The sequence below is a fragment of the Salvelinus alpinus genome, chromosome 1 (assembly GCF_045679555.1).
Source record: "Salvelinus alpinus chromosome 1, SLU_Salpinus.1, whole genome shotgun sequence".
Taxonomy (NCBI): Eukaryota; Metazoa; Chordata; class Actinopteri; order Salmoniformes; family Salmonidae; genus Salvelinus; species Salvelinus alpinus.
Window position 1 is genome coordinate 90,189,676 of NC_092086.1, and position 144,179 is coordinate 90,333,854.

At 42.2% G+C, this 144,179-nt stretch overlaps 8 protein-coding genes and 1 pseudogene across 16 annotated transcripts; 2 read left to right on the plus strand and 7 right to left on the minus strand.

Annotated features, from left to right (window-relative positions):
* Positions 1-398: 398 nt before the first annotated feature.
* On the minus strand, positions 399-11,484 carry LOC139533644 (sodium/potassium-transporting ATPase subunit beta-2-like). Its single transcript, XM_071331863.1, has 7 exons — positions 11,044-11,484; positions 6,510-6,638; positions 6,196-6,300; positions 5,840-6,045; positions 5,495-5,554; positions 4,798-4,893; positions 399-4,578 (listed from the first exon to the last, which is right to left on the minus strand). The coding sequence occupies exons 1-7, from the start codon at positions 11,132-11,134 to the stop codon at positions 4,411-4,413; spliced, it is 855 nt and encodes a 284-aa protein (XP_071187964.1). The 5' UTR covers positions 11,135-11,484; the 3' UTR covers positions 399-4,410.
* A 1,229-nt stretch (positions 11,485-12,713) lies between these two features.
* On the minus strand, positions 12,714-44,906 carry LOC139533647 (neuronal tyrosine-phosphorylated phosphoinositide-3-kinase adapter 1-like). The gene is made up of 7 exons (XM_071331875.1): positions 44,105-44,906; positions 23,975-24,222; positions 20,889-21,268; positions 19,047-20,762; positions 18,605-18,850; positions 18,091-18,197; positions 12,714-16,523 (listed from the first exon to the last, which is right to left on the minus strand). Exons 2-7 carry the CDS (start codon positions 24,160-24,162, stop codon positions 16,098-16,100), a joined length of 3,063 nt encoding a protein of 1,020 aa, XP_071187976.1. The 5' UTR covers positions 24,163-24,222; positions 44,105-44,906; the 3' UTR covers positions 12,714-16,097.
* A 6,797-nt stretch (positions 44,907-51,703) lies between these two features.
* On the plus strand, positions 51,704-54,202 carry LOC139565530 (diacylglycerol O-acyltransferase 2-like; annotated as a pseudogene).
* Positions 54,203-55,240: 1,038 nt separating this feature from the next.
* Positions 55,241-60,699, minus strand: znhit1 (zinc finger, HIT-type containing 1). 2 transcript variants are annotated; one of them, XM_071331896.1, is made up of 5 exons: positions 57,812-57,882; positions 57,279-57,449; positions 57,094-57,173; positions 56,805-56,974; positions 55,241-56,663 (listed from the first exon to the last, which is right to left on the minus strand). In XM_071331896.1, the coding sequence occupies exons 1-5, from the start codon at positions 57,831-57,833 to the stop codon at positions 56,642-56,644; spliced, it is 465 nt and encodes a 154-aa protein (XP_071187997.1). In that variant the 5' UTR covers positions 57,834-57,882; the 3' UTR covers positions 55,241-56,641. The 2 variants fall into 2 exon arrangements, with proteins under 2 accessions (XP_071187997.1, XP_071187989.1); XM_071331888.1 differs by lacking the exon at positions 57,812-57,882 and adding an exon at positions 60,565-60,699 and having other exon boundaries at positions 56,509-56,663.
* Positions 60,700-63,680: 2,981 nt separating this feature from the next.
* LOC139533681 (C-type lectin domain family 10 member A-like) lies at positions 63,681-66,748 on the plus strand. Of its 2 annotated transcripts, XM_071331972.1 has the most exons (7): positions 63,681-63,823; positions 63,969-64,088; positions 64,787-64,882; positions 65,499-65,594; positions 65,859-65,998; positions 66,216-66,319; positions 66,418-66,748. In XM_071331972.1, the coding sequence occupies exons 1-7, from the start codon at positions 63,787-63,789 to the stop codon at positions 66,569-66,571; spliced, it is 747 nt and encodes a 248-aa protein (XP_071188073.1). In that variant the 5' UTR covers positions 63,681-63,786; the 3' UTR covers positions 66,572-66,748. The 2 variants fall into 2 exon arrangements, with proteins under 2 accessions (XP_071188073.1, XP_071188080.1); XM_071331979.1 differs by lacking the exon at positions 65,499-65,594 and having other exon boundaries at positions 63,694-63,823.
* On the minus strand, positions 66,749-79,060 carry LOC139533665 (serrate RNA effector molecule homolog). Of its 6 annotated transcripts, none has more exons than XM_071331919.1 (20): positions 78,965-79,060; positions 77,099-77,242; positions 76,821-76,963; positions 76,377-76,523; positions 73,354-73,542; positions 71,645-71,814; positions 71,272-71,456; positions 71,014-71,154; positions 70,583-70,778; positions 70,317-70,477; positions 70,063-70,124; positions 69,846-69,924; positions 69,498-69,692; positions 69,243-69,413; positions 68,924-69,077; positions 68,639-68,832; positions 68,321-68,477; positions 67,990-68,079; positions 67,167-67,269; positions 66,749-67,089 (listed from the first exon to the last, which is right to left on the minus strand). In XM_071331919.1, the coding sequence occupies exons 2-20, from the start codon at positions 77,219-77,221 to the stop codon at positions 66,897-66,899; spliced, it is 2,853 nt and encodes a 950-aa protein (XP_071188020.1). In that variant the 5' UTR covers positions 77,222-77,242; positions 78,965-79,060; the 3' UTR covers positions 66,749-66,896. The 6 variants fall into 6 exon arrangements, with proteins under 6 accessions (XP_071188020.1, XP_071188010.1, XP_071188028.1 ...); XM_071331909.1 differs by having other exon boundaries at positions 77,099-77,225; positions 78,965-79,059; XM_071331927.1 differs by lacking the exon at positions 78,965-79,060 and having other exon boundaries at positions 77,099-77,349.
* Positions 79,061-87,809: 8,749 nt separating this feature from the next.
* On the minus strand, positions 87,810-92,455 carry LOC139533698 (E3 ubiquitin-protein ligase RNF167-like). 2 transcript variants are annotated; one of them, XM_071331990.1, is made up of 10 exons: positions 92,356-92,455; positions 91,073-91,232; positions 90,837-90,917; positions 90,605-90,748; positions 90,367-90,454; positions 90,056-90,146; positions 89,518-89,623; positions 88,786-88,879; positions 88,484-88,564; positions 87,810-88,384 (listed from the first exon to the last, which is right to left on the minus strand). In XM_071331990.1, the coding sequence occupies exons 2-10, from the start codon at positions 91,169-91,171 to the stop codon at positions 87,957-87,959; spliced, it is 1,212 nt and encodes a 403-aa protein (XP_071188091.1). In that variant the 5' UTR covers positions 91,172-91,232; positions 92,356-92,455; the 3' UTR covers positions 87,810-87,956. The 2 variants fall into 2 exon arrangements, with proteins under 2 accessions (XP_071188091.1, XP_071188101.1); XM_071332000.1 differs by lacking the exon at positions 92,356-92,455 and adding an exon at positions 92,178-92,316.
* Positions 92,456-115,492: 23,037 nt separating this feature from the next.
* Positions 115,493-116,127, minus strand: defbl1 (defensin, beta-like 1). The gene is made up of 3 exons (XM_071390080.1): positions 116,013-116,127; positions 115,701-115,821; positions 115,493-115,595 (listed from the first exon to the last, which is right to left on the minus strand). Exons 1-3 carry the CDS (start codon positions 116,065-116,067, stop codon positions 115,571-115,573), a joined length of 201 nt encoding a protein of 66 aa, XP_071246181.1. The 5' UTR covers positions 116,068-116,127; the 3' UTR covers positions 115,493-115,570.
* Positions 116,128-117,354: 1,227 nt separating this feature from the next.
* Positions 117,355-118,140, minus strand: LOC139565618 (olfactory receptor 5P3-like). The gene has a single exon (XM_071386093.1). The coding sequence runs from the start codon at positions 118,138-118,140 to the stop codon at positions 117,355-117,357; it is 786 nt and encodes a 261-aa protein (XP_071242194.1).
* Positions 118,141-144,179: the final 26,039 nt, after the last annotated feature.

Sequence of the window (144,179 nt, forward strand, 5' to 3'; positions counted from 1 at the left end):
ACTGTAGGGTTTTACAGACTTTACTGTAGTATTTACTGTAGTATTCTACAGTATTCTACACCATTCTATAGTAAGTACTACACATTATCGAGAGATACTACAGTGTGTAGTATTCTACAGTATACAACACTTTACTACAGAATTCCATAGTAAGTACTGTAGTATTTTATAGTAAACTGTAAAAAAAAAAAAAATCTGGGAGATGTCTGCTTTTACTCTGTCAAGTCTTAGAATAGAGCTTATTTTTATGCCAGTGTTATATTATCCTGGGTATTCTATGTCTGACTGACTGACTGACTGACTGTGTGACTGAAGGAGGGATGAGGATAGACAGACACACTGAACTGAGATAATAAAATTATATAAAATTATGAAAGGGAAAGAAACAGACAGTCCGGTTGTGTTTCTTTCAATCACGTTTATTGATTTCTCTATCATTTTTTACAACGAGCATGAGCAAAAAATATATATAAATACAATAACAGCAAAAAAAGATCCAAAGAGAATAGAATTATCAGCCATTTTCATTTTTGGGTGAGACTGTCCTAATGTGTTTCAAAGGATTTCTGCCTTAGATCATTTTGAATTATCTGTCTGATACAAGATAGTCTTAAATCAGGGAGACGTTTGCTGTTCTTTCCAGGGTGGACCTTCGTGAAAAGCTGTGTCTTGCTGCTTCAGAAGTGAGTTTGAAACAAATAGGTAGTTCACACTAGTTTGCCACATGCAGTGGTCACAGGCGAGTATTGTGCTGTTTGAGGATAAATCCATTGCAGTTAGTGTAAATATGCAGCTTTCTGTTGAATCAGTGTAACTGATCAAACCAAGATGATGCCCTCCTTCATCTCATCATACTGTGGCCCATATAAAGACATGCACTGTTCATCTGAAAGAGTAACCAGTAGACAATGACTGAGAAAGAGTGGAGCGCTCATCATTGCAAACATTCAATACTGCAAGGTTGAAAACAAAATAGAGAAAGAAGGTAACCAAAAAGAAACGTGTTCTACATTCAACCATACTTGGTATGTGTTCAACCAGAGTCAAGAGTTTACAGGTCAAACACCTACCAGGTAGCACCCCTGTCTTATTACAATCCAAAGCTAACACATAATCTCCTCTTTACAACAAAATAACAATAAAAATACTTTATCTCTTTTGAAAACAAAACTGTTAAGTGTTTCTATTGTTCAATCTTGAAGATGTGCATTGGCAGACATATAACTGTATATCTATTTGTGAATATTAATATATACATGTTCTTTCTGTCTTCTTCCTCACTCTCTTGATGATTAATGTTACTATAAATTTGTTACAGCCATTCCAAGAATAAAAACATCATCAGCAACACAGGAAATACATATATTGCTTTTTGAAGACATCTCCAAATTATCATATAAAAACGGATATATGGAGATAACATTAAATAACATTCGGCGATATTGGGGAACAACACATCTGTCCACCCACCAGGAGGCACTGTTGTTATTTAGTGAAACCTGCTCCTTCTGTGCGTAGCATTATATAAGAATAGGACTTCCTTCATAAATTAAACCCTTTCTCTTAGAGATCTGTGGTCTGTAGTTGCAGCACGATTATTTCATAATGTTAAAATGATCATGAATATCTTTGGTTGGAGGGAATGTGGCAGGACAACTTTTTTGTAGGCAGAAAAGAAAAGCATTCATTTTACAACTGGAATATATCCACATATATGTATTTGTGTGGCTACACACACCATGGATACACATTTACTTGTAGATTGAATTGTGAATGGAATGGGCTCATGGGACAAAACATCTTGTGATACAACATGGCAATACATGGGTCACATGGATAAAACCATGATAATAATAATATAGACCTTAAAGTAACTGTGGAACCAAGCACATACCGTAGTCATTCCTCACCTGACATCTTTTAACAGAAAGGGTGGAGGATCCTCTCTCTCTGTGTGTGTGTGTGTGTGTGTGTGTGTGTGTGTGTGTGTGTGTGTGTGTGTGTGTGTGTGTGTGTGTGTGTGTGTGTGTGTGTGTGTGTGTGTGTGTGTGTGTGTGTGTGTGTGTGTGTGTGTGTGTGTGTGTGTGTGTGTGTGTGTGTGGACAAAAGAGAGAAGAGGGGGGTTGACACAAGAAGGAGGAACTACAAAGAGAGGATAAAGTACCTGCTCTAGATTATCTGACCAGATTAAGAGATTACAGTGAAATCTCAGCATGCGAAACAGACTGAGTGGAGCAGGAATGCTAACGAGGAAGTAGCACTGTTCACTCCATTGTCTCACAATGTCAAAAACAAGGACTATTGGTAGGCCACACGCAACATGGATGTTTAGCATGGAGTCAATTGACTTTGTTCAGTCAACCCTCAACGTGTATTATACAGCTATCAAACAAAACAGATTATTTATATACTGATTATTATTATACTGTCAAGTCTTCATGATGATGATATTACTGAGGTGCAACTTTAACCAAAATGAAGGAAAATTGATTGATATACACCTTATACTGACTGATGGAAGAAAGGTCCTAAAAGTCAACCCAACCGTTAAGCTGAGTGAACAGATGCTAGGGTTCTAAAAGTGTCGCTATGACGTTGAAGAAGGATCAGAGTCACATTGCCACAATGTCACAGCCAGTGTTCAGCAGCACTTGCTCAGATTTATAGATTCCTCAACTGTTTTTTCTCATTATGTGTACTGAATCAAGGGCTGGATTCAATCTGTATGCCGAAGTTTAGCGTTACGGATTGAATCCAGCCCCAAATCAGCAGCACATCCAGGGCATCTGTGCACCAGCACATTGACCATCATTCTAGAGCAAGTTCATAAACGCTCTTGCACATGCTCAACTGTAGGTGCTTTTAGTTATAGTACACCCTCCAACTACAAGGTTGGTTGGTCTGTTGCTCCCTTTTTAAAGCAATGTAATGGTAGAGAATCCTACCAAAATAAAAATAAATCAAACAGATTACCGTTATCACCAAACCAGCCTTACAGACATTCTGGCCGATGTAATCAGATGTTGGAGACAGCCTTCAAACTGAGATGCACTATTACAGCAATAACAAGTCATGTACAACTGATTAAATTGGTACGACATGTTTGAATATAAATTTAAACAAACGTAGAAACAAAACAAACTCTCTATTTTTCCTTCTCCACAGAACCATAAGCATGTCGTCTTCACAAGAAAAACACAAACCAGTGCAAATCAATACAAAATAGAAGAACAGCATCTCTTTCTTATATGTATAGGAACATATCAATAGATGCGATGCACATGCAAAAAACTATGAACAAACAAACTAGCCCTAAGCCTTGAGCTGTAGGAACACAGATGTGAACATAAACCATGTAAGGACAATGTAGTGTATATTCATGTTATGGAAGCCTAATCCGATTTATGACCATCTGCAATTCAAGTGTTTATGACAAAAGAGTCCTGTTTAATGTGTAGAATGTGCATGATGTGTCATTCTTAATTAATATTGCACATTGCATATGCATCTTCCCGACCTAGAGTATGCATTCTGTCTTGCAAATGGAATTTGGTCATACAAACAAATGTACAGTACATACTCACACACATACAAACATACACACGCACACACATACACAGACTCAATGGTCTTGACCTCTGTAACTCCCCATGTTGGAGATGCTATCTTCTTATGGGTTAAATTGGATGATCACTGCAGAGTGCAGCGTGGTCCCTCCTGGTGGCCAGCAGTTTAACATAGCCTCGTTTATAATTCCCACATAGCAGAGCAGAGAGCTGAGACATGTGGCCTCCCGCCTTCTTAGGGCACTAAAGACAATACACACATGCAAAATGTCTCCATCTCTCCATTCATCCACAAAAATATTTTTTTTCATCATATGTTTTAGCTGTTGGATTATTTTTAAGCGCAACAAAATAAATAGACATACTGATATAAGGTTATGATATATAAATAGATATACACGGTTTGTATTGTATTTTGTGTATATTTGTATATAGAGGGGCACTCTATAGGGAGGCAGAGATGAAGGAGCAACAGTAAACTGGTAAGAGGCGTTGCTTCTCCTTGCAAACTTTCAAATCATACATGTTTATGTCCACTATATCCCCTAGTTAGTCATGCAGTATCAATAGACTTCACCTCAAACTAATTTACAGAAAAGAATCAAAGCTCACACACAGAAACAGAGACAGAATTACCACCCGTTTAACTCCACCATTCTGACATCATCACTCCACTGGACATACAATGCCCGACATCTAGGGTAAATTGAAGTTGTAAACATTTTCTATTCGACAAACGGAGGGTGTTAATTCTGTTATCTGTCCCTGTATGTGTGTGTGTGTGTACCTGTGTACAGAATGTAGAGGTGGGTGGACATGTTAGTGAGAGAAAGAGAATGTACATCTAGCCTTTAGTGTTGATCCTCAGTTTGAAAGACACTTTCCCCGCAAACTTGTCTCTTACACTCCCAGGAGGAATGTTGTTGGAGATGATCCTGCACTCGATGTTGATGTCTTCGTTGAGGGTTATGTTGAGAAACTTGATGGCAACCAGCGGCTGGGAGTAGTTCACCTGGGAGTAGTTATCCATTTTTAAGATATTGTTACATAAGCTTTTAAGCATTATTTTTCAGCAACATTTGATCTATGACATGTTGAAAGCACAGGCAAAATAATGCGTAATAACATTAGAAATGACATTGGAACAAAGATGAGTTAATCTAACCATAAAACAAAGGTTTATAAGTGATGATTTGTGAGTGTTGCCAGGTTGGTATTGGGGGATTCTCACCTGAGCTTTCTTGCCATAGTAAGGGTAGTACATGAGGTTGAAGGTGCCATTTTCAGGGTAGTACTCCACCTGTCCAATCTTATCAGAGTCTTCTTTCTGCAGGGGCAGAGGATCAAGGCCATTAGTTAGAGCATGTTAGAGCATGTTAGAGCATGTTAGAGCATGTTAGAGCATGTTCTGTCGGAAGTGTGTGAGCGAGCAGGGAAAGATTGCCCAATCTGAAGGACTGGATGAACTTTGAAAGGACACCATGACACTTAGAGTATACTATTTATTTACATTTACTTTAGCCATTGTGTCTACCTGTATATGCTATGCAATAAAGCTGTTGAACCTCTATATCTTGGAATATAAAATAACGAGGGTGCTAGTGTAGCACTAGCAACTATACACCACATATCTACTTCTCTATCTGTCACTAAGATCACTACAGTGGCACCCTTACCCATTCATCTTTGCCAACTTTGTACCTCTGAGAGTGCAAGGACAAAATGGACGGTAACAGAAAAGAAGAAAACAACAACATACACATAGGGTTTGAAATGAGGAAATGACATTGTGTCATGCAACACAGACGAGCAAAGAAAGACACAGACATGAAGGATGGTAATGGGGGACATAGATGAGAACCAGAGACATGATGGGTTCATTCTGAGAGAGAGCGAGAGAGAGAGAACTGAAAGAGAGAGAGGCTCACCTTCGCTCCACAGGTGACAAATGGAGCCTGGCCATCCTTTCCTGGCAACATTCCAATGACCTAGAATACAGACAGACCAACAGACAGACATGCGTTAACCTGGGAGTTCCACCATCATCCCCACTTCATCCCTCCTTAAAGCGGATCCAGTCAACTGATCATTGGTGTGATTGTCGATATAACAATTTCAAAAATGGCCAACATTGTTTGTACTTAATTGGTATGATCTCTTCCAGGCTCCCAACCATTCACATGACTGCTCCATCCCCCTCTCCCGTACGTCACCTAGCAACATGCCAAGTTCTTCCCTCCCCAGCCCTTCTCTGCTCTCTGCTTCTCCCATACCCGGTTCAGCTTGATGATGATGCATGGTTTGCCAGCCTGGTATCCATAGGTATGGTCATCAAGGCCAGAGCATTTTTCTAGAAGGGTGCGGTTGAACTGGCAGGAGCGCTTGGGGTTGTTTTTCACATCACCACTGTCTGCCTGAACAAAGTACTGGTCCGGTGTGCACTCTTCATTCTTCTCAGCCTGCAGAGAGTTGTTGTAGGCTGGATGGGAGAGAAATACATTTTCATCCTGTTGTTTAGCACAATAGAAATGTAATTACGTGGGACAGACACACACAGAGGCAGAGACAAGCGGCCAGATAGACAGACACACAGAGAGGCAGAGACAAGCGGCCAGATAGACAGACTCACGGGAGAGGAAGTTGTCCAGTGTCTTGATGTACATGTCCCAGGTCTCAGTGTTGGTGGTGTTGTAGGTGATCTCCATCGCCTTTCCCCTAGGTCTGATCATCATGCCTGCAGAACAGAGAAGAGAGAAGATGGGGAGGGCTTTTAGCCAACATCACATGTATACTATACTATGTGTGATTGTCCGGGCTGTTACTGACTATACCATAGCAGTTGTAAAGAGACTTGCCAAAATGTTAGCTTGAATTCTGAGGTTTTAGTGTATCAAAACCTCTTAGAATGTGGTATTGGTGTGTTGGTGTATTAGTTCATCCTACCTGGTGTGCCAAGCCTGTCCTGCCATGTGGGTTTGTAGTCATCCAAGGTCTGCAGCATGACGTACATGGTGAGGCAGAACATGCCTGCTAGGAAGATGTAGAACACTAGGTAGAAGAGCAGGATGAGGCCTGGGAGGGAGACAACCAGCAAACAGATACAGTATTAACATCACACAAGATCAAAGGAAATGGAACATTCAACAAAATATGGCTATGCCCAAAATGGCACTCTATTACCTAAACAGTGGGGCTATTTCAGATGATGGCCATTCCATATTCCCCACTTATACGGAATAGGGTGCCATTTATTATTTGCCTGTATTATCTGTGTTATAACAAAGCCGGAAATGCTGAGAAGTGAAAATGTCATGTAGAGTAGGTGTTATGTTGTCTATGATCCAAGTCATTGTTTGGACACTTTCTCTGCATTTATCAAACTATACCACTCTCTCTATATTTATCACACTATACCACTCTCTCTATATTTATCACACTATACCACTCTCTCTATATTTATCACACTATACCACTCTCTCTATATTTATCACACTATACCGTGCCGACGATCAAATATATGAAAAGACACCGGAGGTACGGAGTAATCCTCTTTACTTCAAACCAGAAGCCTTTACTTCCTTCTATAGTATCTCTCTCTCTCTCTCTCTCTTTCTCTCTCTCTCTCTCTCTCTCTCTCTCTCTCTCAAACATACACTACAAAAAAAATGTTTCAATGAATGGATATTGAATATCTATCTATTTATGGAAACATTAATTGGACATGCACACTTCTCCATAAATGTCTGAACTCACACTGCCGACAACACACAACCTGCACATAAAGACACACGCCCTTCCCCCAGTCTTAAACATCGCTGATTAATCCAGGATTGAATGTCTGGTCTTTGTCCTAATTAATTATTAAGTAACACTAACAATGGGGGAGAGAGCTGCGACGAGGGGGAGGGTAAAAGAGAGGGAGGGAGGAGTGGTGACAGAAGTAGAAAGGGGAGGAGGAGAGAAGACCCCTGGAGATTAGGGCAGGGGGTCAGGGGATTAGCTGCCATGTACAGTATTCCACTAACACAAACCATACGGAGACCAAACCAACACGGTAACATATCAGCATTGGGCCCAAAGGGAACGGGTGGCTATTGAACCATTCTGTAGGGTTGATAAGATAAAATCACCACAGCTGCTAAATATTATATGGTCATACAGGATGTGAGATATACAATTAGTGTAAAATATAATGAATAAAACAGGTGAGTTGACTGAGCCTATCAGTAGCCCTCCTTCCCTTCCATCTGCCATCTCAGCATTGTCATCTGAGACCAGTCCTGGGGTGTAGGCCTGCTGTGTCTCTGCTAGATGGCCCCCAATGTGGAGCTCCACACCTGGGCCCTGTTAAAGAACAGCATGAGGGCTCCCTCTGTCAGCAGGCCTAGAGCTGTGTGGAGCCGTGGGCCTCACAGCGCAGCCAGGCTTACAGGGATCCATAACCAAATAGCAAGGGGAAGCTCCTCCATGGGATAAAGTTACGAACACTGGAGCTTCTTGGTGAGTGAGAGTGAATGTGTAAGTGTGTCTGTCTGCCAGTCCCCAGGGTGAGGGGATCTACATAGATATGTAACCTTATAGAGAGGATCGTAAGCGGAGAGGAGAGCAGAGCAGCATCCTGTGGGGTGGGGTGAGATGTGGTGAAGAGAGATAGGGATGGAGCGGGAGCTGTGTTACATAGTGTGTTGGAAGCACAAACCCTGCTGTACAGGCCCTGGGTCTAGCCCTGGCTCTGGTACAACCAATGCCGAGAGGGACTACCATCAGGGAGGGGAACCTGACATTATTTATCTGATCTAACATTATGGGGCGTCATGGTGACCACAGATACCACCCATCCCTGTGGGGAGACAGACTGGGTGTTGTGTGCAAACCCAGAGAGAGGATCAAGAGGAGTGTAGAGAGGGTCACCTTCCCCCTGACCACACCAGGAGGGTGTCCAGTTCACTGGCTGTTCTGCCTGACCTCTCATCACCATGCCCCGGCCAATGATGTACACCGTGCCCTCTTTCTTTCACTCTTCCTCCGCCTCTCTTTTCATCCCCCCATCACCGGGAGAGTTGAAAGCAAAGAACAAAATGGCGGGGCTGAATAGGCCGGTAGCATCCTGTGCTTTCCCTCCTACAATGGCAACATGGATGCCTTTTAAAAGGTGTCTCTTTTCTTTTTGTTTGTTTGATTAGTGTTCAAACGCGGTGGACACTGTTTTGAAGCTGGGTTATGAAACAAGAGGCTTTGAATGGAAAATGTGGTAAGGATAAAAGAATATGCATGTGATATGGCTGTTTTAATATTCATGTACTTTTGAAATTGCCGATGGATCTAAGAACTATTTCCATAATTGTGAAACACACACACACACACACACACACACACACACACACACACACACACACACACACACACACACACACACACACACACACACACACACACACACACACACACACACACACACACACACACACACACTTGCATTTCCATGATTGGGCTGGTTTTCTACCCCATCTTATCTAAGCAGTGTGCACTATTAGTGAAAAAAGTGGCCATTACACTAGCTAGAGTACTGTGTGCATAAGATTGGTGTGGTTCGTCTATAAGTCTCCATCTTTGTTCTGTGGGCTGTGGAGGAGGTCAGAGCTGATTAAAAGACAGATACATGTAGACTAGCACCTGGATACATGGATCACTTAGGCGCAGACAGGTAATAAGGATGTACTAAGTTCAGGGACCATGTATAGGCTATAAACGTTTTGGCTCACTACAGAAATAGCCTAATTAACAAGCCTTAGAGAGTGCAGCTTAACCAGGCCACCAGTCCTCAAAGCATATGGGACACACTGAGCTGGATGAAGGAGTGCATTCTGGGAGAATTACTGCAAAGGAAACTACAGTCAGTGAACACACCACTCAGTAGACCTATGACTTACATTTCTCTCCATTCATGAATATCGTAGCAAGTGCACGGTTTCTTGTGGAAATGCGAAATGCAAGGTGTATGTGAGTATGTGTGTGTGCGTGTGTGACATCTCAAATCATTGCATTTACATTAAAGACAGATTACATCCGAAACCATTCTGATTAGATGTACAATCAATTAAAGGGAATGTTCTGAAATTGATACAGTTTGATTTGACAACTACAATTGATACTCCGCTGGCCAGCCAATGAAGTCATTAGATTAGGATTAAATCCTGCACAGATTTACTCACACTAAGAGAGGAGAGGGCTGGGGGGTTGGAGGTGATACAAATAGAATGTGGCCCTCAGCTTTACCCAGATTAAAACGCCTCAATGTCATTAGAAAAGAGCGATTTGAAATAGTTGCAGGCTATTAAGGGCGTTGAAAGAGTGCACTATTAAGGGCGTTGAAAGAGAGTATAACGTTGTGGTCATGGCTTAAAATCTCGGATGCTAGACTACATTACCTATTTTATTTCAGATCTTGTCAGTGCAGATTATTGTGCTGATCTTGACACTAAGCAGACGATACAACTTTAATCTTATACATTTGATTCTTCATTGAAACAAAACGTACATTGTAACATTGATTGCAAATAGCCTATAGTTGAAGTGAATACCGCAAACCCACTACATTTGCGTTTGGTAAAGCCTATTCAAGTAACTTAATAACAGGTCAGGCTAATACATTCTGAAGCTATTTGAAGTAACAACTGCCCCTCACATCTCAGGAAGGGGTGCTCTGCGCCAGAAGACAGCTTAAGTAAAGACCATTAAATCTAAAGAGGCCTACTGTAGCCTTTAACAAGTAGGCTACAACAGAGAATAGTATTTAAATGGTGTGGACTGGCATATTCATTTCATAAAAAATATTGGCACTGCCTCCACCCTTATGTCCAGACGCATTGCGCAGGAAAACTCAGTGGCATAAATTAATACATGAAAAAGAATAACGCAGGTAACATTTTGCCCGCTCCCACAAGGGCAATCCACACATAATGCCGCATTTGAATTTCAGCACCGCCTTGCACTGGAAAGCGACCAATCTCATTAAGCAATCGCTCGGGTGAGGCAGCGGTTTCAAATTGCGCATTGAATACTACACACATTTTACATTTCTGCCGGGTCACATTATTTTACTCTTTACACATTCATAAGTATTCAAGCAGCACAAATAAAGGGTGCTGATGACATCAAAGTGAAGCCTGCAGCCAACTAGAAGATGCTGTGGACCTGCTATTATGTTCGAGCAGGGATGGGCAACTCCATTCCTCCGGGGCCTGATTGGTGTCACACTTTTGCCCCAGCCCCAGCTAACACACCTGACTCCAATAAAAACGAATCATATTCAGTTCAGAATACAATTAGTTTCATCAGCTGTGTTTGCTAGGGATGGGGAAAAAGTGTGACACCACTCCGGTCCCCGAGGACTGGAGTTGCCCATCCCTGTGTTAGATGTAGAGGGGCCATCTGTGCTGCATTGCTGCAGGCGACCATTACTAGGTAGAATACTCACCCCAGCTGCTCCCTGTCCTGCCACAAAATTCTCGGGTCCTGGAGTTCCATATGAAGTCCTTCCAAGTGCTCTTCTCAGCATCCTTTGCCATTTTGCTAAATTAGTTTAATCCACGGACTGTTACCGGGTGTTATAACCTAATGTAATAGGCGTTTTGGTGAGATGTGAAATATTTTACTCAGATAGGCTGCAGAAAGTCGTTAGCGAGCGCACAAATGGACGAGCTGTTTGAAAGAAAAGGATGAACAATCCGGCGGCTCCGTGCTACTGTATCTAATTACAGTCAATCTATACTAAACGACGGTGGTGTTGACACTACACTCAGCACAAAGCCCTCCCCCCAGATCTAGTTAGCATGCCACAGAGTTTTGATGAGTGATGCAGAAATGTAGTGATACTGCGGTAAAGCGTTCTCTCTCTCTCTATCTCTCTCTCTCTCTCTACCAGCCTCTGTCTCGCTCACCCTCACTTACCCCTCAAGCATCACCCCCTCCCCTACCCATCACTCCAACCCCTCGGAGGAGAAAGCTACAATCATCCTCCTCCCCTCTCACCAGAGAACACCAGCAGCCAACCAGCTTGCCTCTCTAACCAATCATATGCCCTCTACAACCTGTGTTGCTCGCTTAATGGCAGAGCAAGGATTTGAGTGAAAAGCATTCCAGCAAATGATATAAGCTCTTGGGATTCCTCATGCAGCTCGTGCATGTGTGTGAAAACAGTGGTGCTGCTCATAGATTAGGCTCTTGAACATAGCTCATATAGTAACATCTATCTAAACAAAATGTCTCCCCCTCAACATCCCCTCCCTGAAACCCACACTGTTGAATAATGCAGACTCCTCTGAGGATTTATTCATTATGTTGCGGTTAATTCCCATGCAGTCCTCTAAACCCGGCTGTCATGAGGGAAGGAGGAGGGAGGACCATATGGTGCTGCCTCACACAATATCAATATGATGCTTATTTGCACGCAACTGGCAACTGATGTCTATGATATAGGGAATGTAGCTCACTGCTTATTTTCGAGGGAGTTGCCTTAGCTAAATTAATGCATTGTGTTGCAGGGGCGTCTGGTCTGCCAGTCAGTCTCATAGCAGTGCAGAGGTCAAGTCTAAAGGCTGATGGATTACTCTGCAACACTTCTGGTGCCATAGAATGTGGCCTGCTCTGCCACCGGCATTCATTCACATCTCTCTCTCTGTGTGTGTGTGTGTGTGTGTGTGTGTGTGTGTGTGTGTGTGTGTGTGTGTGTGTGTGTGTGTGTGTGTGTGTGTGTGTGTGTGTGTGTGTGTGTGTGTGTGTGTGTGTGTGTGTGTGTGTGTGTGTGTGTGTGTACATATACTGAATTGATAGGTACATGAATCTCAGAGAGAGAATAGTAACTGGTACAGTGGATGTGAATGGTGCCCTCACTTAGAGATCTAAGACATTACAACACGTCTGTGTCTGGGTCGTGTCACTGGGTTCATAGCCTGCAGCAGAATCCTGTTAGAGTCCATTCTGTCTGTCTGCAATGGTTTTAACCAGAGACAATGTTCTACATTCACCACTACTTATCTTACCAATGATATTGAACATGATACATAAGAGATGTGAAGAGATAAAGCAAATAGATCATATTTGTACGCTTCTGTTTGTCATGAAATGAAACATAAAGACATGCAAAAATCCTGGTCATTATATAAAACTGATTTAATGACAATATCAATGTGAATATAGCACTACAGTGATTTCCAAGTTACACCGTATCTTACCATATCAATATAGTATGGCACTCATATAATGGCCACTGTTTTAGGCGACACGCAAAGCTGACAGCTTCTGTAAACTAGTTTGTCAATGATGCCTAAGTTATCAATTGTTGTAATAAATGTTTAAAAAGATGACTACTTGGTATATCTGAAATACAATTGGGCACACTTATCAATGGGTTTGGGATAGAATCCAAACTCTGACATGTTTTCAATGTAAGGAATGCATTGCACTTCCCCTCTCTCCCTCAACATGGTCCTCATCTCTGTTTGTTTAGTTGAAATTATAGTCAAATGGGTGATAATAACCTTGAGTAGCAGAAAGTGAAGCAGTATCTTGGTAACATTGGTGCGATGTCACGGGGTGGCCCTGGAACTGTACAGGTTGGTGCTAACCAGTGAAACAACAACTTCAACCAGGAGACATTCAAGTGCCAGAATACAAGTACAGAGAGACTGACTCTTTACAGTACAAACTTCATCTCACATGGTTTTCAGTAAATCAATTAAAAGTATGTAACAATAAGCACAAGAGTAGTAATGTTAGATATGGTCACAAATGCCATTATAATTCAATAAACAACAACAGTAGCTAGTAGTAGTTTGAGATAGCAGCAAAGTATTTCAGAAAATGTCCAAACAATGGTCAAACTGAGTTGTTCAAACCTGTACATAAATTCAATGTATGTAGAAAAGGGCATAAATACAACAACTGTATGTACTGCTTAAAGGGAATCTTGCATAAATATGATACAACAATTGTGAGACTGCCTTTGTCTTGAGGGCTTGTCATGTATTGGTAAAACCGTACAGTAACGTCTGTGTGGACCAGTTGCAACAGATAAAGTACCCAATTAAAAAAAAGTAAAAAACAAAATATATGACCAAATACATTTATACATTATATGCTACATTATATTTATTGATTACAAGTATGAAAGTGGAAATAATTGCTACATTATTAATACAGCTGTACATATCTATTTACATATTATATAGGGGTTTTCTGTGTTTTTGGGCAGGTTCTTCCAGCATTCTATTTGAGGTGTGTGTGTGATGATGTTGCACTACCTTATCAACTGCAGCATCTCCTACTATCTGTGTTGAAAATATTGTTTTGTGGGATGGGACACTCATCAATAAGTTACTGTGAGTCCGCATGACCGGTGGTGGTTTTTTCGACCAGTGATGTTTTTTTGTACAATTATCCGTTTGTATTTCATTTGAGTGTACAGTATGATTTGAGTGCAGATTCTTTAGCCCGCGCTACAGACAGCTTTATCAGTTGACTAATACAAGTCTAGTAAAGGCCCAGTGCACTACTTTTGTTATTAATAACAAAATATTAAACCCTCAGCATGCCTACTATGTTTGAGTGTACAGTATGTGCCATCTGCCATTATATTAACTTTTTGAAAAGATTTCCCCAGCAACACATTCATCTTTTTTACACAACCACAACATAACATTTCAGCAGGACTTTTCATGGTGTATGTAGTGATATAATGGCATCTTCAAGATCTATGTGAAAATCGGACAATCTCACATGACCATCTCCACACGATAACTTGTAGTCGATTCATTGATATGGTTTTATACAGTACTTTATGTCTGTTCAATGACATGCATGATATGACATGTTAACTATGACTTTGAGTTCATGTCCGAGATATGTTTTGGCCGGCTGACATGTTTTAATATTAATGTTACGCCCACATTGGGAACATATTGCTGTAAAATTGCAGGAATGCTGAGAAAGTCTGTATATTTACATTACAAAAATGCAAACAGTTAGGTAGTATTTTCATCCACTTCATCTCCACAATAACAATCTACTGATACCCAGACCACAAGGTAAACCAAACCATCTCATATGCATTCAACATGTTTCAATGTTTCTTTAATAATAAGAATCCTTTCTCATTTTTATCAAAGGCTAGAGATTATACAGTTGAAGTCGGAAGTTTACATACACCTTGGCCAAATACTCTGTTTTTCACAATTCCTGACATTTAATCCTAGTAAAAATTCCCTGTCTTAGGTCAGTTAGGATCACTACTTTATTTTAAGAATGTGAAATGTCAGAATAATAGTAGAGAGAATGATTTATTTCAGCTTTTATTTCTTTCATCACATTCCCAGTGGGTCAGAAGTTTACATACACTCAATTAATATTTGGTAGCATTGCCTTTAAATTGTTTAATTTGGGTCAAACGTTTCAGGTAGCCTTCCACAAGCTTCCCACAATAAGTTGGGTGGTTGAAAGAGTGGTTGAAAAACAAGTTTTAATGATTCCAACCTAAGTGTATGTAAACTTCCGACTTCAACTGCAAGTGTGTGTGTGTGTGTGTGTGTGTGTGTGTGTGTGTGTGTGTGTGTGTGTGTGTGTGTGTGTGTGTGTGTGTGTGTGTGTGTGTGTGTGTGTGTGTGTGTGTGTGTGTGTGTGTGTGTGTGTGTGTAAAGTGTGTGTAAAGTGTGTGTAAAGTGTGTGTAAAGTGTGTGTGTAAAGTGTCTGTGTCTGTGTCTGTGTGCTTCAACATAAGTTTGTATAAGATGTGTCTTGCTGAGGATCAACCTGAAGTCTCATTCAAACTCTCCCTACCAATAGCCATTTGTGACAGTGGCGGGAGAGAAAATTAATGTAAGCTGCAGTTAAGTTAGGGGAAATTAGGCCTAATTAGTTAAACCAGCATTGCTCTTATAGGTTAAATTCTCCCCTTTTTTTGCCTCAACAAAGTCTGAGTTGACTGGCGTTTAAGAAATTAATAAAGAGTCAAGGAAGGGCTTGTACAAGGGCTTGTAAAACTAAAGTGTAAGAAATCACACTGTACTGAAAGATTGTACGTATGTCTCTTCTTGGTTTCAAATTGGATTGGTATATCCCTCAACTGAATCTTCCCAATCTTTTTATATCTCTACAAAGTAGAGTTGATCACTCTTGGCAAAATAACGATTTATGTTTCAGTTCATTATCTCTCTGGCCCACACACTTCAAAACATCTCATTAACCTTGTAGACCTTGTATCAGCTCCAAATAAAGTTTATTTTACTGTGTGAGAGCACAAAACTCTCATCTTACTCTCATGTATATTCTCACTCTTCTGTGGAGGTCGGCGGTAATCACACTGTCACTCCTAAGAAAGGAAATAGTCCTCATCCTCTTTCCCTTTGTAGAGAGGGATTGTCACCATCTCTCTCCACGTGTAAACTTCTTGATTCTCACCACAATAGTACTTATTTACTTGCCCCTGTTTTTCTACTGTACCTCCGCTGCCCCAACAACCCCCCCCCACCCCCCCCCTCAGATGGCTGTGTCCCACACCACGGCCTGGGGCCTCTGACAGGGGGGCGTGCCCGTCTTCCGGGGCTCAGGGGTCCGTCTCCAGCTGGGCAGGATGGGCATGCTGTCCTGCTTACATAGGTTATTTTCTGGGCGGCGGTGGGCCTTGATCTCTTTGCATAGGCAGCGCTTCCTCTCAATGACCTCCAGCAGCTTGCCATCCCTCTGGGTTTGGGCTGCGGACGTGGCAGCGCCCCCGGTGGTGGGAGGCTGTCCCTGGGCCAGCTGGGCCAGGTGTTGGAACTGCAGCTGGAGGTGGTGCTGCTGCTGCAGCTGCTGGAGCTGTTGCTGTAACTGCAGCTGCTGCTGGTGGAGCTGGAGCTGCTGCTGCTGTCTGGACAGGATAGGACTGCAGGGCGTTTGGGAGGATTGGGACAGCCCATGCAACTGGACAGAGAGAGAGGCAGGGAAGGTGGAAGGAGAGGAGTTAAAGAAATATTTTTTGACCTAAAATCTTATGTGGGGTATGCATGAATACAGTTTGTCACAGTTTGTTACATGTTATGTCAGTCACTGACAGTCACTCAATTAGCCATGTCAGCTAACAATTTGTTTGATTGGTGAGGTCAATTAACCAAATCTCCCTCTAGTGGCATCATGGGTGGAATGTTAATAAAAATTAAAAAACACTGAAAATCTGGTGTTTCTATGTCAAACGGTTTTGTTATATTTCAGTCTTCTGTGATGTATATAAAGAGTAATATTGGGATGCAAACTCATAATGTTATACTTTCAACTCTATATCTGACATGTATTTTCTTAAGCCCATAACAATGTGTGTGAGGTGTATACTTTTGTTTCAAAGTAGATTTGTTTAAGACTATCAAGAAAGACTGTGTGACCCTGATTAAGCCCACTGCAGTAAAAGGTTAAGTCTAGCCAGCTATCTAAACTTGTAGTAATCATGGCCAAATACCAATCTGGCACGCAGGGCATGTGCCCCATTGATTTTGTTAGTCACTCTCACTCAGATATCATATTAACATGGCATAAGTTATGTCAAAATGAGTACAATTGCATGAAATGTGTTAGAAAATGTACATATATTGTCTCCGCCCCATGGCAAAATGTGTAGAATTGCAAATAAAATGTTTTCTCTCCGACGTCACGACGGGGCTAGTAAAGTGTTTTGCCCTCAAGGTGGTTTTGCCCCCAACCAAATATCTTCTAGGGGCCCCAAAACGCTAGGGCTGGCCTTGGCTAATGGTATAAAGCATTTAGTTAAGAGAGTCAAGTAGTTTAACTGCACAAATGGACTGATTGCACAAATCAGTAGACTGCATATGTGGGCATGGATGTGGGTATGTAGACCCGTGAGCCACTGCGGCTCATGATGAGTTCAGATTTTTTTGTGGCCTCCAACACCATCAAAGTTGCCCATCCCTGCTGTAAACACTGCATCTCTGTTGTAGCACTGAAGACCAAACCCAGCAACCACAACAGCCATAAGAACGTGTTGCACCCAAGTCTGCCACCAGGCGGCAGTGTGACACCATATTCGAGCCTGTAGCTCCCGTGGCGTGCAAGGGAGGGTTACGCAGCACACGCGAACAGTCTCTGCAGCACAGCACACTCGAACTGCGTCAGCATTTGAGATGCAGCCAAGTGACTGGGCAAAATGCAACGCTATTGGACAGTGTCTCACTGCCCCAAAACACTGTAGAGAAGCATACTTCTTACATCCACGCATCTCTGCATACGTCAATTAGAGCATCGCTCTCCCCTGGACTTATTCTTTAAGGCGCAACCTTATTCTGCTCACTGAACATATCTCCACACTATAAATAGCTCAGGAGGAGGGTTGTTGCTATCAGCACAGGGAATAATAAGAATGGCCATATTCTTCAGAATAATTCCAATACTACTACTTGTACAAATGACAGTAATCACAGTAATACCAAAGCTCATCGTCATTATAATAATCATCGTCATTATAATAATAGGTATTATTCACCTGATTCAGTACCTCTCGATGGGGCAGGCTGCTCTGCCGCTGAACGTCGCTTCCACCCACCTGTCTCACCCCAGAGGTGGATGATGAGCGGCTCAATCGACCCAGTTCTGGAACAGAAAGAACCAGCACTGTTCATATAGCTGTCTATAACCACAAATCAACTGTGCTGTTCATGTTGTCAGGGAGAATGGCTGTGCGTATAAAATGGATTGCATTATTTCATGTATCTACGTGCAACTATGCATACATGTGGGGGGAGGTATGATGTGACTGACTGTGTGTGTGTATATATAGCTCTGGTACTACATATGCTGCCACTGATGATCTTAACCCATAACACCATGATGATGTGACTGTGGATTTAAGAAATGCACGTAATAGGATCTTCAGATAAACCTGCTGATGTCGTCTCTTTTCTAAAGCGATTTTTGTGTGCTAGTGAAATCCTAGACATACCCCTTTCCTTGAAAATATTCTGGGTGAAGGAGTCTGTGCTGGGTGTCTTAGTGCTTACCTCCATTGCGGCAGGCTGGAAAGGTTTGGCAGGGGAGGGGGAGACCCCCTCTAGGCAGGGCTCGGAACCCCAAGGACCCCCCCTCCATCCCGGCCAGGGACTCACTGTGGCCCAGCCCCCTCCCTCCAGTGAAGCGTACTGGGATCCCAGAGTGGCCTCCTCCTCCTCGACGTCCAGGGCCCAGGTCCTCCTTGTCTATCCTCAATAGGGCATCGGCACTGCCATTCCACGCCCGCCCTTCATCCTCTGAGAGGGGAATGTCAGAGGGAATTGTTGAGTAAACATGGAATAATCGTCTATTGACAAAGTATAGTGTAGTGACAGATGTCACTTAGCTCAGTCTAATAGTCTGATTATCCCTTCCCCAGGGATCTGAGGAACTTCTGATACATTTCAATACTCAATTCAAACCCATGATGCCGTCCAGCACATGTTAACTTACTCTCTCTCTCTGTCTCTCTGCTGCCTTGGCTGAAGGACAGTTTCCTCTGCATGGGCAAGTAAGATCCGTCATCTCCAAAGCCACTGTTGTCCCAGGGCATGAACCCAGCCTTCCCCTGGACGGGCCCAGGCACCGTGCTGCTTTTGGAGGACACATCACCGTGACCCTGGAGGTGTAAGGAGGGCAGATGAGACCCTCCTCGCAGGCTGTCGTACGCCGGGGGTCTCCGGAAGCCCACCGAGGGGTAGGTCCAGAGCAGGGGGCTGTCTGAGGAGGGGGGCTTGTAGGCGGGTAGGCCGTGGGGGGTGTGGTAGCGGTGGAGTTGGGAGCGAGAGTGAGGGCGAGAGTGGGAGGAAGAGGAGGAGGACGAGGTTGTGGCTGAACTGGCACTGGTCTGGGATGAAAGGTTGTTGGTGGTGTTCTCAGCCTGAGAGGAGGTAAAGTGGAACCCTGCTTCTCTGTCTCTCTCCCTGTGTCGCTCTCTGTCACTGTCCCTGTCTCTGTCTCTGTGACTGTCCCTGTGACCATCTCTGTCCCTCTCTCTGTCCTTATCCCTCTCTCTGTCCCTGTCCCTCTCTGCTTTGTCTAACTTCAAGCAGAAGCTCACAGACTTGCCCTCCTTGCCCGAGCACTGGGTCTGGGTCTGGGCAATGGACTTGGAGAAGGTCTCCGAGCCATTCTTGTTGTTGGTGTTGGGGTTGGGCGAGTCTCCTCTTTCTGGTTTGCGGTAGTGGTGGTAGTGTGAGGGGCGGTGGTGAGGGTGGGGATGGTGGTGGTGGTGGGAATAGGGGGAGGTGGACTTAGAAGAAGGGGGCAGGGGTGTGGAGTGGCTCCTGGCCCTTAGCCCTGGTGCAGGGCCGAGCTGGCTGTCTCTGTCTCTGTCCTTAGACTCCTTAGAGCCTGACAGGGGAACAGGGAGGTTAGAGGAGGGGGTGGTGGAGGAGGAGGAGGCGCTAGACGGAGCTGTCATACTGGAGGAGGTCTGAATGTTGATGGTCCCCAGTTTGGCAGAAGCAGCCTTGTGTTGGACCCCGACCCCACTGGAGGCAGCAGCAGGCTGGGGGAAGGCGAGCAGCGGGGGTCGGTGCTGCAGCAGGTTGGGGAAGGGGGCTGGGATCTTACTGTTGGACTCTGTCTCTGATTTGTTCCCCTGGAGAAGGTAGGGCGTAGGGGCTCGTGGGGGGTGCGGGCTGGAGGAGAGGGGCTGGGGGACAGGGGTGGAGGAGGTGGAGGAGGGGAGGGGCGAGGAGTGGGAGATGGACACTGTGGCTTTAGGTTTGGAGCAGGAGGGGGAGGAGGAGGGGCGAGGTAGATGGGCGGACGTGCCAGAGGAGGAGTGGTGGTGTTTGGAGGATTTGAGTCTCTCGTGTTTGAGAGGGAGGCGTTTGTGTCCCTCTCTGTCCTCTGGCAGTGGGTACTTCATCTCCTCATAGATGGCCTCGCTCTGGTCTGAGTCTGAATCAGGCGTGGTGGCTACGGGCGTGACAGGGTGAGGGGTGGCAGTCTGGCTCTCCCTGGTGAACACTTGGCCCACCATCTCTATGTAGACGGGCTCATCGTCCCCCTGAGGCTGACCCTCACCCCCCTGGATGGGTGTGGCAAGAGGGGGCACACAGGGAGTTGGGGGCTCAAACGAGAGCTGAGTACTGGGGCTTCGTTTGGGCTTCAAAGGCGGCACCTTTTTGGACATGTCCCCTGAGTCAGACTTCTTCATGGCTGCAGGGGAAAGGGAGAGAGCAATGAATGAGAGATAATTCAATAATTACAACAGGGAAAATAATATTAACACACATTTTCACATTTCCCCACTTCACTGCCCTCATTACTGTTTCCATAGCCTACCGTTCTTCTTCTCTGAGTGTTTGGCCTGCGGGTGAGTGGGCGGGGGTGGCGGAGGGGCGTCCGGTGGGGCGTGAGGTGCTCTGGGGTCCGAGGAGGAGCTGAGACGGGTGCTGGGATGGCGTTTGGGTTTAGCAGGGGGGCAGCGCCCGCCGTGCTGTGACTGGGTGTCAGAGTAATCTTCCCCATTCTCCAGACCTGTGTCTCCAGCGCCCACGGCGTGGCAGGACTGGGAGCGGGGAGCCATGGCGGAGGCACAGGAGTGAGGGGACAGGTCCTGGGAGGCAGGCATGGTCATGAAGCCCATGCGGAAGTGGCGCCGGAAGGATGCCAAGTCACGGACCTTGCCCACCGTGGCTGAGGAGGGGTCCTTCTGGCTGGAGCTGAACAACACAGGAAGAACAACATTCCCTCATTCAGCAGTTAATCACGTCTTATTGAAGGACGTTCATTTATTTTCCCATTGTGTTGCCTTCCCCTTTTCTGCCTCTCTCCTTTTTTCTTTTTCTGTTAAAAAAATGGTCTCTACATAGCTTACATTCAATTAAATCTGCAGTCCTACGGCTCCCTCTACTCCTCTGCCTCTCTCTCTCACTAACACACACGCACACACACACACACACACACACACACACACACACACACACACACACACACACACACACACACACACACACACACACACACACACACACACACACACACACACACACACACACACACACACACACACACACACACACACACACACTGCTCCTCATGCATGGATGGCACGGGGAGCGTAGTTTCCCGTTAGAGAGTGAGTGATGAGAGATTGGGCGAGGCAGTGCAGCAGCTGTGCATGCCGGTATCTGCATGGGGGGGGGGGGGAGCCCTCCCTCTTCAGAACTCTTCTATCCTTCCATTTCTATCCCTCCACATCTGCTCCCTTAGATCACAAACACATTTAATTAGGAAATTGCTTCCCCTAAAACCCAGCCCTCCCAAATCTAGCTGCTCCTTTCTGACTATAATCCTCCTGTGTGTACGTCACCGAGTTTCTCTAACTAATTCTTTATCTGTTTTATTTCATTGTCCCTTTACTACACTCACCATGACCTCTGCCAAGTATTGTATCTGTTTCCATGGCAACTGGTTTGCCTGTTTATTTGTTTAGTGGTTTGTCTCGAAACCTGAGAAAATGCACATGGTATTACTTGCCAAAGTACTAAACATACTACAAACAAGCGCACAAAGGAAAAAGCACCCTTAAAACATATAATGTGTGAGGGGCGTTTAGTGCCTGAGGAAAGGTGTGGCAGTGCAGCATAAAAATCTCAACTGGAGTTTACTTGATGAAAAGTAAATACATCGGAATTTAATGTATGAACTACTGTACTGTTCCTTTGATTAAACAGACAACTAAATTCTTAATTGCTTTCTAAAGCCAAAAACTTCAAATGGATAATCCCTGAAGATCTTTTGAAGGTCATCATGACCTCATCCAAACTACCATCATGCAGGAATGCCACAGATTCCGAACATCTTTGGTTTCCTAATAGGAGAAACCAAAATCAATATATCACCAATCAAGCTAATGATTGATTACATTTGAGCAGAATCCATACAACAGTGTACCTTAACGGACAATTAAATGGGACGGGGAGTTGCAGCTGACATGGTCCAAATCTGGAGTTATTACAAATAGAATATACGGTATAGCTCTGTAAATGAACCTTTATAGAGGTGACTCAGCCATAACAACAGTGGCTGAAGTCAGTAGAAAAACACTGTGCACAGCAATTACCATGAAAAGACCTGAAATGAAACCGTTCTTCACTATAACTGCCTAGAAGGGATATATTGGCTGTATAGCACAGTATATAAAAAGCCTCTACTTAGTGTGTCAACTATGGATCATCACCATTTCGACCTGTCTCTCCGATTCCAAGACCCTTCCGAGAGGAAAGGAGGGGAGAGGTAGCCATGGTGAGGAAGGAACAAGGGGACGAATGGGTCAGATCTGACGTTCCTAGCAGGACCGGAGGAATGGCGCTGGAGGCTACGACCACCTTCTGTTTCCCTGCTGGGAAAGAGTGGGAACTGAGTGCGTGGGTGCACACATATGTGTGTGTCTGGTGTGTGTGTGTGTGTATTAGAAAGAGAGACAGAGAGAGAGAGAGAGAGAGAGAGAGAGAGAGAGAGAGAGAGAGAGAGAGAGAGAGAGAGAGAGAGAGAGAGAGAGAGAGAGAGAGGGAGGGAGCGGTAAACTGGGTCTCTTCGTGTGTGAGGAGAGGAGGAAGAGATGTTTTGCTTCCGAGCATGCAATCAAAGGCCTCATTTAGGAGGTTATTGCCTGTGAATGATCCCTGAGTGCAGGTTGCCATGTTTGTTTGAGGTAGAGGAAGCAAGAGCGATAAAACGTAACAAACTACACACATCTAAATGCATGCCTTGTTTATAGGTCACAATGAGTAGTCTTATCCTACTGATGTGCCTTAACTCTGCCATCATCCCTTATGAAGCAGTGAACCAGCAGGGAGACAATGTCATTGTACACCTTCCTATTGAGAGGGGGGAAGCTAGTGCAGGCAGCGAAAACAGCACTGAGCCTGTTCATCATGGAGAACAGAGATGCAACTGTTTTCTGTCTCATTGCATTACGTGAAGAAAAGCCAAGAGCAGAGCTCTGTGTGTGTGTGTGTGTGTGTGTGTGTGTGTGTGTGTGTGTGTGTGTGTGTGTGTGTGTGTGTGTGTGTGTGTGTGTGTGTGTGTGTGTGTGTGTGTGTGTGTGTGTGTGTGTGTGTGTGTGTGTGTGTGTGTGTGCCTGCGGGTGTGTAAGTGTGTGTACGCTTGCCATAATCTACATAGGCACCAATGGGCCACATTGTCCCTATAATGAAGGCAATAAAGCTCCTCCCTTCTGATCTTCTGTTCCTCTCTTCTCTTGTTTCTCTACTTCCTTTCGACATGTTTACACATAAAATATGAACGATAAAACTCTTCCACTTCAGCTCAGAGATTTACAACTCAACTCAACTGAATAATCGCATTCCATCACTCCAGTCCAGCATGCTGCTGTGAGTTGAGATCAGTTCACCCCTCCTCACCTCTTCTTATTGCCTTCCTGGTCCTTGTGCCTCCAGTCCAGCCGGCTCTTACGATACAGCAGGTTCATGTCGCCACGGGGACGTTGCTCCTCGCAACCGATCACAGCACAATGTAGCCGCTTGCCCCGCCTCTCTATGTCACGCAAGAAATGCTCCACCGCCACATCCTGGGCGGAGCCAGAGCTCATGGTATAGAAGACCAATAGGGAGAAGGGGATGAATGTCACTGCAGGCCACACTTCAATCACCTAGACACAGAGGAGATGGAGACAGTGGCATTGTTAATAGTCATCTACTACACGTTGAGCTGACATGACAGTCACTTCCAGTTCTCCTTTTACACAGCTCCCCTACACAGTTACACAGCTCTCATGTCGACATGCTGTATGTAGGGCAGTAGCAGTCACAGCACGATTATAGTACCTGGCTCCTCAGCCTTGTCTCATAGACTAGACGTAACATAGTAAATGTAAATCCGGGACACTCAAATTAGTATGATATGTTACATTTGGTATGGTTACATTAGACAGATGGCTACTTAAAATTAAAGTAGGATGGTTGGTCGTGGTGGATGGGTAGGCGTATAACGCGAACGTCTAGCAACCACAACAGTTATGAGTTCGAATCTCATCATAGACAACTTTAGCATTTTAGCAACTTTTCAACTACTTACTACTTTTTAAGTACTTTGCAACTACTTAGCATGTTAGTTAACCCTTCACCTAACCTTAACCCTAACCTTAACCCTTTTATCTAACCCTTCCCCTAACCTTAACCTTAACCCTTTAACCTAACTCTTAACCCTAACCCTAACCCTAGCCTAGCTAACGTTAGCCAGCTAGCTAACGTTAGCCACCTAGCCAACTAGCTAGTATTCGTAATATAGCATACTTTTGCAAATTCGTAACATATAGTACATTTTGCAAATTCTTAACATATTGCACATTTTGCAAATCTATAACATATAATATGAGTTGTAATTCGTAACATGTCATACGAAATGTCATCCACAAATTAATACATATATTACGAAACGTCACATATCATACTAAATGAAGTGTCTCAGATTTACATATAGAATAATATGAAATACTCCGAGACCAGGTTGGGGTCTTTCTCTTCCATACAGGTGAACAGACCAGGAGGGATTCAGGGTAGGAGTTATGATCAGGAGGGAAAGTTAAAACAGAGATGAGATGCAGCATTATAAACTATGTCTGACAAAATATCTGACCAAAACATGGAAAAGTATCCAGACAAACGGACGCTACAATGCAGGAAACATTGCTAATAAGGCTCCTTGTGTCATGGTGGATATCCTGTCCTCCAGGCTAAAACAAACTGTGCATTGTGCCAGGCACCCAGGAAGCCAGACAGTAAGGCACAGGGTACTGTATGTTTACTCAGCCACTGTGTTGTTTACACCAATGCCCAACCTACAGTGGATCACATGAAAACACTATTTACAGTATATGTTCATTATCCAATTATGACTATCTGAGTAAGCATGGTAACTCAACTGCTGTGTTGCTCTCTGGCTGGGGGCCTTGGGGTCGCCTGACTAAAGCCGTCTGCTACCCAGGCAGTAATGTGGTTGGTCATATGTAGCGCACACAAGGCTTCGTGCACATGACATGAGGAGTAAGGCTTGTTGCGAGGCAGATATTTGAATGCCCAACAGTGTTGTGTGCATTGGAGTATGCAAGCACAGTGTTGCGATTGGCTAAGAAAAGCACAGCTGTCAGTGTGAGAGTTCAGGGGCTTTTGGTGGTTTTACTTATACTGCACGGGACACTCTTTCCTTGCTATTGGTTTTGGTTTGAGAAGGATCACAAACACTGGATCAAAAGTATGCCAACATCCAATGTGGACAAAATCAATAATGGTCTACTAGTACACATTTAATATAGCACTCAAGGAATCCACCCACACATAACTGTATCAACCCTTCTCCAACGGCACAGGGAATTAAACAACATTTACTCCATTAGATTATACGTAACTTATTGTACGTCTGTCTCTGTACTTTGTTGTTCATGTTGGACTTTACATATTTTTACAGGTTGGGATAGCCAATTTAATGTCTTATAACCAATATAAATCTCAACCTCAATCCGATTACAGTAAATGGAAGATTGTAGAGCCATATATACAGTATGCACTGTAAAAAAATAAAATATTGAGAAAATTCAGTCAACTTAAAATGATATGTTTGCTCAACTTGTCTCATATGTTGATTCAAATAGAAATTATTATTTGGGCATCTTTACTAAAAGAGGCTGTGGAACTAGCTACTCATGCACTGCTTTTGACATATAACACTTTCAACTTACATATTTGACATGCATGAATACATTGTGCATGTTCATTATACAGTAATTATTATTCAACATGTCACCACCTGGGATTTGAACTCACAAACTCTTGGTTCATGGCATATCATTCTTCCTGCTACGCCACCATGTCTGTGTCAATGACTGATTCCAAACGTACTTTTACACCTTGCACTCCAAAGTAAATCTCAGCTTTGTTAAAAGTACTCTAAAGTAAAACAATTGGATTTATTATAGTGATTAAGGAGTCAAGTTAAAACAAAGTAATATGCCCACCAACATCACACAACTAATACAGAAAACCATAAATGCTGAAATAAGTAAATCAAATCAATTAGGAGAGAATAGTCACATTAACTGATAATTGACACAGATAGCAAGAGATATAGAGAGTGAGAAAGGGAGGAGTGGGCATGGGAGAGAGGGAGAGAGATAAACAGTCCTCAAGAGTAGGATGGATAGAGATGCATAGAAAGACAGGGAGAGAGAAAGGGGAGGGAAAGGGTAGGGAGGGAGGAAGACAGCTCAGGCAGGAGATCGAGGGAGAGAGGAGAGGAGGTATTGGGAAAGATGAGGGAAGCCGATAAAGAGAGCAGGATAGAGATAAACATGAATAGACAAAAAACGAAGTGGGGACAGATTGATAGAGAGAAAGGGAGAGGGGATAAGTAAATGGAGAAAAAGGTAAACAGTGAAAAAGGAGAAGAAGCTGGACTGTAAGAATTAGAGAATAGTCAGATTAATAGAAGATCGGAATGCCGTGAACCAGAAGGTTGTGAGTTCAAATCCCGGGTAGATTGCATGTTGAATAATAACTACTGTAAAAATGAACATGCACAATGTAATTATGTATGTTGAAAACAGTGTATGTTAAAAGCACTGTTTGTGTGTGGAACCAGTTGCACATACTTTTTTAGTTAAGATGCCGAAATAATCATTTCTAGTTGAATGAACATATGAGATAAGTTGCGCAAACAAATCATTTTAAGTTGACTGAAAATTTTGGCCTACGTTTTCTCAAGTTGGAGCTGCCCTTACCTGAGCATGCCTGCCGATCTGTACCTTTCGGACTCTGCTCTGGATTACTGACCTCTGCCTGCCCTTGACCTGTTGTTTGCCTGCCCCCTGTTTTTGTAATAAACCTTTGTTACTTCGAACTGTCTGCATCAGGGTCGTCTCCTGAGCCGTGATAAGTTTGGACCAACTACAAATTTTAAGTTTAGGTAACATTTGAATGAAAAGTTGAGTAAACAAAAAAAAGGCTGTGGAACCAGTTACTGAATAATAATAAGTTGAAACAACTAGATTTTTTTTGAGAGATCATACAGAGAGCGGTGTCATCCCATCATGGTTCTGAGATGGCCCTGTGTGTCATCATAGCTCCCGTTATTCTTGTTGTCCAGAGCCCTGGCCTCCCTACCCACAATGCCCCGCTGCATGCTGTGGCCTGGCTACCCTCCGTGGTGTGGCGTAGTATGGTGTGGCGTGCTGTGTGACTCAGTGTTAATTAGGTTAGTGAGCTGAGAAAGTGTAGGTCGGCCTTCTGTTAACAGGGCCACTGAGTTGGGCTTCCAGGATTTGGTGGCTGAGCAGGCAGCCCTGCAATTGTCGCATTACAGCTGTTGAGAAGTGTGCAAGTACCCAGGCTGCTGAGGATTAGGACACCTCATGGGAGATGGTTCATCAGGTTCACTACTCCACCATACAGCAGCACACCATACACACCATGCATGCATGTTCTTATCAGAGCCTAAATGAACGTGGAGGCAAAAGCAGCACTCACATGCACTCTTATTCAGCTCTTACACGTGCTACAGTATAAGCACACGGCACGCGCACACATGCGCGGACACTCACTTGTGCGCACGTGCTCTCTCTCTCACACACACACACACACACACACACACACACACACACACACACACACACACACACACACACACACACACACACACACACACACACACACACACACACACACACACACACACACACACACACACACACACACACACACACACTATATAGGCTATATTGTGTATGCAGCCCACAATGTATATATGCAAACAAAGCCCACACACTGACACATTAAAGCAGCAATTTGGGGATTTTTAAATCAGTTTAAGAGGCATTTACAGGGTCATAAGTCATTCAAATCCACCTCATTAGAGCTAGGAGGCAGATGGAGGCAGATGGAGGCGTGATTCACATAACTGGATCTGCATGCAAGGCTGCAGATAATTTAGCCATTCAGGCACATGAGCAAACAAAACACACACTGACACATGGACACACACACTGAAACATGGACACACACACTGCACTGACACAAGGACACACACACTGACACATGGACACACATTGACACATGGACACACACACTGAAACATGGACACACACACTGCACTGACACAAGGACATACACACTGACACATGGACACACACATTGACACATGGACATACACACTGACACATGGACACACACACTGCACTGACACAAGGACACACACACTGACACATGGACACACACAAAACCCTTCGAGCTATAACCTCAAATGCTCACTGATTAAAAGTTGGAGAACTGATACAGTAAATTATGTGGAAAAAATATGAAAATGAGATATGCCCACAGTTTGAACTAACCAAACAATAATTACTGTGAGAAACATCTCTGGTTGTAAAAAGGGAGTGGCTAACCTTACAGGCTTACAGTATATTGAGGATCTGTGGTGTCAAAGGACTGTGTCTGTGGCTGTTTCTACATCTCCTATTTAAACTCAACCTTGGATGACTTCTGAATCCACGCTTTGCATTCGCTGCCATCTGGGTTGTTTGTGGGAGACGGAGCTCCCGAGACAATGAGCCCTACATAAACTCCTCCTGTCTCCCTCCTTCCTATCTCCCCATCCCTGTCTCCCCCTTCTCCCCTCGTTCCCTCCCTCTCGCCCTGCCTCTCTCTCTCTCTCTCCCTCCCTCATCCCTCCCTGTCTTCCCCTGCCACTCCTCCCCTCCCTCCTTTCCTACCCTGCCTCCCAGTGGTGGCAGAGAGAGCACCTGGCAGTCAGGCCGTCTGCTCTATTGGGCCATGGGGCTGCTGTCTGTCACGCCACAGTGCTGGCCTGTTACGGGGCTCCACCACACCGCCACACTGTACAGCGCCGCACTGTGTGCTGTCATGGCTTGACCCCGCGCCGCACGCATCCACACTGTCACCCTCACCACACTCTAACAAGCCCGACTGTACGCCATGGCAGCCCGACATGCTGCAGCCAATCAGTCTGGGAGAGAAGGACTGGGAAGGAGGGAGGGAGAGGGAGGATAAGAGCGAGAAAGAGAGGGGGGAGGGGGACGGAGAGAGATAGATAGATATCGAAATGGAGGAAGGGAGAGAGAGGATACGTATATGGAAAAAAGGGAGAAAAGAGGAGACGATAGACAAACAGTGAAAAGGGAGAAGAAGCTGGACTGTAAGAATTGGGGGAGGGCTGCCTGTGAAACCAGCCAGTCTCTCACGCCAGTCACTGAGTGTGTGGTCTCCTAGCAACACTGTCTGCATGTGTCTCTCTCCATCTACTAAATATTCACAAAGGGGGATGTTAGCGCTGTCGTTCATTATTATCTGAATGGGAAAGTTAACATGCTACGGATCCAATTTTACCCTGCTTAATTAGTATTTCTGTGTACACCTACATCGTGTCTTAATTGTCATGGTATATCTGTAACAAATAGATACCATATGCTGTGCAGAGAGTGCCATTCTTATATATTCTCCAGATAATAGACAGTCAGCTCTCAGGCTACCAGCCAAATTACACAAACATGTATTATGGAAATCCATAAAGGCCTACTATGAAATTAGATTGGGAGCAACCATGGTTACCATGCTGTATTTGGTGTATATGGTTGTTGTTGTTTTTGTTGTTGTTGTTTGGCTATAGAATAGATAATGTACCTTTCTTATGACAGAACAAGGCAAGAGAATACAGTGTGTTGTTGAGTCACTGTGATGTAATGTATGGTCAGAGAGGAACCCTACTGGGATACTACATGGAATTACTGCCAACCACTGGGCTGCTTACATGAAAACAAATGAATTCAAAGACCCAGAAAAAAAGCATTCTATCATACAACACTTGGGAAATAGAGTGGTATTGGGTTTCTCCAAAATAAAAATTAATGCATGTGACAGGCATTTGTATTTATTCAGTGGAACCCATTGAGATCAGGGTCTCATTTACAATGGTGCCCCGAGGACAGCAGTACAACAATTAAAAATCTTCACCAAATTACAGAATCAACACTACAGTTTCAAACACCACAAGTACAATTATTTACATTCAATCCAAATCGCTGCAATTCTCATTAAATTCATTTAACATTAAAGTCCTAAACTGTCCTAGAGGCACCAGAGAGTCAAAATGTAGGGAGATTTGTCCTCTATCCAAAAATGGGGGGCACTAAACTGAAGGTGGATTTATCTAGATCGGTACAGAATAGTGGAACCTCGAGAGTTAACCATCCCTGTGAACGGGTTTGGTGTCTCATATTTTAAAATGTTAACAGTGAACACATATACACACGCAAACACACGTGTATGCGTATTCACACATACAGATAAACACACTGCACACATGTAGTACACCCTCCTTGTTTGGTATATTCCCTCTTCCGCCCTGCATTGGCTGCTCCTCTTCCTCTGCATTGTTCAAACTGAGTGACCAATGAATCTTTCATGGAGTTGGAACCAAAAATATACTCCAAATAAACGTCCTCCTTCCTCCTCTCACCCGGCCATACCACTGGCTTTCTGTTCCACTAGCACACATAACTCATTGACAGCAACTAATGGAGGATAATAATATGGCTAACTTTCATTTGTGTGATGAGTATTAACACATTAATATGCTACATATACAGTACCAGTCAAAAGTTTGGTCTTTTATACTATTTTCTACATTGTAGAATAATAGTGAAGACATCAAAACTATGAAAAAACACATATTGAATAATGTAGTAACCAAAAAAGTGTTAAACAAATCAAAATATATTTTATATTTGAGATTCTTCAAAGTAGCCACCCTTTGCCTTGATGACAGCCTTGCACACTCTTCGCATTCTCTCAACCAGTTTCATGAGGTAGTCACCTGGAATACATTTCAATTATCAGGTGTGCCTTGTTAAGGTGTGTGTTTGAGCCAATCAGTTGTGTTGTGACAAGGTAGGGGTGGTATACAGAAGATAGCCCTATTTGGTAAAAGACCAAGTCCATATTATGGCAAGAACAGCTCAAATAAACAAAGAGAAACAACAGTCCATCATTACTTTAAGACATGAAGGTCAATCAATGCGGAAAATATCAAGAACTTTGAAAGTTTCTTCAATTGCAGTCGCAAAAAAACCATCAAGTGCTATGATGAAACTGGCTCTCATGAGGACCACCACAGGAAAGGAAGACCCAGAGTTACCTCTGCTGCAGAGGATAAGTTCATTAGATTTATCAGCCTCAGAATGTTCAGCCGAAATAAATGCTTCACAGAGTTCACGTAACAGACACATCTCAACATCAACTGTTCAGAGGAGACTGCGTGAATCAGGCCTTCATGGTAGAATTGCTGCAAAGAAACCACTACTAAAGGACACCAATAAGAAGAATAGACTTTTTGGGCCAAGAAACACATGCAATGGACATTAGAGCGGTTGAAATCTGTCCTTAGTCCAAATTTGAGATTTCTGGTTCCAACCACTGTGTCTTTGTAAAACGCACAGTAGATGAACGGATAATCTCCATGTGTGGGTCCCATCATGAAGCATGGATGTGTGATGGTGTGGGGGTGCTTTGCTGGGGATTTATTTAGAATTCAACACACTTAACCAGCGTGGCTACCACAGCATTCTGCAGCGATACGCCATCCCATCTGGTTTTTGCTTAGTGGGACTATCATTTGTTTTTCAACAGGACAATGATCCAAAACACATCCACCAGGCTGTGTAAGGGCTATTTGACCAAGAAGGAGAGTGATGGAGTGCTGCATCAGATGACCTGGCCTCCACAAAAAATGTTTACCTTTATTTAACTAGGCAAGTCAGTTAATAAGAAATTCTTATTTACAATGACGGCCTACACCGGCCAAATCAGGACGACGCTGGGCCAACTGTGCACCGCCCAATCACAGCTGGTTGTGATACAGCCTAGATTTGAACCAGGGTGTCTGTAGTGATGCGTCTAGGACTGAGATGCAGTGCCTTAGACCGTTGCGCCATTTGGGAGCCCCATTTGAGATGGATTGGGATGAGTTGGACAGCAGACTGAAGGAAAAGCAGTCAACAAGTGCTCAGCATATGTGGGAACTCCTTCAAGACTGTTGGAAAAGCATTTCTCATGAAGCTGGTTGAGAGAATGCCAAGAGTGTGCAAAGCTGTCATCAAGGCAAAGGGTGGCTACTTTGAAGAATCTCAAACATAAAATATATTTTGATTTGTTTTTGGTTACATTTTTGGTTACTACATGATTCCATATGTGTTATTTCATAGTTTTGATGTCTTCACTATTATTCTACAATGTAGAAAATAGTAAAAATAAAGAAAAACCCATGAATAGCTGTGTCCAAACTTTTGACTTGTACTGTATATTTTACATGTATATATATGTTTATGTGTGTGTGTGTGTGTGTGTACACTTGCATGCATAGTAAATTTGTATTACTTTTTTTTGTATATTACCTTACAATTATTTTATATTTTTGCAAGCATAAGAAAATTACAGTAAACTAATTGTGCATTTACTCTCTCAACTCTCTCTCTCTCTCTCTCTCTCTCTCTCTATGGTGCAGTCAACATACGAAGGCACTCAGTGACCTCCACCCCCCCCCCCCCCCTCCCTCCTGCAGTAACCTGCCCTTGGCTTCATCATCTCTGGTTGGAATCTGTAGTAGCCTGCCCTTGGCTTCATCATCTCTGGTTGGAATCTTCAGTAACCTGCCCTTGGCTTCATCATCTCTGGTTGGAATCTTCAGTAACCTGCCCTTGGCTTCATCATCTCTGGTTGGAATCTTCAGTAACCTGCCCTTGGCTTCATCATCTCTGGTTGGAATCTTCAGTAACCAACGTGACTCAGTGCACTCAGTACATGAACATTCACTGGCTAACAACACACACGTGAACACACAAACACGTACAAGCACGTGTGCATTCACACACACACATACACACCTTGTGCTCAAGAAAATATTTAATGAAGGAGAGGCCCCCCAGAGCTCCAAACACACACATCCACCTCTATTGTCTCAGACAAACACCCTCAGCAAGGAGTCCCAGACAATACCTTAGCTCTGCTTTGCTCTGCTCTGTGTGTGCGTGTGTGTGTTTGTTGTTTGTGTGTGAGAGAGAGGGAGAGAGAGAGAGAAAGAGGGAGGGAGGGGGGAGGGAGAGGAGAGAGAGAGAAGAGAGAGAGGAAAAGAGAGAGGAAGATATGCCGGCACTGGAAGCTCAGCATGTGTGGTACAGTATGTGCAGCATACACGCCATGATGAGAGGAGCGGCACAGCAGCACACCACACTCCTCAGTGATACCATTGGGCTGCTGCTGAGTCTCTCATCCAACAGGACAGCCTGCCCTCGAGGGACAGACACAGACACACTCTGCCTCGGCTGGCTCTGTGAGCCTGAATTTACACACACTCTAAACGGCAAGGCCAGCATGACCTGCTGCTGGTGTCCCGCGTTGCCATGGGAAATTTGGTAGCCACCATCATGTCATAGACAGACACAGACAGACAGACAGACAGACAGACAGACAGACAGACAGACAGACAGACAGACAGACAGACAGACAGACAGACAGACAGACAGACAGACAGACAGACAGACAGACAGACAGACAGACACAGACAGACAGACAAACTCAATCACTCACTCACATGCACGCACACAAATAAACAAACAAACAAAACAGCACACATCATGCAAACAAAAACACACACACACACACACTGATATCCCTCCCACTTCTAAATCTCTGGGGATCATCTTGGCTGGCTATGTCTGTCTACTGTCATGTGCTGTCTGTGCTGCTGAGTTCATCCCTCCCCTCTGGGTAGCTGAGGAATAGAGAGGGCATGTGTGTGTAGAAAGAGGGAAGGTGTGTTTGTGTGTGCGTGAGAGAGAGAGAGAGAGAGAGAGAGAGAGGAGGGTAGCAGTAATGACAATGGGAAAAATGCAGTTCCTCAGGGAGGAGGGGGCAGAAGCTTAAAGACGCACACACTCCAGAACACTAAGCCAGCATCCTTTTCTAAACAGGATCTGACTATCCTTTCGTATTTTATGTAAATTAACCTGCAACATTGCCCTGCCCCCTCCTTGTTGCTCTGAACTCCTCTATTGTATAATGCAGAGCATTGGTTTGTTTTATATGCAAACAAAATTGCATGGCAATAAAATATGCACATTTGTTTTTAGGCAAACCTACAATGCCTCTGATATCATTGAAGATATTTAGTAGCATTATGAAGCAATGAACCAGGACTGTATGAATACAATCATCAATCGATCAAATGTATTTATAAAGCCCTTTTTACGTCAGCAGATGTCACAAAGTGCTGTACAGAGACCCAGCCTAAAACCCCAAAGAGCAAGCAATGCACATGTAGAAGCACGGTGGCTAGGAACAACTCCCTAGAAAGGCAGGAACCTAGGAAGACACCTAGAGAGGAAACAGGCTCTGAGGGGTGGCCAGTCTTCTTCTGACTGTGCCGGGGGATATTATAGGAGTACAAGGACATTAAGGCAAGATCGTTCTTCAAGATGTTCAAACGTTCATAGATGACCAGCAGGGTCAAATAATAATCACAGTGGTTATAGAGGGTGCAACAGGTCAGCACCTCAGGAGTAAATGTCAGTTGGCTTTTCATAGCATTCAGAGATTGAGATGGCAGGTGCGGTAGAGAGAGATAGAGTGTACCAACCCCTTTAATATTATAATGGTAGTCTAACATCTCCCCAAATTGCTAACGCATATTTAGTCTGAGAAGACAACAGTGTCTAAGAGTGACAACAAATACTGTAGTTGGGGTCTATTACTGAGTGGAATATATTTACATACTGTATAGCAAACCCAGATGAGATCCATGACAATTAGCATGGTATAAGGAGAAGATAGAGCCATCCCCCTGCTGATTAAACAGCATGATCATTACACAGGTGCACCATGTGCTGAGAACAATAAAAGGCCACTCAAAAATGTGCAGTTTTGTCACACAATGCCACAGACGTCTAAAGTTTTGAGGGAGCGTGCAATTGGCTTGCTGACTGCAGGAATCTCCACCAGATCTGTTGCCAGAGAATGTTATGTTCATTTCTCTACCATACGCCGCCTTAAACATCGTTTTAGAGAATTTGGCAGTACAGTGATCCCTCGCCACTTCGCGGTTCACTTATCGCGGATTCGCTATTTCGCGGATTTTCATAATGCATTTTTTATTTTTTTTTGGTGCATTGTGCTCTGCATTCTGATTCGCTAAAAACTCACTCCCGCTTCTTGTATCAAAACATGCTACGAATTGTGCTATCATTTTGTCGTCTCGTGCAGTTATGTGTACGTACATAAAACAGCTTGGCAAATTTACATTAAGTTGGCCAGGAAGGAAGGAAGGACTAACGCTTGGTCGCTTAGCAACCATGGTGCGAATGGCCACTGAACTTAAGCGAGTAGCTGAGGAATGGGACCCTTTGATGAGCCGTTCATTACAGTTCTCCAACGTAATCGATGGTGGCATGTCGGTGTACAAGGATCTTTTTGCAAAGAAGAAAAAAGAGCGACAACAGCTGCCTATCACTATGCTCTTCTCCCGAACAAACACACCTGCACCGCGGGCTTCAGAAGAAGAGAACACTGCAGAGCGCAGTCAGGATGCAGCGGCCCAGTCTGAAGAGCAGTGAAACGGCCTACACGTGAGTCACTGTATTTGTATACATGTAATAGTTGCTAATTGTAAAAAAAAAAAGAAGTTTTCTATTTCGCGGATTTCACTTATCGCGGGTCATTTTCGGAACGTAACCCCCGCGATAAACGAGGGATTACTGTACGTCCAACCGGCCTCATAACCGCAGACCATGTGTAATGACACCAGCCCAGGACCTCCACATCTGGCTTCTTCACCTGCGGGATGGTCTGAGACCAGCCAATCGTACAGCTGATGAAACTGTGGGTTTGCACAACTGAAGAATTTCTGTACAAACTGTCAGAAACCATCTCAGGGAAGCTCATTTGCGTGCTCATCATCCTCATCAGGGTCTTGACCTGACTGCAGTTCGGCATTGTAACCAACTTCAGTTGCCAAATGCTCACCTTCAATGGCCACTGGCACGCTGGAGAAGTGTGCTTTTCATGGATGAAGCCAAGCTAGAGCTCTATTTGACGATCACAGCGACTGGGGCAGATGTTGTGATTAAGAAAATACGCACATTTTCTCTAACCCTAAATACACAAATATGTATTTTACAGTTATAAGGAAGGTGAAATCTTATAGTTAGTTGTTTTGTTAATTGATTATACTACCTTTAGAACAAATATAAGTCATTCCAAGCCTTATTCAACCAGTTTTGTTCAATAGGAAATACATAATATAAAATATTTCATATTTTATCATATTTGTACTGTGTACTTGAGCTTGTGTCCTCAAAAGTGACTACACCTCAGAAATGTATAACTATTTTTACCAGAAAGGTGAGATTTGAACCTTTCTTGGAGTATGCAGCATTACTAGTTATTGTTTATGGCCCTCTCATAATAAATCATTACTTTTGGGTATTATGTAATTACATTTTCGATTACATTTAGTTACATTTAAGAGTTTATTACCATATTTTGTAAGCAAAACTATTTGACTCATATTGTAATTAATTATAGATGATATTTCATAGAAATCTGGAAACACTGGACAGCTACTTTAAAATAGGCTATGTTGTGCACTCCAATCGCACAGCAATTGTCACGGCAGTCGTCGGAATTAGACCAAGGTGCAGCGTGGTAGGCGTACATTTTCCTTTTATTAAATGAACAACGAACAAAAACAACAAAATCAAACAACGAAACGTGAAGCTATACAACTAGCGCTGACAGGCTACTAAACATAGACAAGATCCCACAAACACAAATGAGGAAATGGCTACCTAAATATGATTCCCAATCAGAGACAATGATAAACAGCTGCCTCTGATTGGGAACCATATCAGGCCACCATAGAAATACAATATCACCTAGATGACCCACCCAAGTCACTATCACGCCCCAACCAACACAGAGAAAAAACAGCTTACTAGGGTCAGGGTGTGACAGTACCCCCCCCCCCCCCAAAGGTGCGGACTCCGACCGCAACACCTGACTCAATAGTGGAGGGTCCGGGTGGGCATCTATGATGGATGACACAGGGCGTCGGGGGCGGCTCCGGTGCGGGACGAAGTACCCACTCCGCTCGCAGATACGTCTTCCTCCATGGCAGCTCTGGTGCGGGGATCGTTGCCCGGAAGCTCCGGACCGTGGGTCGTCGCCGGAGGCACCGGACCGTGGATCGTCGCCGGAGGCCCCGGACCGTGGATCGTCGCAGGAGGCTCTGGACTGAGAACCCTGCTGAAGGCTCCGGACCGCATACCGTCGCTGGAGGCTCCGGAACCGTAGACCGTCTCAGGAGGTTCCGGACCGTAGACCGTCTCAGGAGGTTCCGGACCGTAGACCGTCTCAGGAGGTTCCGGACCGTAGACCGTCTCAGGAGGTTCCGGACCGTAGACCGTCTCAGGAGGTTCCGGACCGTAGACCGTCTCAGGAGGTTCCAGACCGTGGCCCGTCGTTGTAGGTTCCGGACCGTGGCCCGTCGTTGTAGGTTCCGGACCGTGGCCCGTCGTTGTAGGTTCCGGACCGTGGCCCGTCGACCGGAGGCTCCGGACTGTGGAGACGCACTGAAGGCCTGATGCGTGGTGCCGGCACTGGTGGCACCGGGCTGATAACACGCACCTATGGGAGAGTGTGGGGAAGAGGCACAGGACATACTGGACTGTGGAGGCGCACTGGAGACCTGATGCGTTGGACCGGTACAGGTGGCACCGGGCTGATGACACGCACCTCAGGGCGAGTGCGGGGAAGAGGAACACGACGGACCTGACTGGGGACACGCACTTGAGGGAGAGTGCGAGGAGCAGGAACAGGACACACCTGACTGGGAAAGCGCACTAGAGTGAGAGTGCGAGGAGTTGACACAGGACGCACTGGGTTGTGAAGGTACACTGGAGACCTGGTGTGTATAGCCGGCATCAATTGTTACGGAACTTTAACACACGTTTCAGGACGAGTACGGGGAGCTGACTCAGGTGGCACCAAACTGACAACACGTTCCTTTATTCCAAATCCGTGCGTCCTCCACCAACTCAACAACTCCCCCATTTCTCTCTCCTCCGAATTCTCCTTCTTCTCCCAGACTGGCTCTGGTTCACTCCTCGGCTCCGCCGACTGCTCCATGCTCCCCCCCCAAAAAAAGTATTGGGGTTTCTGGCATACCTCCCCGACATCGTCGCTGTCACTCCTTCACTGCTTCCACCTGCCTCCATGGCAGTCTCTTCTCTCCTGCTATAATGTCCAAGATGTTCTCTCCCTAATCTCCTCTATCGACCAGGATGCCATTATCTCCCGAGCACGCTGCTTGGTCCGTTGTTGGTGGGATCTTCTGTCACGGCAGTCGTCGGAATGAGACCAAGGTGCAGCGTCGTAGGCGTACATTTTCCTTTTATTAAATGAACAACGAACAAAAACAACAAAATCAACGAACGAAACGTGAAGCGAAACAACTAGCGCTGACAGGCAACTAAACATAGACAAGATCCCACAAACACTAATGAGGAAATGGCTACCTAAATATGATCCCCAATCAGAGACAATGATAAACAGCTGCCTCTGATTGGGAAAATATATCAGGCCACCATAGAAATACAATATCACCTAGATGACCCACCCAAGTCACTATCACGCCCCAACCAACACAGGGAAAACACAGCTTACTATGGTCAGGGCGTGACAGCAATACTGTATCCTACCCATACTATCACATTTAAATAGGCTACCGGTCTATTTACTTTCGAGTAATGAGCAATGGATAAATGGTAGACTAATATTTGTTGTGTAGCAGGAATAAATCAGTCATGTCAGAAAAGGAGAGACATGTCCTGCAATATTATTAAGATGTAGGCCTATATAATACAAGTAAAATAAACTAATTAGGGATAACAGACATGCTGCTATGCGATCTCCTTGCCAACGCCAAATGCATCAGTTTTATCATTAGGCCTATACATTTTAACGTTTTCTTTAGCCTACCATTATTATAATTCCCATGCATCAAACACCTCCATTTCCCTCAAAAGAACAATATTTGCTTGCAATACAGTTGATCAACCACTAGAAGTTGTGTGTAGGCATGGTCTGAGATTTTGCGTGGAGATATGCTCACTTTCCGGACAAGTTCAAAATTGATAACAACCTTTGCGGGAAAACTGGCACACGCATGTTTTAGAGTCTTTTCTCTGCCCACGCACTTTGATAAATGAGGCCCCTGAAGTGGAGCGAGCAGCATGGAGCAGCCTGTCTGAAATGTTTACCTCTGCTGTTTCTGGGCCAGCCAGCAGAAGAGAGGAGAGAGGGATGCTACTGGAGGGAGCTCTGCTGCTGTGCTGTTTCCCCTCCCTCACTGTTGTGTATGATTCATGTTCCGTTAAACCACTTATTTGAACCATTTACGTCGCTTATCTGTTTTTCCCTATCGCTGTCCTCCTCTGTTCCTTTCAACCGCCTCTGTTGATGAGCAGGGATCGTATTCTAAATCCAACTCTCTACTTCTCTGTCTCCCTCCCTCTCTTGTTTACTATAGTATAAATCCTCGATGAACCTTTTCCCCTTTTTGAGTTTTTAGTAAATTCATGTCTGGGTTTCGATCAGATAGAGAGGAGCTCATCAACACAAGCTGAGTACTATGTGGAGATGAGAGGGCTGTTAGGAGAGACACACACACAGCACAGTCTCTTATTGAAACCCTCATCTCTGTCGTGTTTATTAGTTGTATAATGGTAGTTATTATGATTGATCTAGACTTCCAGAACCTTACACACTTTGAGGAGTTTCTGCGTAAACAAATAATTGCCATGTAGTTCTGCAGGCTAGCTACTTCTCCTTTGCTATCTAGCCAACTAAATCTAACACGGATCAAGCAGCTGAAATGACAGCAATTTAGTTTGTTTTACCTTCGTTTCTATTGCCATTTATTTGGATATATCCATTATAATGATCCTGATACATGAATTTGCCTGGCTCAGAGAAGCTGTCAGTCTTGTCATGTTCATATGCATGGTACTGTGGAGATTGCACTAATCTACTACCAAATCTGGGATAGGTCTTCATCCTGTGAGCACCCAGCACCACACGCCAGCTCCCATCCATCCCCAGCTTTAGAGAGGACTACAGCTGGACTCCACAGTCACTCTGCAGTCTAATATTACTGCACCTGCTCTGGTTCCTTAACCCACACTCAGAGACACACTCTCTCTCTCTCTCTCGCTCGCTCGCTCCCTCCCTCCCTCCCTCCCCACAAACAGGGCTCCGAATCATACTGTATATAATCATACTGCTCACATTCTGGTCCGGTCAAATACAATTTTGGGATTCCAGGAAAGCTGCAGTAAAAGATTCATCGCAGATCAGCCAGATCAGGAGCCCGGCAATGCCAGAATTCTAGTGGAGAAAGGAGCTTTAAACATGAGCATCTGCCATGTCTGTCTGACACTCGCCAGTTCCTCCCTCCGTCTCCCTCTCTGTCTCTCTCCGTCTCTCTCTCTCTCTCGCCCTCTGTAAGCCTTTTCTTGCCCCCTGTCTGTCGGGCTCAATTGAGTATCCCTCCATCTTTCAATCACTCGTCATCTCTGGAATCCCACCACGTCTTTGTCTGGAACGACTAGCCCTCATCAAAGGGAAATGGCTAGATAGTGTGTTTGCCTTTCTCTCTTTCCCTCTCTCGTTCATTGCAGTGGACCCTCGTTTCCCTCCTTCAGTCATCATCCCCACTTACACACCTATCCACGCCGGTGTTGCTGTTTGCATCCTACTCATTGATATCTTGAAATAAAGGATACCAGAATTATGTGAGGTTTCCAACAATGCTGCTGAAACGTGTGTGTTTTTCATTCATGCTTCCTCAGTGAGAAGCTGCTCAAAATATAGAGGGTTCATTGGGTTCATTGGCTCCAACTGTCCTTTCTCAGATGGAAGATAGCATTAGCAATGAAAACACTGAATTGTGTGACCTTCAGGGAGAAAGGGTTCCGTGGGAATTTGTACGTTACTACTGCATTGGCCACCTTTGTAGTAGGAGAAAGACTTTGGCGCTGTGTTCTTGTCCACCACCACTAGGAGTTGAGATTCTCTGTCTGCTATAATCACTGAACTTTGGAGGAGTTCAGGGACATTGGATGAGGATGATGATGCTTGATGCTTTTAACTTCTGTTTTAAACAATATTGTAGGATACCTTGGTACCTAAAGCACTCTCTCATAGACACACCGACACTAACAGAGATGCAAACACACACAGAAATCTCTATATGTAGATTGATTTTCAAACAGAAATATGATCCAACCCCAACATATACACGTACATCTATAGTATAATACCACTATGTAAGTAAGCTTTCACTATAAAAGCAAATCATAAAACAAACATAGAAGCGAGTAAGGAGCGGTGCCATCTAGATGCCAGTCAATTCATGTATTGCACTGGAAGTTGCAGTAAATTCAACTAACCAGAAATTCAATGGACACATATTACACACATACACTCCTGAACCTGAGAACTTTTGACAGGATATGGAATTGCAGCCTGGTCTCATAGACTAGATGTAACATAGTAAATGTCAATCCGGGACACACTCAAATGAGTATGATATGTAACATTTGGTATGGTGCATAAGACAGAAGGCTACTTAAGGCAAAAATGAATAATAATAACGCGAATGTCTAGCAACCCAAAGGTTGCGTGTTCGAATCTCATCACGGACAACTTGAGCATTTTATCAACTTTTCAACTACTTAATTATTTTTAGCTACTTTGCAACTACTTAGCATGTTAGCTAGCCCTTCTCCTAACCCTAACCTTAACCATTTAAGCTAACCCTTCCCCTAACCATAACCTTAACCTAACTCCTAACCTTAACCTATAACCCTAACCCCTAGCCAAGCTAACGTTAGTCAGCTAGCTAACATTAGTATTAGCCACCTTGCTAACATTAACCACAACAATTTGGAATTCGTAAACATTTAGAAAATTCGTTACATATTGTACATTAAGTAAATTCATAACATATTGTACATTTTGCAAATTCGTAAAATATCATACGAATTGTAATTTGTAATACATCATACGAAATGGATGATGGACATGCACAAATTAATATATACCATAAGAAATGTAACATTTACTAAATGGAGTATCTCGGATTTACACAAAGAATAATATGAAATGCTCCGAGACCAGGTTGGGAATTGGATTCAGTCAAATAAATTATGTTAGCATACAGATGTGTGTAGACACCATTGCGCATGTGGAGTTGAGCTTCTTAACTAAAACTCCTCATTGTGCCCATCCAAATAAAATGTAATTATGATTATTATTTATGAAAAGCTTATAATTATTTGCATAGAATGTGTGTGTGTAGAAATGCTCCACATTGCTCTGCAAGGGTGGGGACACATGTCTGCAGTCACAGTCACACAAAAAGCCTTGAAATCACCCACCCCACCAACCCCCCTCCTGTAATTTAGTAGGTCTACATTTGGTGCTTATTTGTCAGTCTCAACAACATCAAAAAATCTGCCTAAAATGTATGTCTGTGTGAGTGAGCGGGAGTCACGTTTGAGCCAGTATCCAGCACTAAAATGTTACACACACAACCCGGCACGCCTCCACCTCTCTGTTTGTCCAATTTAACGACCGTGGATATGACATGTAGCATATGCATTCTCACGTTGGCATTGCATTTATTTGAGATTAAATTATATTAGGTAAAGCAATTATATAAAATAGCTTCACGAACTCCTCAAAACAAATGATCATCCCAGCCAGACGAGCACATCCCCAACCCAACAGCCCAAATGGCAAACCAGTTTACCTGACAACGCGCACAGGCGTGCGTAATGTCTACACCCGAATATTTATCCACATAAACAAAATCAGCCATGTAATTATTATGAATTCCAATGAAACTATCGGTATGTTTTACGTGACGACAACGTCTGACGAGTGGTTTTCTGACACAGTGGTCCGCTCATATGATTAAAACGATGCCATGCATGGGCTCCATCATCACAAGTCAGCTGATCGACTTCTTGTTTTCGTGTGAAATATTTACGAGCGCTAGCCACTACTGAATTTAAGACCTGGGCTACGTTATCTTTATAGTTCTGTCGCAAATAAAGCAGACATGCTGACTAGAGTTTTTGTGAAAAATTGCATCGCCTACAAACACACGATATGGCCTCTACTAGACTAGGCTACTTGTGCTACAGCAGAAAGTGCGTAAATTGTTGTGGAAAAACACTTACACCTCTCGCTCCTATAAACATTGACTTCACATGCAATTAAACCGTAGGGTATATCACATGCAATTGCATATCAATGGAATATGATTTCATCGATGGCGCTTGGTTATTCAAATAAGAGGCAACATTTGCTGTTCCTATAACATGTTAAGGGAAATAAATGGAAAGGCATTACCTTGTAAAAAAAAAACGGAGGTATGGCTTGGCGCAGGGGTAAGTGCCGATATCCAGTAGTAAAATCAGACAACAACAAAACCACGCCGGGATGTTGATGATGACATTGCCGTCTTCGTGGAAGAACGGTAAAAAAATACACTTTTTCCAGATGTGTCGAGAAATACTGAAAGATAGAATATAGAAATGGGCGGATCTTAGAAGATTGCTGGCTCTTGTTTACATGCACAGCGTTTCTATTTGTTCACCGATTAAATTGGCACTATGGGCTACCCTTTAAGAATTCTGATTGAAATCCATGGTGCAGTTCATTGCGACGTTACAAAATGCTATTCTCCCCCCAAAAAAACCATTCACAAATAAAATAATGGAACGCTCCTAAATTTTGCGCGTTATCTGAACCATCCGATAAAACATGGATGGCTTAAATTTAAAAAATTAACAACTGCACAAATAAACACAGAAATGTCGGTTCAAGCGGTGCGCTACCAGATATTTGCATTTATATTAATATTAATAATTGTTCTCCAGAGGAGGCCATTGGTTGATCAAATAGCGGATGCAACGAGGCAGGTTTATGAAGATTCCATAACGCGCGTCTCGCTCAACCGATGTGACACTCTGGTTTTTTAAATTGTCGAGTCGACATATCTGATCGCCTTACCGAGTATACATTTTCTAAGTATTTGTTTTCTACATTTCTGCCCTTTTCCCCGCCTCTCTCTATCGACTCAGGTTGAGTAGTATTTACAATTTCGTCTGCGGTCTCATTGCAGACGTAAGCAGTCTGGCAGCGTGTGCTTATTATATCCGAGGTTCACAGCAGCACATCTTTTTACCTTAGAAAATGACAGACAGAGGCTACAACATATATTAATTCACACATACAATCACACACGGCTTGGAAAAAGCACAGTGTTTACCGGTTGACATGACACATATTTACATCAAACTCATTGAACTCTAACAGACAGAGTCCCAAAAAAATATTCAGAGATACATTCAACCACTTCAAGACTTAAGCAATTCATCAATTTATCTGAATAGGCTGTTATGTTATGAAGTTATTTTAAACATAGTTATTCACCCTATCACTTCATTGGGTTCTTCCTATTGCGCCCCTTTAGGGCTGTTTTCATATTGAGAACGGCAAACTAAATAGTGAGCAGAGTGAGTTAAATTGGGATTTTATTGGCGGTGGAACTGTCCAAAAACTGTTTTACATTCCACGATCCTTTTAAAAAACAGATATCATGTCTATTCAATTACCACATTATAACAGTTGCCTACTATGCTACAAGTTCTAGGCTGTCTGTCGTGGTGGTATTATTTTAATCCATTCATGTTTCTCCTCGCCTTCTGCCTGCAATAAGAGGTTCACTCATTAGGCTGTCAAAAAGGATCTATTATATTGACAACATAGTTGAGTGACCAGGAGGAGGCGAGATCAGGTGGGGCCATTCTAGCCAATGAGAGGGCAGATAGGCGTGTGAATAACAGGCACATTTCCGATATAAAATAGTTTTTTTCAAAGTTGTCGAAATGCCATGCGCTTCAACTCATATAAGTGCATTCATAACAACCTAACCATTGCTAAACTTATATTTGATAAAATAAGCCTCACGTAGCATGTTAGAAAAAAAAAAATGTTGACCAAATTTAACATTCTCATTGACCATACAGATATTTCTCACTTCGTGGTCGTATTTTCGTGGACAGATTTGGGGCAGAATAAACACTCTTGCTTTGCCTCCTCTCTGGCTATATCAGCTGTCAGGACAAGGCGCTGTTCAGTGACCGTGGTGCTGAATCAACTATCAGTCTCCTGTTTAGGCTACCTTATTTCACGTTGGTCGCGGTACTGTCCATAGTGCTGAATGTTTGTGGGCCTGAGCGCTGTCCTGTTCAGTTGCCGTGGTACTGAATAGGTGATAACTTGTTTTCTTTGAGCTGAACTAGCAACTGCCCATTTTGCTGAATGCTTGTGAGCCGGTAGGGCACATCAATGACGATAAAAGTATTGTGCGGGCTGTCTTGTTAGACTTCAGTGCAGCTTTTGACGTTATCGATCATAGTCTGCTGCTGGAAAAACGTATGTGTTATGGCTTTGCACCCACAGTTATGATGTGGATAAAGAACTACTAACAGAACACAGAGGGTGTTCTTTAATGGAAGCCTCTCAAACATAATCCAGGTAGAAGCAGGAATTCCCCCAGGGTAGCTGTTTAGGACACTTGCTTTTTTCAAGCTTTACTAGTAAGGCCAGTGTGTCTATGTATGCAGATGACTCAACACTATACATGTCAGCTACTACAGTGACTGAAATGACTGCAACACTTAACAAGAGCTGCAGTTGGTTTCGGAATAGGTAGCAAGGAATAAGTTAGTACTAAATATTTCCAAAACTAAAAGCATTGTATTTGGGACAAATCATTCACTAAACCCTATACCTCAACTACATATCGTACTGAATAATTTGGAAATGAAGCAAGTTGAGGTGACTAAACTGCTTTGGAGTAACGCTGGACTGTAAACTGTCATGGTCAAAACGTATTGAAACAACATTAGCTAAGATGGGGAGAAGTCTGTCCATAATAAAGTGTTGCTCTGCATTCTTAAAAGCACTATCAATAAGGCAGGTCCAACGGGCCCTGGTTTTGTCGCACCTAGAATACTGTTCAGTAGTGTGGTCAGGTGCCACAAAGAGGGACTTGGGAAAATTGCAGTTGGCTCAGATCAGAGCAGCAGGGCTGGCCCTTAAACGTACACAGAGAGCTAACATTAATGACATGCATGTCAAGCTCTCATGACTCAAAGTGGAAGAGAGATTGACTTCATCATTACTTGTTTTTGTAAGAGGTGTTGACATGCTGAAGGTACAAATACTAGCACACAGCTCGGACACCCATGCATACCCCACAAGACATGCCACCAGTCCAGAACAGACTATGGGAGGTGCACAGTACAACATAGAGCCATGACTACATGGAAATCTATTCCACATCAGGTAACTGATGCAAGCAGTATAATCAGATTTAAAAAGCAGGTAAAAATACACTTTATGGAACAGCGGGGACTGTGAAGTAACACAAACATAGGCACATGCATACACACACATGATAACATACGCACAATACACATGCATACACACACACGATAACATACGCACTATACACACGTACACATGGATTTCTGCGTTGCCCTCTGCCTGAGGGCACACACTTAGTGTGTTGTGACTTCTGTAATTATTGTTTTGTAATGTTTTTAAAATTGTATAACTGCCTTAATTTTTCCGGACATGTAGTAACCAAGTGTTAAACGAATCTAAATATATTTGAGATTCTTCAAAGTAGCCACCCTTTGCCTTGATGATAGCTTTGAAACATTCTTGACAATATTTCAACCAGCTTCACCTGGAATGCTTGTCCAACAGTCTTGAAGGAGTTCCCATATATGCTGAGCAGCTAATGGGGATCCATAATAAATACAAATACAAAATGGATTCCCGCAGGCTAGAGATGTCTTGCAACTTCTATTATTTCAGTTACAACACAGGGGTCCAATGGAACAAAAATAAGTTGACGCTGGATAGTGAACAATGCCGGAAAATTCTTTGTGCAAAACAAACTTCCAGAAGTAATCAAGGCACTCTCATGTAGTGGAACATTTAAAAAACCTGTATTGTTTTACGGCTTACGCATGGTAAGAATTAAAAAATCTCAACAGCCTCAACAGATTCCAGTCATGCAGTCATCAGTCCATTACATGTTTTCTAACAAGTCTTTAGCAGAGAAAATTGTAGTTCTTTACCTGGTTCCTCCTGATAAGTTTTTTTAAAGTGTTTTCATTGTCTTTATGTAGCCATAGATTCTCTATGATTATATGTAAATATCACTTGGAGAAATCATATCCATTATGTACTGTGTATGGCTAAGCTCCAAACCAGGGAGATGGAAGAAATATGAGAAAGCTGAGGGTATATGTGTAATACCCTTTCTAGATAGATAAAATAGTTATAGGCCTACTTTTAGTGCTTTATTCTCTTTGAAGGGCAACAGGTGACGCTAGACCTGTAGAGCACCAGTTGCCTATTTGAGAAATGCGCCAGAGTTATATTGTCACGATCGTCGTAATGAGGCAGAGTGGACCAAGGCGCAACGTGATAGAACGACATCTTCTTTTTATTTTGAAGACGAACAAAAAAACAACAAACAGACGACCGTGAAGCTATTCAAACAAATAGTGCTGACACTAAACACTACACATAGACAATTACTCACAATAGCCTAATGCCTATGGCTGCCTTAAATATGGCTCCCAATCAGAGACAATGAATGACAGCTGTCTCTGATTGAGAACCATTCAGGCAACCATAGACCTACCTAGACACCTACACTCAACACAAACCCATACACTCTACCCAAAACCCCCTATACCATACAACCACCCAAGACGAGACAAATACACAAACATCCCCCCTGTCACACCCTGACCTAACCAAAATATTACAGAAAATAAAGATAACTAAGGCCAGGGCGTGACATATATGGAGGATAATGAGTAGTCAAATTAATGAGAATCATGCCCAAGATAATGTAGCATATAGTGAGTCCTTTTTAAAATGTATTCATATTTGGTGATAAGTCTACACCTTGTTATTCATATTTCACAGCCCCTGAAAGCCAGATGTGGTGCTCAACACATCCCTTCGAAGGCGCCCTTCTGTCTCTACAGAGTGTAGGCCTACAGCAGGTGTCTTCAACTTTTTCTTGCCCAGGGACCCCCTCCCAGGCAAACCGGCGACCCAGACCCTAGCAAAAAAAATGTGCTTCACATCTTCACGTCTTTAACATCAGGTGAATGATAATGGCAAGGAGAAATAATAACCATTTTAAAATGAATAGATTTGGTAGATAGTTGTTAATTATTTTGACCTCCACATTATAATTGGAAGAGGAAGTACAAACTCTAACATCGCCTATTAGCTAGAAAGGGAACTCCAAACACATTTTCACTAAGAGCAGCTGTTTAGCTGGTTAAACAAAGGTTAGCCATGTGTTGGCAAAAATGCATATCCTAGTTAAGAAAGCTTGCCAGCGGCACCTGCCGCACTGGTAGCTTATTCATGGGTGCTTTTTCAAAGCCTATGTCAGACAGTCCAGTGAGCGTAATTGGCTAAAGCCAAAGAGCGTAATTGGCATTTGCTCAATTTTACGAGTTGAAAAATAAAATTGACATAATTAGAAATAAGATATCCTCCTCTTTTCTGCTATGGGTATGTAATTCCAAATGAATTTATTCTGTTTTTGCTAGCAATATTCATCAAAATATTTTAATAAAAACTAAATATTTTCCACTTAAAGGAAGAATATATATATATTTTCGCAGACCCCCTGCAGTACTAGGGTTCCATGGACCCCCGGTTGAATACCCCTGGTCTACAGGGATCCTCCCACGGTCTAGAAAGTCAGAAGACATATCGGGCATGTATGGAATTTGTGTAGCTGACATGCATCAGATCATTTCAATGTCAGGATAAGCATCTGACGTCTCATGAACCACATCAATATAATATAATGATATGTGTATCTGGAATGCACTCATTCATGTCAGATTTCAATGCACGTTCACACTGGAACATACTCTAAACATTGTGACTGACATGACACTTGCCAAGCACTCCAGCTGAAGGTCGGTACCCTGCGGCCCCAAATGTGCTAGTCCGGCCATGAACAAGAACCAAATCCTTTTCCAATTAAATGTAATTTAACCAGCTTGGCCAAGTGTATTCTAGTTTGTCAAGTAGAATGTTTGGTGGAAAATCTATTTTACATTGTGTTATGACAGATAGACCTAAAACATTTCCCTGATCTTTTTATTGATATTCCGTAGGCTAGAACTAATAATATGGTGGTGCTCATATTATAAAAGTTAGATCATTTAGGAAGGCCTGTATACAGTCCTAGTCCTATTCCAAGTAAATATGAAGAATGCTCACACTTTTCCTTTTATCTATGTAACTACAATTTATCATTCTCATACTCAACCTGTTTTTCGACTTCAATTGTGCAAGCACATACCTAGCTCTCAAAAACCGTTCTCGGTACATAGGGTTTCCAGCGGTTACATTTAACCATGGTTGGCTCCATGTGAACTACAATTCCGAGTGTCTAGTTTGAGAAAAAGACGCCTCACAAGTCCTCAACTGGCAGCTTCATTAAATATTACCCGCAAAACACCAGTCTCAACGCAACAGTGAAGAGGCGACTCCGGGATGCTGGCCTTCAAGGCAGAGTTCCTCTGTCCAGTATCTGTGTTCTTTTGCCCATCTTAATCTTTTCTTTTTATTGGCTAGTCTGAGATATGTATTTTTCTTTGCAACTCTGCCTAGAAGGCCAGCATCCCGGAGTCGCCTCTTCACTGTTGACATTGAGACTGGGTACTATTTAATGAAGCTGCCAGTTGAGAATTTGTGAGGCGTCTGTTTCTCAAACTAGACACTCTAATCTACTTATCCTCTTGCTCAGTTGTGCACCGGGGCCTCCCACTCCTCTTTCTATTCTGGTTAGAGCCAGTTTGCGCTGTTCTGTGAAGGGAGTGGTACACAGCCGGCTTTGTTATTGTTTGAACAGCAGATTACTAATACAGGACCAGCGACGGAACCTATGAAGGTGGCTGATATTAATTTCAAATACGTGCAGTTTATGATCTACAGTCTGTTTTCCTAAGTCCAACTCTATAGAATATGTTTTTGAACACTTACATACACTACCGTACACAGCGTTGTACGAGATCTTCAGTTTCTTGGCAATTTCTCACATGGAATAGCCTTAATTTCTCAGAACAAGAATAGACTGACGAGTTTCAGAAGAAAGGTCTTTGTTTCTAGCCATTTTGAGCCTGTAATCGAACCCACAAATGCTGATGCTTCAGATACTCAACTAGTCTAATGAAGGCCGGTTTTATTGCTTCTTTAATCAGAACAACAGTTTTCAGCTGTGCTAATATAATTGCAAAATGGTTTTCAAATGATCAATTAGCCTTTTAAAATTATAAACTTGGATTAGATAACACAACATGCCACTGATGGTTGCTAATAATGGGCTTCTGTACGCCTATGTAAATATTCCATTAAAAATCTGCCTTTTCCAGCTACAATAGTAATTTACAACATTAACCTCTCTGTGCCCGCTGTCTACTCTCTACTTCATATGGCAGCTGAAGGACTGGCACACACCTGAAAGAGGTACTGTCATACTGAATGTTGCCCTGAATTCTTGAATGTTGTACATTTATAAAGTAAGACTAATCTCTTTTAGGGTCTCTTTTAAAGTGATGCTCCAGAACTTTTATATAATTTCAGCCAGTTGTTTTGAAAGTGGTGCTCACAAGCCAAAACGGGTCCCCATTTTTTGTGTACTACATCATCCAATTATGTACTACGTCGGCCATTTCGTATGGCAATTTGTATGTTACAAATCCAATCGTACAATATGTTACGAATTTGCTGTGCTTAATTAAGATCCAGGACTGCATCATTAACTCTCAAGTAAACAGTAAACAGAAAATCTCATACCTGATTGTGTGTAACTTTATTTGATTCTGTGACAGTACTGCACTGTCACCACCAGGGGGGAGGAGAACTGCATTTGTGAGAAACTGGAAAGTAGCGAAGCATGTTAGGGACTACTTCCCAATGAAGGTACACTACATGACCAAAAGTATGTGGAAACCTCCTCGTCGAACATTTAATTCTAAAAACATTGGCATTAATATGAAGTTTGTACCCCCTTTGCTGCTATAATAGCCTCTACTCTTCTGGGAAGGCTTTCCACTCGATGTGGGAACATTGCTGCAGGGACTTGCTTTCCTTCAGCCACAAGAGCATTAGTGTGGTCGGGCACTGATGTTGGGCAATTAGGCCTGGCTCGCAGTCAGCGTTCCAATTCATCCCAAAGGTGTTCGATGGGGTTGAGGTCAGGGCTCTGTGCAGGCCAATCAAGTTCTTCCACGCCGATCTCGACAAACCATTCCTGTATGGACCTTGCTTTGTGCACTGGGGCATTGCCATGCTGAAACAGCAAAGGGCCTTCCCCAAACTGTTGCCACAAAGTTGGAAGCACAGAATCGTCTACAATGTCATTGTATGCTGTAGCATGAAGATTTCCCTTCACTAGAACTAAGGGGCCTTGCACGAACCATGAAAAACAGCCCCAGACCATTATTTCTCCTCCACTAAACTTTACAGTTGGCACTATGCATTCGGACAGGTAGCGTTCTCCTGGCAGACGCCAAACCCAGATGTGTCCGTCGGACTGCTAGATGGTGAAACGTGATACATCACTGCAGAGAACGCGTTTCATTGCTCCGAAGTCCAATGGCAGCAAGCTTTACACCACTCCAGCCGACGCTTGGCTTTGCAGATGGTGAATTTAGGCTTGTGTGCGGCTACATGGCCATGGAAACCCCTTTCATGAAGCTCCTGATGAACAGTTCTTGTGCTTGTTGCTTCCAGAGGCAGTTTGGATCTCGGTAGTGAGTGTTGCAACTGAGGACAGACGATATTTACTCGTCAGTCCCGTTCTGTGACCTTGTATGGTCTACTTAAAAAAATAAAGGAGAGCCGCACACTCTAGGTGCTCAGATGCAAAAAATAAATAAATAAATGTTACAATGTTTCAACAGACAAGCTGTCTTCATCAGGGTATGATGAAAATAGCTTGTCTGTCGAAACGTTGGACATTAAAATATTTTATTTTTTTGCATCTGAGCTCCTAGAGTGTGCGGCTCTCCTTTATTTTTAAAAAAGTGTTCCACTCCGCTAGCCAGCACCTCGCCTAAATATGTGTGCGTTTCTTTCGCCTCTAGATTACCTTGTGTGGTCGACCACTTCGCGGCTGAGCCGTTGTTGCTCCTAGAAGTTTCCACTTCACAAAAATAGCACTTACAGTTCACCGGGACAGCTCTAGCAGGGCAGAAATTTGACGAACTGAATTGTTGGAAAGGTGGCATCCTATGACGGAAAGTCACTGAGCTCTTCAGCAGGGCCATTCTACTGACAACGTTTGTCTATGGAGATTGCATGGCTGCGGGCTCAATTTTATACACCTTTCAGAAACGGGTGTGGCTGAAATAGCCGAATCCTCGAATTTGAAGGGTTGTCCACATACTTTTGTATGTATAGTGTATGTATGGTGAATATGACAAACTTTCTAAACTGACAGGATTATTTTTGGTCTTAATCATTTTAAACACCCCTCTATTCTTTTTACAGCATTGAACACTGTTTCTACACATTAATGTCCCAGCTTCTATTCCTCAATCTGTATCTCTCTTTGCCTCTGCTCAGTTGGTGCTAAAAGTGAGAAAGGCAATACGGTAGTGATTGTGATAGGGGGTGCTGCTGAGTCTCTTCTGAGTCTGCTTGGGGTCAACACTGTGGTTATGAAGCAGAGGAAAGGCTTTGTCCGGGTGGCTCTGGAGTTTGGGTCAGTTATCTATTTTATGAATGGACCTGTAGTGAGAGGCCACAAATTCACAAGAAAGCAATGTTGTAGTTATAATATAATACAACCATACATCACATAGCTACATCATTGATCCCTAGGTCCACCAAGCTGCCTGGCTTACTACTTTAGGCTGGGTTTAAGAATTACTTATTTGTACATTTATTAGATAGAGACCCATAATAACTCAGTGGGTCAGTTCTAATCTCTCTCGTTGTTCCTCAGTGCTGACCTGATGCCCGTCTACTCATATGGGGAAGAACAATATCTTCCGCAAGGTGATCTACTCAGTGGGTCAGTTCTAATCTCTCTCGTTGTTCCTCAGTGCTGACCTGATGCCCGTCTACTCATATGGGGAAGAACAATATCTTCCGCAAGGTGATCTTCTCAGATGGCAATGTGGGCTGGAAGTTACAGCAACTCTTTAAGAAGATCATGGGCTTTGCCCAGTGTCTGTTCATGGGTGAACACTGGTTCTGGATTTCTTACCACTGCCCTGTCACCAGTTTGTAATTTTGAAAAATGTCTTATGATGCACAATCTCTTCCACAGAGTCGCCTTCGGTAACTGAGGTTTGTTTTTTTCTGTTACACAGTTGTGTGCAGAAGTAGTGGCTTCAGAAGTAACTTAGTAAGTTGATAGAAACTTTTACAATTCACATATTAGAAAACCGCTTTGAGTAATCTGATTGTAGAACGCAGTGCTTGTGTAGCTTTGAACAAATGCTCTCATTCTCTATGGTATACAGTATGTACAGCAACATTGTGTTAAGTATCTCACTCTGCTTCACCCATTTTTTCATTGTGTATTCCTCTCCAGTGGGTGGTCCTATCCCAGTGCCAAAATGGCCTTCCCCCACTCAGGAGGAAGTGGACCTCTATCATGGAAGACCTAGCCAAGCTCTTGGATGGACACAAGGCCAGCTGTGGACTCTCAGACAGCCACGAGCTGCAGATCATATAGGCCAATCATTAAGACTGCTCCCACAAGGACTATGTGAATTACGTACCTTGTCATGATGCCTTTCTGTCCCTATCAGTCAGATACTGTAGCCTACCAATCTCCACAGTGAGACTACTTGAATGAAAGGAACGCATTCCAACTCAGGATCTGAGCTGCCAGGCTATTCGTTTTTGACTGTATTTACTGTAAGAATGACTATAAGGGAACAGTGCATGTGCTTTATATGTAGCAATAACTTAACCATGAATCTGAATAACTCTAAGATGCACTCTCCATTACCTAACAAACAGAGATTGATTGTGTGACTAAGGATTTGTAAAAAAAAACATTGTGCCTACATGTTGAGTACAATCCATCAGACTTAGTAGCCACCTGCAGCATCTGAGCAGTTTATCTGTGATCATAACATTCTTTCACTTATAATAACTCAACCTTTTTTTAAATAACTTCCGCAGTAGAGCTGCTGAGTACTGACTATCTGTAATAGAGTAATATATTGAAAGTATGACTTACTGCTGATATCCATTTCAATAAATATGGTTTGTGGACCACAGGATTTTGCCACAAGTTCAGAAATTAGTTTTTTGGCTACTGCTCAAAAGTAGCCTGTCTAAAGTGTTTGTAAATATATCGTATTTCTATTAAAAAAAATATTCATGGCCCAAGTGCTGGTTTAAGGTTTTAATAATTAGTGTCCTTTTTTTGCTTTTAGACAAATATCACTCATACAAGGTATTTTTTGTTGTTGTTGATAAATCCAAAAATCGCACTGAGGCGTCAAAGGTGCCCTGTTAATAAAATCCAGATTTGAATCTATACTGAACAAAAATATAAATGCAACATGTAAAGTGTTGGTCTGATGTTTCATGAGCTGAAATAAAATATCCCCGAAACTTGCCATACGCACATGAATATTATTTTGCTCTAATTTTGTGCACAAATTTGTTTACATCCCTGTTAGTGAGCATTTCTCCTTTGCCAAGATAATCCACCCACCTGACAGGTGTGGCATATCAAGAAGCTGATTAAACAGCATGATCACTACACAGGTGCACTTTGTGCTGGGGACAATAAAAGGCCACTCTATAAAACACAACACAATGCCACACGTTTTGAGGGAGCATGCAATTGGCATGCTGACTGCAGGAATGTCCACCAGAGCTGTTGCCAGAGAACGGAATGTTAATTTCACTACTATAAGCCGCCTCCAATGTAATTTTAGAGAATTTGGCAGTATGTCCAACCGGCCTCAAAACCGCAGACCGCGTGTAACCACGCCAGTCCAGGACCTTCACATCCGGCTTCTTCAACTGCAGGATCATCTGAGAGCAGCCACCCGGACAGCTGATGAAACTGAGGAGTATTTCTGTCTGTAATAATGCCCTTTTGTGAGGAAAAACTCATTCTGATTGGCAGGGCCTGGCTCCCAAGTGGATGGGCCTACGTCCTCCCAGGCCCACCCATGGCTGTGCCCAGCACAGTTATGTAAAATCCATAGATTAGGGCCTAATTACTTGATTTCAATTGACTGATTTCCTTTTATGAACTTTAACTCAGTAAAATGGTTGAAATTATTGCATGTTGCGTTTTGATTTTTGTTCAGTATATGATTGTCAAATTCAGGCCTAGGCTGAAGCGCAGACGCACACTATGGAGCGAACACCATTCACTTTCTGAGTTATCGCTATCTCATGCAGGGGCTCCCATCAGATCACCACATGCCTGTTGCGACAGCAACAGCACAGTCCCCATTCAGCCTACGGAAGGGAGTCATACAGCTCATTCAGACTGACTGGATGGGTGTCATATGGCTCATTCAGACTGACTGGACGAGAGTGATATAGCTCTTTCAGACGGACGGGAGTCATATAGCTCATTCAGACTGACTGGACGGGAGTCATATTGCTCATTCAGACTGACTGGGAGTCAAACAACTCATTCAGACTCACTGGACGGGAGTCATACAGCTCATTCAGATACTCTGATGCTGCACAAAAAAGAAACCTGTCCTTCAGTTGATGATCAAGCAATAAAATGAGGCAGCCATTCACACGTACCAGCTGAGAGCATCACACAGTCCACTTCAGACACCTGTGAGAGAAGGAGGGAGAGAGTAGTCATGGAAAATGGTGCTAAATTAAGAGTGGAAAAACTCTCACAAGTTCTACCCATCATAGCACTAACAACACTAAACCAAAAGAGAAGAGCCCTCTGCAGTGCCAGTGGTTTTACCTGGTTTCATGATGTGTGCCCAGGCAGCGGACACAGCAGTAGCGTGCCCCACAGGAAATGCAGGTGTAGGGAGACGGGAAGCCACACACGGCACAGAAGTGGCGCTGCGGCAGTTTGGAGGGCTCGGCACAAGCAGTCAGGTAGTTAGGTCCCTCATTCCCACTTAGTTCCTACAGGGAGCAGGTGGGAGAGGGAATGAAACTGAGAAGGATTGTAAAGAGAAGGAGCAGATGATTGAAGTGAGGGGAGGAAAGCATAGCTGCAGAGGGGGCTGACTTATGGACCTCACCTCTTCCTCCAGTACAGCCTGGAAGTTCTTCCGAAATCTCAATTTGAAATGATCTCCTCTTGTCTTCTTCCTCTTCTTGCCTGAAGATATGAGTGGAGTAAGTCATGAATTGACAGAGCAGTCATTGCAAGACGTCTTGGAATATTAGTAATATTATATCTCTGATCTGATTATGTTTGCTTTACCAGACTCATTGCTGTCATCAAACTGAGGGAGCCTCTTGGCCAGCTGGGGTAGGCTGGCATGAGGATCATCCTGGAAATTGTCCTTTTCAAGTGCCTCTAGCTGTCTGGTTAAGCGTCGCTGGCGCGTAGCGCAGTCCAAAACGCGCCGCTGGCCTGGGTCCTGGGATCGCACTGTAAAAAAGAAAGGATGTGATAGGAAACAAAATATGAATTTGCAAAAATAACGTATTTAGTATGAATTGTTGTAATCAATTAAGAGGACACTGTACAATAAATATATCAAGTATTGTAAATTACAATGGTGGGTTTTGAATTTGCCCCGGACCGTTACTAACGTTACTGATCTTGAGATGCGCGCGGAGGATGAGCAACATGCCGTTTATTTTCATTGTGATATCTAGTTGGAGAGTGTGCTAATGGGATCTCACTAGTGTAGCGTACGGACATGCTGCGAGTAATTTTTTCATTTTAATTGATCACCAACAGCAGAGTAGATCAATCAGTTTAAGAATACAAACACCACCAAACATTACCTGCTATTTTCTTCTCCACCATCGCTGCATAATAATTTCACCGGTGGGCGTGAGGGACATTTTATTGTTATTGGACCATAATAACGCGTTTTCGATTGTAATAAAACCTCATATTACTGAAAACAACTGTAGTAAGCATATTATTTATATAAAATTACTGATATCTCTATGTAAACATCTATTTTCCTAACAGCTATCTACTGTCGTCTAAATATTATAAATACTCAATATTTAGCCTAGTCTAAATTGGCCTACATTACATAGCCTACTGCATGTGGTAGGGTGTTAGGGAACAAAATTAAACTTTGGTTCTGGTGTTATACTTTATATTACAAGTTATAAGGAAGCTTTGCAGTAACACAAAACACTATTTCATGAGGATTGGAGTTACCATTGCTGAGATAACTTATTTTTAAATGAATGGAAAAGGTTGTGGAGAGGTCAGTGTTAATCACGAGTCGGCTCCCGAGTGGCACAGCAGTCTAAGGCACTGCATCTCAGTGTTAGAGGAGTCACAACAGACCCTGGTTCGATTTCAGGCTGTATCACAACCGGCCGTGTTTGGGAGTCCCATATGGTGGCACCAATTGGCCCAGCGTCGTCCGGGTTTAGGGTTTGGCCGGGGTAGGCCGTCATTGTAAATAAGAATTTGTTCTTAAACTGACTTGCCTAGTTAAATAAAGTTGAAATAAAATACATTTTTTTTAAACTAGTCAATAATAGCACCAAATCACCTGTTTGGATTTTTTTACTCAACATGTTTTGTCCAATATCTCAGGATAGGGTGGTCATATTGTTATGATGATTCAAATAAAGTAACATTTTTTTAAATTAAAATGCTATATAATGCAAATGAGGCATACAAATTACAGAATACATAATTACAGTCATTTAAGACCAGTAATTGAAGGTAGGGTGGTCATACTATTTACAAATCTTCATGTTTTATTCAAAACTGAGAGTTTGTAACAATTTATGAAATTAGAATACAACATGTTATACTATTTTATGCAAACTACATACTTAATATGGTAATTAGTCTGTACGGAATAAAAAAAATACAGCATTTGTTAACATATATTGATGAGTAAGGTGGCACCCATGTGTGTGCACACATACACACACACGCGCCAGGGGTGCTAAGAGAGTACATATCATTGGGATTAAATAATAACGAACAAAAAGCAGAAGTGTGTGTGTAAGGAGCCTAGCAGCAAATATAATAAACACCCATCCCCCACACCACCTGCTGACCAACAATATTGAGAAGAGCCAGGGCCTAGCACCAGCAGCACGAGGGTAACATCACAACAAGCACCTGCACCTCCATTACCCTAGCCACTAGCACCTGACCATCTGTTGAATCTAACCAAAACTGAACCAGTGGAAGCAGAGTTAATTGTGGCTCACCACATTCTTGAAAAGTGAAATCGCAACCACAGACAGCAACAACACATGGATCCCACTCAGTGTTCTTCAACGATAAGGAGGGCCTTTGTCAGCAATGCCGACTGTGCTGTTGGCACTGAAACATGAATAACATTTTTGGGGCATCTACAGCAATGTGAGATAATTCGTTCTCCACCCTGAATAACGTATTCAGTGAACACAAACTCTGAACACAGAGCATGTTACATTAACAAAAAGCCCATCTTATCCAGCTGGCATTTGTGATGGACCTGACAAGTACATTTTACCAGGAAGGAGAATGGAATCCGAAACTTCTCATGAGGTTCAACACAGCATCGAGGAGGCTGCAACTCTTCAAAATGCTAAGCTACAACTTTTATGGCCATGGCCGCCGTGCCAGAATGATTTATTCATTGGTTTTCCCTCATGTAACTGGTTGTTTGGCAAATTTCTTAATGTACGGCTTCATTTCGTATAGACTTGTATATATCGTAGATATCATTCTTATGTTATTATATAAAACTACGGTTGTTGGTGTGTACGGCTACCAGTAGTGATTTTAGCATGTAAATCTTGGTGGGGCAAACAAATTATAATGTGGGATGCATGCCAGCAAAGCCCCTACACAACACAACACTAAACAATACATTAATTGCACTATAACGGTGACAAACGGTGCCCACAAACTGTTAGGGCCTAAATAAAGCTGTCCCAACACCTTACCACTGCTACACCTGGCTATCAGCGGAGCCTTGTCTGGCAGCGAAACAGTTCCTTCAGCCTCATTTACTGCATTTTAAGGAAACTTAACTGATATGGCTGACTTGCTTAAACAAACGTGGTTTCTACTGAAAATTGAGATGTACACAACTATGGCATAAGGGGACGAAAAGCGGAAGAGGCAATCCATCATTTTCGATTAAGACATTAATGACCGAGCTAGGACGGACGTAGTCAATATCACTATTTGTTCAGCACTTTTGAAATGTACAGCAACAGAAATCAGAACATGGGCTGTTCTTACAGTGTTCTTCTCCCTGTACACCAAGTCAGAACCATAGGATAAATAAAAGGGACATATAAGCAGACAATGAAAGCTCTTACAATATTCAATTATTACATTTCTTTAAAACAGGTTATAGGCTACATGTGCACCAACAAGTCAGAACAGTGGGCAAAATTAAGAGTGGAAAATAGACCAAATTATTAGGGTGAGACACATGGGCTACTAACAGCTTAGAACACAACACACACTTAGTATTACTTTCTTAGCTACAGTATACATATCTCCCTGGCATATTACATCATTTATGCAGCAGCATACAATACATTTTTGGACTCACCTTGTTGTGCTGTGCTCACTTGAACAGGAAGGTGGCGCGGCGATCTTTCGTGGGCAAATTTTTCATCAAACCTTGTCATCAAAGTCTGGCATTATCTGGATTTATGGTGCTTTCAAGACAACTGGGAACTCTGAAAAAAACAAAGTCGAATCATGATAACCTCAGTGATCTTCAGGTCGTAGCTCTAGTAAGAGGCCTGAGTTCCCGACTTACAATTCCGAGTTGGATGACCATTCAAAACATATTTTCCCAGTCGAGCTCATTTTTTCCCCGAGTTCCCAGTTGTCTTGAACTCACTGAAGTCAGATTTCCCAGTTCGGAGTTATCAGTTGTTTTGAGTGAGGCAGAAATCATGCTGGATTGACAGCATGGCCAATGTTAAATATTTTTAAGCTTGGAAAAGAGACCCTTAAACAAAGATTTGGGACCACACACTCACTCCATTGAATAGCATGTTAGTGATTGCTTTGCAATGCTTACAGTTAGCCAATGATTCCTTCCAATCCACTCATTGTTGAGCTTGCAATTTCCAACTTGTTGTGTAATGTTTATTTCCAATGGCCGATGAGCACCGATACGTTTTATCTATAATTTATCTTAATTATTTATCTTCATATGACAAGGATTAAAAAGGATTTGCCAGTAGATTGTCGACTTGATTCATGATGATGACTGCTAGCTAAGATTTTGAAAGTATGATGTTAACATGATCAGTCCAATCAAAGCTACCGTAGATTTGACGTCATTTTATCTGTGGCCAATGACCTTGAGCCTTCTTGGAGGGCACTTCTAATGTAACTCTATGGCAGCACCCAAGGGACTTGCATTTTTCGACCTCTACCCTTAGATATGGCAGTGACGTAGTGTCCTCATGAGTAACAGAACACTGAACCAATCACAGCGCAACTAGAGATCATTACCAAACCTTACGCTCCGTATTTTCCACTGGCTGCCCCACCCCCACAGAAAGCACTGAGCTAGACTGAAACACCTGCATTTTGGAGCGGCCTTACTCACAAAAGCAAAAAAGAGACTATGTTGGTATGCAGCTTTATTAACTCAATGATTTTATATATTTTTTTACATTGTTTGCAAACTGATATGTGACACTTGTAAATGAACTAATGAGGGAATAACACACACCTGGTCATGGAAAAGCTGAGCAGCCAATTGTCCAATTACTTTTGGGGGGGTGGGAGGCACATATAAAAGCGCTGTAATTCCTACACCGTTCACCTGATTTGGATGTAAATCTGTGAATGTAAGTCTGCACATTCAGCTCACAGCAACTCCAATATGTTGTGGTAGACAGTTAAAGTAATAATAACTTGGTCAATGTCCAAATATTGATGGACCTGACTGTATGGAATTATGTAGATAGCAAAAAAGTGTTAAACAAATCAAAATATATGTTATATTTGAGATTCTTCAAAGTATCCACCCTTTGCCTTGATAACAGCTTTGCACATGCTTGGCATTCTCTCAACCAGCTTCATGAGGTAGTCACCTGGAATGCATTTCAATTAACAGGTGTGTCTTGTTAAAAGTTCATTTGTGGAATTCCCTTCCTTCTTAATGCGTTTGAGTCAATCAGTTGTGTTGTGACAAGGTAGGGGTGGTATACAGAAGATAGCCCTATTTGTTAAAAGACCAAGCCCATATTATGGCAAGAAAAGCACAAATAAGCAAAGAGAAAGGAAAGTCCATCATAACTTTAAGACATGAAGGTCAGTCAATCCAGGAAATGTGTAGTTGCAAAAACCATCAAGCGCTATGATGAAACTGGCTCTCAGGAGGACCGCCACAGGAAAGGAAGACCCAGAGTTACCTCTGCTGCAGAGGATAAGTTCATTAGAGTTAACTGCACCTGAGATTGCAGCCCAAATAAATGCTTCACAGAGTTCAAGTAACAGACACCTCTCATCATCAACTGTTCAGAGGAGAATGCGTGAATCAAGCCTTCATGGTCGAATTGCCGCAAAGAAACCACTACTAAAGGTCACCAATAATAAGAAAAGACTTGCTTGGGCCAAGAAACACGAGCAATGGTACTGTATGTCGGTTAATTACAATAACAAAAATCCCCAAGAGTGCTTCTAATCCAAGTTCCATCTGACTTCCAATATACTATGATGCAGCATACAAGAGCTCTGTGTAGCTGTGTCAACATATGTTGCTTCCTAAAAATATGATTGTTTTGTCATGCATAGCAATGTTTCAGTAAGACATTGCCAAACAAGTCTCTAATCGTAAGAAAACAGAATTGAAACTAATAGCTTTAAATTCAACAAAAATGAAGGCAGGAAACACCCCACTCTGCAAAAACTGGTTGAATCAATGTTGTTTCCATATAATTTCAACCCAGAAAAACTATCAACGTGGAAAAACTGATTGGATTTGCAAAAAGTCCTCATAAGGGCATTGTCTTTTTTACACCCAACTTTTAACCTGTGGTGTACTTACAGTAAGTAGTATTTTGTGGTATCTGTACCTTAGTATTTATATTTTTGACTACTTTTACTTGTATTCCACTACATTCCAAAATAAAAAAAACAAATGTACTTTTTACTCCATGCATTTTCCCTGACACACAAAAGTACTTTTTGAATGCTTAACGGGACAGGGAAATGGTCCAATTCACACTTATCAAGAGAACATCCCTGGTCACTGCCTCTGATATGACGGACTCACTAAACACAAATGCTTCATTTGTAAATTATGTCTGAGTGTTGGAGTGTGCCCTTGACTATCCGTATTTTTTTTATTTTTTTTTAAACATGAAAATTGTGCCGTTTGGATTGCCTAATATATGTAATTTGAAATGATTAATACTTTTACATATACTTTTTTACATTTAAAACCAAATACTTTTAGACTTGTACTCAAGTAGTATTTTACTGATTGACTTTCACTAAAGTAATAATTTGGTTGATTTCACGTTGGTTGACAACTCAACCAAATGTAAATCAAAACTAGACGTTGAACTGACGTCTGTGCCCAGTGGGACAGGACTATAATGACCCCCTGCTGACTCTAACATACTGTGCAAGTGACCTGTGTCAGCGATTATTTTCATAGGAAATATGATAAGGGAATTGAAACTTCAACCCCCCCCCCCCCAGTTCACAGAATACATAAGGACTACTCAAACATTGAACCAATCTCTAACAGTTGCAGCAATCAATGACATACACAAAATAATTGCTCCAGGAGCTATTCGCTATGGATGAAAATGAAGATAAAGCATGGTGGAGACCAGGTATGGAAATTTACTGTATACTATGTATTGAATAGGAACCTTGTGACTCCAGGATTACCAAGAAAGGGGACAGGAGATATAACAACAACATCACCATGTATGGGCCAGGGCAAAATGAAAGTTCATGTATCGTATGTGTTTCCAGAATCCTCTCATGGGTACGTTCATCTGCTGTCTGCTAGCCGGTCCCAGTGGTACATGTGTGCAGCACTGTCTGTTACCCTCACTCTCTCCTTGTCTCTGCTCATCCTGATGCCCAGTCGGTGTGAGTACTGTACATGATTCCTCAAAAAATAAAGGATATATTATTTTACCTTTATTTATACCGTTTTTTCTCAATGAGATAACATCTCTTTTCCAAGAGAGACCTGGTCCAATAGCAGCAGGGAGAACAACGTTTTAGACAAAACAACTTACATACACTAACACAACATTAAACAAAACTATAAACACACATACAGTACAACAAAAACATTTTACGTTAAAAAAACACGAAAGCCTTGACTAAAAACAGCTGTCCTAAAGACAATTACACTCTTCTATGAAATATACATCGATCAAGTGTTTAAACTCCACCAAGGAAACTAGATCATAAAATTTTCAAATGTTCAGGAGAGAATTCCAGGACCACGGAGCTAAGTAACTAAAACTATTTCTACCATGACCTGTTCTCATTTTTGGTACTGTTAGAAGTAAATGAGAATGGGACCGGAATTTATATTTATTTACCGACCTGACTAAAAAAGAACAGAGATAAAATGGCATTTTACCCAATATGGCCTTATAAATCAGTGTATACCAGTGTTTAAGCCTACGCAAGTTCAATGACGACCAGCCAACAGCGCATATCGAAACCCGGATATGAACTCTTACAAATTTTCCTTTTATTACCCATATATAGTCTATCTATATCAGCATTTCCTGTTTTATTAACCTGTTTACCACCATGGGAATTTTCTTTAGTTGGCAGTGTGGACAGAAAGTTATCTGATTTGGAGAGATCCGTGTCAAATCTGACTGAATCTGTGTCCCTTCACTTATCAAAACTACATGAGAAAGGTTGGTCCATATTCAAATCTTTATTGATTATTGGTTATCTTGGACATTGTTGTATTTTTTTTTTCAGCCTACTTGTCAGTTACAGTGTTTAGGATTCAGAATATATTAGATTAAACGATATAGAACACATCATCACTATGAATCCGATAGCATAACTTGTTATGCAGTTAAAAACAATAGCTACAGGAGCATGAGTGAAATGAGAAAAAAAAATATATAACACAAATGTATAACATGAAACAACACAACAGTTCAAGTCCATGGCTACGATCCAATGGTTCAGGACAGAAGGTAGCCGACTAAACACAACGATTTATGATGGAATTGAGCGGACCTATTGTGGGTAGACTAGAGCGCGACGTCACATAAAATTACGTTTTTATCCGAAACTATTGACAGGACCCAAATAATAGCACGCAATTACATAGATATGTGTAATTGCGGGCTATTCTTTAGGTGTTGAAATCAGTAGTTTTTATAAAAACGTATATGTATTTAACGTCGCCCACACTAGTCGCCGTACAACTAACGCTACATCATAAATGGTGGAGTTGAGTTTAATCGGCTAGACAGAATATGACAATGTTTGTGTTATCATCACGTCCATTTTCTGCAGTTGGTAGTCTGGAGATGAAGTTATCTGATTTGAAGAGATCAGTATTAAATATGACAGAACGTGTGTCCTTTCACTCATCAAAACTACCGAAGAAAGGTTGGTCCATATTACATTTCTTATTAATGGTTATAATGGACATTAGTGTATCAGATTTTTCAGCTGCAGTGCTTGGGATACATTTAGATTAAAATATGGTCATCATGACTATGATTTGATCTCTGACACGCTCTTAACCCCGGCCCCTAGATTAGTCCTATTCAATCTCAGTATTATATAATAGTCAACTTCATGTGTCACACTCTTCAAATTAACTGTATATAGTGTTAGTGTATACATCCGTATCTCTCCTACCTGTTAAAGTGGGCTGTCCTGATGGCTGGAATCTTCACAACTCCAGCTGCTACTTCTTCTCGGCTTACCGGGCTTCATGGTACACAGCCCGAGACTCCTGTAGGTCTATGGATGCCACACTGCTCATCCTAACTGACGAAGAAGAGTGGGTGCGTCACAGTTACACACACCTATATCCGTTCTTAGAACTTCTTTGTTCGTTGCATTTAGTTCATTTCCAAAGTGTTTCAGTATGGACGCTGAAGATACAGAACTGGCTTAATTCGGGTCTCTGAGGACTTTACACTGCCCTCTGCTGCTCATCAAATGCAATTAGACATTGCTTTAGAAGACCCTGTCCTGACACACTCATTCCCGCTGTAACAGGTCTTTGTAAACAGAATGAGTGTTGGTCGCATCTTTTGGCTTGGCCTGTCAGATGAGAGGACTGGAGAGTGGGTCAACTGGAGTCCTTACATCATGGACCAGAGGCAAGTACAATCAAATCATGAGTCGGACAATTTCCGTTCTCATTGTATGTCGGGTGCTTGAATAGTACAATTACTGTATCTTCACTGTGTGTTTGCAGTAAATGGATGCCAGGCCAACCTGATAACTGGACAGGGCATTCTATAGGGGGCACAGAGGACTGTGCCCATATCACCACATCGGGGAAACTCAATGACAACCACTGCACCGTTGCCTATACATTCATCTGCAAAGCCAGACCAGCACCCAACTAATAAAGCTAAACATTTCTAGGCTTTATGATTCAAAATATAACCTTAACAGGATTGGCTTGAATTAAGCAAGTCCTGTTTTCTATTTGATTGTCACGTTTGTGTATTTTTGCATGCCAAATATGTGGTTTGCTGTATTCCTGATCTAATACACCCATATAAAAAATATATATATTTGTATTTTTTTTTGCTAATGTCAAATTAGTTTTTATTGAGAACATTTCTTACAATTCAAGTGTGTTCCAATTGCACCGAGCCTTTGCTCTGCAGACATAAAAAAGAAATGCTAATGAATCATTACTTTACATAAGGGGATGAGACAGGGAAATTACACAATGATTAAAAACAAAATAAATAATAAAATTAATAGTCTAGAAGAAGTCGATGTCATCAGGTGCATCGAGGTCACGGTATTCAATGATGTTGCGTGGATCTCCCCGGGACATTCTGAAGGAAACAGCCAGGATGCAGAGCGGAGAGGAACAGTATAGAAATGGACAGAGAAAAATTTACAGAGGTTTCTAAATGCAAATAAGTCATTAGCAGAAAAGGAGAAGTTAGTGGTGGTATGTTTGTCCATAACTGACCAAGGTCTCACCTGTTGTTGCGGGGTTTACCAGGGTAGCCACCAGCCTGTCCACGAAAGTTGTCATAGTTACCCCGGCCGCCTCCGTACTGGTTTGGTGGGTAAGGAGGTCCACCTTGAAGAGAAAGGTAGTGTCATGTCAGAACACCTGAGAGCTGCAACCAAATGAATTACATAGTTGTAAACTGCCTTTGAACAAAATGTCAGGACAAGTGCTAATGTAAAAACAGTGGTGTAAGGTACTTAAGTAAAAATACTTTAAAGTACTAAAGTAGTTTTTTGGGGTGTGTACTTTACTATTTATATTTTGGGCAACTTTTACTTCACTACATTCCTAAAGAAATTTAATGACTTTTTATTCCAAGGATTTTCCTTGACACCCAAAAGTAGTCGTTATATTTTGAATCCTTAGCAGGACAGGAAAATGGTCAAAATCAAGCACTTATCATGAGAACATCCCTGGTCATCCCTACTGCCTCTAATCTGGCAGACTTACTAAACACAAAAGTATCTTTTATAAATTATGTCAGTGTGTGTGAGTGTGCCCCTGGCTATCTGTAAATTTTAAGAAAATGGTGCTGTGTGCTTTGCTTAATATAAAGAATATGAAATGATTTATACTTTTACTTTTGATACTTATGTTTAAAACCTAATACTTTTACTCAAGTAGTATTTTAACGGGTGACTTCCACTTTTACTTGAGTAACTTTCTATTAAAAGGTATCTATACTTTTACTCAAGTATGACAATTGGGTACTTTTTCCACCATTGTGTAAAAGGGACTTAATGAATCAATGTGATTGGTAATATAACAGGTGGGGAGGTAGAGGCTCACCTCCGTAACCCATGACAGGAGGACGAGGCTGACCGGGCCCGAAGCCCATGAGGCCTTGGGGAGGGAAGGGCATGCCTTGAGAGAGAACTCCTACAGAAAGATGGAGAGAGACAAAGTCAGTGGAATAATAATATAGACAAAAAGGATTCAATGATACAGCATCACCTACACCTAAACTATTCTAGAAGCATTAGGGGCCTGTTCAGGAAGATGTAATGTTACAGAACGTTAAAATAAAACTGGATGGTGTAGAACAGATATGATTGTCAGAGAGAACAGGGAATCGTGTCAGGTCTACTGATTCTATTTGTATGTGCAACGTGTCCCTCACCTTGTCCTGGGCCGAGCGGAGGAGGGGGCTTCATCTCTGGGAGGGAAGGTCGCTTGGCATCCATGAGAAAGTTGTTGAAAAACACCACCTCCCTTTTCACCTCCTCAATCTTGTCCCCGTGTTTGTTCAGGATGTGCTTGCGCACAAACTCTGGGCCCTGGCCAGGCAGAAGGAACAAATTCATTCACATTTTAATCTGCACCACACCTTGGCAAGGCGATAAAGACCAGTACATGCTCAATGCTCTTTGGGTATGCAATATTTCCCATTTTACCAATTTACTTCCACCCTAACACAGACACACAAATACAGATGCACCTTGAACTTCTTGCCACTGAGGGGGCAGAGCCACTTGTCCTTGCCCAGCTCCTGGGTGTTGGCCAACACAAACTTCTCCACCTCCTGCTCCGGGTCCTTCCGGCCCATTTTTCCTGCCTCCTCCTCCGATAGCTTCTCCTTCACACTGAACAGGGGGCTCAGCCTCTCCTCAAATGTCTTCTGCCACTCCAACACTGGGTGCATGACAGGGGGAGACAGTCAGTCAATAGTGTGTCAGTGTATGATGCCCAGCCAGTGTTGAATATACAGTAGTGTGGTACTCACCTTCCCCGTGTGTGATGCGATTGGGAGGGATGGGCCCACGGACATGGATCATGCCACAACGGTTGGGCATCTCATCCTCGCTGGGGTACTCGCAGTTGTTGTAGTAGTCGATGGAATGGACAATACGCAGGTACAAGAGAAGACGGTCCAACACCTGGGAAGAGATTAAGGAAATCAAGTCACCATTAGATAATTTACTTTTCTCTTCTTAATTTGACTACCTGTACTTTAGCATCAGACAAAACCCACACAGTTCACTGCCTACAAAGAGTGTGTAAAGCAGCTGTGTATCAGTGTGAGCCAAGACAGATGGACGGACCTTGACCAGCTTGTCGTCCCTTTCCACAGTGATCTCGGCTGGGTAGCCCTCCTTGGTGCCCTCCTCTGCGTCAGCTCCACCCACACTGCCCAGAAGCTCCTCCTCCTCAGCGCTCACCTCCTCTATCAGGTAGTCAGTGATGTTCTTCAGGATGGGGTTCTGAGCCGCCACCTGATACCACATAATACAATATTAAACATACAAGAAACTCATATGTATTGCAAAGACACCCAATTGCTTTCTGTGTGTGTGTACCTCCACAGCAGACACTGCCTCTCCACGGGACTTGTGGCTCCACAGCCTGCCTCTGTGGTCCAGGGAGTGGATGAGTTTGGCTGACAGCTTGATGTCGTTTCGTAGCACCTGTTTGTGCTGAGTGATACCATTGATGTTGCGGACCCTCCGGGCCAGGTCTCTGTTTACCCCCGGAGCCAGCTCACAGTCACGCAGCTACATGCAGCAGAGGGGACATACAGGGTCAGACCAATCACTAACCAGCTGTGTGACTCGAGTGCAATATCTTGCTCATCACCGGGTTCCAGGTCCAGAACTACCTAATTTTGTAGTCTTGATTAGAGGTTGATTAGAGGTTGTTAAACTCACTCTGATGTTCTGGAGGTTCCAGCAGGTCTCCTTGATGTTGACACTACGGTCAAACGTCACCCAGCAGCGACGGAAGAACCTGACATTGGATGGAGGTGGTTAAAGGTATACAAACATGAGGTGAATGACAGAAGTTCCATTTTTAACAGTCCACTATAGTCCATTAGCAGCAGAGGGGGTCAGGCTGTGGGTATGGTCAGATGGAAGTGGAACTAACCTGCGCTCTGGTTGGGGATCAGACAAACACACTCGCATGAACCCAGGATATCTCCGACACAGCTGAGGCAGAAACAATAGGTTACTTCTTCCTCTAGGATGCCTAAGGTCATTGTGTGTGTGGGTACAGCTGTATCGGAGTCCTTTGCATCAATGTAACTTTTCATACAGGAATTCCGAGTAATTCTGACAGTCCATTCTGACAGTCCATTCAAGTGTTCAGTATGATTGTACAGTCAGATTGAATGAACTTACAGCTATGATCTCTGCCTTGGAGATGGTGGGGGCGATGCTCCTCATGAATAGAGAGCAGGTCCTGTGGAGAGGCCGGGGTCTCGGGGGCTGGTCCTCCTTGGGTTTCTTCTCTTCCTTCTCCCTTTCCTTTGGTTTCTCGTCTTTGATTTTTTTTCTGTCAGCTATACAATTTGTGGGGTGCAGAGAAGGCATTACGAGACTTAAAACATTTTAATATTCAAATATATTTTTAACAGTGACCCCACCTCGGTCCTGTCATCGCTCACCTTCACACTCTTCTTCCTCCTCTTCATCCTTGTCCTCCCCTTCCTCACCCTCATCCTCCTTTTCCTCACCCTCCTCCCTCTCGGCAGGTTTATCAGAGGAATGATGGGAGTTGGAGTCCGAGTCTGAGTCACTCTCAGAGGCACTAGCCTCATCTTCACTGTCTCCACTGTGCTTCCTCTTCCTCTTCTTACTCAGCTAACACACGGGAAGGAAAATAGGTTGTGGTAAGGGTCAATAGATCCATGTCAATAAGCCCAAATCCTAACTTAAGATCTGTGTGTAACTCCTGTACAAATTTCTCATTGTCATCAATACAAGACTTCACAAATGTTCACACAGATCTCAAGTTAGGATTCAGCCCCTTTAAGCGCACCACATTCATTCTAAAGACAGAAAGAGCGAATAAGACACATGGGTGCTAGACACGAACCTTCTTAGGCTCAGGCACAACCTCTTTGCTTTTCATCTCTTTTTCTCCTTCCTCCTCTTTCTCTTCTCCCTCACTCCCTCCTTCTGCTGCCTCACCACCACCGTTTGCACCTTTCTCCATGCTGCAGGCATCATTCTCCCCCTGTGGCAGAGTTCGCTTACATCAATGACCAGCTGACAAGAGGGATTCCTGTTCTGAAGGGCAAGAGTAGAGCAGGCCAGGGCAAAGAAAAAGTGGTTACGACAAGAGACAGCATACCTTCTCTTTGTCAGCTGGGGGTTTGCCGTCATTGTCCATATCCTTAGGCTCCTCTTTTTTGTGGGGCTCAGTTCCCGGACCACCAGCTGCCGCCCTGTCAGCTCTCCCTCTTTCCTCTTCCTCCTCAGACGGAAGCTCCAGGATGCGCAGGTCATAATCTGTCCCTCCCTCCATCTTTATCACAGCTAAAGGACAGAGGAAAGGACTGGGTTAGGATATAGAACCTGTTGAGGTTACTAATATTCACCAACAAATACAAACACTTCACTCCTCCTGACACTAATTAAAACGAAGGTTGACAGCAAAATACTCTCCAACAGAGAGATGAATGAAGCCATTAGAGACACCTCCCTCAGCCCTTCCACGACTCTACCTGCATCCAAGACCTTCATGATAGCCTGTGCCTTCTCTATGTCCAGGGAGACTGTGTCGAACCAGCCGTTCTCCATTAGGAACATGTAGACATTCAGCCGGTTCTGCAGGGCACTGTGGGACTCCGCCTTCCGCTGGCCCGCCTCATCCGGGTGGTACTTGGATCGGAACCTGCGTTTACAACAATGTCCCCAAAAAGGCACAGGAGAGAGACGGGCAGGGATGGAGTGGAGGAATGTTAAAGAAAGCACTTGTATGCATATCCAGGCCAAATAAACTGGCCTACAGCACTGAACTGGGCCCTATCTACTTCAGTTCTATACCTAAACAGTAAATCAAACATTACATAAATAAATACTAAGGACACCTGGTTTTTCTGAACCTTCCTGAATCCTGCAATGTTTTATTAGGGAGGAAAACATCATGTCCATCAATTAAATGCTACTAGCTAGGCCTAATCAAGTGACTGCCATATGAAGAAACTGGCCCTGAAAATGCTAGGTGCTCTCTGGGGTTTGAGGTGCTACTGTAGATTTTTCACAAAGTTTGCATGGTGTTATGTTTGTGTGTGGGTATAGCTGTTTGTGAAACATATCAGGACACTTTAGGTTAACTCACCAAAAATAAGGCAGAAAGGACACAAAAAAAGAAAGAACATAACAGTTCAGAATTTTACAGTTCAGAAGGGCAAATTTGCCATGGTGTGGACTAAATTTACCTTTTCTTCTCCCAGTATAACAACACACATATATACTGAGAGGGGTCTCTTCTGTAAAAATGCGCTCCACTTCACCCCCCTACTGTGTTTGTGTGCACACAATTTCATTTTCGGGATTCGCTTTGATCCAAATACAAAAACAAAAATGGGGGGAAAAAAGCATCACATACTAAAGAAAAGAAAAAATATTTCCATGCGCGCAAAGTGGTTTATTTGCCTGTCTAGCTAGGATCCCTGGTACTGTACATCTAAGAGCAACTGCATTGTGCGCAGTGCAAGCCCTAGCTGTCTAACAACGATTCCTGTGAGGAGTTCCAGTGTCTCGTCTTCAAAAACCTTGTTGTGAAGGACGGGGGAGGAGTGGGAGGGAAGAAGGTTTGGTTAAGTTAAGAAAACAAAAAAAAAGAGCATTGACATTGTATGATCCCTGGACACACCGGTGAAAAAAATGGTGATAAGCACCAGAGACAATCGTATTCTATTTACAACTGCGACAACTGACAATCCAATCAGATTCACTTCAGAGCTAAATCTTTATATCCTGTTTATTAGCTAGGCTATTTACTGACCATGAATGATGGTGCCCAACCATTGTAATAACCCACCATTCTTATCTAAAAGTGGCATGGTATGCATAATAAGCCTACCCCAAAAACTAGGTTTTCTTAACACTATCAATAACAGATCAAAGTCATTTAGAAAATGATGATGTATGTGCAGGATGCTTTAGATACACCAATTTGTCCATACCATTTTTCAACTACACTCAACTCTCACACGTCTTGATATCGCACCCGGTCAAATAAAGGTCTAACATCTTCCACAAACTACACTGTCTTTACCAAGCCATTAACAAAAGGCTCCAATCTCAACTATCAGATCTATTTGACAGAGACAATTTCTATAAATAGAGGTCGTCAGTGTAGCCAGTCTAATTCACAGCACACTGATTATTAATACTAATAGTTCAGCAAAGGCTCTGATAAACGTACCACTCTTCATCTTTGTGAGCAAGGAAGAAGTCCTGCATCTGCTGCCGTCGGAAGTCTATCTTGTACTCATTATAACGCTTAACTGCCTCAGTCTCATCCACAGAGTCATCCAGGGACAGCAGGAACTCCTTAAAGCTCTTCATCACTGGAGGCGGTGGGCCCAGGTCCATATCATGGATGTTACCTAGCCTAGAAAACATAGGACAGGGTTAAAAAAAGAGAGTGAAATAACATTGACCTAAGGGCAAGATAATCTATTTGGTGGAACAGTCCAGTGTTAGTTTTGCCTGCAATTTTTGATTTAGTCTTAAAATACCTTTTAGTCTTAGTCATATCTTCCTTCGTTAAGTCTAGTTTTAGACAGACATTTCAGGTCACAATATTAAATAATGAATATATAGGCTACCTCTAACTTCCATCATGTGCACATTCAGATAGCCTTGTCCAACTAGGCCTATACTATCCCCGCATATTCCTTAGCTGAAAACATTGAGATGGTGCCAGATTGTAACCAATGCCAACCATAATTAACCATATAGGTTATAAAGCCTTGGCTCCAGGTTAAACAATATACAGCTCAGATTTTCTCCCCATCATAACCCTCAAGGGGGTAAATAACAGTAGTTTCCTTGAAAAGGAGTTTCAGCTTTACAAAAACGCAGAAGTATTACTATACTCCTAATATTCAATTTGCATTTGCAGGCCGCAGCGCGGGAGCAGCAACGCAGAGGAATGAATAACAGCGCACATGGGGAAAATAGAACTTCTGATATGATCTTAGAACAAAAATAGTCTACATGGAAGTAAGAGAGAGTAAACATGGTTTCTAGTTGACCTTAGTTACAAATCAAGTGTCCTGGCTTCGCATCAGTTCAAAAGATCGAGGAGTGACTGATGTGACCACCAGGGAGCTGTGTGGGAGAATAGTATATTCTAGTCATGGCTCATCCTAGATAACTACTGCTGTACACACCTTTTCTAGTCATATGCTGTCTTCATACACACAACAATATAAAACGCAACATGTAAAGTGTTGGTCCCATGTTTCATGAGCTGAAATAAAAGATCCCAGAAATGTCCCCATACGCACAAAAAGCTTTCATTTTTTGCCACAAATTTGTTTACATCCCTGTTAGTGAGCATTTCTCCTTTGCCAAGATAATCCATCCACCCGACAGGTGTGGCATATCAAGAAGCTAAACAACATGAGTATTACAAAGGCGGTCCTTGTGTTGGGGACAATAGAAGGCCACTCTAAAATGTGCAGTTGTGTCACAATGCCACAGATTAGGTCTCAAGTTGAGAGGGAGACTGCAATTCACATGCTGACTGCAGGACTGTCCACCAGAACTGTTGGCAGAGAATTGAATGTTCATGTCTTTACCATACTCCGCCTTCAACGTCAGTAGAGAATTTGGCAGTATATCCAACCGGCCTCACAAGCGCAGACTACGTGTAACCACGCCAGCACAGGACCTCCACATCCTGCGGGATCGTCAGACCAGCCACCCGGACAGCTGACGAAACTGTGGGTTTGCACAACCGCAGAATATCTGCACAAACTGTCAGAAACCGTCTCAGGGAAGCTCATCTGCGTTCTCATCGTCCTCACCAGGATCTTGACCTGACTGAAATTAGGCGTTGTAAGCCACCTTTGATGGCCATTGGCACACTGGAGAAGTGTACTTTTCAAAGATAAATCCCAGTTTCAACTGTACTGGGCAGATGGTAGACGTTGTGAACAGAGTGCCCCATGGTGACGGTGGGGTTATGGTATGGGCAAGCATAAGCTACGGACAACGAACACAATTGGATTTTATCAATGGCAATTTGAATGGACAAAGATACCGTGATGGGATCCTGAAGGCCCATTTCTGTGCCATTCATCCGCCACCACCACCTCGTTTCAGATTGATGATGCACGGTCCCATGTTGCAAGGATCTGTACATAATTTCTGGAAGCTGAACATGTCCCAGTTCTTCCATGTCCTGCATACTTACAAGACATGTCACCCACTGAGCATGTATGTGATTCTTTGGATCGAAAGCGTGTTCCAGTTCCCGCCAATATCCAGCAACTTCGCACAGCCAATGAAGAGGAGTGGGACAACATTCCACAATCAACAGCCTGATCAACTCCACGTGAAGGCTATGTGTGGCGCTGCATGAGACAAAAAGTGGTCACACCAGATAGTTTTTTTGATCCACAACCCTACCTTTTTTAAGGAATCTTTGACCAACAGATGCATGTCTGTATTCCAAGTCGTGAAATCCATAGATTAGGGCCTAATTGATTTATTACAATTGACTGATTTCTTTATATGAACTGTCACTCAGTAAAATACTTGAAATTGTTGCATTTACATATTTGTTCAGTGTACATTATATATATACATTTATATTCCGGTCTCTGACGTTGCTCCTTCTGACATTTCTTAATTTTTCTGGATTATGTGTGTTTTATTTTGTTGTTGTAAATGTATTGCTCGGTATTACTGCACCGCTGGAGCTAGAAACACAAGCATTTCACTGCAACTGCAATAACATCTGCAAATGCAAAAAATAAACTCTGATTTGAGAGCCAGGCAGACCAGCCCAATCAGACTGCACAACTGAAAGATATAAATTCTGCCAATGAGAGGTTTGAATTAAATAATCTGCATGCATACATGTTTAGGATTGGACAAAACAGAAAAGGAGATTCATGTCAAATTAAGTTTCCATTAGTCTCATATGAAATTCTCTTCTTGTCACATTTTCATTGACTAAAATGAAAAGTAATAGTTATAATATATATATATTTATTTTATTTTACAGGTCATCTAGTCTCGTTATCAGTTTCGTCAGGAAAAATAGGCAAGAGACAAATATTTTTTGTCAGTTGTGGTTGACAAAATTAACACTGGAACAATCACAGCACCAGTCAGGGACATGGTGCCATTTGATGGTTATCTGCTTTCCACATATGACTAAACGGCATCTCTGCATGAACAGGTTGGTTGTGCCCAGTCTACTCTCCTCACCTTGCCTGGATGGGGATGCCATGGTGAGGCTGCATGAGGTGCAGGTCAGGGTGGCCCCAGGGCTGTGGAGGAGCGTAGCTGGGGCCTCCGCCACCACCATAGCCCAAGTCATACCCCCCATGGTAGGGATCTCCGCCATGGTCATCCCTGATCAAAACAGAGGGAGGATTAGATCAAACATTTTAGATTGACTCCGCTGACCTGGCGGAGTCAATCACCACCTTCCGGAGACACCTGAAACCCCACCTCTTTAAGGAATACCTAGGATAGGACCCCCCCCCCCCTTAAAAGAGTTAGATGCACTATTGTAAAGTGGTTGTTCCACTGGATATCATAAGGTGAATGCACCAATTTGTAAGTCGCTCTGGATAAGAGCGTCTGCTAAATGACTTAAATGTTAAATGTAAATTTGAAGACAGTGATGTAGATTAATTTGATTCTCACCAGTCTCTCCTCATGCGTTTTTGTTGGGGACTCATGTCGTGCCTGGGTGGGGAGAACCTCTCCCTTCGACCCCTCTCGTAGTCCCGATACTCCCCCCGGCTACGACGCTCCCTGCCCCTGTCCCACTCCCTGGCAGATGGGCGCCAGTAAACAGAAAAAGCAAAAAGATACATGTGAAATACCATGCATGAAATGGATTGGAAATGTTCTCTCATTTCGAATAGAGTCACTTCCCATGTTGGGGGTGAGGGAATACACTGTCTATTTCCTCTTCCTCACCTGTCATTCCAGTCATCCCTACGCCTGTCCTCTCTCTCTCGGGAGCGGTCATAGTTGTCGCTCCTCTCACGACGGAACTTGTCTCTCCTTCTGCGATCATATTCATCATCACTGTCTGCCATCGCCCTACATTTTAAGTCAGTCTACAAATTAGCATAAACGTTCAAATGGTAAATGGTAGTTAGCCTTGTAGGTACCAAGCAAATTAAATATATCAAGTTACACTGGGCCGCCCTTAACTACTATCATCAAATGTGGTGTGTGGTGTGGGTGCTGTGCTTTGGCAAAGTGGGTGGGGTTATATCCTTCCTGTTTGGCCCTGTCCGGGGGTATCATCGGATGGGGCCACAGTGTCTCCTGAGCCCTCCTGTCTCAGCCTCCAGTATTTATGCTGCAGTAGTTTATGTGTCGAGGGGCTAGGGTCAGTTTGTTATATCTGGAGTACTTCTCCTGTCTTATCCGGTGTCCTGTGTGAATTTAAGTATTCTCTCTCTAATTCTCTCTTTCTTTCTCTCTCGGAGGACCTGAGCCCTAGGACCATGCCTCAGGACTACCTGGCATGATGACTCCTTGCTGTCCCCAGTCCACCTGGCCGTGCTGCTGCTCCAGTTTCAACTGTTCTGCCTGCGGCTATGGAACCCTGACCTGTTCACCGGACGTGCTACCTGTCCCAGACCTGCTGTTTTCAACTCTCTAGAGACAGCAGGAGCGGTAGAGATACTCTTAATGATCGGCTATGAAAAGCGAACTGACATTTACTCCTGAGGTGCTGACTTGCTGCACCCTCGACAACTACTGTGATTATTATTATTTGTCCATGCTGGTCATTTATGAACATTTGAACATCTTGGCCATGTTCTGTTATAATCTCCACCTGGCACAGCCAGAAGAGGACTGGCCACCCCTCATAGCCTGGTTCCTCTCTAGGTTTCTTCCTAGGTTTTGGCCTTTCTAGGGAGTTTTTCCTAGCCACCGTGCTTCTACACCTGCATTGCTTGCTGTCTGGGGTTTTAGGCTGGGTTTCTGTACAGCACTTTGAGATATCAGCTGATGTAAGAAGGGCTATATAAATACATTTGATTTGAAATGAACATCTACATGACTATGTCCTTAACTATAATGTGTCGCAAAGCATTTGCCTGCTGATTGATCTCTGCTAGTGCTGCTACTAGGAATCACATGACAAATTATAGTAGCTAACCAACATCTTGCATGACATTTCAAGTAGGTACAAAGATACTAACCCCCTTTAGTATGGTGTAGCTACCTAGCTGTTTATGTTTCTAGCTAACATTAGTGTTTGAGCCGCGTTAGCTAGCTTGAATAGGAGTTTCAAAGTAGATTTAGTGAAATTAGCTAGGTATTATACTTATTTTTCAATGGTAGCCAGTTGTAGCTTAATTAGGTACTTACAATTATTTACTAGTATCTTAGTTTACATTTTCAGAGTAGTAAGCTAACGTTAGCTACCTTACCCAACGCTGTAGCTAAGATAGCTAGCCAACTACCGTTAGCCGTTACTATAGTACTAAAAGCGGCAGACGCAAACAAAGCAAGGTTGGTGCTTTTACTAGGCCCAGGCCGAATACCGTTATATTTTTTACATTACATTTAAGTCATTTAGCAGACGCTCTTATCCAGAGCGACTTACAAATTGGTGCATTCACCTTATGATATCCAGTGGAACAACCACTTTACAATAGTGCATCTAACTCTTTTAAGGGGGGGGGGTTAGAAGGATTACTTTATCCTATATTTCACGTGCTACAAAGCGTAATATGCTGTTACTTCCTATACGTAACATGAACGTTAGTATAGCTACATCCCTTGACAGCATGATATTAAACTTTATAGAGGTACATTACCTATTTTTTAAAATCACGTTGTTTTAGCAAACCTGTGTGGTCTCTCTTCCTGGCGTGAATGGCGAAATAGCATCTACTTCTTCGGTGGGATTTATCGGCGGTTGGCATCCAACGTTATGGTGCATTACCGCCACCTACTGTACTGGAGTGTGGGGCAGAGACAGGGAGAAACTAAATCCCACCTTCCGGCTCCGTTGCTATTAAAAAAAGATAACAAAATATTTGAGAATATATCTAATGACGTTCATTCAATATACTCTTTAAATGAATTTCCTGTATCCCCTTCTCCCTCATAATAGATCTCATCCTCTCTCTTTCCCTCCAATAATGTCCACACTGTATCAATACATGCTCCACTGTCTCTGTTTCCTGGCAATACTCACATTTTCCTGTTGGATGCTTTCCTATCACATGTAAGGTCTTATTAAACTGGCTGTGTCCCACCCTTAATCTTGTAAATATAGCCTCCTCTCTTCTGTTCCTTCCTGCTGCTCTCCTCTCCCCAACTTTCCTCTGTACTTGAAATACATGCCTGCCCTTAGTATCTCTATTCCACTGCTCCTGCCAGTTCTCCACCATCACTGTCCATATCATGCTTTTTGCCTCTGCCTTGCTCATTGAAACTACCACATCAACATCCCCACTACTGCTTGTTTAGCCAGTACATCAACTGCCTCGTTCCCCTCCACTCCCACATGAGCTGGGACCCATGTAAATATTATCTGTATACCCATTTGTTTACTCCTGTCATGGGTTTGTAGCACCTCATAAAGCAGGTCTTGCCTGCTACGTGATATAAAGGACTGGAGACTCCTTAGTACTGCACATGAATCAGAGCAAATAACTACTCTTTCTGGCTTAACTTCCTCCACCCACTGCAATGCCAACAGTATGGCCATCATCTCCGCCGTATATACAGCCAGATGATCTGTAATATGTATCCTGACTCTCACCCCACATTCCTGCACTACAAATGCTGACCCAGTACGTCCTGTTCTTGGATCTTTTGAACCATCTGTGTATATGGCCACAAAATTCTGATACACAGTATCCAGACATCTCTTAAACCAATCAGATGGATCAACACCCTCCCTATCTTCTAGATCTACTACTGGAGGTGGGAGTAGCTATTGTGGATTCACATGGATAGCTACCATTGGACTAAACTCCCTTCAATGCAGTCCCATCTCCTTGTGAAGCAGCTGTTTCTTCTTTTGAGTTTAACAACGGTTGGCATCCAATATGTTACATTACCGCCCCGAACTGGATTATAATATAAATCCATTATAATTTGTGATACTAAATGGGAAAAGGAAAAAGGAAAACATTTAAAAGCAATAATAATAATACAAAAAATAAAACCCTTCCAACTAACCATACACTCATTAAACACCCACTACCAAATTCCACTACTTTGACCATGTCTGCTCTTGCACCATCCAAAGGCCTGGGAGGACCCCCACTCAATACACCCTGTAACTCTTCTGAAGTCAAATCCTGTATGCCCAAAAACTTCTCTACTTTCTGTGATTTACATTCCATTTCTGTGGTACAGTTGATAACCATTGCTATGAATGCCAAGAAGCCAACCTTACTGAAGCACATATCACTCGTTGGCCTATCCCTCTATGCTGGCACAGATCTACTACTCACATCAGTGGAGGCTGTTGAAGGGAAGACGGCTCAAAATAATGGCTGGAACGGCGCAAATGGAATGGAATCAAACACGTAGAAATCATGTTTGATACTCATTCCGCAACTACCACTAGCCCATACACAGGTGGATTGGAGTCCACCTGTGGTAAATTCAATTGATTGGACATGATTTGGAAAGGCACACGCCTGTCTATATAAGGTCCAACAGTTGACAGTGCATGTCAGAGCAAAAACCAAGCCATGAGGTCGAAGGAATTGTCCGTAGAGCTCCGAGACAGGATTGTGTCGAAGCACAGATCTGGGGAAGGGTACCAAAAAAATGTCTGCAGCATTGAAGGTCCCCAAGAACACAGGGGCCTCCATCATTCTTAAATGCAAGAAGTTTGGAACCACCCAGACTCTTGCTAGAGCTGGCTGCCCGGCTAAACTGAGCAATCGGAGGAGAAGGGCCTTGGTCAGGGAGGTGACCAAGAACCCAATAGTCACTCTGTCAGAGCACCAGAGTTCCTCTGTGGAGAGGGGAGAACCTTCCAGAAGGACAACCATCTCTGCAGCACTCCACATAAGGTAGAGTGGCCAGACGGAAGCCACTCCTCAGTAAAAGCCACATGACAGCCCGCTTCGAGTTTGCCAAAAGGCACCTAAAGACTCTCATACAATGAGAAACAAGATTCTCTGGTCTGATGAAACCAAGATTTAACTCTTTAGCCTGAATGCCAAGCATCACGTCTGGAGAAAACCTGGCACCATCTCTACGGTAAAGCATGGTGGTGGCAGCATCATGCTTTGTGGATGTTTTTCAGGGACTGGGAGACTAGTCAGGATCGAGGGAAAGATGAACGGAGCAAAGTACATTTGCAAACATTTTTAAAAACCTGTTTTTGCTTTGTCATTATATGGTATTGTGTGTAGATTGATGAAGAAAAAAACTATTGAATCCATTTCAGAATAAGGCTGTAACAAAATGGGGGAGCCTTATTGAAAAAAAAACAGTCAGGGAGAATATTGTAGCCAGACTTGTTGAGCTATGCTCCATGTTAATCAGTGGTTTAAAGTACTACTTAAGTCGTTTTTTGTGGTATCTGTACTGTACGTCACTGTTTTATATTTTTGCCAACTTTTACTTCACTACATTGCTAAAGAAAATAGTACATTATTTACTCCGTTCATTTTCCCTGACACCCAAAAGTACTCATTACATTTTGACAGGAAAAGGGTCCAATTCACACACTTATCAAGAGAACATCCCTGGTCATCCCTACTGCCTCTGATCTGGCGGACTCACTAAACACATTCTTAATTTGTTGCAGTGTGCCCCTGGCTATCCGTCAATAAAAAAAAGACAATTGTTCCGTCTGGTTAGTGTAATATAAGGAATTTGAAATGGTTTATACTTTTACTTTTGATACTTAATTAAGTACATTTTAGCAATTCCATTTACCTTTGATACTTAAGTATATTTAAAACCAAATACTTTTAGACTTTAACTCAAGTAGTATTTTACTGGGTGACTTTCACTTGAGTCATTTTCTATTAAGGTATCTTAACTTTTACTCAAGTATGATAATTGAGTACTTTTTCCACCACTGATGTTAATTAGCCTAATGACTGTACTCTGAGGCATATGCTTATAAATTAATTAATGAGTTTTTGACACCGTATATGAACGACTCAGGCATTGTGACTGTTTCAATCCATTGCCCATAACCATTCATGGCTGAAATGGAACTGCAGGGCTGGTAAACTAGTGGGTAATACCTGCAAACTTATGCTTATGGTACAGTATGAGTCACTAGTCCTGCAGTTAGTTGGTAATGAACTTTTCTACTATTATTCTGATTTCAAAGACCATTGTGAATCATATGACCGTTACTCTTCACTTTCCAACTCAGACAGTCAATACACCCTTCCTGCTACTCATGGTAGTTTGCTGGAGGGAGAGGGGTATCTATGGTTTTCTAACTGTAATGTCGATAGGCAGTTGATTCTTTGCTGATAAAAACTCAAGACCTAAAACAGATTGTGTGTGTAAATTTAGTTTTATGGCACCAACTTCAAATGTCACAAGACTCCAGAAATGTTCAGCAAAGTGAGGAAGGTGGTTATGGAAAAGCAGAAGTCAAAGATTAACCAACAATGACATAATAAATGAATGAAGAAGACATACAGTTAAATATAACTTCAAACTTGGTCCCTATACTTGGCATGAGCACCACAGAAGCTTTTAGCCATGATTACTACTGTGAATATTGTTATGAGTATGTGCTTAAAAGTACATTTTGACAAAATACCTTCATCCAACACAAGTGATTTCAAATATATACATCATGTCATATGGGAGGACAGTTCACAATGTAATTTTTGTCAACAAATAGTTGCGTATTCTGGTATTCCTAGGAAGGCAATGTATAGAGACAATCAATAAATGGCATACAGAAACCAATAGATTCATAGCTGTGATGGAGACAACCCGTAAATATGTAAACTACTTTAAGTACTGGTATCCCTCTTCTCCTGCTCTTTTCAGGGAGTGTAGTTTGATGCATGTGCATATGATCCTATAATTTTATATACAATGCATGGTAATAGTCCCTTAAGATACGCACTATCCTCCGAACAATAATCTATACTTCTACAGGTAGACAAAGGATGATGTAAGGAGAGTTTTACCAAGAATTCTTATATGTCAATTCCATAAGGAGTGAATGTGTTCCTATTCCTGAGTTTGTTCAACTTCTTCAGAAAGCAGACGGAATCTCTTTTAAAGAGACCATATTATATATACATATTATAAGTGTAACTACATACATACATACATATATATAGTAGAATATATATATATATACACACACACACTACCGGTCCAAAGTTTTAGAACACCTAATCATTCAAGGGTTTTTCTTTATTTTTACAATTTTCTACATTGTAGAATAGTAGTGAAGACATCAAAACTATGAAATAACACATATGGAATCATGTAGTAACCAGAAAAGTGTTAAACAAATCAAAATATATTTTATATTTACCTTGATGACAGCTTTGCACTCTTGGCTTTCTCTCAACCAGCTTCATGAGGTAGTCACCTAGAATGCATTTTAATTAACAGGTGTGCCTTCTTAAAAGTTAATTTGTGGAATTTCTTTCCTTCTTAATGCGTTTGAGCCAGTCAGTTCTGTTGTGACAAGGTAAGGCTGGGTATACAGAATATAGCCATATTTGGTAAAAGACCAAGTCCATATTTTGGCAAGAACAGCTCAAATAAGCAAAGAGAAATGACAGTCCATAATTAATTTAAGACATGAATGTCAGTCAATACGGAAAATTTCAAGAACTTTTCAAGTTTCTTCAAGAGCAGTCGCAAAACCCATTAAGCGCTATGATGAAACTGGCTCTCATGAGGACCGCCACAGGAATGCAAGACCCAGAGTTACCTCTGCTGCAGAGAATTAGTTCATTAGTTACCAGCCTCAGAAATTGCAGCCCAAATAAATGCTTCAGAGTTCAAGCAAAAGACACATCTCAACATCAACTGTTCATAGGAGACTGCATGAATCAGGCCTTCATGATAAAATTGCTGCAAAGAAACCACTAAAGGATACCAATAAAAATAAGAGACTTGCTTGGGCCAAGAAACACGATAATGGACATTAGTCCGGTGGAAATCTGTCCTTTTGTCTGATGAGTCCAAATTTGAGGTTTTTGATTCTAACCGCCGTGTCTTTGTGAGACGCAGAGTAGGTGAACAGATGTGTGGTTCCCACCGTGAAGCATGGAGGAGGTGGTGTGATGGTGCTTTGCTGGTGACATTGTCAATGATTTCTTTAGAATTCAAGGCACACTTAACCAGCATGGCTACCTCAGCCTTCTGCAGCAATACACCATTCCATCTGATTTGCTCTTACTGGGACTATCATTCGTTTTTCAACAGGACATTGACCCAACACACCTCAAGGCTGTGTAAGGGCTATTTGACCAAGGAGAGTGATGGAATGCTGCATCAGATGACCTGGCCTCCACAATCAACCGACCTCAACCCAATTGAGATCGTTTGGGATGAGTTGGACAGGAGAGTGAAGGAAAAGTATCCAACAAGTGCTCAGCATACCGTATATGGGAACTCCTTCAAGACTGTTGGACAAGCATTCCAGGTGAAGCTGGTTGAGATACTGTCAAGAGTGTTTCAAAGCTATCATCAAGGCAAAGGGTGGCAACTTTGAAGAATCTCAAATATATTTAGATTTGTTTAACACTTGGTTACTACATGATTCCATATGTGTTATTTCATAGTTTATGTCTGCACTACTATTCTACAATGTAGAAAATAGTAAAAATAAAGAAAAACCCTTGAATGAGTAGGTGTCCAAACTTTTGACTGGTACATATATATACAGTGGGGAGAACAAGTATTTGATACACTGCCGATTTTGCAGGTTTTCCTACTTACAAAGCATGTAGAGGTCTGTAATTTTTATCATAGGTACACTTCAACTATGAGAGACGGAATCTAAAACAAAAATCCAGAAAATCACATTGTATGATTTTTAAGTAATTAATTTGCATTTTATTGCATGACATAAGTATTTGATACATCAGAAAAGCAGAACTTAATATTTGGTACAGAAACCTTTGTTTGCAATTACAGAGATCATACGTTTCCTGTAGTTCTTGACTAGGTTTGCACACACTGCAGCAGGGATTTTGGCCCACTCCTCCCTACAGATCTTCTCCAGATCCTTCAGGTTTCGGGGCTGTCGCTGGGCAATACGGACTTTCAGCTCCCTCCAAAGATTTTCTATTGGGTTCAGGTCTGGAGACTGGCTAGGCCACTCCAGGACCTTGAGATGCTTCTTACGGAGCCACTCCTTAGTTGCCATGGCTGTGTGCTTCGTGTCGTTGTCATGCTGGAAGACCCAGCCACGACCCATCTTCAATGCTCTTACTGAGGGAAGGAGGTTGTTGGCCAAGATCTCGCGATACATGGCCCCATCCATCCTCCCCTCAATACGGTTCAGTCGTCCTGTCCCCTTTGCAGAAAAGCATCCCCAAAGAATGATGTTTCCACCTCCATGCTTCACGGTTGGGATGGTGTTCTTGGGGTTGTACTCATACTTCTTCTTCCTCCAAACACGGCGAGTGGAGTTAGACCAAAAAGCTCTATTTTTGTCTCATCAGACCACATGACCTTCTCCCATTCCTCCTCTGGATCATCCAGATGGTCATTGGCAAACTTCAGACGGGCCTGGACATGCACTGGCTTAAGCAGGGGGACCTTGCGTGCGCTGCAGGATTTTAATCCATGACGGCGTAGTGTGTTACTAATGGTTTTCTTTGAGACTGTGGTCCCAGCTCTCTTCAGGTCATTGACCAGGTCCTGCCGTGTAGTTCTGGGCTGATCCCTCACCTTCCTCATGATCATTGATGCCCCACGAGGTGAAATCTTGCATGGAGCCCCAGACCGAGGGTGATTGACCGTCATCTTGAACTTCTTCCATTTTCTAATAATTGCGCCAACAGTTGTTGCCTTCTCACCAAGCTGCTTGCTTATTGTCCTGTAGCCCATCCCAGCCTTGTGCAGGTCTACAATTTTATCCCTGATGTCCTTACACAGCTCTCTGGTCTTGGCCATTGTGGAGAGGTTGGAATCTGTTTGATTGAGTGTGTGGACAGGTGTCTTTTATACAGGTAACGAGTTCAAACAGGTGCAGTTAATACAGGTAATGAGTGGAGAACAGGAGGGCTTCTTAAAGAAAAACTAACAGGTCTGTGAGAGCCGGAATTCTTACTGGTTGGTAGGTGATCAAATACTTATGTCATGCAATAAAATGCAAATTAATAATTTAAAAATCATACAATGTGATTTTCTGGATTTTTGTTTTAGATTCCGTCTCTCACAGTTGAAGTGTACCTATGATAAAAATGACAGACCTCTACATGCTTTGTAAGTAGGAAAACCTGCAAAATCGGCAGTGTATCAAATACTTGTTCTCCCCACTGTATATATATATATATATCACAGGACCAGCTATACCAAAAATAAACAGAGAGAAAACCCAAAAAATATTACAACATCATTAAGACATTTTTTTATAGAAGAAGTTGAAATAAAATTACACTGGACATATTCAGACCTTTTAAAAGGAGTAAAAGTAGTTAAAAGAAACAATGCTGGACAATAAAAATGTATTACAGTGAAGTTTACAATATATATATTCTCCTTTGACATGCCATGATTACTGGTCCAGGGCAAATTAACTGTCCAACAGATCCATCAGAGAGAAAAAAAACTCCAGAAAACAGTGAATGAAACTCACCAGAGTAAATTATACTCCCACTTACCGACAATATCATTAAAGAAACCAGTTACAGAGATGCATACAGGTTACAGTATACTACTAGCATGGGGAAGATATGTTATTTGTGAGACAGCAGCACTGTAGTTTCCTTTCTGGTGAATGAGTTGTGTCTCTATTCAATCACTACCAAAAAAAAATCATGCTACATTGATTTTACACAGTCATCTCAGGTGGGTTATCTCCTGGTATGTTAATTGAAAATAAGAATTTGGGGTATGTCAATTGTCAAGTAGTGCATTGACAGGATTTCTTCAACCAAATACCTAGTTAAAGAGAAATGTCAAAATGTTTCAACGTTATATTTATAATCTCCAGCACCACCCCAACATCAACATGCAGTATGTGAAAATGGCACATTTCTGTTTTGTAGTAAAAAAGATAGAGGAAGATAAGCGTTTCCAATGACATCATCAACCAATTAGTAGACAATTAGTAGGCAATGCCTACTCATAATTGGTTAAAATCACACAATAAACACCGATGTCATTGGGGAAAAAAATGTTTTTTACTACAAAACATAGAAACGCACTATTTTCACATATATTGATGTTGGGGTGGTGCTTGAGATTAAGAATATGAAGTTGAAAAATATAGAAATGACCTTTTAAGATTGAGACTACCTGGCAGTCACATCATTTTGTGAAAATATAAAGTTTAGGAGGGGGGTGGGGGGTTAGAGTGCACTGGCAAAGACTTAAAGCAAAATGTTTAACTGATTCACTGTACTTAATGTGTGCCTCATGTTTAAGACAGGTTTAAAAAGGACTGCTAAAATCTAGCAGAATCTTGGCTTTATATTACCATCTTAGAGCTAGCAACATTGAGTGACAATAGTTTTCTAGAAAGTCTATGACTGAGACAACTTCATAGCCACAGCTCCATAAACCAGTTAATCTTTTTTGTGTGATAAAACCACACTGGGGGACAAGACTGACCCTTTTCAGCTAGCAGAAAGTAATTTCATCTCATCTACCTCCAGGCTCTCAGACACCCACTGTGCCCCTACCAATGAGCTGGGCAGTGTCATCGTCTGAGGGGTGGGAGTCTACCCCTCCCTCCTCAGTATCAGAGTCTGACACCTCCTGAGGGGAGTAGTAGCCCTTATACTCCAGGATGGGCGAGTCGCAGTGAGTGGGAGAGGCTAGGCACTGCGCTGTGGTTACTGTGGTGATAGTGGCAGAATAGGCCCCTGGATTGCCAGAGGGGAAGCCTGGGTTGGAGGGGCGGAGGAGAGGGGTGCGCTCTGTGTCAGCTTCGCCCTCCCCCCCCTCTTCGTCTCCACCACGTGCCCTCTCATTCTCAGACTCGGACTCAGAGTACTCCGGATTGGGCCGGGTTACACGTTGTTTGCACACGGGGCAAGTTTTCTTAGTCCCTGTAAGCCAGGGGTCCACACACTTGCTGTGGTACGCTGAAGAGATGACAGGGAAAAAAACAGTTACTGCAACCATGACCTTGGAACTGTGAGATAAACATATGCGAGTTAAACAGGGACAAACATTATAATTACCGTGTGAGCAAGGCAAAACTCGCAGTTTGTCTCCCTCTTCATACTCATCCAGACAAATAGCACAAACATCATATTCATCACCTAGAAAAATAATAAGATTCACATGTATGTGTAAATGCATTGTAATGCTAACTGTAATGTAATGCTAACAGGAGCAGACAATCAGATTGGTATTTTTGTTATTCGGGTTTCTCAACATTCTAGCGAAGAAATAGAGTACTGCTGTTCCAGAATGTGTTTGACCAGTTATACTGGTGACTGATTCTCATTTTAATGTGTGGTGGGACACTCCCCCTAGTTACCTTTAGTGAACTTGTGAATGGGGATCCTCTTAAGTTGTTCCCTGGTCAGCCTATTTTTCCTCATCCTTTTCCTGTACTGCACACAGCGCACAATCTAAACCAAGACAAGACAGGGAATGAAGAGACAGAGGCTGTGTCCAGATACCCATACTTAAGTTCTAAACAGCAGGCAATCTGGGGATGCTAAAATAAAGTTTTATAGTATGTGAAATAAAATAAAAATGAGTATGCTTTAAAAGCCAGGATGTCATTACACATTTTGGCTTTTCAACATCCTGGCTTTTCATCTAGTAGAATTCGCTGCACCCTATTGACTAAAAGCATCCTTTTTCAAGAGCCACGTGTGTTTGACAACATTATCAGTTAGTCACACCCTGTACCAGAATGAACAAATGGTGGGAATAAATGTAATTGCACACTAGATGAAGCACTCTCAGTATTGATGAGCCTAGCATGTTGATGTGTTGCTTACTGATTTTGATTTAACTAAACAATACATTCTAAATAGTTTGTAGTACGATTAGTACACAGCATGCTGTTTTAGTAAGTAGTAGGCAAGACAGATTTTAGACATAGCCAGTGACCACACCAACACCTAAGGATGACAGTCATAGGGCTTTTAATATCTGGGGTGGAAATTATTTACGAAGTAGCAATGAAACCAATAACTATCCAATTGTGAATGAATTCCACATTCATTACAAAATGAGGCTGTTCCCCAAGGGCACTTACCAGGAAGACAACCGTCACAAGGACGATCATGCCCACCACTCCGGTGAAGGGGATGAGATAATACGAGAGTGGAAAGGCAAATTCCGGCTTGAGGATCACATAGGCCCTGCATACCAAATACAGCACCATCAGCTTTGTATGGGGGAATTTTTCAGAAAACGACTATGACTAAGAGGGACAACACTGCCAGACAATACCATCTCCAACATGGTGATGACGTCCACATAGGACCCGACACTCAGCGGGGCTGACATCATGATGAGTGCAAAGATGTTGTGAAGAATATGACAGAATTTCAGTGCAACTCTAATCAATAAAGGTCCCATCTTCATTACGGTGCAAGACCATTACCAAAGAGCCAATACAAACCCATGTTGAATGGTTACATTAGCAACCATAACTCATCAGCAGATAGTTAAGTCGTACCCCCATCTAACATTGTGAATAGCGCTAGAAAGAACCTGTGTGATGTCACTAATGAACAGGTTGTCATGGAAGTTGCGCTTGACAAAAATAATAGAACATCAATGGAAATCACCCTTGTTCAGGAATGATGAAGGTCCTGAGAATTTGGGAGGCGTAGTAGCTGGTGAATACTGAGGGGATCTCAATCTCCTCTGCAATGGTTTCTACACACACAAACAAACAAAAAGGGAACACTGCCACTCAGCATTACCAAAGTATTTACTTCCTGGGAGGATCATACTGGTTAAAGACTACTTGAGGTTTTGAGAAGTGAGAACACAAATCAGTCAACCTGGTTAAGGGGAAGTAAACTAACGGAATTGATTCTGTAAGAAATGGAAAAAGGCAGCTTAGGGAAGTTGAAGACGATTTCAGGATCCTCACCATTGCTGTAGTTCATGTTGAGTAGAGTCTCTGAGTACATGTTGTGAACGATGGCTGCACTGAATCCCGCTTGCTGTGCATGCAGTACCTGCATTAAATACAAAATCATAATTCACACTATAATAATTGTACATTTACCACGGTTTTACACTGAATATGTTGCAATAAATAGGTTGAATTCAAATTGAATAACACCATATGTCCTAAGCAACCCAACAGCATAGCGACACACACTAACCTTGATATCAAAATTGCAGTCATAGCGTTGGATGAGGACTATGTACTTAGTAGTGGTAGTGTTGGAATCACTAGATGTGGGCCGTGGTGGTGGAGGTTTTATCGGAGTGCAGCCGTTGAGTGGATGGGACTCTACTAACACACCCTTAAAGACAAAGAGAAAGAAAATGAGGTAATTTTAGCCAATTTATCCATTGGATGAAAGGGCATGTTATCCCCTCCCCTCCTCTCACCATAAGTCCCTCTTTGGGTAGTGATGATCCAAACAAGGCAGACAGGTCCTCAAACAACATGTTAGTCATATTGCTGTAATGCTACCAGACAGAGAGACACAAGTTTTAAAATCAATGCCAGTGCACAGGGTCTGTAAACTGCATTTTTTTATGACAAATGCAATGGCAAACATCTAAGATCACTTGTAAATCCACAACAAACTTGATCATACAGTTCTACAATTATGAGGACTCACAGCATAGATGTATGCATGTGCAGGTAAGGGAGCCAGTGTGCAGCACAGCACCAGAGTGAGAAGGCCCAGTTGGGCACTCATGCACCACAGACCCAGCATCCTGCCCCACTGTCTGTCTGGAGAATGGGATGAGTACGGCAAGGTAGCAGGGAAGTTCAGCCTGAGGAGTGAAAATAATCCCTTGATTATAGTAATCCCTTACAAAAAAATATTGTACTTTTGAAACTGCAGTAAATGTGCAGTAACTGCAGTCAACTGTGGTATTTTGAACGCAGTAATTGCAGTGTACTGCTGTTATACTGCAAAATTACTGCAGTAAAAAAAATGTTATTTTGGACGCAGTATTTGCAGCAGTTGTACTGCACTCTAACTGCAGTTATAAACTGGATGGTTCGAGCCCTGAATGCTGATTGGCCGACAGCCATAGTATATCAGACAGTATACCATGGGTATGACAAAACATTCATTTTTACTGCTCTAATTACGTTAGTAACCAGTTTATAATAGCAATAAGGCACCTCAGGGGTTTGTGATATAAGGCATATATAACACGGCTAAGGGCTTTGTCCAGGCACTCCGCGTTACGTCGTGGCTAAGAACAGCTCTTAGCCGTGGTGTATTAGCCATATACCACACCCCCTCGGGCCGTATTGCTTAATTATACTGCACTCTAACTGCAATCTTTTTTCGTAAGGGATTAATAGCATTATAATAAATTATTCCAATACCAGTCCAAATAAACGAAAGAAAATTCACAGTATAACGTTAATAGTTTCTATGATCAACGTTTAGATATGGTGGTGCCTGTATACAAAACACAAATACAGTACAGTAGCTAGCTAACGTTACTCGTCAGTAATAACTACAGTAGCTAACTAACGTTAGTTTATACGTAGCTAGCTAACGTTAAATTAACACACAGCTAAAACACGTTAAACAATTTGGAATCAATGTTTGGGGACAAAAATAACACATTCGGTCCGGTGGACAAAACTATTATTTTCCTTAATAACTCAGTTAGCTAGCTAGTTTGGCTGAACAATCTGACGTTAGCTAGGTAACATTAGGTGTGCTGCTAATAACAACAAAGACGAATTTGATTTACCACGGCACGGATAACTAACGTTAGCTAATGTTCTAAGATTGTAGCTAGCGATCTGAAAGTTACAGTATTTTATGTCAGGCTGCTCCTCAATACTGATAACCAGAACAGTCTCAATTATGGAAATGTAAACATATCTATCTAGCTAGCTATCTGGGGAAAAGTGGTGTGATCCTTGTACCAGTCAGTGTCTTGTCTTGTCCAATTCTTCACCGTGGTAAAGTTATTACGGTTCTCCTAGCAGCAGGATATTATGGTGGCAACACGATCGCGGATTTTATTTTTCAAAATAAGAGTTCCCAGCAAAGACATACTACATGTTGGGAATATCAACAACAACAAAAATTGCACTCAATTGCAGTACAACAGTTTTTCACAGAATTTTACATTTTATTTATACCAACATGTATTTTAGTTTACACAGATACTGTGTATGTTGAAATGTATTGTGTAGGCTATGTTTAAAGAAATACACTTAAACTAAAATACACATGTATTATAATGACTGAGAATAAACCATAAATGAGTGAATGTCCACAACAATTCTTGAGTCGCTGTCCACCAACCACAAATACGCCTGGCACTGAAACATTCCAGGTATTCCATTGATTGACGGACAGCAGGGGGAATGGCATACTGGCATGCTGGAACTGGCATGCAACTTTTCAGGGAAGTTAGGAACCAATATACACAGGCAGTTAGGAAAGCAAAGGCTAGCTTTTCAAACAGAAATTTGCATCCTGTAGCACAAACTCAAAAAAGTTCTGGGAAACTGTAAAGTCCATGCACTGAGGCTAGGAAACACTGTCAACACTGATAAATCTACGATTATCGAGAATTTCAATAAGCATTTTTCTACGGCTGGCCATGCTTTCCACCTGGCTACCCCTACTCCTACCCAACAGCTCTGCACCCCCCACAGCAACTTGCCCGAGCCTCCCCCTGCTTCTCCTTCACCCAAATCCAGATAGCTGATGTTCTGAAAGAGCTGCAAAATCTGGACCCCTACAAATCAGCTGGGCTAGACAATCTGGACCCTCTCTTTCTTAAATTATCCGCCGCAATTGTTGCAACCCCTATTAATAGCCTGCTCAACCTCTCTTTCGTATCATCTGAGATCCCTAAAGATTGGATAACTGCCGCGGTCATCCCCTTCTTCAAAGGGGGAGACACTCTAGACCAAAACTGTTACAGACCTATATCTATCCTACCCTGCCTTTCTAAAGTCTTCGAAAGCCAAGTTAACAAACAGATCACCGATCATTTGCACCTCAGCCACGCTCAAGGTCCTAAACGATATCATAACCGCCATCGATAAAAGACAATACTGTGCAGCCGTCTTCATCGACCTGGACAAGGCTTTCAACTCTGTCAATCGACGCATTCTTATCAGCAGACTCAACAGTCTTGGTTTCTCAAATGACTGCCTAGCCTGGTTCAGCAACAACTTCTCAGATAGAGTTCAGTGTGTCAAATTGGAGGGCCTGTTGTCCGAACCTCTGACAGTCTCTATGGGGGTGCCACAGGGTTCAATTCTCGGGCCGACTCTTTTCTCTGTATACATCAATGATGTTGCTCTTGCTGCTGGTGATTCTCTGATCCACCTCTACGCAGACGACACCATTCTGTATACTTCTGGCCCTTCTTTGGACACTGTGTTAACTAACCTCCAGACGAGCTTCAATGCCATACAACTCTCCTTCCGTGGCCTCCAACTGCTCTTCCTAATCTTACTACATTTGCACACACTGTATATAGACTTTTCTATTGTGTTATTGACTGTACGTTTGTTTATCCCATGTGTAACTCTGTTGTTTGTGTCGCACTGCTTTGCTTTATCTTGGCCAGGTTGTAGTTGTAAATGAGAACTTGTTCTCAACTGGCCTACCTGTTTAAATAAATGGGAAATAAATAAAAATAAAATGAAATAAATTCTAGACCCTGCGAAACCCTGCGAAACAAATAAACATGACCAGAAACTCATAAACAGTTACACATAACTGACCAGCAGGGAGAACAAACAAAGATTCGGTGGTCTACTTTGTCTGCACAGACGTGATGGGGACAGAGTGTCCACTCGTGGCAAAGGGAGTGCAGTCTGTGGCATGGGGCTGTCCCTCTTGTGCACAGGGGATGAGGGCAGGGACAGGGGGAAAAGGATGGGGCCACAGGGGACCTATCAGTGACACAGGTGTCCGGGGGTGAAGAGGCCCCTCTGTATGGGGCTAACCTGTCCCGGTGCAGTGTCACCTTTCTCCCCCTGGGAGGCAGCTGGACCTGGTACACCACCTCTCCCATCCTCTCAAGGATGCTGCAGGACCCCACCCAGTGCCTGTCGAACTTGGGGCAACAGCCTTTCTTCCTCAGGGGGCTGTAGACCCAGACCATGTCCTCAGCCACAAAGTGCCTCCCCCAGGTGTGCACAACGTAGTTTATTTTCTGCCTCACATTTGAATTCCCCAGATTCTCCCTAACGAAGGTGTGGGCTGTCTCAAGACAGTCCTGGAGTCTCCTGGCTTACTCTGGCACCAGTGGAACAGAAGGGCTATCAGGGGGTTGGCCCAAACGCCATCTCTGCAGGAGTGCGGATCTCTCTCCCCAGCATGAGTAGGGCACGCAGTCTTGGACAGCGGTGCAGCTTGCCATGAGTACCATGGGCAGGTGCTTGTCCCAGTCACGCTGGTATTTGGCAGAGATGATGGCCAGCGTTTTGTTGAAATGCTCCATGAGGCCATCACTCTGTGGGGGAAGCGGAGTGGGGCGGGTCTTGTGCACACCCAGCCGCTCACATATGATTGCAAACACAAAGGACTCAAAGTTTCTGCCTTGGTCGCTGTGAATGGACTCTGCAGCGCCAAACCTGCTGTACATACCCACTGTGATGGCGTTGACGGTGGTCTCTGCTTTCTGGTCAGGCAGAGCATTGGCTCCAGTGCACAGCTGAGCAAGAGGACAAGTACATTAAAGTGTCTAGTTTGAGAAACAGACACCTCACAAGTCCTCAACTGGCAGCTTCATTAAATAGTTGTCACGGTCGTCATAATGAGGAGACCACGGCACAGCGTGGGATGCGTACATTCTTCTTTATTTCAAAGAACGAACATTTAACAAACTAACAAAATAACAAACGAACCGTGAAGCTATACAAAAATGAGTGCTGACAGGCAACTACACATAGACAACTACCCACAAATACAGGTGGGAAAAGGCAACCTAAGTATGGTTCTCAATCAGAGACAACGATAGACAGCTGCCTCTGATTGAGAACCACACCCAGCCAAACACACAGAAATACAAATCATAGAAAAAGGAACATAGAATGCAAAACCCAAATCACACCCTGACCAAACCAAAATAGAGACATAAAAAGCTCTCTACGGTCAGGGCGTGACAATAGTAACCGCAAAACACCAGTCTCAACATCAACAGTGAAGAGGCGACTCAGGGATGCTGGCCTTTTAGGCAGAGTTGCAAAGAAAAAAACATATCTCAGACTGGCCAAAAAAAAGAAAAGTTTAAGAAAAGAACACAGACACTGGACAGAGGAACTCTGCCTAGAAGGCCAGCATCCCGGAGTCGCCTCTTCACACTGTATATTTTACAATAGTTATCTTTTGTTTGTTTTTAGTTCCATCCTTAAGCTCCACTTAACCACTCCCCTCTATCTCTGAACAACATCCAGTTTTGATTTCTATGTGCCATATATTTTTTTAACTGTTCTGTGATGTTACCCCACCTCTTTAAGGAATACCTAGGATAGGATAAAGTAATCCTTCTACCCCCCCCCCCCCTCTTAAAAGAGTTAGATGCACTATTGTAAAGTGGTTGTTCCACTGGATATCATAAGGTGAATGCACCAATTTGTAAGTCACTCTGGATAAGAGCGTCTGCTAAATGACTTAAATGTAAATGTAACTGTAACATTTCTGAACCTTTCTATTCTCATACATTCTACATATTGTAAATTAAAGATAAACATTTTTGCTAAGAGTATTATTATATTATTGATTGATTGACTATTACTTTTTAAATCACCCAGCAGTGCTATCTGCAGAGGGGGACATAACTTGCAGGGGGTCTGGGGGTCCTCCCACTGTAGTTTACTACGTTGGCTAGAAATTGGCCTAAATATTGATCACCCTTATCTCTCCAACTCTGCTCTTTTCAATCTACATCTAGCATATTGACTGATATAGCCTAGTAATACAATATAAGGGCAATGTGAGAATCTCTGGTAGTTTAACCAATTTCTTAATGAAGTTATTTTGCACATTTGATATTGCCTATAGGGAGCAACATTTTTGGGACGATGGCTGGCAAGTGAGCTACGTCACATACGCCTAACTTAACATTGTGGGACTGCGGTTGGGTTTGGGACCAGTCCTTGCAGTAGCAGGTAGAAGTCAGACAGAAAGCCAGTGTGGACAGAAGCTGGATGAAGAAATCGGTCCACGCAGACCTCTACTGTGCACCATGACACTGAAGCCTGTAACACTTTAGAGCTGTTTATTATTGTGTCAGCGTGAAAAGTAGGGAATTAGCTAGGAAAACTGACAGATCAATAACGTTACATTGACATACTGGCTAATATAACTCACATTGCACTGAAAAAACATCAAAATGTCAATCTTCAATTGTTTGGCAGATGGTTTCATAATTTCATTCAGGTCTAGTTTGATTGAGGCAAAAATAATAACTAAGCCAACTTTTGGCCAGCTCTCTCTGTAACGGTACATCAACGGCGAAAGCTTGCCAAGTTTATTTACTTCTGTAACGTGACAAAACAAAGGCTACATAACATTTTCATAAAAACAGCTGCAGTTACATAGTAATAATAGCCACCTCATATCGCTATCTGACAGACAACTAGATGCTAGAGCTGACCTGGCTGTGGTATCTACTCACTAGTGTATTCATTCACCTCAGTCGAGAGGGGGATGAAACATTAGCTAAAGTTACATGTCAGTTACAATACTAGCTCAGTACTATGGGCTCCTAACCAACTGTGCTATTTTGTTTGTTTTTTTGCATTGTTTGTAACTTATTTTGTACATAAAGTCACTGCTACCGTCTCTTATGACCGAAAAGAGCTTCTGGACATCAGAACAGCGATTACTCACCTCGAACTGGACGAAGATATTTTCTTTAATTAGCAAAGGATATACTGCTTCCCTGAGACCAGGCCCAAATCCCTGTCATTCGCGTGAAGAAAAGACGGGGATACAGGGGGAGAAGGTCGGGTGCCTTGTGAGAATTCGTAGGCGAGTGATTAAACCACCACTACCATCCGTTCTATTGACCAACATGCAATCACTGGAAAACAAACTGAATGATCTACGGTCGAGACTATCCTACCAACAGGACATTAAAACTGTAATATTTTTTGTTTCACCAAGTTGTGGCTGAACGACGACATGGATAAAATAGAGCTGGCTGGGTTTTCCGTGCATCGGCAGAACAGAGCAGCTATGTCTGGGAAGACAAGGGGCGGGGGTGTGAGTCTATTTGTCAATAACAGCTGGTGCACAATGTATAATATTAAAGAAGTCTCTAGGTATTGCTCACCTGAGGTAGAGTGCCTCATGATAAGCTGTAGACCACACTCTCTACCAAGAGAGTTTTCCTCTATATTATTCGTAGCCATCTATTTACCACCACTAACCGATGCTGGCACTAAGACCGCAGTCAAAAAGCTGTATAAAGCCATAAGCAAACAAGAAAAATGCTCATCCAGAAGTGGTGCTCCTAGTGGCCAGGGATTTTAATGCAGACAAACTAAAATCAATTTACCTCATTTCTACCAGCATGTCACATCCACTCCATACAGCCAGCTCCATGCCCCAGGGAGATGGGGGGAGAGGGGAAGGGAGTTCTGGGGCCATCCTACCGACCCTGCTATGCTCCCTCAGAAGGACAGAGTCACTCATCAAGTCATCCAGCCCAAGCTGTAGTAGGCCTTAACCAGCCCTCCATACTTGCCTGGCTACCCAGACTTTTGCAAAAACATTCAGGGCCATCTGATTGGTCCAGAAACCGTTGGGCAAAAGGCTGAACACACATTAGTAAAGCGACAGTTTGAAAATTTGCCATAGGCTTTGATACTCTGATTGGTAAGAGGCGATCCAATCGCTGATGACTTTGTTTTGTACAACAATCCTTGTACCTCTTGTCACCAGAAACGACTTCAATGATGTCAGTCTCAGACTTAAGTATGTCACGAATGACAGAGCAGTCTGAGCCTCACTGCTGCCTCACCCTCCTTGGCCCTCTCTGCAGCTCCAGACAGTCCCCCCACTGACCTGGTGACCTCCTCCCCTATTCGAGGCTCCCCTGTATGGGCTCACTCCTGCCTCACCCTTATTGACCATCTCTGGAGCTCCAGATGATCAGATGACCTCCAGATGACCCCCACTGACCTGGTGACCTCTCCCCTACTCAAGGCACCTCTGTCTGGCTCTCACTGCTGCCTCATCCTCTCTGGAGCTCCACGCCTTACACTGGAGCTCCACAGCCTAAGACCAGACCTCCAGGCTTCTGGGCCCTATACTCTCAGCCCTGCCTGCATGCCTACATGCCCTTTCCCTGGGCCTAAGAGTCCAGCTTACTCCCACCCATAGATTTCCATTTCTCCTCTCCACATCGAGACCTCTAGGCCTTTTCTCCCTGCCCTGCTTTCCTACCCAGTTTTGTAGCTAGCTAGTGCTGTTTGTTGTTGAATCTCACATCACTTGTCATGACATGCACTCGTACTGCTCTCATCTCACGTGCCTGCTGCAGAGCTCTCTCAACACACACACCCCTCTGGTCCTGCCCCTCCCTACCAATGATTGTATATGAAACTCCCTCTCCACCACTCACTCATTCACTTACTCAGCAACAGCCTGCCTCACTGCCTGATAGTCAGCAGCAGGTCACAGTGAAATTAATACATGTAAAAAAATTAAGAAAATGCCACGGTGGCCGCGGAGCAATTTAGAAGTAGCCCAAAAACCCATAACCAATACATTTTCACCCACAACATAGTTCTCAAAGTAGCCCAATTTGCAGTAAAACCATGGACATGGCAACACTGGTTGTGATTGAATGGCAAAGACACACCCAAGAAACACCCACTTCAAACCACACCCCCAAGACAAGCTTTGTTTGCCTTCAGTCATGGTCGCTAGCGTTTCTTAATGAGCATTGACGAAAAGAGGCCAAATCAGGAGCCCTTTAAGCTTATGGATGAAATGAACTCCACAACTGGGTTATTAGCTACCAGTTCCCAAAACAGAAAACTGCCAGCAAGATTTGGGGACGTGCATCACAAGAGGTTGCTGAAGGGAGACCATTTCACTAATTCCGCTCCAGTCATTACCACATATCCCGTTTTCCCCAATTAAGGTGCATGCTACATCTACAATCGGGAAAGCAGCCCCCGTTAGGAGCAACTTAGATTTACAGGCATTACGGAACTAGATATTGGACAGACAATTTATGGCACTCAACAGTCACCCAGTACCCATTACTGCATTTCTGTAGACAACGCAGAACTAACTGTTTTTCTACAGCAGCTTAAACTAAAGCAAGGTTTCATAAACTTGGTCCTCGGGACTCCAAGTGATGCACCTTTTTGTTTTTGCCCTAGCGCTACACAGCTGATTCAAATAATCAACTAATCATCAAGCTTTGATAATTGGAATTAGCTGTGTTGTGTTAGGACAAAACAACTAAACATGCACTGCTTGTGGTACCGATGACCGAGTTTGGGAAACGCTGAACTAAAAGGTACAAGAGGGTCGGTCGCCTCCAGGCAAAAGAGCTGATCAAGGGACGACTGGAAAAGGCAGGCCGAACAGGCCCCCATTAACATCAACTGGGCTGTAGTGGAGTGGGTCGAGAGTTTCAAGTACCTTAGTGCCCACATCACCAACAAACTATCATGGTCCAAACATACCAAGACAGTTGTGAAGAGGGCACGACAACAACTTTTCCCCCTCAGGAGACTGAAAGATTTGGCATGGGTCCCCAGATCCTTAAAAAGTTCTACAGCTGCACCATCGAGTGTCACGCCCTGACCTTAGAGATCCTTATTATTCTCTATGTTTGGTTAGGTCAGGGTGTGACTCGGGTGGGACATTCTATGTTTTCTATTTCTTTGTTTTGGCCGAGTGTGGTTCCCAAGCAGAGGCAGCTGTCTATCGTTGTCTCTGATTGGGGATCATATATAAGTTGTCATTTTCCGTTTGGGTTTTGTGGGATCTTGTTTTCTGTATAGTTTATTTGCCGTACAGAACTGTGCACTTTCGTTTTCACTTTGGTTATTTTGTTTGAGGGTTTTTGAAAATAAATATCATGAACACTTTCCACGCTGCGCTTTGGTCCACTCCTTTCAAGGAGAGGCGTTACATCGAGAGCATCCTGACCGGTTGCATCACCGCCTGGTATGGCAACTGCTCAGCATCTGACCATAAGGCACTACAGAGGGTAGTGCGTATGGCCCAGTACATAACTGGGGCCAAGCTTCCTGCCATCCAGGACCTACAGTGGGGAGAACAAGTATTTGATACACTGCCGATTTTGCAGGTTTTCCTACTTACAAAGCATGTAGAGGTCTGTAATTTTTATCATAGGTACACTTCAACTATGAGAGACGGAATCTAAAACAAAAATCCAGAAAATCACATTGTATGATTTTTAAGTAATTAATTTGCATTTTATTGCATGACATAAGTATTTGATACATCAGAAAAGCAGAACTTAATATTTGGTACAGAAACCTTTGTTTGCAATTACAGAGATCATACGTTTCCTGTAGTTCTTGACTAGGTTTGCACACACTGCAGCAGGGATTTTGGCCCACTCCTCCCTACAGATCTTCTCCAGATCCTTCAGGTTTCGGGGCTGTCGCTGGGCAATACGGACTTTCAGCTCCCTCCAAAGATTTTCTATTGGGTTCAGGTCTGGAGACTGGCTAGGCCACTCCAGGACCTTGAGATGCTTCTTACGGAGCCACTCCTTAGTTGCCATGGCTGTGTGCTTCGTGTCGTTGTCATGCTGGAAGACCCAGCCACGACCCATCTTCAATGCTCTTACTGAGGGAAGGAGGTTGTTGGCCAAGATCTCGCGATACATGGCCCCATCCATCCTCCCCTCAATACGGTGCAGTCGTCCTGTCCCCTTTGCAGAAAAGCATCCCCAAAGAATGATGTTTCCACCTCCATGCTTCACGGTTGGGACGGTGTTCTTGGGGTTGTACTCATACTTCTTCTTCCTCCAAACACGGCGAGTGGAGTTAGACCAAAAAGCTCTATTTTTGTCTCATCAGACCACATGACCTTCTCCCATTCCTCCTCTGGATCATCCAGATGGTCATTGGCAAACTTCAGACAGGCCTGGACATGCACTGGCTTAAGCAGGGGGACCTTGCGTGCGCTGCAGGATTTTAATCCATGACGGCGTAGTGTGTTACTAATGGTTTTCTTTGAGACTGTGGTCCCAGCTCTCTTCAGGTCATTGACCAGGTCCTGCCGTGTAGTTCTGGGCTGATCCCTCACCTTCCTCATGATCATTGATGCCCCACGAGGTGAAATCTTGCATGGAGCCCCAGACCGAGGGTGATTGACCGTCATCTTGAACTTCTTCCATTTTCTAATAATTGCGCCAACAGTTGTTTCCTTCTCACCAAGCTGCTTGCCTATTGTCCTGTAGCCCATCCCAGCCTTGTGCAGGTCTACAATTTTATCCCTGATGTCCTTACACAGCTCTCTGGTCTTGGCCATTGTGGAGAGGTTGGAATCTGTTTGATTGAGTGTGTGGACAGGTGTCTTTTATACAGGTAACGAGTTCAAACAGGTGCAGTTACAGTTTTTTTGGATTGCTTACACACTAAAATTAAAAGTAGTACACAATTAGCAAAATCTTACACTCAAGAAGCAAAACATCAGCCCATATTTGCACAACTATAAGCACATTGTCAACCTCACACTTGTTGCAAAACTCTACACACAGTGATTTGCAAAACACTAAACACACTTAACATACATTACACACAAAAATCTATCATGAAGTCACGTCCTTGCAATACCAAAGCACTGACTGTCAAATTACCACACCGTCCAACCAATTGGTTCAACACAGTCATCAGGTGTGCAAACACTTGTTTGCTTAATTGTAGACACACCAATCAGGTGTATAAGCACTATAAAAAGCAGCAGGTGAGTTCATCGGTCTTCAAGCACAATGGAAAGAGTCAGAGAAAGAGTAAGACGAGGAGGAGGACGAGGAGGAGGACGACGAGGAGAACGAGGAGGACGAGGAGGAGGAGGACGAGGAGAACGAGGAGGACGAGGAGGACGAGGAGGAGAACGAGGAGGACGAGGAGGAGGACGAGGAGGAGGAGGAAGGGGAGGAAGAGGAAGAGAAAGAGGAAGACAAGAAGGTGCTCAAAGAGGACCGAATCTGACAAATGAGATCCGCGCAACACTGGTTGACCACGTTGTCAACCACGGCCTGACGCTGAGGGAGGCTGGACTGCGAGTACAGCCAAATCTAAGCCGATATACAGTGGCAAGTGTGATGAGAACATTTCGACTGGAAAATAGGTATTGTAAAAATATCATCATATCAAAAACATCTGCACGGTTTCAGTAACTGCTTACAGTACTGTATTCTATGCACTATCAGCACTTCTGTTACCTTTTCCTGTAAAATTACTGTACTATTGTATACTGTTTTTTTTTCTACATAGGATTGAGGGTCAGGGACGACAAGGGGGAAGGCCTCCTATGTTCACAGAACAGCAAGAGAGGGAGATAGTAAACATGGTTTTGGCCAACAATGCTATAACACTCAAGCAGCTCCAAGCTAACATTGTCAATAACCACGCCATTTTCAACGATATCCATCAGGTCTCAACATCAACACTGGCACGCATCCTAAAAAAAAAACATATTCAAATGAAGCAAATTTATCGAGTGCCTTTCGAGCGCAATTCCGAAAGGGTGAAACGACTGCGGCATGATTATGCAGAGGTATGTATTCACTTTAGCAGTGATCTTGCATACTGTCTCATAATCTTTTACTGTACTGTAATATGTATACTAGATCTACACTGAACTACACAATTTTGCCTGACACTGTTTTTCAGAGAGTTTTACGAATGGATGGACAGGAGATCCAGCATGAGTTCATTTACGTAGATGAGGCTGGGTTCAACCTGATGAGAACACGAAGGAGGGGAAGAAACATCATTGGCCACAGGGCTATAGTCAATGTCCCAGGGCAACGTCGGGGTAATATAACACTCTGTGCAGCCATTACACAGAATGGGGTCCTCCACCGCCATGCCCATATGGGCCCTTACAACACAGCACTCATACTTACATTCTTGGACCAATTGCACAACATAACAGCAGCAAATCAAATCGATCATATGCAATACATTGTTGTCTGGGACAATATGTCTTTCCACCGCTCTGCTCTGGTTCAGAACTGGTTTCAGCAACATCCACATTTCACCGTCCTATATCTTCCACCATACTCTCCATTACTCAACCCCATAGAAGAGTTTTTCTCGGCATGGAGGTGGAATGTATATGATCTCCGTCTCCAGGCTGAGGTACCCCTCATCCAAGCCATGGAGGAGGCCTGTGACCAGATGGAGGTAGCAGCAATGCAAGGATGGATTCGTCATTCAAGACGTTTCTTTCCAAGGTGTCTTGCTAATGACAACATTGCCTGCGTGGTTTGATGAAATTCTCTGGCCAGATCCAGCTAGGCGAAGAGACAATGTCTAGTTATTTTTTATTTAATTTTTTTGAACTTACAATACGTAAAGTGATGTTTGGTTACAGTATTATGAATCTCCATGTCAACATTTTGGGCGTGTTGAGATGAGTTTCTTCAGTCTGCAACATTGGTCTTGTGTAGTGTTTGGTGAATTGACATTATATTTGTACTTTGTTGATAGTAGCCTACTCTAATCATAGGGAAGTAGAAGTGCTAAAAGTGTTTTAGGTTTATCACAGCAGAGTGTAACTCGTGCAAACAGAGTATAGTAATGTGAAACGTGTGTGTTTCATATGGTAACAAAGTGTGGTTTTTAAAAAGAAGTGTATAGTTTTTACAAGAGTGTTTAATTTTGCAAAGGATCTGTAGTGTTTTGCTAATTGGGTGTGTGGTTGTGCTAATTGTGTGTAGTGTTTTGAAAACACGGGCCCTGTTTTGAAAATCGTGCTTAAGCAATCAAAAAAAACTGTAATACAGGTAATGAGTGGAGAACAGGAGGGCTTCTTAAAGAAAAACTAACAGGTCTGTGAGAGCCGGAATTCTTACTGGTTGGTAGGTGATCAAATACTTATGTCATGCAATAAAATGCAAATTAATTATTTAAAAATCATACAATGTGATTTTCTGGATTTTTGTTTTAGATTCCGTCTCTCACAGTTGAAGTGTACCTATGATAAAAATTACAGACCTCTACATGCTTTGTAAGTAGGAAAACCTGCAAAATCGGCAGTGTATCAAATACTTGTTCTCCCCACTGTACATACTAGGCGGTGTCAGAGGAAAACCCCCAAAATTGTCAAAGACTCCAGTCACCCAAGTCGTATAGACTGTTCTCTCTGCTATCGCACAGCAAGCGGCACCAGAGTGCCAAGTCTAGGACCAAAAGGCTCCTTAACAGTTTCTACCCCCAGGCGATAAGACTGCTGAACAATTAATCAAATGGCCACCCAGACTATTTACATTGACCCTCCATTGACCCTCCCCCCATTTGTTTTTACACTGCTGCTACTCGCTGTTTATTATTTATACATTGTCACTTTACCCTTACCTACATGTACAAATTACCTCGTCTAACCTGTACCCCCACACATTGACTCGGTACCGGTACCCCCTGTATATAGCCTCGTGATTGCTATTGTATTGTGTTCATTTTTTAAATTTTTTAACGTCAATTTATTTGGTAAATATTTTCTTAACACTTTGTTGAACTGCATTGTTGGTTAAGGGCTTGTAAGTAAGCATTTCACGGTAAGGTCTACACCTGCTGTATTCGGCGCATGTGACAAAGTTTGATTTGATTTTGTACTTATTTAAATTAGGTAAGAGAATATCATATTACCATTGGTGTAATAAAATGAGAGTTAAGGTGAGCCCCTTAATAATCCCGCCTCCTCAATCCAAGTGTTTGACATCGAGGAGGGGACCAGTAACTTTATCAGCAACAGTCATTTTTCATTTGGAAAGGGGATACCAAGTCAGTTGCACAACTGAATGCATTCAACCAAAATGTGTCTTCCGCATTCAACTGAATCAGAGAGGTGCAGGGGGCTGCCTTAACCGACATCATTGGCACCCAGGGAGCAGGTTTTTTCTACTTTGCCAGCTCGGAGATTCAAACCAGCGACCTTTCGGTTACTGACCCAATGCTCTTACAGTTTTTTTTGATTGCTTAAGCACGATTTTCAAAACAGGGCCCGTGTTTTCAAAACACTACACACAATTAGCACAACCACACCCAATTAGCAAAACACTACAGATCCTTTGCAAAATTAAAGTCTTGTAAAAACTATACACTTCTTTTTAAAAACCACACTTTGTTACCATATGAAACACACACGTTTCACATTACTATACTCTGTTTGCACGAGTTACACTCTGCTGTGATAAACCTAAAACACTTTGAGCACTTCTACTTCCCTATGATTAGAGTAGGCTACTATCAACAAAGTACAAATATAATGTAAATTCACCAAACACTACACAAGACCAATGTTGCAGACTGAAGAAACTCATTTATTTCTCAACACGCCCAAAATGTTGACATGGAGATTCATAATACTGTAACCAAACGTCACTTTACGTATTGTAAGTTCAAAAAAATATATAAAAAAATAACTAGACATTGTCTCTTCGCCTAGCTGGATCTGGCCAGAGAATTTCATCAACATCGCAGGCAATGTTGTCATTAGCAAGACACCTTGGAAAGAAACGTCTTGAATGACGAATCCATCCTTGCATTGCTGCTACCTCCATCTGGTCACAGGCCTCCTCCATGGCTTGGATGAGGGGTACCTCAGCCTGGAGACGGAGATCATATACCTTCCACCGCCATGCCGAGAAAAACTCTTCTATAGGGTTGAGGAATGGAGAGTATGGTGGAAGATATAAGACGGTGAAATATGGATGTTGCTGAAACCAGTTCTGAACCAGAGCAGAGCGGTGGAAAGACACATTGTCCCAGACAACAATGTATTGCATATGATCGATTTGATTTGCTGCTGTTATGTTGTGCAATTGGTCCAAGAATGTAAGTATGAGTGCTGTGTTGTAAGGGCCCATATGGGCATGGCGGTGGAGGACCCCATTCTGTGTAATGGCTGCACAGAGTGTTATATTACCCCCACGTTGCCCTGGGACATTGACTATAGCCCTGTGGCCAATGATGTTTCTTCCCCTCCTTCGTGTTCTCGTCAGGTTGAACCCAGCATCTGAATGAACTCATGCTGGATCTCCTCTCCATCCATTCGTAAAACTCTGAAAAACAGTGTCAGGCAAAATTGTGTAGTTCAGTGTAGATCTAGTATACATATTACAGTACAGTAAAAGATTATGAGACAGTATGCAAGATCACACTGCTAAAGTGAATACATACCTCTGCATAATCATGCCGCAGTCGTTTCACCCTTTCGGAATTGCGCTCGAAAAGCACTCGATAAATTTGCTTCATTTGAATATGGTTTTTTTTTAGGATGCGTGACAGTGTTGATGTTGAGACCTGATGGATATCGTTGAAAATGGCGTGGTTATTGACAATGTTAGCGTGGAGCTGCTTGAGTGTTATAGCATTGTTGGCCAAAACCATGTTGACTATCTCCCTCTCTTGCTGTTCTGTGAACATAGGAGGCCTTCCCCTTGTCGTCCCTGACCCTCAATCCTATGTAGAAAAAAAAACAGTATACAATAGTACAGTAATTTCACAGGAAAAGGTAACAGAAGTGCTGATAGTGCATAGAATACAGTATTGTAAGCAGTTACTGAAACCGTGCAGATGTTTTTGATATGATATTTTTACAATACCTATTTTCCAGTCGAAATGTTCTCACACTTGCCACTGTATATCGGCTTAGATTTGGCTGTACTCGCAGTCCAGCCTCCCTCAGCGTCAGGCCGTGGTTGACAACGTGGTCAACCAGTGTTGCGCGGATCTCATTTGTCAGATTCGGTCCTCTTTGAGCACCTTCTTGTCTTCCTCTTCCTCCCCTTCCTCCTCCTCTTCCTCCCCTTCCTCCTCCTCGTCCTCCTCGTTCTCCTCCTCGTCCTCCTCGTTCTCCTCCTCGTCCTCGTCCTCCTCCTCGTCTTACTCTTTCTCTGACTCTTTCCATTGTCCTTGAAGACCGATGAACTCACCTGCTGCTTTTTATAGTGCTTATACACCTGATTGGTGTGTCTACAATTAAGCAAACAAGTGTTTGCACACCTGATGACTGTGTTGAACCAATTGGTTGGACGGTGTGGTAATTTGACAGTCAGTGCTTTGGTATTGCAAGGATGTGACTTCATGATAGATTGTTGTGTGTAATGTATGTTAAGTGTGTTTAGTGTTTTGCAAATCACTGTGTGTAGAGTTTTGCAACAAGTGTGAGGTTGACAATGTGCTTATAGTTGTGCAAATATGGGCTGATGTTTTGCTTCTTGAGTGTAAGGTTTTGCTAATAGTGTACTACTTTTCATTTTAGTGTGTAAGCAATCCAAAAAAACTGTAACTGCTAGGCATCATACTTTGATCTGCTGTCATCCAAATATGGCTCACGAGTGGCACAGCGGTCTAAGGCACTGCATCGCAGTGCTAGACGCGTCACTAGAGACCCTGGTTTGATCCCAGGCTGTATCACAGCCAGCTGTGATCGGAAGTCTCATAGGGCTGTGCACAATTGGCGCAGCGCCGTCTGGGTTAGGGGAGGGTTTGGCCGGGGTAGGCTGTCATTGTAAAAAATGATTGGTTCTTAACTGACTCGCCTATTTAAATAAAGGTTAAATAAAAAAATATCATTACATTTCATGAAAAACATGATTTTGACTGTTCATTCCCTTTAAATTTGGCAGAAGCAATCGGGGCCTGGGTAGGGTAGGGCCAGAATGTCGCGGGCATGGGTAGGGATTCAAATTCATGCCCGTGCAGGGCTCTAAGGGAAAGTAAATGTGGAGACCTGGAGGTCCAGGGAGTAAGCTGGACACTCAGGCCCAGTTTTACTGTGTGTGTGTGTGTTGCAAATGTATTTTTTGCATTTGGTGCATGTGTACTGTGTCTTCCTTCCCGTCTTGGGTCCACACACATCGCAGCGCTTCTTCTTGTTGCTACTTGTTGCCTTCTATAATGATGAAAACACTTAGTTCAGGAATTTTACTAACATCTCACTCACTCACTCACATACAGTATATAGCTGCAGCAGGCCAAGGTAAGAGAGTCAGACACACACACATGCAACAACATTACTCACACTAACTTCCGGTATTGGAGTTGTTGGTTCTGTGGGTCGGGCGGATGGGGCACCAGCATCCTCCTCCTGAATCCTCCTCACGATGGCTGCAGAAGCTGTGGTCCTTGGGATATGTTGCCTCCTCTGGATTTGAGGTCTTACCAATGCCTTTCCCAGCTCTTAGAGAAAGAGCCGTCTCCTCTGGAGCTTCCCTCTGTTCCAATCTGGGTTCAACGCCATCCAGATGACAAACGCGTTGTACGCCGAGATCTCCAAGATGTTGAAGAATATCGCAAGTGGCCAGCATAGGGTTATTCTTTTGCAGCTGTAGCCAGTCACCAGCTTGTATAAATTGTACACCCCTCCTTCTGTTGCATTGTAATCCATTATGATTTCAGTTTTTTGTTGTTCCTGGCCACAGATTCTCCCATCCCTATGCAGCGTACTCACGAGTACCACATTTTTGCCTTTATTGGCCAAAGACTTTTAGATCTAAACCAAGATACACCACAGCCTGTCGTTTTAAATGGGAACAAATGAGCCATAGTGGGCAGAACAAGCAAGGAGGTGGATTGAGCCAAGCACGAGCTAGCGAGATCCTATTGGCGGCTTATAGCACAAATTAGCATGTTTCCGTTGCGGAAAACCTACTCTGAAGTGCGCGTGTGCAATAACTGAATTTGCCTTTGCTCTCCTTCTAAACAACACAATGTTTTAAAACTTTGGCAAAGGGTAAAGTCTACAAAACTTAGTCCACTCTGTTCGTAACATATTGTAGTTTTGGAGACAGAAAACTGTATTGACATCAAATGTTTCACCGATTATTAAATTATCAGAATGTCAGGCAAAATCCATCTCGTTCCTTATTCACTCACTGCTGGCCACTGGGCTTCTTCTCAGTGGAAACGCAAACGGGATGCTTCACATTTATACATCCAGTGAAATATTGGTTTCATTGTTCTATCTGTGGTCTAGCTCTAGGGCTTCTGGGCTTGCTCAGTACTTGTGCTCTAGGAACGTCTGTGAGTTTATTTTCAGCTTGGTTTAACCATGTCTTTTTGTATCCAATTGCTCTGAATCTTTCTAAGAGTTAATCCTTCTGTCGAATGCGCTTTCACTGGAGCAGATGTGCTTGACCCTACGTAGTTGACTTATAGGGTGAATTTAGGGCGGGGGTGACAACTTTGAGCTTGGAGGAAGTTGTATTTGTTTGTGCTCTTTCTGAAAAGACCAGATGAGAGGGAGGTACCTAATTTGGTGAGGCGTATGTCCAGGAAGTCCAGACCTCCTTCATCATGTCCCATAGCGCAGGAGTCCTGTAATGGAATTCAGAAATTGGTGAAAGGACATCAGGGAGTTTAGGTCAGAACAAAAATGTACTCAAAAAAACAATGGTACTCAAAAAAGGGTTGGACGTCTTCTTTAGAATATGAACTTTTTCTACATACCTGATGTGCAGGTTGGCTAGGTTCGGTGCCATCCGCTACACTGCAGGAATTAGCATTTGAAGTCATTTTTGGTGAGCATCAACCCCGTGACTTCAGCTGGGTTTTTTCATTCTTTTATTATTTTCCCACCAAACCTTAACCCCATCTTCCACAAGGCAGCAGTATGTTTCTACTGAATGATTTCTATGTTTGGGAGAGATGAAGGGACTCTTAGATTGAAATTATACCACCTCTGGACGGGTGGATTGAGCCTCACCTCTAGGAAAAAAAACTCAGGTAATCTGATAATTCTGAATTTCTGAAGGTCTACAGAGATTTTCAAATGATTAATAGGTGCTGTAGGAACAAAAGACAAACCATGATTAAGGAGGGAGTCTTCTGATGGTTCAAGATGCTTTAGAGAAAGGTTGACTATTTGGCTTGTTGTTTGTGTCTGGTGTTGTACCTGCACGTATTTCCCCCCACCTGTTTCCTCCTCTCCTGGTTTTACTCTGTTGTTTTGTCTCCTCCACTATCCATTGGTTTGTTGTGTATTGTGCTGTTCTCTAAAAAGGAATCTCACGATTTGTGGCATTGGTGTCTGTAGGTCGATCTCTGTTTGTACGAGCAGTGGTTACTAAAGTTGAGTGAAATGGTTACATCGAATTTTCACGTCCATCTCATCTCACCCGGCTGGGTTGACAGAGGCCCCCATTTTGACTTCTGTATTGTGCGCTGGGGGCGGGCTCCGCTGCCTTGGATAGCAAAGAGTACACATAACTCTCTGAGTATAGTCATTGTAGTAAATTACCACATATTCAGCACTAAACTATGTAGAATATTTGAATTCAAATAATTGTACCGATGTCATTCAATTAGTTTAAAAACAGAAAAATAGCTAATATTTTGGTTAATTGCTGAAAAATATCCCAAATGTATGTTAATTGTTCAGCACTAAGATTCTAACAACAACAGTGTGTTAGATATACTTATTTAGGCTCATGTTGTTTTAGGTTCTAAAATGAACAAAGTAAAAACTCAGACAACTATGAAAAGCTCAAACAAAGTGTATTCACCCAATGGGTCAGAAAAAGACATGTTACCACCAGCACAAGTCTACTCCTTACCTCTAAACATTACATCATTGTTGCTAGGCAGGAAGTTAAGGGATGTGGGTAATAAACTGTTCCTTCTCCCTTAATGTGACCTGACCTCCACCACATACATTCCTCCTACAGATAACCATTAACTTCTGGTGTAACAACCAGACTGTGGCCCTTCTCCTTTCCATTGGATGGATACCTGATGTCTAACAATATTTCAAGTTTAGAAGTCAGAATCCATCATTAGGAAAGGACAAGGACAGGGGGACATGACTTAAAAAATGGCAGAGTAATTAAAAAAGTTAATTTGTTTTGAGTCAACATGACGCTCCCGGCCTGCCTAATGTTAAATGGTTATACTTGTGTCCACCTAGCCTACGATCTCATGGTGTCTGAGACAGTGATCTGAGAGGTTTATGTTCTAGTCTCATAGTCTATTAATTTAAGCTATAGGCCTATGGGTTTATTATGTTTGGGTCTATGTGAGTCGCATGTTAAATGCAAGAGTGATGGTATTATAAAGGCCTAAAATACTATTTGGTCTGCATAGCAAAATCACTTTAGATGGTTTGTTGTGTGCAATCGATTACAGTATGGTTTAGGGTGGGCTATGTTTTTATGATAATTGAATGATAATTTGAGTGCCTACATTTTGGCATACCTACATTTTAGCTGGCCCTGCCATCAACGGACTTCTGCCTACGCCACTGATCTAAACTTGCACAAAATGAAGGATGAATGCTTTAAATGTTTTGTAGATCTTTATTAAGGGCTTGTAAACTATTACAGACTACAAAGGGAAGCACAGCCGCGAGCTGCCCAGTGACACAAGCCTACCAGACGAGCAAAATAACTTCTATGCTCGCTTCGAGGCAAGCAACACTGAAGCATGCATGAGGGCATCAGCTGTTCCGGACGACTGTGTGATCATGCTCTCCATAGCCGATGTGAGTAAGACCTTTAAACAGGTCAACATTCACAAGGCCACAGGTCCAGACGGATTACCAGGACGTGTACTCCGAGCATGCACTGACCAACTGGCAAGTGTCTTCACTGACATTTTCAACCTGTCCCTGACCGAGTTTGTAATACCAACATGTTTCAAGCAGACCACCATAGTCTCTGTGCCCAAGAACACCAAGGTAACCTGCCTAAATGACTACCGACCCATAGCACTCATGTCTGTCGCCGTGAAGTGCTTTGAAAGGCTGGTCATGGCTCACATGAGAATGCTATTCCTTGACTACAGCTCAGCATTCAACACTATAGTGCCCTCAAAGCTCATCACTAAGCTAAGGACCCTGGCACTTAACATCTCCCTCTGCAACTGGATCCTGGACATCCTGACGGGTCGCCCCCAGGTGGTAAGGGTAGGTAACAACACATCTGCCACGCCGATCCTCAACCCAGGGGCCCCTCAGGGTTGTGTGCTCAGTCCCCTCCTGTACTCCCTTTTCACCCACGACTGCGTGGCAAAACACGACTCCAACACCATCATTCATTTTTCAGATGGCATAACAGTGGTAGGCCTGATCACTGGCAATGATGAGACAGCCTTTAGGGAGGAGGTCAGAGACCTGGAAGTGTGGTGCCAGGATAACAACCTCTCCCTCACCTTGACCAAGACAAAGGAGATGATTGTGAACTACAGAAATAGGAGGACTGAGCACGCCACCGTTCTCATTGACGGGGCTGTAGTGGAGTAGGTTGAGAGCTTCAAGTTCCTTGGTGTCCACATCACCAACAAAGTATCATGGTCCAGACACACAAAGATAGTCGTGAAGAGAGCACTACAATGCCTATTCCCCTCAGGAGACTGAAAAGCTTTGGCATGGGTCCCCAGATCCTCAAAAAGTTCTCCAGCTGCACCATCGAGAGCATCCTGACTGGTTGCATCACCGTCTGGTATGTCAACTGCTCGGCCTCCGACCGCAAGGCACCACAGAGGGTAATGCGTACGGCCCAGTACATCACTGGGGCCAAGCTTCCTGCCATCCAGGACCTCTATACCAGGCGGTGTCAGAGGAAGGCCCAAATAATTGCCAAAGACTCCAGCCACCATAGTCATAGACTGTTCTCTCTGCTACCGCACGGCAAACGGTACCAGAACGCCAAGTCTAGGTCCAAAAGACTTCTTAACAGCTTCTACCCCCAAGCCATAAGACTCATGAACAGCTAATCAAATGGCTACCCGGACTATCTGAATTGTCCCCACCCCACCCCCCATTTTTACGCTGCTGCTACTCTCTGTTTATTGACCATGCATAATCACTTTACCTCTACCTACATGTACATATTACCTCAATTACCTTGACTAACCTGTGCCCCCGCACATTGACTCTGTACCGGGACTCCCTGTATATAGCTTACCTACTTTTATTTTATTGATGCTCCTTAATTATTATTAATATTATTATAATTTTTTTTTTTTTTTTACTTCAGTTTATTTTAGTACACTTTTTTCTTAAAACTGCATTGTTGGTTAAAGGCTTGTAAGTAAGCATTTCACTGTAAGGTCTACACCTGTTGTATTTGGCGCATGTGACAAATACAATTTGATTTGATTCAAGGGCCAGCCCATGCATGAGTTGACTTGAGGTAGAATATGAGGTCATTGCTGGCAAGTATTTAGATAAAATGTCATGTTGTAGCCTATGCCTTGCTAAAGGTAAAGGCTTAACTACCTTGCAAGTCCACGCTCATCAGAACCACTGGGCGAATTTAGACAGGTGAGTAATGTTGCAAGTGTAAAGGTGGGGAATTAGCTCGCTGGTTTAGGGTTATGAACCCTATATGCTATCTAACTGGCTATGGGACAGCCCCTCTGCATTAGGTACTTGAACCACCCCCCAGTGCTGGAAACATGTAATAGGCTGTAGCAGCCTCCAGACCAGCAGTAGGCTACCATCAGCTACATAGGGATTAAATCCTAAAGGAGCCATGAAAACCTGTAAGTAAGAGACCTAGGGCTTCAACCTTAAAACACATGGCACTGGCAACTAGAAGGTGTCGGTGGAGTGGAAGAAGGGTTTCGAGGCACCAGGAGTTTTAAGTCCTACTCCAGTCTCTTTTTCACCTAATTTATGACCTGATTTATTTAAGAAAAGGCACATCTCAATAGGTGGTCCAGCTGCCTCATGACATTATAGCACAAGTGGGGGGAGGTTTGTTCCTCAAGCAAGGGGAGAGACCGATGACATCAGCGGGCAGCATCAGACCAACTCCTTGAATGCCCTACTCCTTGAAGTTTGCAGTCTAAAAAACACTAATTTGTTCAAAACATGTTTTTACTCTTTAGTGTGTGTACACTGATGTATTTATACTTGGGATATCGCTTAACAGGAAATGTTCAATAATCTCCGGAGGACATCTTTAAGTTTATTGTTTTATTTATTTATTTATTGCACCAAAGAGCAAAAAGGCAAAAATCCTGCAGGAACGTTGTACAAGAGATATTGAAAAAAAATATTGCAGTAACAAAAGCCCAGAAAGGCTACCTCACCAGAGAGTTAAAATAAACCTGATCCTCTATATAGCTATGTTATTGTTATGTAATTTTATTGTCTTACTTATTATAATTTTTTTTTAACTTTTACTATATTTAGTAAATATTTTCTTAACTCAATGTCTTGAACTGCATTGTTGGTTAAGGGCTTGTATGTAAGCATTTCACGGTAAGGTGTACACGTTGTATTCGGCACATGTTACAAATACAATTTGATTTGTGGGCTAGATGCAGCCAAACTTGCCCCCCCACCTCTTATTCTAGGAAATCTCCATAAATCTGCCAGATAGCTGCTTAAATACCCCATGTGAAAGCTGTGCAAGGGATGTATAGACTTTCACTAGGAGCTGTATCATGAAATGAATAGTCAAAAAATGGACGTAGCAATCCAAGATTGCCATTTTTTAAGTTTGATCAATTCTTCCAAACAAGAGTGGTGAATAACATAATACCACCATAATGTAACATAACAGTTTTTTTAACCTCCACTCCTCACAGGAGAACACTAATACACTCATTTATTGCATTGTTTTCCCAGTTTATGTATCATCCCACCCGCCACCCCCTTCATCTAAGCTGCTTTTCTACAATATGATTCAATAATAATACAATATGATTCTTGCAATGAAATATGTTTTTTTTTACTCAGTACTGCCAATTTGATTACATTAACCCCTGCAGTTGAAGATGTTACAAATGGAAAAGTGCAACAAATAAATATACAGGTAGTTAGATACACAGTTAAGTCATGGAAGGCAGTCCACAGAATCCCAATATCAGGTGGAGGGACATAAGAAGAAAATACCATAAACTGTGGTGGTGGTGGTGGTGATGTCTTTATTCACATATGCCCCATTTGTTCATGATCAGAACTGATCTAGGAACTATTCAGTTGTCATAAGAAATGAGAAACACAGCACCTGAAAATAAAATAATGGATTAGTAAATCCACATATTCCAAAGGAAAGTGTGTTCCATTATGTAGTACATTTACTTGATGTGGAACTGTTGAAATATAAACTTACAAGAATCCCTTTCCACAGCCAAGTGGTCCAAAGAACATCTCTGTTGGTAGGCAAACTTTTCGACAGACTCCACTCAGAGTGGGGCAAGAGAAGGGAAATGATGCAGCCTCATTCTGCACAACTATAGTTAGAACCAAAAGGAGTACAAATTGGAATCAATAAAACAATAGAAACTTAAGAAAAACATATTGCATATACTGTATTACATGCAACTTGGATGTAATTATTGAATGCCAATGCATTCATATCACCATTTAATTTAGAAGTGCTATTTTCATTAGGCATGTAAACACAAATTGAATCCAGACTTACTATTAAGTGATAGGAAAACCAGGAGCACCAAGACGAGCACACGTTGACAAGACATTCTAGCTGCTGAAGATGATTATGTTACTACTCCGTCTTTAACACAGAACTGAACTTTAGTCGTGGCCTGTTTTGTATGTTGGTCTTGAGGGAGGCGTGACTTTAATAAGGAACGCTATGGTCACTGTGAGAAAAGCTCAGGATGGAATTATGTGGACGTCTGAATAGACATACTGTTCCTAATCACATTTAGTAAAACTGCTTCCCTGCAAAGAGTAGGCTACTCATGATGCAGTAGCATCACAGGACAGGAGCTCGAGAGCAAAAATTGTTTTCACCTGATCTAAAACTCATGCTATAGTCCGTATGTTAACAATTTCCAGGGAATGTTTTTCTCTCTGTGAGAGGCAGCAATGTTACCCTGAAATCACACGTATCTTCAATGTATGTTGTTTATATGAAATATACTTATTCTATATTTACAGAACATATATGTTTGGGGGTAGTCTCATAAGTCTTTGACCTCTGCTGTCTACCCTTTTAGGCCATATTTTTCAATGGCAGTGAGAGACCTTCAAAACTTCTACATACTGTAGGTGAGTTTTTTGCATCCCTGAAATTTGCATAATGTACCTACATTATCACATTACAGTAAGCCTCCATAAATGTTTGCTGCCTTCTGATGGATCACACAGTTAAGGTTTGTAAAGACATGCCCGTATGGAAGGTAGGACTACTAGGTTCGCATTGTACTAGTTCTGCTTCTTGAGCTGTTCTTATGGTTTGAGGTTTTCTCTTGGGTTTGAGTCGTCTGGGTTTGGCCGGGGTAGGCCATCATTGTAAATGAGAATTTGTTCTTAACTGACTTGTCTAGTTAAATAAAGGTTAACTTAGCATCCAGCATGACTTAGCATCTAGGTTTTGTTTTTATCAACTCAGTATTCTTTTTACATGTGCTGATTATTAGATCCTGTGTTCCTTACACAGTAAGTGGAAACAGAGCAAACCTTATTATTGAATAAAACAAATTCCCCAACTAAATATGCATCCAGAATGGCCCATTTAAATTTGTTATTAAATTAGCAGTACTGTACATGCTGACTCTTTACAAGAATACTTCGTATTAGAGGTAGAATAGCTCAACTAAGTTTACTCCATTACTCATTTCAATCCATGTTTTTTGGCGGTGTTACTTTAGCTCTGATTCTATTGTTTTAAACAGCTTAACTAACTGTGTGAGGGAGAAACAGAAAACAAAGAATACAACTAATCAGCAATAACCAATGAATGTTTACTGATCAATATAAAATGACATGTATTTAACTCTGTATCTGCTGAAAAACATGTTTTATCTGTGTCCGAACAGAGAGTCCATACCATCAAATATTGTTAAAATAATAAAGTTGACAAGGGCTATTAAATGAGGCAAACAAGTAGACATAAATGTGTGTTGATATTTTTTGGAATGCCAACAAGCAACAATAATTTTGACATAGGAGAAAATAAGAAATGCTACCAGTGAATTAAACCACACAAAGAAAGACCCATTGACAATATGTTTAACAATGTCCTCTTGGCAAGCAAGTCTTTCTATCAATGCCCAGTTTTGACAAAAGAGTCGGTCTATGTGTGATCCACAAAGAGGATACCTGAGCATTATTGAAATGGACAATCCTGTTGTAGCACAGGGTAACAGCCAAATGAAAATGAGCAACTTGTAGATTGTTACTCTTGTCATGACAGTTTGATAATGCAGAGGTCTACATATTGCCATGTACCTGTCAAGAGCCATCACAGTTAAATTAGTAAATTCACATAAGGAATATGTCATGATCACAAATATCTGGAGAACACAATCACTGAGTGAGATCATATTTGATCCTGTCAGTGGATACAAGAATACAGGGTATAAACCAGTGGATCCATACAGCCCGTTAATGCACAAGTTACACAAGAAAATATACATGGGCTCATGGAGAGATCTTTGTAAAATTATAATCACAATCAAGGTCAAATTAAGAACAACTGTCAAAATAAATCCCAGGAGAGTAAAAACAAATATTATTAATCTATTTGTCCAAGATTCATCCAGCCCTGTAAGTGTGAACAATACTATCGATGATATGTTGTCCATATCTCCCTCAATTTCAATGTTGATGTTTGATGCTGAAATAAAAAAGATCAGCACGTTTCAATCATAGCATTGTTTAAAACAAATTAAACAAATCACAGGTAGATTGCCATAATGACTTTAGTTGACCTGAAATAACGTCATTTCATTAACTTCATTAGCAATACAAACAAATTAAAATCATACTGCATTTCACAGAATTCCAATACTACATTAATACCTCTATACCTTTTGTACTTGCCACACAGTGGTTTCCCAAACTGGCTTGATGGCAGCTGAATGTGCTTGCATTTATATTACCTCTTCAAGAGGGTGGTCATTCTCTTAAAAAAATATACATCATTAATTGCTACTGTGAGCAAAGAGGGAATTAATTAATCCTTAAGTAAACTACTTGTTGTTCATAACATTGTTTCATTCATAGGTCTCCCTAAGTTGAGAGCATTGAGTTTGACCCTGATGAGAACAAGACCACAGTTATGTGGTCTCGAGTGGCCACGAGATCAAGACTGACAAGATCAAGTACATCCACATCCTACTGTGACTCCGATGACCAAATGAGCAAAATGCATATTTAAGACACATAATCCATAATCCTATAATTTATGTTACGCTGTTTGGCTGAATAGAGGTTATAGTTCACTTTTTTGCACCTTACACTTAGAATTAGGGGTGACTCGAGGAACCCTGGACATTCTCAATGAGCCCTGGAGTTCCCCCAAGAACCATTGCAGTCAATGCACCTTTGGTTAGTTGAGGGGTTCTTGTAGTAACCTTTAATTTTTCAATGTAGCGAAGGGTACCTGGAGGAAACTTTTTGCTGGCGTGTGCGGAGCATTTTGAATTTCCCCATTGGATTTGTTGCGCTGCCAGACTCGGAAGAAGATTAAAATATGTTGTTTTTGGCGATGGCTTTATTGAACAGCTAGCAACTTGTAAACAATTACCCATTCCTATATGAGTACTATTTTAATAGCAATATTGAATAATACAACAATGGCTTTCAAGTCAATTATATTATTTGACTGCAGCCTCCTGTTTTAATCCTTTAACAACATTCTAAAGATTGATTCAGTACATCGTTTGACATGTTTCTACTGACTGTAACGGAACTTTTGGACATTTCGTCACGTTATAGTGGCCGCGCTTTGAGACTTTGGTTAGGGAGTTTGGTAAACAATTCGAAAGTAGCTAATTGGACATAAATAACGGACATTATCGAACAAATCAAGCATTTATTGTGGACCTGGGATTCCTAGGACTGCATTCTGATGAAGTTCATATGGCAGGCAAAAACCTGAGAAGTTCCACTTGCTGTTTGGATATTTTCTGGGGGTGCCAGATTTTCAACCAAGCTCTCATTGAAAATACAGAGAGATATGGATGGATTTTCACTTCCTACGGCTTCCACTAGATGTCAACAGTCAATAGAACTTTGTCTGATGACTCTAATTTGAAGGGGGGCCGAAGGAGACAGGAATGAGTAATCACTTCCATGAGGTGCCCACGCATTGAACTGGTGCGTTGATGTGAGAGTGATCTCCGTTCCATCGGTCAATTGAAGTCGATGTAATTCTCCGGTTGGAACGTTATTCAAGATGAATGTTAACTTCTCTGCGCTACGGATCCCTTTTACGGGATCATTTTCCTAAACAACCGCTTCAATTGCATGGCGCCAAATGCAAAGATATTACTAAAAATATTTATAATCATGCAATCACAAGTGAAATATACCATAACACAGCTTAGCTTGTTGTTAATCCACCTACCGTGTCAGATTTTGAAAATATACTTTACAGCGAAAGAAATCCAAGCTTTTGTGAGTGTAGCAATCAATGCTACAACAGCTAGCCCCAAATTAGCATGGTCACGAAAGTCAGAAAAGCAATCAAATTAATCGCTTACCTTAGATAATCTTCGGATGTTTGCACTCACGAGACTCCCAGTTACACAATAAATGTTCTTTTTGTTCGATAAATATTACTTTTATAACAAAAAAACGCCATTTGGGTTGCGCGTTATGTTGAGAAAACTACAGCCTCGTTCCGATCCTGAAAGGAAGAAGAAATTCCCAACGTATCAGATTTTAAAAAATATTACAAAAAATATTTATAATCATGCGTGAAAAAGTGAAATATACCAAAACACAGCTTAGCTTGTTGTTAATCCACCTATCGTGTCAGATTTTGAAAATATACTTTACAGCGAAAGAAATCCAAGCTTTTGTGAGTGTATCAATCAATGCTAGAACAGTTAGCCTTATATTAGCTTGGTTAGCTTGGTCACGAAAGTCAGAAAAGCAATAAAATGAATCGCTTACCTTAGATAATCTTCGGATGTTTGCACTCACGAGACTCCCAGTTACACAACAAATGTTATTTTTGTTCGATAAATATATAAATATCACCAAAAAAACGCCATTTGGGTTGCGCGTTATGTTCAGAAAACCAAAGCCTTGTTCCGTTCGACAAATTCCAAAAAGTATCCGTAATGGTCGTAGAAACATGTCAAATGTTTTTTATAATCAATCCTCAGGCTGTTTTTAAAAAACATAATCGATAATATTTCAACCGGACCATAACCTATTCAATAAGAGAGAAAAGCAAAATGGAGAGCTCCCCTCTGGCGCGCAGGCACTGACTACTTTTGAAAGACCTCGTTCATTTTTCAAAATAAAAGCCTGAAACGATGGCTGCAGCCCGACACCGGTACACCTATGACAACATCCAGCTCAAATGCAGGGCGCGAAATTCAAAATCTATTTTTTTTAAATATTTAACTTTCACACATTAACAAGTCCAATACAGCATTTGAAAGATAAACATCTTGTCAATCCAGCCAACATGTCCGATTTTTTAAATGTTTTACAGAGAAAACACCACATATATTTATGTTAGCTCACCACCAAATAAAAAAGAGGACAGACATTTTTCACAGCACAAGTAGGATGCAAGTAGCATGCACAAGCCAACCTAACTAACCTAGAACCAACCTAAATAACCTAGAAAAAACTACCTCAGATGACAGTCCTATAACATGTTACACAATAAATCTATGTTTTGTTCAAAAAAATTGCATATTTTAGCTATAAATCAGTTTTACATTACTGCTACCATCATAGCTACAGTCAGAAATCGCACGGGAGTAGCCAGAGAAAATAGACACCAACGTCAACTACCTTATTACTCATCATAAATCATTTCAGAAAAATATATGGTGGATAGCTAATGAAAGAGAAAGATCTTGTGAATACAGACAATATTTCCGATTTCTGAAGTGTTTTACAGCGAAAACACAATATATCGTTATATTAGCTTACTACAATAGCTAACACACAGCAGCATTGATTCTAGTCAAACGCTAGCGATAGCACAGTTCGACAGATATATGAAAAAGCATCCCAAATTGGGTCCTTATCTTTGTTGATTTTCCATCAGAATGTTCTCCAAAGGGTCCTTTGTTCAGAACCGTCTTCATTTGGACCCAGAACGAACGATGTCCCTCTTGAATTAGCATGCACACTGGCCATGCCGTGCTAACCTCTCCGTCTTGACAAAATTCTTGCGTCGCATCACGTCTAAAGTCCAGAATAAATTTCAATAATATAATTAAAGTATATTGAAAAAACATACTTTAGGATGATATTGTGACATGTATCAAATAAAATCGAAGCCGGAGGTCATATTCACCTATAACGAGGGTTTTCCAGGAGCGCAGTCCAGTTCCTACTTCGCGCCCAGAAAAAAAAATAAAGTGCGCACTTCTGACTCCAAGATGTTGTTTTCAGTCCCTGACAGAGATAATCAAGTCATTTCTTCTCTCACTTCCGCATGACACACAGGGGAAGGCGTGTGACGTGTTTCTACAGTCCTAAGTGCCAAGGCCTTTTATAGAGAGTATCTTGAAGAGAGACATAGCTTCTTGGAAATTTCACTTCCGGATAGAAAATGGGCTGTAAAAAGAGTTATGTTTCACTTAGAGAAATAATTAAACCTGTTTTAGAAACTAGACAGTGTTTTCTATCCAATACTAATAATAATATGCATATTGTACGAGCAAAAATTGAGTAAGAGGCCATTTGAAAATGGGCACATATTTTCCAGTTTTTCAATACGCCCCCTGCAGCCATAACAAGCTAAAGCCTGGTAACAGCTGAGGAAGCCATTGGAAAATGAATCTGGTTGATACCCCTTTAAATGGAAGAAAGACTGGCCAGGAAACACAGAATTAAAAAAATATATATATCACTTCCGGGTTATATTTTCTCAGGTTTTCGCCTGCAGAATCAGTTTTGTTATACTCACAGACAATATTTTGACAGTTTTGGAAACTTTGGAGTGTTTTCTATCCTAATCTGTAAATTATATGCATATTCTACGATCTGGACCTGAGAAATAGTCTGTTTACCTTGGGAACGTTCTTTAAAAAATATAAAAAATATGACCCCTAGCGTCAAGAGGTTAAAACTTCTTATGGCTGCGATCCTGCTACCGGGATCGATATGACAACAGCCAGTGATAGTGCAGGGCGCCAAATTCAAACAACAGAAATCTCATAATTAAAATTTCTCAGACATTCATGTGTCTTATATCATTTTAAAGGTAATCTTGTTGTTAATCCCACCAAGGTGTCAGATTTCAAATATGCTTTTCAGCGAAAGCACTACAAACGATTATGTTAGGTCACCACAAAACCACAATAAGCACAGCCATTTCTCCAGCGAAAGATAGCTTTCACAAAAAACGGAAATAGAGATAAAATTAATCACTAACCTTTGATTATCTTCATCAGATGACACTCATAGGACTTCATGTTACACAATACATGCATGTTTTGTTTGATAAAGTTCATATTTATATCAAAAAATCTGGGTTTACATTGGCGCGTTAGATTCACTAGTTGCAAAAACATCAAGTGATTTTGCATAGCCAGATCGTTTCAACAGAAATACTCATCATAAATGTAGATGATAATACAAGTTATACACATGGAATTATAGATATACCTCTCCTTAATGCAACCGCTGTGTCAGATTTCAAAAGAACTTTACGGAAAATAAACCATGCAATAATCTGCAACGGAGCTCAGAACAATAGCCAAATTAGCCGCCATGTTGGACTCAACAGAAACCAGAAAATACATGATAAATGTTTCCTTAGTCCAATACAGCTAATGAAAGATACACATCTTGTGAATCCAGCCAACATGTCCGATTTTTTAAATGTTTTACAGGGAAAACACCACGTATATTTATGTTAGCTCACCTCCAAATAGAAAAAAAGCACAGACATTTTTCACAGCACAGGTAGCATGCACAAAACCAACCAAACTAACCTAGAACCAACCAAACTAACCAAGAAACAACTTCATCAGATGACAGTCTTATAACATGTTATTCAATAAATCTATGTTTTGTTCGAAAAATGTGCATATTTGAGGTATAAATCAGTTTTACATTGCTGCTACCATCACAGCTACCGTCAGAAATAGCACCGAAGCAGCCAGAGTAATTATAGAGACCAACGTGAAATACCTAAATACTCATCATAAAACATTTCTGAAAAATACATGGTGTACAGCAAATTAAAGACAAACATCTTGTGAATCCAGCCAATATTTCAGATTTTTTAAGTGTTTTACAGCGAAAACACAATATAGCATTATATTAGCTTACTACAATAGCCTACCACACAACCGCATTCATTCATCAAGGCACGTTAGCGATAGCAATAGGCACGTTAGCGTTAGCGAATAAACCAGCAAAATATATTAATTTTCACTAACCTTCATAAACCTTCCTCAGATGACAGTCCTATAACATCAGGTTATACATACACTTATGTTTTGTTCGAAAATGTGCATATTTAGAGCTGAAATCAGTGGTTATCCATTATGCTAACGTAGCATCTTTTTCCCAGAATGTGCGGATATTTCTATTAGACTCTCACCTATTCTGACCAAATAGCTATTCATAAACATTACAAAAAATACATGTTGTATAGGAAATGATAGATACACTAGTTCTTAATGCAATCGTAGTGTTAGAATTCAAAAAATATCTTCATTACGACATAAGACTTAGTTATGGTAAGGGAATAACCAAAACCTGAGCGCAAAGCTACTAGTACACAGTTCGACAGATATATGAAATAGCATCACAAAATGGTTCCTACTTTTGGTGGTCTTCCATCAGAATGTTGTACAAGGGGTCCTTTGTCCAGAACCGTCTTTGTTTGGATTCAGAACGTCGTTTTTCCCTCTTGAATTAGCAAGCACACTGGCCAAGTGGTGCTAAGCTCTCCTTCATGAACAAACGCAAACAACGCAACACGCCTAACGTCCCGAATAAATTTCAATATTCTAATAAAACTATATTGAAAAAACATACTTTACGATGATATTGTGACATGTATCAAATAAAATCAAAGCCGGAGATAGTATTCGCCCATAACGACAGCTTTCCAGTAGGCAATAACAGGTCCCTCCACGCGCCTTTCAGAAAACCTAAAATGGGGGACACGTCATTCCAAGAGGATGCATTATATCTCAGACCAAGTTAATCAACAAATTTCTCCTCTCACTTCCTCTTGACATCTAGGGGAAGGTGTATGACGTGCACGTATAGTCATACGTATCATGCCCATTTATAGGCAGGCCCTTGAACACAGCATCGATTTCAGACTTTCCACTTCCTGGTCAGAAAGTGTGCTGCCAAATGAGTTGTGTTTTACCCACAGACAAAATTCAAACGGTTTTAGAAACTAGAGAGTGTTTTCTATCCAATAGTAATAATAATATGCATATTGTACGAGCAAGAATTGAGTACGAGGCCGTTTAAATTGGGCACATTTTATCCAGGCTACTCAATACTGCCCCTATAGCCCAAAGAGGTTTTAATGTGTGAAAGTTAAATATTTCAAAAAAATATTTTTTGAATTTCGCGCTCTGCCTTTTCAGTGGAATGTGGGAGGAGTTCCGCTAGCGGAACGCCGGGGCTAGAAAGGTTAACTGTATTTTCTTGAAAAACGTTTTAAAAAAGTGCAATTTGTATAGCATTTCTACTCATCTCAACAATATTTTTTTAATTACTTAGGTCTGCTTCAATGGGTTCTAAAGGTAAGTTAGCATTGTTAAATGAAGAATGATGTCAAATATCTACAAATTATGGCAATTTAATATATCAAAATATGAATTTTCTATTACATTGAAATTAATGTGTGCCCTTTCAGTTGGTCAGCTCGGTACAAAACAGCTATGGGGAGTTCGCTTACTGAAGAACATTAGAATCCCACCTGACAAAGCCAATGAACACCGAGTTTCTTCCGCTTTTCACCAACAGCTGACCAGAACAATTCATGCATTTCTTAAAAAACAAACATTGTAAAAGAAAAATGTATCAAGCTTTACTACAACTTAACAGTCCCACTTAATTCTTAAGGCTAGCCCCCCTTCTTCTCAATTTCCGCCTGTTGACATACCCTAATCTAACTGCCTGTAGCTTAGGCCCAGAAGCATGGATATGCATATTCTTGGTATCATTTGAAAGGAAACATTCTGAAGTTTGTGGAAATGTGAATTGAATGTAGGAGAATATAACACAATCGATCTGGTAGAAGAAAAGAGAAAGAAAGAGCATACGTTTTCTGTTTTTTATTGTTGTTGCATCATCTTTCACATATACAAGAAAAGCCAAACAGTCAGATAGGATGCTGGGGATAATTTAGATGGAGAACACAAGAGGGCAACTGTAGTTGTGCAAAGTTTCAGACTGATAACTTCCCGGAATGAGTGAGCTACATGACATTTAGCATGAAGTCACCCAGGTGTCCAACACAAGTTGCCCAAATATACCCAAGTGGCCGAATTGGTGAAGTTATACATTTTTATGCAAATAACTATATAGAACATAACAAAATGCTATTCTAACACACCCCCAAAATTTATAAAAATGTAAAAAAAATATAAATAAAAATAAACTGAAAATAACAAGGGTAGACCCTTGGAAGACCCGCAGTCCTCTACACAATATTGTGCTGTTGATGCCATGTCCCATAGCAGTCTCTTTCTGCTGTAAAGCAGAGGCAAACCAAACAAGTGGTGCAGGTGATGGGGGACTTCATGCGACAAAGAACACAACGACGCCTCCATGCTGTGCCCTTTTGGCCCTGAGGCACATTCATGCCTGCAGTTATGAATTTTGGCATGTGGACACCACTGGTGGCAGGAGTAGAAGGGACAGAGGTAGAGGGGACAGAGGTAGAGGGGACAGAGGTAGAAGGGCAGAGGTAGAGGGGGCAGAAGGTGATGCAGTGGACTTTGTGCTGTAGCCAGCAAGCTCCCGGATGAGCAGCTCCCTGAAGGCTAGCTGTGAGATGGGGGGCTGTCCACAGCCCTCAGCCATTTCCTTCTGGAGGATGAAGGCATTCACCACAGCAATGTCGATGAAATGATAGAACAATGTCTTGTACCATTTCATTGTCTTGTGGAGAACATTGTAGTAACCTATCAGCGCGTCTGACAGGCCCACACCTCAGGCCCACACCACATGCCCTTGTTGTAGTCCTTTATAGCTGCAGGAATGGGGCCATTTTTGGTGGTCCATGCCCCAGTAGCGTCCTTCACACGCCTGACGATGTGATCTCCATTGAAGGACTTGTGGATAGTACTGCACATGACCACCTCTCTGGTATCCATCCACTTCACAAAGAGCAGGCCATCTTCACGAATCCATCACATGGTACCCCGATCAGCCCGCTTAGGCATGTCGTTCACCTTTGTCTTTGGAAAGCCCACTCTGTTGGTACGAATGGTGCCACAAGTCCACATATTCGGCTTCCTCAGGTCTGTAAACAGGGTAGGGCTTGTGTAGAAGTTGTCCACAAACAGTTTGTAGCCCTTCCCCAGCAGTTGAAAATCCAATAACTCCATAACGGAATCATAACTCAGTCCATTACTGGTAGCAAAACTGTTTTCCCCTCATAAACAAAATAAATGCAAGGGTATGCACACACAGAATCAGCCAAAACAAACAGTTTGTAACCCCATTTTGTTGGTTTGTTACGCATGTATTGTTTGAGGCCAATTCTGGCCTTTGAGGCTACCATCCTCTCATCTATGGACAAGTTCTGGGCGGGCTGAAAATAGGTCTTGCAGGCCTCAACCATGCTGGGGTAGAGAGGTTTGATTTTGCAGAGCATATCAAACCTTGCGGTGCCTCTCCTCTTGTCATTGTCCTCATCAACTTTTGGGTCACTGATGTGAAGCGCCCGTGAGATAGTCAGAAACCTTTTACAAGACATGACAGTGGTGGGGCAAGGCAGTTGATAGAGTGGGGATGTTTTCCAGTAATCCTTGAGGGTTTTTAACTTCACCAGCCCCATGTAAATGACAAGTGAAAGGTAGCAGAAAAGGTATTGCATGAAAATGGGCTTCCATGTCTCTTTCTTGCCTGCTTGCTTCTTAGTCCCATACTTGTTGGTGTTAGACACCAGGGAATCAACAACTGACGGGGTGAAAAACAGTTGAAAAAGATGAAGGGGGCTGTACTTTGCAGTCATGTCTAGTTGAGGTCCTGGCTATCTTTTCGGTCTAAATACTGGTGGAATTGGATCCACATCATCTTCTAACACAGTGTGCCAACGCCCATCTGCCTCTGCCAGCAGGTTCCACACTTCCCCTCCTCCGCTTCTTTGTTAGTGTCTTCACACCTCTAGATGGCCGGGCGGGGGTAGGTGTGGAGCCGGAGACAGCAGGGGTCCGGCTGGATGAACCAGCTTCAGTGGGGGATGGGCACCTTGGCACCGGGGGCTCCCAGTCGGGGTCAGTATCACTGTGAAAGAAAACATTTCAGAAAATAATATTTGTTACGTATGAGCCTTGTATCATCACGTAAAATAAACAGATATGTATTATATAGAGCAGAGGGAACACAGTCACTATGGTGAAGTGTTGTTCCATTCCACTCCGGCCATTGTTGTGGGCCTGCCCTCCCCCCAACAGCATCCAATGACTATTTCATATGGAAATGGGGTGGAGTGGAGCAGCGGGCGGACACATCTCGGCACAGTGGCCGTGTGTGTGTTTGCTGTTCAATTCTACTCCATTCCATTTTTATAAAAAATTAAGATTTTTATATATATATATACAGTGGGGAGAACAAGTATTTGATACACTGCCGATTTTGCAGGTTTTCCTACTTACAAAGCATGTAGAGGTCTGTAATTTTTATCATAGGTACACTTCAACTGTGAGAGACGGAATCTAAAACAAAAATCCAGAAAATCACATTGTATGATTTTTAAGTAATTAATTTGCATTTTATTGCATGACATAAGTATTTGATACATCAGAAAAGCAGAACTTAATATTTGGTACAGAAACCTTTGTTTGCAATTACAGAGATCATACGTTTCCTGTAGTTCTTGACCAGGTTTGCACACACTGCAGCAGGGATTTTGGCCCACTCCTCCATACAGACCTTCTCCAGATCCTTCAGGTTTCGGGGCTGTCGCTGGGCAATACGGAATTTCAGCTCCCTCCAAAGATTTTCTATTGGATTCAGGTCTGGAGACTGGCTAGACCACTCCAGGAACTTGAGATGCTTCTTACGGAGCCACTCCTTAGTTGCCCTGGCTGTGTGTTTCGGGTCGTTGTCATGCTGGAAGACCCAGCCACGACCCATCTTCAATGCTCTTACTGAGGGAAGGAGGTTGTTGGCCAAGATCTCGCGATACATGGCCCCATCCATCCTCCCCTCAATACGGTGCAGTCGTCCTGTCCCCTTTGCAGAAAAGCAGCCCCAAAGAATGATGTTTCCACCTCCATGCTTCACGTTTGGGATGGGTTCTTGGGGTTGTACTCATCCTTCTTCTTCCTCCAAACACAGCGAGTGGAGTTTAGACCAAAAAGTTATATTTTTGTCTCATCAGACCACATGACCTTCTCCCATTCCTCCTCTGGATCATCCAGATGGTCATTGGCAAACTTCAGACGGGCCTGGACATGCGCTGGCTTGAGCAGGGGGACCTTGCGTGCGCTGCAGGATTTTAATCCATGACGGCGTAGTGTGTTACTAATGGTTTTCTTTGAGACTGTGGTCCCAGCTCTCTTCAGGTCATTGACCAGGTCCTGCCGTGTAGTTCTGGGCTGATCCCTCACCTTCCTCATGATCATTGATGCCCCACGAGGTGATATCTTGCATGGAGCCCCAGACCGAGGGTGATTGACCGTCATCTGAACTTCTTCCATTTTCTAATAATTGCGCCAACAGTTGTTGCCTTCTCACCAAGCTGCTTGCCTATTGTCCTGTAGCCCATCCCAGCCTTGTGCAGGTCTACAATTTTATCCCTGATGTCCTTACACAGCTCTCTGGTCTTGGCCATTGTGGAGAGGTTGGAATCTGTTTGATTGAGTGTGTGGACAGGTGTCTTTTATACAGGTAACGAGTTCAAACAGGTGCAGTTAATACAGGTAATGAGTGGAGAACAGGAGGGCTTCTTAAAGAAAAACTAACAGGTCTGTGAGAGCCGGAATTCTTACTGGTTGGTAGGTGATCAAATACTTATGTCATGCAATAAAATGCAAATTAATTACTTAAAAATCATACAATGTGATTTTCTGGATTTTTGTTTTAGATTCCGTCTCTCACAGTTGAAGTGTACCTATGATAAAAATTACAGACCTCTACATGCTTTGTAAGTAGGAAAACCTGCAAAATCGGCGGTGTATCAAATACTTGTTCTCCCCACTGTATATATATTAGCATTAGAACTTACTAGTCCAAAATGATGTCCTCTCCGTGCAGAAACATCTCTTCGGCCAGTGAGTGAAAACTATGCTCACTCATAGACTCGTCTTCTTGTAACAATTCTGTTTCACTTTCCCTATCAATTTCTTCTAAAATTTGGTGCAAATCTGTATACCTAAACTTTGACTTTGCTTTTCCCGATTTAGTCGCCATAATGTTTTCTATAAAATTGTTGAAAGTACTCTTTACAAAATACTGCTGTGCGTAACACGTGTGCCTGCAACAAGTCTGAGGGCTGGTCTGAGGGCTGAGGGCTGGTCTTCCAACCCATAACCATCACATACTGGCGTTTACCTCAGCTCATTGACTATCTACCAAGCTAGATTTCTAGACGATCAGTAGTCATTGGGCCGAAATACAGTCAATCAACGAAACTTCGTTAATATTATTGGTGCACAATGAGGTCATTGCTCGGTGTCTTCAAATCTGTTCCTTTCGGTCAATATGCCCCGCAAAAAGAACCATCAAGTATGACTGGATAAACGTATGTTTAGTGTGTGTAATTACATCGAATGCGTCGAAAGTTGATAGAGACGGAATTCACGACACAAGTGGATTACAAAGTGTTTCATGTTAGGCTATAAAACATTTATTGGGACAGGTAGGGGTTCCATAACCGCAGACAGAACAGTTGAAACTGGAACAGCAGCAAGGCCAGGTGGACTGGGGACAGCAAGGAGTCATCATGCCCGGTAGTCCTGACGTATGGTCCTAGGGCTCAGGTCCTCCGAGAGAGAGAAAGAAAGAGAGAAGGAGAAAATTAGAGAGAGCATACTTAAATTCACACAGGACACTGGATAAGACAGGAGAAGTACTCCAGATATAACCAACTGACCCTACCCCCCCGACACAAACTACTGCAGCATAAATACTGGAGGCTGAGACAGGAGGGGTCAGGAGACACTGTGGCCCCATCCGATGATACCCCCGGACAGGACCAAACAGGAAGGATATAACCCCACCCACTTTGCCAAAGCACAGCCCCCGCACCACTAGAGGGATATCTTCAACCACCAACTTACAATCCTGAGACAAGGCCGAGTATAGCCCACAAAGATCTCCACCACAGCACAAACCAGGGGGGGGCGCCAACCCAGACAGGAAGATCACGTCAGTAACTCAACCCACTCAAGTGACGCACCCCTCCTAGGGACGGCAAGGGGACTTTAATGCAGGCAAACTTAAATCTGTTATACCTCATTTCTACCAGCATGTCACATGTGCAACCAGAGGGGAAAAAACTCTAGACCAGCGCTCAGAGACCAACACAACCCAAAAAGATATCCGCCATATTGTGCAGTCAACAGAAGTCAGAAATAACATTATAAATATTCACTTACCTTTGATGATCTTCATCAGAATGCACTCCCAGGAATCCCAGTTCCACAATAAATGTTTGTTTTGTTCGATAGTGTCCATCATTTATGTCCAAAAACCTCCTTGTTGTTCGCGCGTTTTGTCCAGTAATCCGAATGCAGAAGGCTCGTGCACTAATTCCTGGACGAAAAGTCAAAAAAAGTACAATGAAAGTTAGTAGAAACATGCCAAACGATGTTTAAAATCAATCCTCCGGTTGTTTTTGTCATAAATAATCAACAATATTTCAACCGGACAAAAGTTTCGTCAATAGGAAAGGAGAAACAAGAAAGGCGCGTTCACGATCAGGGCGCATGGCTGATGAATGGAAATTTCCACTGGTCACTGATTGAAAGTGGTGTATCTCCCTCATTTGTCAGAGTAAAAGCCTGAAACAATGCCTAAAGACTGGTCACATGTAGAGGAAGGCACAGAGCTCGTGAACTGGGTCCTAAGTCTTTGTATGGTGGATAGGCTTTCAATGGAAAAACAGCCTTTCAAAATAATAGTACTTCCTGGTTGGATTTTCCTCTGGTTTTCGCCTGCCATACCAGTTCTGTTATACTCACAGACATTATTTTAACATTTTTGGAAACTTTAGAGTGTTTTCTATCCAAATCTACTAATTATATGCATATCCTATATTCTGGGACTGAGTAGCAGACAGTTTAATTTGGGCACGCTTTTCATCCAAAATTCCAAATGCTGCCCCCTACCCTAGTGAAGTTAACAGCTTCTAACCCCAAGCCATAAGACTGCTGAACAATGAATCAAATGGCCACCCGGACTATTTACATTGACCCTTCCCCCGCCTTTTGTTTTTGATTTTACACTGCTGCTACTCGCTGTTTATTATCTATGCATAGTCACTTTACAACTTACCTCAACTAACCTGTACCCCCACACATTGACTCGATACCGGTACCCCCTGTATATTGCCTCGTTATTGTTATGTGAGTTTCTTGTGTTACTATTTGATTTCATTGATTTTCAGCCATCAACCGCAAATCTGTTATTTGCCTACATTTTACAAGCTTCAGTGTTACATTTTACTCCGGGTTTGCTCTGGCTAAAAATGTGTGGTGTCCACCCTGCTTTAGAAAGCGCTCTACCACAAACCAGATTAGTAAAACAGACAATGACACCCCTGGTACGCTCAACATACATGCTAATGCTCATACCGGACACCGGGCATGTAACCTCGGCTGCTCCTCAGAAGCAAATGGAGGAGGTGAAAAGGGAAAAAGTTTAAAAGTTAGAGACCTAAAGGACATAGTAATGATCTTATTGGTGAAGGCTGCATTAGGACGCAAAGTCATCTTATAGTTTCCAAGGGCAAACTTCATACAGGAGGGATGAACAGAAAACGCATGGAGATCTCCAACTTGTTTAGCCAAGGCAAAAGCAATGAGCAGGGCTATCTTGTAGGAGATGATCTTCAGATCCACAGACTCCATCGGTTCAAAGGGGGCCGCACACAACACCTCCAAAACCAAAGCCAACTCCAACGTGGACGCAATAGGTTCCAAAACCAGCCTGAGATGGCACACACACCACCAGGGGAAGAGCCCATGGTAGGGTTTGGCGGTAACCAGATTTACATACCTTCATACTCTCTGCCATCCCGGGATATATGGAATTACAGGTAGTGCACACAAGGGGTGCAATTATTTTTTCAAGTGTAATAAAGGCACAAAAAACATAATTTACCAGAATGCTACCAAAATGCTAACAATTACTAAGGGATTCTCATAGCAGATGCTAGATAAATGCTAACGAGCACATGCAAACTACTAGGACAGACAACCCAGCTCATAAAGTCATGCAAGTATCTCAAAACACAGTTTGCAGCACACACAAAAAAACTATTATGTAACGGCTGTCGTCGGTGGAAGAAGGTGAGGACCAAGGTGCAGCGTGGTAAGTGTTCATGATATTTAATAATAAATCAAAACTGAACACTGAATAACAAAAAAACAAAGAAACAACCGAAAACAGTTCTGTCTGGTGCAGACACACAAAGACTGAATATAACCACCCACAAAACCCAACAGAAAACAGGCTACCTAAATATGGTTCCCAATCAGGGACAACGATTTACAGCTGCCTCTGATTGAGAACCATATCAGGCCAAACACAGAAATAGAAAATCATAGAAAAACTAACATAGACAACCCACCCAACTCACGCCCTGACCATACTAAAACAAAAGACAAAACAAAGGAACTAAGGTCAGAACGTGACATATTATCTTAATCCAGGAGGGGATTGTCTCTGCTGCTGTTACCAAGAAGCTTGATCTTGCAAGCTAACGTTAGCCACTTAGCTAACATTAGCAAGTTAGCAAAACCCAGCTGGAGAGAATTTATTTGCCACATCTTAGCTAGTTAACTTAATAGTTACAAGATATATAGCTGGCAAACATTAGTAGTGAATTTCATACCAAGTGTAACTTGATAACCTCACTTAAGTTGCACTGCAGAGATGACTCACCTCACAAAGCTACCATTTTGTTCATTGTGCTTCTTTATAAACAAACACATGTGACTGACTCAAACCATAACTAGTACCGGTAAGTTTCATAATGAAAAAGCTTCATAATAAAAAATTATCTACCTGGCGAAATGATGAACGCAATATGCTTTATCTATTACCTGGTGCAGAAGTTTATCTCGGGCCTAACAACTAGCGTTCCAATATATTCTCCAAACACCGGCTTCTTAGGCATTATCACTTAAATGTAAATACTGTAGCTAGCTCAATTACCTCGTACCCCTGCACATCGACTCGGTACTGGTTCTCCCTGTATATAGCCATGTTATTTTTTACTCGTTATTGTTATTCATTATTCACTGTTTATTTATTTCTTGTGTCACTTTATCTTTTCCTTTAACTCTGCATTGTTGGAAAAGGACCCGTAAGTAAGCATTTCACTGTCGTCTACACCTGTTGTTTTACGAAGCATGTGACAAATAACATTTGATTTGATTTTAATGACTTTAGCCTCCTGTTTTAATGGTTTAACTGTCTCTTCTTGAAAAACGTGTTGAAAAAAGGATTTCCGCTTAAATTCCTATTACTCACAATTCAAATAAGAACTTTCAATTATAATTTTTTTACTTCATATTTATTTAGGAAATAACAGAGCTCTACCAGGTGGTTTGGAAATCAAAAGAGGGTCATACCAGTAATTACATATTTTATAGGTGGTTAGCATTGTTAAATAAGGACTGATGTCATATTTTAACAAATGATTGTATGTCCATACATGAATATTCAATTTATTGAAATTAATGCGTTTTCAGGTGATGTATTGTGCAATGTCCCTGAAAATGGGGGTGACAAATGATTCATGATCTTCCACAATGTTTCCCAGCTGTTCAGACTACATTTTGAGATAATATGACAGTGCAGTTTTGTATTACTATTTTAGGCATTATTTTATAGGCGACATTAAGTATTTTCAGAGGGCTTCCTCTAGCAACCTTTTTTTTTAACCTGAAAAGGTTCCTCCACAGTGGCAATCTTCTGAACCAAGAAAAGTTATTTGAGGCTCCTTTACTTCTAAGAGTGTACAGTAGTTTCAACGAAACTGTGCCTAAATGACAACATGTATCGGTATGAATTGGGTGCAACAGAATTTCCTTTTGAAGTGCCAATGGAATTGTTAAAGATCATATTTTCTATGTGGGTAAGCATTTCTCTGTTATTTTAAATTAATTGACAGATGACATAGACAGTGTTATTATGAAAAGTGTGTAACTTTATAACTATAGATGTTGTTATCCAATTCTGTCTGACATTGTGGACATTCTGGAGTGTTCTCAGTACCTTCTGGGATATCGCTGACAAATTGCACATAACTGCACATGGATAAACATGTTTATCAGAGGTCATAAACATGTCTATTAGAGATCATTATCCACTTGATACTTTCATCCCCTGGAAAGCAATTAAAGGCCACACACTGATGAGACGCAAAGGACACTCCGACCCAAATGGAGCCCTCTGTGGCTGGTGTCTAGGGGATAGTGTGAGCAGATGAGGACAGACCTGTAATGACCTACCGTCAGACAGCACTGATGTAACTCTGATGAAACTGGAGGGATGGAACAAGGAGCCATGTGCCCTCTGTGTCCTCTGTAGCCATGGAAATGGTTGCAATTGAAGAGTTTGAGAGGGTAACTACTATATCTCTCTGACCTTTGCATCTAGCGTTACCTTCCTGGCTCGGGCCTAATTGTAGTTGAGAACTTAGGTCAACCAGTGGAGGCTCCTCAGAGGAGGTCCATCATCCTCAGTGAATTTCATGAAAATAAAAATGTGAAAATATTTTTAAAGTTATCCTTTTTAGATTAAACTGTACTAAATATATTCACGTAACCAAATAATTTACTAAAACACACTGTTTTGCAATGAAGGTCTACAGTAGCCTCAACAGCCCTCTGTAGGGTAGCACCATGGGGTAGCCGGAGCACAGCTAGCTTCCGTCCTCCCTTTGGTACATTGACTTCAATACAAAACCTAGGAGGATCTTGGTTCTCACCACCTTCCATAGACTTACACAGTAATTATGACAACTTCTGGAGGACGTCCTCCAACCTATCAGAGCTCTTGCAGCATGAACTGACATGTTGTCCACCCAATCAAAGGATCAGAGAATGAATCTAGTACTGAAAGCATAACCTACAGCTAGCTAGCACTGCAGTGCATAAAATGTGGTGAGTAGTTGACTTGAGAGAGAAAGACAATAGTTGAACAGTTTTAAACAAATTAATTTCTTAAAAAATGAAGGAGAATCAAGAGAGAGTAATTTTTTTCACTTTCAGTTTCACTTAGCTAGCAAATTCAGCCTACTCAAACACTTAGCTTACTTAGCTGGCCTACTCAAACAGAGGGATGCTATCTTCGCTAGCTGGCTATGACTGTCCAACACTGGAACTCTAGGTAAGCTTCAAGGTAAGCTTTTGGTTTTATTAATTTATTGCCACCGGTGTAACTGCTAAACTGCTTACTGGCTATACAGTGTAATGTTACTGCATGATTGTATTGGGTTTACTAATGCATTAGTTTTATTAGCTATATTGACTAGGACGTTACTTTAGCTAATATGGGGTCAACGATGTAGGCTGTGTGTAGCGGTTATGACATGGTTTGGCTTGGAAAGTTTTTTTTGCTCGGTCACATTAAAATCCACAAACGAAGGGAAAAGGTGAGAGGAGGAGAGGGCATTGAAGGAATAGAACGTGGCTGCTATGAAAGTGAACTGTGTTTACACGTGATCAGGGGTGCATCCATTCCGCTGGTTCTGTTGAAAAATGTTTCTTAAACGGAAGCAAACGAAACGGGGATAGAAAATACCTGAATTTGTCCAATAGAAACTCTTGTTTGCAAATGTTGGACTAATGATTACATCCTAGATAAGCTAGATGCAGACAAGAGTGTGCAAGGCGGTGTTGAATGTATCACTGTCTGTCACCTCTAATTTCTCTCTCAACCTGTGTGTACCTACGTTGTAAACTTTAATTCATAGGCTAGGTTGTAACAACCTCATGATGGTGTCGTGACGTGACTTTCATTAATCTGATGACTGTTATTTATTTAATCCACTACCTATGTTTAATTTTTACCCGATTTAAATAAATAATGTAACAATTAACTCATTAGCATTTGGGGCACCATGGAAGAAGTTGTTTAACGAGTTACCATCTCCCAAATAAACTCTAGAGGATATATAAGTTATATATCTAACAGTCACTTATTAATCATATCCGTCTCATTCTGAACAGTCGTAACCTTCTTGGATCCACAAGAACCCCAACCTTGAGCCTTATTCAGCATTACACAAATTGATTTAATTATTTATTTACTAACTAACTAAATATTAACACAGAATACACATACACACTTACATGAGACAAAGGTCACTAGTGGACTGACAAGATATTGCGTCATATTACACAGAGATGGAGAAGGGAGCGGGGGAAATGGCGAGAGAGAAAAAGGGACATTTATCATGGATAAATACCAGGACTATTTGATCCAAACTTGGAGTTGGGGTCCCATGTTGGGTCCCTGAGAAAAACTGTTAATGTAAACATCTCCCCATGGCCTAACATCCCTATAGGCCTACATTACTGCAAAGAATACAGTTCTACAAATATAAGTTTGTTTATATTGGTGGTTGTTCGTCTTATCTCGATTGCCTATTTGAGTTAGTTTACCCATTACTCACCATTTCCCCTCCACTACATCACTGATATTAATACAGAATCACAAGTAATATTCTAATAATTCATTTGAATGTGATAATACTATCATCTGTGGGCTCCAGTGATGTCTGTTTGTGCAAAGCTTTCTTTTTAAAGATTTTTCAAAAATGAACCCTTCCACCACCCTGTGGAATGTTGTCTCACTCCTCTTCAATGGCTGTGCGAAGTTGCTGGATATAGGTGGGAACTGGAACACGCTGCTGTACACGTCAATCCAGAGCATCCCAAACATGCTCAATGGGTGACATGTCTGGTGAGTATGTTGGCCATGGACATTTTCAGCTTCCAGGAATTGTGTACAGATCCTTATGACATGGGGCTGTGCATTATCATGCTGAAACATGAGGTGATGGAGGTGGATGAATGGTACAACAATGGGCCTCATGATCTCATTACGTTATCTCTTTGCATTCAAATGGCCATCAATAAAATGCAATTGTGTTCGTTGTACATAGATAATGCCTGCACATACCATAACCCCACAGCCACCACGGGGCAATCTGTTTACAACTTTGACATCAACAAACTGCTAGCCCACACGATGCCATGCACGCTGTCGGCCATCTGCCTGGTACAGTTGAAACCGGGATTCATCCGTTAGGAGCACACTTCTCCAGAGTGTAACTGGCCATCGAAGGTGAGAATTTTCCCACTGAAGTTGGTTACAACGCCGAACTGCAGTCAAGTCAAGACCCTGGTGAGGACGACGAGCACGCAGATGAGCATTCCTGCAGTCAGCATGCCAATCCCGTGTGGCGCAGCGGTATAAGGCACTGCATCTCAGTGCTAAAGAAATCGCTACAGTCCCTGGTTTGATTCCAGGCTGCATCACAACCAGCCGTGATTGGGAGTCCCATAGAGCGGTGCACAATTGGCCAAGCGTCATCCGGGTTTGGCTGGGGTAGACCGTCATTGTAAATAAGAATTTGTTATTAACTGACTTGCCTAGTTAAATAAATAAAGGTTAAATAAAATAAATAAAAATGACTCACTCCCTCAACTTGAGACCTCTGTGACATTGTGTCGTGTGACAAAATTGCACATTTTAGAGTGACCTTTTATTGTCCCCAGCACAAGGTGCACCTGTGTAATGATCATTCTGTTTGATCAGCTTCTTGATACACCTGTCAGTTGGATGGATTATCTTGGCAAAGGAGAAATGTTAACTAACAGGGATGGAAACAAATTTGTGCACAAAATGAGAGAAATAATAAGGACATTTCTGGGATCTTATATATCAGCTCATGAAACATGGGACCAACCCCTAATTTTTTTGTTCAGTATATACAGTATTTTTAATCCTAGTTTATTGCACGACTGTAAAATAAATTGCACAGCGTTGCAGATACCTTTTGACAACCACATAAACAGAATACATTGTTAACGTAGGAGCAGCAACAGAAATTATGCAGGTTACTGGTATTCATTTCCACCACATTAGAAGTTTTTTGATAGACATCAAAGAAGACAATATTTTTTAGGAGCTATTATTTTTAAGAGAATTCATTAGAAAAAAAGTATGCCCTAAAAGTAAGAAAAGCTATTCAAGAATTGACAAAAAAAAAAAATCCCAAAAATGCTCTAAAAAATGTACTGGGTTTAAAAATCCATGACATAGTGATATCGGATAATTCTCCAGTAAAATGCTTAATTACACCAACAGAAAATACTCTTAGCGACAGAATATGGAGAATGAACAGAGCGCATCTTCAAGTCCCTTAATGTATTAAATATGTAAATGAAAACATAAACACCTTTACAATTACAAATGTACAGTACCAGTCCAAAGAGTGGACACACATACTCATTCGAGGGTTTTTATTTTTTTAAACTATTTTCCACATTGTAGAATAATAGTGAAGACATCAAAACTATGAAATAACAAATATGGAATCATGTAGTAACCAAAAAAGCGTTAAACAAATCAAAATATATTTTAGATTTTAGATTCATCAAAGCAGCCACCCATTGCCTTGATGACAGCTTTGCACAATCTTGGCATTCTCTCAACCAGCTTCACCTGGAATGCTTTCCAAGTCTTGATGAAGTTCCCACATATGCTGAGCACTTGTTGGCTGTTTTTCCTTCACTCTGCTGTCCAACTCATCCCAAACCATCTCAATTGGGCTGAGGTTGGGTGATTGTGTAGGCCAGGTCATCTGATGCAGGACCCTCACACCTCCTCCTCCATGCTTCACGGTGGGAACCACACATGCGGAGATCCTCCGTTCACCTCATCAGACCAAAAGACAGATTTCCACCGGACTAAAGTCCATTGTTCGTGTTTCGTGGCCCAAGCAAGTCTCTTCTTATTATTGGTGTCCTTTAGTAGTGGTTTCTTTGCAGCAATTCAACCAGGAAATCATGATTCACGCAGTCTCCTCTGAACAGTTGATGTTGAGATGTGTCTGTTACTTGAACTATATGAAGCATTTATTTGGGCAACAATTTCTGAGGCTGGTAACTCAAATGAACTTATCCTCTACAGCAGAGGTAACTCTGGGTCTAGCATGAGAGCCAGTTTCATCATAGCGCTTGATGGTTTTTGTGAATGCACTTGAAGAAACTTTCAAAGTTCTTGACATTTTCTGCATTGACTGACCTTCATGTCTTAAAGAAATTATGGACTGTCGTTTCTCTTTGCTTATTTGAGCTGTTCTTGCCATAATATGGACCTATAGGGCTATCTTCTATATACCACCCATACCGTGCCACACCACAACTGATTGGCTCAAATGCATTAAGGAAAGAAATTCCACAAATTAACTTTTAACAAGGCACACCTGTTAATTGAAATGCATTCCAGGTGAGTACCTCATGAAGCTGGTTGAGAGAATGCCATACATAAGTTTATACACTCAGTGTATAGTTAAAAGCACTAAATTGGACAAATGGGTATATATTATTGAAGATGCACTTGCTCATTCCCAGAATCTTTACACGTGTCTGTTTTCAAAGGAAAAAGCTAAAAATATTAACAACTTTATAGTTAAGAACACTACATCAAAATGGATGAAAATTAAACATATTCTACAAGAACCAATATCACTCCCTAAAAACAGAACCCGATGGAACAATCCTTGGATAGCTTTTCAGAATTCGCTGATAAATTGGTCCAAATGGAAAACTAAACACATAGAAACCAAAAATGACTTTGTAATAGGAAATACATTTATTTCCATGACAGAATTAAAAAGCCATTTTGGACTGACCAGAGTAGATATTTTCAAATACATGCAACTTAAAGGTTTTATCAAGAAATGTTGATTTGAAATCTTTTGGACATCAGAGCAATCTTGAGGGAATCCTATTTGAGTCAGAAAATGATATTGATATGATATTGTAGGTTCAATATAGAAAACCTTGCAGAGACCCTATCCAATTGACACTCTTAGAAAAAAATATTAACTATTGGAACCAAGACTTAATCAGAACTGAAATTGGCACAAGATGGAGGAATGTTGGAACATAACTAAAATAATTACAGTTAACAAAAATGTATGCTTAATCCAGGGTAAACTAATGTAAATAATTTATTGCACAAGGGAAAAATTAAACAAATTATACAGCACAACGGCAGAGTCATGTCTTAAGTGTAAAACTAACAATTACTCAATAATCCATGCCTTCTGGGAATGCTATAAAGTCCAACAGTTATTGGTGGAGTTAGAAGTTTGGCTGTCAGAAGTATTACAATGTACATTTATTTTAATCCGTCTGTCTGCATATTTCAAGACATTACTTATGGGGGTGCAGTGAGATACCCGATGGGTTGGATGATACTCTTGTCGTCAATCATCCTGAAAAAAACATATACTTAAAAAAATGGAAATCAATCAATCTTCCCTCCATCGTTAACACAATGGAAAGTTCAAAAGCTTTATTTTCTAAATGTTGAAAGTGCGTGGGCGATGGTGAAAACGAAATGGTGCAGTTTGAGGCCATGTGGCAGAGACTGATACGGGCGCTGGAGCTCGGTGTAGCATAGCATAGCAAACCAAACAAATCGATCTTCCATCATTTCTACCTTGTCTCTCCCATGCACAAAAGCCATGTGCAAAAATGTAATAGCGTTTACAACCTGGACAGTAGGGTTTGGCTTGGACAGATAGGGACTCTCAGAAGCAAGTAAATCCGATGTACAATTGTGTTTTTTGTTTATTTATTTTCAGAATATCTCTCAGTTCATGTTTTCTCCTGAAATAGTTTATTTTAAATGCCTTCATTGGATTAATCTGTGTTGATGCATTCGCTGTTTATCTGCTTGATGTAGTATGATCATTTAATTTCAATCAACAGTGGTGGTTCACTGGGGCCATAATGTTGTATTAATAATTTTCTTTCCAGTTTCGAAACTGAAACAGAACAGTTTTCACACTAATTAAGGGAATTTCAAGGGATTTTCATAACATCACGTCTCGTCATTGGTGTGCAGTGAAGATCACCTGACCTGATATCATTGGACATCAGATTTAAGGAGTTCATAAGCTTCCACCTCTCTCTCTATTATATTATTTGGATCTCCATTAGCTGTTTCTGAAGCAGCAGCTACTCTTCCTGGGGTTTACACAAAACATGACATAATACAGAACATTAAAGGGGAACTGCACCTGCTGATTTGGGCTCGTTTTTTGGCTAGCTCCTCAAGAAATGCTGGCTGCCATGACAGAATCCAAACGCGAGTTGGCTTGGGGGTATGGTTTGATGTTGGTGTTTCTTGGGTGTGTCCTTGCCACTGCCAAGACACCCATCTGTCAGAACCTTGCCAGCAGCTGTTCTCCCTCCCCAACTCAATCAAAACAAACAGTTCAATACTTGCAGGCAGATTTATGGTGAGATGCTGGAGGAAGCTTTGTATAGGTCAGTAGCGTACAGAGTAATATGAGAAGAATGCAATTGTTGAATTTATGTAGATATTCTAAATTAAGTGTTTTTGATATCTTTCAAATGTAGTAATAGGTCCATGTAGAAGAAACAACCATTTACATAATACAACAATGTGCCAGATTTAATATTTCATTGTCATTCCCAGACGATGGGCATTTTGTCTGGTGGTAATGGGGCCACCTTGGTAAACATGTCAGAGTAGTCCAACCTTCCTGTTGAGTCCCATATACAACAGGAGTTCCCTGATCCTAGTGCAGAATACATAGGGGTTTTCCCTCCCATATTGACTCATATCATTCAATTAAATAATTAAAAAAGACAATACAAATAAAAGTTGTGTCTAGTAAAATGTTTATGATGAGTTCTAGGTCTCTCTCCATTCAGAGACATCAGTATCAATCACGTGTGTCAATCTGGACTTCATCGCATCATCTTGCAAGTCTCCATGTGCTGGCTCCATACATGTTTCTGTGAACACACACACATAGTCACTGTTCTATTACCAATGCCAGTTAGGATAGGTCATATCTGACACACAAACAGGTACTGTTGAAATTTGAACAGGTCAGACTAAACCTACCTAATTCTGTTCTACCTATTGAATTGACGACTATGGTGAGCAGGAAAGAGGTGATGCGAAAGGTGAGGTCTTTGCCAGAGCCCCATTGATAGGCATACTGTAGCTGTGTAGATCAGCGCCTGTCCCCTCATCCAAGGTACAAACACACAGACACACACACACACACACACACACACACACACACACACACACACACACACACACACACACACACACACACACACACACACACACACACACACACACACACACACACACACACACACACACACACACACACACACACACACACACACTATCAATGGTGGTTATGATTAGCCTGGTGGAACCAACCTGATCACTGTGTGTTATGCCCTGGATATTATATGCATTTAGTAAAATTATAAGCAACAAACAATGTCAATTTACATTAATTAAGTTTCACAATAGGGTTATCAAACATATCAAAGCAATGAAGTGGGTTGCCGTTGACAGGTGAAGGTTGCTGGCCGGATACTGCTGAATTTAGCACATCAATCATTATGCTCATCAAGCAGAAATACACTATAGCCTAAACTTGTTGCCTACTGCAGGACCATTTGACATCTGACACAATTTCTTTAAAGTATGCATCTAATGTTGCCTCGTCAGCAATGGGGCACAGGGGGTTACCTCGGTCCTCAAACATGCACCAACATCAGCTTTGTCTTTCTCGCTCCAATGGATCTTTATGGTTCTTAGTGTGCTCATTAAATGGCACTGTGGCATATTTGCCACTGTTTTCATCCTGCTTTATCTTAAACGAGATTTCGTGATTTCCCTACTTCCCTCTGTGCAACTGGATATCAAACCAGACCTTGCTGAGAAGGGTTCTGGCTTTTGGGGCTGAGATTTTCTGATCGTCATAGGTTTGCTAGGTCCTAGCTGGTGCTTGCCAGCAGCATTCCACCTTTCATCCCAGTGCTGGCTTGCATCTGAAGCTAAGCAGGGTTGGTCCTGGTCAGTCCCTGGATGGGAGATCAAATGTTGCTGGAAGTGGTGTTAGAGGGCCAGTAGGAGCCAGTCTTTCCTCTGGTCATAAAGAAAGTATCCCAATGCCCCAGGGCAGTGATTTGTGACAGTGTCCTGTGTAGGGTGTCGTCTTTCAGATGGGATTTTAAAT

Excerpts from the sequence above, each read along its gene's own strand:
- LOC139533644 (XM_071331863.1), bottom strand. The coding sequence starts at position 11,134 with ATGGCAAAGGATGCTGAGAAGAGCACTTGGAAGGACTTCATATGGAAC. Across the intron at positions 4,894-5,494 it reads TTGTCACCTGTGGAGCGAAG|AAAGAAGACTCTGATAAGAT; the intron begins GTGAGCCTCTCT and ends CTGCCCCTGCAG. Across the intron at positions 4,579-4,797 it reads ACTATGGCAAGAAAGCTCAG|GTGAACTACTCCCAGCCGCT; the intron begins GTGAGAATCCCC and ends AACTACTCCCAG.
- LOC139533647 (XM_071331875.1), bottom strand. The coding sequence starts at position 24,162 with ATGAGCTCTGGCTCCGCCCAGGATGTGGCGGTGGAGCATTTCTTGCGT. Across the intron at positions 20,763-20,888 it reads ACACTCAGAGAAGAAGAACG|CCATGAAGAAGTCTGACTCA; the intron begins GTAGGCTATGGA and ends TTTCCCCTGCAG. Across the intron at positions 18,198-18,604 it reads TCCAGCCTGCCGCAATGGAG|AACTGGGTCGATTGAGCCGC; the intron begins GTAAGCACTAAG and ends TTTCTGTTCCAG.
- znhit1 (XM_071331888.1), bottom strand. The coding sequence starts at position 60,643 with ATGACAAGGTTTGATGAAAAATTTGCCCACGAAAGATCGCCGCGCCAC. Across the intron at positions 56,975-57,093 it reads AGGCTGTACTGGAGGAAGAG|GAACTAAGTGGGAATGAGGG; the intron begins GTGAGGTCCATA and ends TGCTCCCTGTAG. Across the intron at positions 56,664-56,804 it reads GGCACACATCATGAAACCAG|GTGTCTGAAGTGGACTGTGT; the intron begins GTAAAACCACTG and ends CTTCTCTCACAG.
- LOC139533681 (XM_071331972.1), top strand. The coding sequence starts at position 63,787 with ATGGATGAAAATGAAGATAAAGCATGGTGGAGACCAG. Across the intron at positions 64,089-64,786 it reads CATCCTGATGCCCAGTCGGT|TTGGCAGTGTGGACAGAAAG; the intron begins GTGAGTACTGTA and ends AATTTTCTTTAG. Across the intron at positions 65,999-66,215 it reads TAACTGACGAAGAAGAGTGG|GTCTTTGTAAACAGAATGAG; the intron begins GTGCGTCACAGT and ends CCGCTGTAACAG.
- LOC139533665 (XM_071331919.1), bottom strand. The coding sequence starts at position 77,221 with ATGGCAGACAGTGATGATGAATATGATCGCAGAAGGAGAGACAAGTTC. Across the intron at positions 76,524-76,820 it reads AAACGCATGAGGAGAGACTG|GGATGACCATGGCGGAGATC; the intron begins GTGAGAATCAAA and ends TGTTTTGATCAG. Across the intron at positions 71,457-71,644 it reads CATGAAGGTCTTGGATGCAG|CTGTGATAAAGATGGAGGGA; the intron begins GTAGAGTCGTGG and ends TCTGTCCTTTAG.
- LOC139533698 (XM_071331990.1), bottom strand. The coding sequence starts at position 91,171 with ATGCTGGGTCTGTGGTGCATGAGTGCCCAACTGGGCCTTCTCACTCTG. Across the intron at positions 89,624-90,055 it reads TTCATCATTCCTGAACAAGG|GGCCTATGTGATCCTCAAGC; the intron begins GTGATTTCCATT and ends TTTGGTATGCAG. Across the intron at positions 88,565-88,785 it reads CATTCACAAGTTCACTAAAG|GTGATGAATATGATGTTTGT; the intron begins GTAACTAGGGGG and ends TTATTTTTCTAG.
- defbl1 (XM_071390080.1), bottom strand. The coding sequence starts at position 116,067 with ATGTCTTGTCAACGTGTGCTCGTCTTGGTGCTCCTGGTTTTCCTATCA. Across the intron at positions 115,822-116,012 it reads GGTTTTCCTATCACTTAATA|TTGTGCAGAATGAGGCTGCA; the intron begins GTAAGTCTGGAT and ends TTCTAACTATAG. Across the intron at positions 115,596-115,700 it reads GGCTGTGGAAAGGGATTCTT|GTGCTGTGTTTCTCATTTCT; the intron begins GTAAGTTTATAT and ends TTTTATTTTCAG.
- LOC139565618 (XM_071386093.1), bottom strand. The coding sequence starts at position 118,140 with ATGGACAACATATCATCGATAGTATTGTTCACACTTACAGGGCTGGAT.